A 144,179-nucleotide genomic window follows, 5' to 3' on the forward strand; every position below is an offset into this window, starting at 1 on the left:
TCAAACACATTAGTATGGAATGTTTGTTTGCTTTTTTCAATATCCTGAATTTCTTTTTTGTTTTCTTTGTTTTGCATCATCGATCTTGCCCCCATCAGTATGCAGGATTGGTATTTGTCCATGTCTTTGTGACTATTGGCAAATTTACTCATTCAATGGATCGACAATATTGACTGTTAGTAGAGAAGAAAAAATAACGGGATTAAGGTTGAGTAGGAAAATAATGAGAATATGTATTCAAAATACTAACTAATAAGAATTGGATTTCCAGTAAAAACTGACAAAATAATTGCTCCAACAGCATGATAATATCAAAAGGAGCAAGTAAAACATAGTTTACATCAAAGAGCTTTCACAACATATCCAGAAAGTCTAATATCCTTTGCTGGGAATTCTACTTGGCTGTATAGAGTATTGCTTTACAGGTGGCTTTGCTGTTAATTTAACATGCCAGATCAATTATGGTAATGAATGCTAATTTGCAGCCCAGTAATAATATCAGTGACTACAATAACACAAAGAGCAAAAACAATTGATTAGGTGTCTTTGGAGATTGTTAATGCTTTTAGCTAAAGGTTGTTCTTAGTTGAGGATGATATGCTCAATTACCTTAGTGATGAAAGATTGAAGATAATTATTGCTGAAACACTTACCATTTCACACTTCATCTATCAGACATTGAAATGCACCGATAGTTTAAAATAAAAGAAAGTAAAATTAACATATGTTTATAATTAACAAAAACAATATCAAAATACAGGTTAATCACTTGGTAATTAAAATGTAAAGAAACTATTCAGTTCTGTTACCCAATTATACTGAAATGGGGTGGGGAGGTGAATTTAATATTCGGAACAAAATGGGCGGTTGGCGGGTGGAGTTACGCCACCTTCCATCTGCTGTTGCTGCTGTAAGGCCGGAACCATTGTGAGGTCTGAACCTTTACTTGCATGGATCTGGCGAGCTGTGCATGTCAAAGCGGCACTCCGACAGAGCTCAATGGATGGGGAGGGCGGGAAAACAGTCGGCTTCTATGCAGAGCCGGTGGTCAGCCCAGACCTGGGGGCGGGGTGTTGATTCCGCAGGGGCGGGGAGGTGGGGGGAAGCGCACATGGGCCACCAACTGGCTGCAGTATTCTTTGTGAGGCTAGAATAAGCATTCCTCCTCCCTCTGGCACCACAAAAATAACAGATGAAAATGGTACTGGGCTATTTTTGACCCTGATTTGCATATTAGAAATGGCCTCCAGCTTGAAATTAGCAGGCGCTCTGGCCACCCATCCAAGATGGACAGGCACTTTAACATTGACCCTTGACTTCTTCCCCATAGCGGGGTTGGCCAATATAGCTGCACATTAATCAGTCCCCCAACTGTGGGGTCCTTGAAAATAGATCATGAAGAGGTCAAAAGGGCAAGACATTCGAGGGGATAAAATTAGTCTTTGGGGGTAGAGCAAAATGGGCTGGTAGTTGGGAGGAAGAGGGTCAATGATGACATGTCTGATGACACTGCTGGGCTGCTGGGATGGCCGAGTGAATCTTCTTCCCCTCCAACGTCTTGATGTGTGACAGCTAGAGGAGGAGACGAAAAAGAGAAGCTAGAATAAGTTGCAGAGGAGCAGAGCACACGTGGCTTGCAATAGAAAGAACAACATAACGATTTCATGATGTATCTTGCTGACCGGTTATGTGGGATCCTATAAGCGTGATAAAGAAGGGGACCAGACTGTCATGATTGCAGTTGGCACCTGTCTACCAACATCCCCATCTCCAATCCTCTCTTCTATTAACCTTACGGGGAGCTTTAAGGACTCCTCCTCATTGTGGTTGAGAAATATAAAGTTGGGAGAGGCTACCTTGGCCATGGCCAATCCCTTTCTTGCGTTATGGGCTACCTTCTCTTTAAGAGTGCAAAAAGTCAGGATACCTTCTGATTGCCATGTGATGCAGCAAAACCCAGGGAGGCAGACCATAACAGGGTAATTATTACACAAGTAATAATACTATAGGAGGCTTTTAGTTGGATGCATGCATGCAAGGCTACAAATTAAGGAACACTTGTCGGTGAAGGTTAAGGTGTAAAGTCCCCCATGGAAACCCCTTCACATTATGGGTAAGCTCTTGAAACCCTTCAACAATTTTTTTTATTCGTTCCTGGGAGGTGGGCGTCGCTGGCAAGGCCAGCATTTATTGCCCATCCCTAATTGCCCTTGAGAGGGTGGTGGTGAGCCGCTGTCTTGAACTCCTGTAGTCTGTGTGGTGAAAGTACCCCCACAGTGCTGTTAGGGAGGGAGTTCCAGGATTTTGACCCAGCGACGATGAAGGAACGGCAATATATTTCCAAGTCAGGATGGTGTGTAACTTGGAGTGGAACTTGCAGATGATGGTGTTCCCAGGCGCCTGCTGCCCTTGTCCTTCTAGGTGGTAGAGGTCACAGGTTTGGGAGGTGCTGCTGAAGAAGCCTTGATGAGTTGCTGCAGTGCATCTTGTAGATGCACTGCAATGAGGGGTAACATAGCTTAAGTAGTAAATATGCTTAGTTCAGTGCATTCTTGGAATGTGCAGCTGACACGTCTTAACTTGGCTGACCTGATATAATCAATGAACTTCTTACAGCTCCAAGCAGTGCAGGGGGTCGTGGAGGTAGCATTTACTGCCAGGGCCATCTCCTTCCATTGTGCCTGGGCAGTTCCCTTCATCAGCCTTCTCCCCTCCATCTCAAACAGGGATTCGCCTCCTCATTCCAAATTTGGTTCAGCAGTACTTCTATGGAAATCTCAGACAATTTTGTGACTCAGAACCTAAACTAACAGACATTTCAGAACTGTCAATGCTACTTGCCAGACAGGAAAAACCCCTGCTGATGCATAACATTTTAATCAGCCAGAAATTATAAATTCTGCAGGAGCGCATTGGACCCTTATACCCAGCAGATAAAGGAAACTTTCATCAGTCCAGGCTGGATTTGAATCCAGTTGTGTTTCTAAAAATGTTGTTTATCTTCAAACAAGGTCTCCCCTATCATTACGGTGAGCATCTAATCCAGGCTTTCTATTTAATGACAGGATAGGAATTTGTATTTGTTCTGATCAGTTTAATTTGTAAACATGTACTGGGTCAGTGTTCTTGTGTTTCTCCCCCAGGTGCTCTGCTCTCCAAGAAGCAATGATTTCACAGATCGCTGCGACATTACCATCCAGCAGGACTGCGCCATCAAATGCTTCCTTGCATGATGCAGTCTGAGCCAAGTAATTCAGAACAGAATCCCCTTGTAGCTATACTTCAATTGGACAGAAATCAGTGCGAAACACAGGTTCCTGTGGTTCCACTTTGCCACAGTTTGGATAGACTTCACTGCACATTGGCGACCAAAATTTGGGCTGATTTTAGAGCTGCTCTAGTTCCTAATGAGCAGGATGCCCGAGGCATCAAAGTTTGTTGAGTCTACATTCCAGAACCTCTCCGTGGAAATGCCTGCGATGTCTCCGGTGGGTTCATTCAGCAACTTCAGATTAATGAATGACTGCACATTAGTCAGCTCATAACACAACAATCGTTGCCATCCCTGGCAATGAGATCGCTGCATTAAGCTATTTAAAATGATTAAGATTTAAATGCCCACCATTGCTGGTCTTTGCCAAACAAGTTCTAAGTTATTTTTGAAACATAAAATTACCCAAACAAACATTTTTCAACCATCTAATAATCGCTACATACTTCCTCTAAAATTATTTGAAAATTACCTCTACTATGAGTAATTTAATGAAGCCGGTGCATATTAAAGAACACAATATAAAACTAAGTGGAAACACTGGCCCTTAAATTCCATTCAGCTTCTCTCAGGCTTCTGCCATAACTCCAGCGGGAGACTGACCAGACAGAACCTCCAGAAATGAAGCATAAATGGTCATTTCAGCTCTTTATGCCCTCCGAAGTGGCCTAGCAAGCCACTCAGTTGTACAAAAAAGAGAAGTCCCATCAGCATCTTCTCAGGGCAACTAGGGATGTGCAGTATCGCTCACATCCTAAGAACAAATAAAAAGCCAATCTCCAGGACACACATGGCCGTGCCTGTTGCAGCAAAGGTCACTGGGGTCATGAACGTCTTTTGCCTCTTTTTCTTTGCAGGCTGCCACAGGAGGTGCCAGTAATATTAGTCAATCTGTAATCTATGTAAGTATTAAGCAGGTGACTGATGAAACATCTTAATCACTTTCCAAAAGCAGATCTGGAAACATGTGACATGAAAGATGCTGAGGAAACACAGTTGTCAGCTGCCAGAGTTGTCTGGTTAGATATGATTAAAGAGTGCTTTCCATAAAGATTCCCTATACCCCTATGTTAATAGTCCTGCCAACAATTTTCACTATTCTCTGGAAATATGCACCTTCCCCATCACAATCAACAACTATATTTCACAAATGTCAAACAGACGGTTCATCTCACCTCAGATTTCAATCTATAGTGTTGTCACATGAACACTCTCTGGACACAATTAACTTTAATTTCTGACACTGGTCTGTTGCTAATGGTTTCCACTCCAATATTTGACTTTGATGATGGACTGTTGTGCTCTGCTCTCTAATCTGATACTTCTATGATGCGCTCTTCCAGTGGCTGGAACATGGGAAATATCTCACTGCTGTGTCTCAATCAAAGGCTACTGAGATGGTGATGACTGGTGACCTCTTTGAGCACAGGCCTAAGAGGGTGCTTCTGCAGGTTGCACCACTTTAATGGCTGCAGGGCTACCCAGACCCTGCATGCTTTCTGGTATCCAAGAAGGCATTGGTTGAGGGCAGTACAAGGGAACAGAAGTGTTGTCATCCATGGAGTCAGTAATATCATCCATGCCCATTCCGCACCTGCTCTTATTAATGGGCTCCGTCCCACCATTCCCACTGATCTGTGGAAGAGTAGACTTAAGTAGAGCATTGAGATGATCGCAGAGCCTCCAGACAATCTCCTTTCCAATCCAAGAAGGAAGACCCAGGGCCTGCATGGCAATAGTATGAGCATTCCTGAGAGGCTCTGCTACATGTTGGCGTTCCTGGAGTGACCGTGCATTGTAGAGTTTTGGCCCCATGCATTCGAACTGCACACATATAGGTTGTGGAATCCTCATCGCTAGCCACCAATTGCTGCAAGCTCCTATAAACTAAATTCAATGCCTGCAGAATTCTATCATATTCAGAAAACATCTTTCTTTCTGGCATTTCCCTGAAGTCTGCCTCTATTGGCTATGAAATTCCATGGAGGTTATCTTAATCTCCTGCCATATCTTCGATGGGAGAGTAGCAAATTAACATCGTAAATGGCCATTTTCCACCCATTGTCCCATTTTTCTGGGGGTGCCATCAGTCTCCTATTGGAGTTTTAGTGGGAGACTGGAAGAAACTCCGCAGAATTTTGGGGCCATATCCTCTTCAGCAAAAAGGTGGCAGTGCTGAAACAATTCAAGGGCTTCAGCAGGTGTGCCAAGGTAGGAAACCCTACTCACATCTCTTATTGTTTCAACTGTGAAGGACATGAACAGTACCGTCACCTTCTCCCAATCTATCAGCTCCTTGGAAGCTTCCCATATTTACCAATGCTGCACTCCCTTGTACTATTTCTCCCATCCTGAAATACTGCTCCCCCTGCACTCATCACACCTTCCTTCGTTGCATCCACATCAGAATGAACATCAATTCCTTCTCTATCATTGCGCAGAAAGCAACCTGACATGTCATTGCCATCAGAGCTACATTTTAATTCTTGTCCCTCCTCTTTTTCTCCTGGTCTGCCACATGATACCAGCAGAAGAAGATAGAAGGCAGAGAAATTGGCATGGTTTTCCTCCAGGAAATACTTAAGCATCCTTTAATTCAGTGAGCATCCTGAGGTAATTCCATGAATACCCCTTCACCCAGCACTGGGAAGAAAAGGCATGATTCTGGAAGTTGTGTACAACATCGCAACATCACATCTTATGCTGCCTGAGGCTTGACTACACCTCTCAGCTCTTTTCATTGGCTATTGATGGTTTGTAATCCTAACATTTACCCAACTGAAAGTTCACATTTAATTACAAACATTATTTTACCATTACAATTACAATGATAATTATAATTATAATGGAATGGTTTTACTCTTTCCTTTAGCTTAATTGCAATGTGAAAACTTGGCTCAATGCTACCTAGCCATTTTTGGAAAGGAAATATACTCTGATCCGAAAGAAAAGCTTCTTTTTCTTTTGCTCGGCCCAAACACTGTAGCCAAATATTCCAGGTGAAGTGGGTGGGGGGGGGATGGGCGCGGGGGGTGGGGGTGGGGGGTGGGGGTTGGCAGCGGGCGGGGGGGGTGGTTGCGGGGGGGGAATGAGGAAGATTTTTGACCCAGAACCACAACTGATCTCCAATGACAACCACTGTATTTAAACAAAAAATGAACATCACATGGTGAACACCAGCACATTGTCCTGTGCAAACGCTTCAGCATTTAACTGAAACCGTTCTCTGTCACTTTTAATGTTAGAACACAATGGCCCATAATTTGCAGTCAGCAGCGAAACAAAGGCGCTCGCCACTGGCCCTGAAGAAAGCTACCCACAGAGATCTCGCGATTTTTTGTGGCGATAAGTTGGCTTTTTTTGGCAGTCAATTGATTGCAGTGCTCTGTCATGGGGATTCCCAGCAAAGAGCTGCAGTGACATCAACAAGCTGTCTAAGCAGCCAATCACATTGAAGAATTCTCACAGACAGCAAACCAGGAAATGAGAAGCTGCTTTTATACAGACTTTTTAAAAATGTTACAGAGAACAAAATAAAGATTGGGACTTTCACATGAGGATAAGTTAAAAGCTGAAATATCATGAACAAACTTTAAAATAAAAATTTAAAGCTTTTTTAAAAATTGTAATTTTTAACATAATGGAGAAATGTAATAGTCCAAAATATAAAAATTAGTTTTTCAGTGCCAGAATGTTTGTTTAGCAATCAATATGCTGCTAAAACCCCAATTACACCTAATCCAACAAGACTTAACATGTAATGGGGTATTTAACAGCGATATTACCGCGGAAAAGCCAAAGCTTTCGTCAGTTCCACTGATTCCGCTGATTGCCGCCTATGGGGGTGGGGGGACGTGCACAGCCCAGCTTGTGTCGGAGCAGTGAATGACTGACCACAACTTCAGGATTTCCATGTTTCCACATGCGCTAAATCCTGAAGTTGCAGTCAGTTTCAGAGGGATAATGACAGCGAACGCTGACAGCTCGCCGTCATTACCCATCGCAAAATCCAGGCCAGTAACACACAATTTTCCATGAAGGCAAATTTGACTGGTTTCCATTTCAGTATTCCCATTTCAATGTTCCCAGATCGGCCTCCGACTTTTCCTGTAGCCCATGGGGTAAATTTTCAGCTGCAACGCTCCTGGCACAGAGCGTTGCAGACTAGGGGCAGGATTTTCATTGGGCCGTGGAGTCGGGGTTGGAGGCGTGGGGGGGGGGGGTTGGTTAAAATCCCGAAATCAGGGGTCCCGACCCCCATCCCGCACCCAAACCCGCCTCCATGCCAGTTTCAAAGGAGGCGGGTACCCGCTCCCGTACTGAGACCTGCCTACCCGAGGCGGGAAGGGGATTAGTGCCAATTAACTGCCTGTTAACAGGTAGTTAACAGGCAGTTTTTAGCCTAATCCCTATTTTTAAGGCTCAACAAGATCAATCAAGTTAAAATCGCGTGGATTGGCTGCATCTCGATGGAGGCGGGACTACAACCCCGAAAGTTGTAGTCCCACCTCCTACCTGACTCCTGAGTTAAAATCCTGCCCTAGAAATGCAAACTTGGAATTTAGGCACGTGCCCCTCCCATCTCATTTTCCTTCCATTCATTTTAATGGATGGAAAACCATGGGGAACATACACCTGAATTCTTGCTTTTGCACTCTCGGTGAACAAAACTCTGTACATGTTTCACAGCATTGAGACAGTGATAACCTCCTGCTAGGCCTTTACCTCGGTATTTTAACCTGCTTGTGTGAGGGCATGGACAAAAGTGGTGAAATTACAGACTGCCTCAGTGTCTGTGCTTTTGCCTATTGGCCGGACAACTTTGTCCTGGAGTCTGTCGTATCTGTTGACAAATTACCTCAATGGGTGAGAGAGCCTGAAAGAGATTTATTTTAAGGTAATTTCACTTCCACTTTAGCCTTTCCGATCAGCTGTTGCTGAGTTGCATGTTCACAGGAACATTGGCCCTGAAATTCCACAGAGGTTCTCCCATTCTCCCACTCTAACTCTGGTAGGAGACTGGGAGAACCCTGACAGAATTTCAGGATCAAAGTGCCAGCATCCATTGCTCCTACCTGACACATTTTGCCATTGATAGAGACTATTGCATCTTTTAAGGGGAAAATGGATAAATATTTGAAGTAGAGGACGGTGGTACAGGGCTATGTGGAGACAGCAGGGCAGTGGGAGTTATCTCCTTTCAAGCATGAAAAGCCCAATTTCTCCTCATAACTCAGACCTCTGATACTAGGGTTTGGATTTTTCTCTGCAATCCTGCTCAAAATTGAGTGGGATAGCAGCAGTAAATGGGACAAAGTCAGGCAGCAAGGACTATTGTCACCTCCTTCCCCTGACCTTAATCTTCCTCCCAGCACCTCTGTTGGCCGGCTCTCCCCTGCCCGCTGCCAGTGGGGAGATAAAGCGCAAGTTCCCGATGGATTTTCTTCTGTTTGCCCCTGTTACTAACAAAACGCGATCTTTTATGCCCACCTGAGAGGGCAGCTAGGGGCTTGGTTTAACGTTGCATGTGAAAGGCGGCACCTCTGACAGTGCAACACTCCCTCAGTACTGCACTAAAGTGTGAGCCTGGATTATATGCTCCACTCAAGCAATGAGGCTTGATCTCATAACCTTCTGACTCAGAGGCGACAGTGCTACCAATGAACCAAGACTGACACCCGAGAGTGATTAATACCTGAATGGCCTTCCAGGTAGGATAGTGAATGCAAAATCTATTGTTGGAAATTTCTTTGAGGGGTTCTCCTGATCGACCATTGTAAATTCAGCGGAAGTCCCAGGTAGAGGCGTAAACAGGTTTCCGCTGATCCTCCACCAAAGTTAAGGCGGCCGATTAGGAGAACCCTTGAGGAAATTCCTGGAGTCTGAATCATTTCAAAAGACAGATAGAATCATAGAATAATGCAGCACAGAAGGAGGCCATTTGGCCCATTGTGCCTGTGCCGGCTCTTTGAAAGAGCTGTCCAATTAGGCCCACTCCCGTATTCTTTCCTCACTGCCCTGTAAGTTTTTCCTTTTCAAGTATTTATCCAATTCCCTTTAGAAAGTTACTATTGAATCTGCTTCCACCACCCTGTCAGGCAGTGCATTCCAGATCATAACAACTCGCTGCTTAAAAGAAATTCTCCTCATCCTGCCCCTGGTTCTTTTGCAAATGACCTTAAATCTGTGTTTTCTGGTTAGCAACCCTCTGGCCAGTGGAAACAGTTTCTCCTTAATTACTTTAGTAAAACCCTTCCTAATTTTGAACACCTCTATTAAATCTCCCCTTAGCCTTCTCTACTCTAAGGAGAACAATCCCAGCTTCTCTAGTCTCTCCACTGGATGAACCAGTCTACCCAATTGTATCAGAACAAAATTGTAAATGCTATGGTGGGAGAATGGGTTCGCCATGGCTCAGTGCGTAGCTCCCTCATTCTGAGTGAGAAAGTTGTGGGTTCAAGTCTCATTCCCTAGGGTCTTGAGCACTAATTTAGGCTGACACTCCAATGCAGTACTGAGGGAGTGCTGCACTGTTGGAGGGCAATGTTGCCTGTAGTTTCTTTTTGGGCCGCACAGCCCATATAACTGGCTGCACGGCCCATTCAGAAACCTGCTCAGGTGCGGTTTTTGCATTTACAAACCGGTGAGCCAGCTGCGCGGGTCTTCCAGAGCGCTGTGTGGCCGTGCAGCTTAAAGGGAACATTGTCGGATGAGACATTAAACCGAAGACCCATCTGCCCTCTCAGGTGGACGTAAAAGATCCCATGGCACTATTTCGTAGAAGAGCAGGGGCAATATTTATCCCTCAATCAACACCTAAAAAAGATTAACTGGTCATTTATCTCAATGCTGTTTGTGGGATCTTGCTGAGTGCAAATTGGCTGCTTTGTTTCCTGCATTACAACAGTGACTACACTTCAAAAGTATTTAATTGGCTGTAAAGTGCTTTGGGACGTTCTGAGGTTGTGAAAGTCGCTATAGAAATGCAAGTCTTTCTTTTTCTTTAACTGTATGGGGGTGATTTTGCCAATGGGGACGTGATGGAGGCAGGACTGCTGCTTGTCAGGTTTCAGTCCCGCCTCCAGCGGTGTCTGGCCAACCCACGCTATTTTCCCTTGATTGACCTTGTTAAACCCGCCCAGCTTTTGACAGATGAATTGTCATCATTTGAGAGCTCTGTGAAGCTGTCAAACACTGACAATCTGTCTTCTAAGTTGAGACCTGGGACACAGGCTCAGTTAGAGACCTATTCTGAGCAGGAAGCAGAAGGCTGATGCATTTGAGAATGCAGCGGCCATTCTGCTTTCTCTGCCGGTGAGATGAGTGACTCCCGAGACCTGAAGGGTTGAAGCCTGGAGGAAGAAGCAAAGGTAAGTAAAGCTTTTAAAACACTTAAGACTCACCTCACACACTTACCTCTGCACACATGCAGCCATCACTCACCTGCACACCAGACATCTCGGCCCCTCCAACCCCTGCAGACCCACGGCTCGCTGACCCTGGCTTTAGGTGGTAAAATAGGGATTATCCAAAAAAACTGCCTGCTAACAGGCAGTTAATTGGCACTAATCCCCTTCCCGCCTTGAGGAAGCGGCTCCCAGCATGGGTTGGGTACCTGCCTCTTGGGAAGATGGTACAGAGGCGAGTTGGAGGCGGGATGGGTACTCGCCCCCAGATTCTGCCATTTTTCTTGGCAGTCCCGCCTCCTTACCCGCCTCCTCAGGGCTGGCAAAACCGTCCCCCAGGTTTCTGTGGAAGGATGCGCTAGATGGACCACCATCATTTATACTTAGCTTTGTGATGTTCCTGAGCTGTATAATTTCATGGTTGTTTCCAGTCCAAACCATTGCATTTGCTGATATTTCTGTGCCATGTGTAGAAATAGACCTATGAATTCCTGACACAACATTTAATTCAGTAGAACAGTTGTATTAAATTGAACCGCGATCTAATAAATTCTATTTAAAGGGGGTGAAATTGGGTGCCTTTGCACCTCCCATTAGTGCCCCCGGGGGGCGCTAACGTGGTGCAAATAGCTTTGCGACCGGGTGCGGCGCTGACAGCGACTTCCGCCATATTCGGCGGAAGTTTTGCGGCGCCGCTACGGCGCTGCGCCCCAATCTCCTTCACCCGGAGATCATGACACCATCGCCGTGCGCATCGCCCCCGGTAGCGTCCTGGACTCGAAATTGAGTTCCGTCCCCCGCAGCAGCGCCGGTCAAAAACACCAACAGCTGCAGGAGGCATGCATCGGGCGGCCAGCCGCATCGGGGGCGATGATTAAAGGCGACGTGGCCGAGGTAAGTGGAAAAAAAACTTACCTTTCCTGGTTTTGTTTTTTCCGCGGGTTCCTGCCCGCGATCGATCGGCCCAGCACTCTGCTTGAAAAATCCGGCACTTGCGGCCTATCAACGCGTACGTAATTCTTAACTACAGAACTAATATAAAATGAAAGCAAAATAAGTGATTCTTTCACATAAAATGGATTCCTTTACTATTTCTCACTCTTAGGTCGGAATGTTAATTTGGAGGCGGGTAGAGAGCAGTGGGGGGGGGGTGCGGTTGTGTGGGGGTGGGGGCTGGGCTGCAATGAGGTCGGGAAACCCTGGTGAACGAGTTTCCCTCAGGCCCTGCCGAATCCAACGGCAGGGCCTGAGTAACATTTTGAATCTCTGTTTCCCGCCTGCAGCAAGCCAGATGGAGAGGCTGGCTGGCTGTCGGGTGGGTAGACCTGCAGCACCAGGCCGCAAAGAGGAGGGAGGGAGGGGTGGGGTGAGGGGGTTGGAAGGCTGGAGAGGGGATCGGAGGCTGGAGGGGTAGGGGGGATTGAGGCTGGGTACCGGGGCCAGAAGGCCAGAGGTGGGGTTGGAGGCCGTGGGGTGGGGTGCGTTGGGGGCTTGGCGCCAGAAGTCAAAGGCCAGAGAGGAGATCGGAGATCGGAGACCTCGTGGAAAGGCACTTACCTCCTGGATCCAGCAGTCCAGAAACCCACCCGCCCATAGTTAAATTTAAAATGGTGGATCACCATGAGGCATGCAGCCTCATAAGTTGACAACCCACCTCCTGGGAGTGGGTTGGCTGCCCGCACCCTGTCCCGCCTCGGTTAAAACCAGAGGTGGGCAGGTTGGAGACGGGTTGGGGTCGGGATTCAGATTTTTAACTCTTTAACCTGCCACCCGACCCCAACCCACCCGTTTATCACTCACCCACTTGCCCCTTAATCTTTAACAGCTTGATACTGACAGAGTGTGAAAGGCACAGCATGCTCCATTTCTCAGTCCTGACTTCCCTCACACTGATGAGCACCCTTGTCTATTTGTGAAATGCCTTGGGACATTTTTTACACTGAAGACATTATGTAAATGCGAATTTTTGTTATTGCAGTATTCTTAATAAATTGTCTTTTTCTCATAAATGGGATACTATTAGAGGAGCCGTGCTTCACTCTAACCATTGTACTTGAGTAACAGTGTGCAGGTTCCATTAGAGAGGTACTAGCCAAAGAACTTAGCTGCCAAATGCTGTAACTTTTATATACTAACTGCACATTCATTTAGCTAATATCTCCCGCATGGAAACTTTTTAAATAATGCACTAATGCACAGTAAAATTAGTGACTTCAATTAGACGGTAGACTGTTATTCACTATGGGATGAGTGAACAGCAGGTTATTGTTTATTGTCGAAATGCCGCAGTGTAGTTACAAATTGTAATCATCTCCTATTCTCCATTATTAAAACTAATTTCAGTACAATTTTAAATAGATTGAATGTAATGGAAAATTGCTCAATGGTGCCAGGATTTTAAATAACAGACTGGGGAAAAAAACTCTTAATATATTCCCAAAATTGCGATCCTCCGCTGATGGGGAAGGGAGGGGGGTGGGTGAACTTTGGCCTTGCATAGACAGATGACCGTGTCACTGTGTACCGCGACTCATGGCAGGAGAATATAAAGCCAGCCAGCATTAGCCTCCTTGTGAAGGAAGAGTTATGTGACGATGAAATTCACGTTGGGCAGAACATTGTTGGCTAGCCATCACAGAAGCTGAATTTCTACCCCAGTAGGCCAGGATTTTGTGGTCAGCTGTGAAGGAAAGGCACTTGCCGTTGACCTCGAAAAAAGCTGCCCACAAAGTGTTAGCGGGCTATAATGCGAAGACTACCTCTTTTCCAGCGTCAGTTTGAATTTGGCGACTTCTATGGGGGATCTGTGGCGTCCCGCAACAGGGTCAGCAGCAGGCAGGCTGATCAGCCAATCAGATTGAAGAATTTGCGCAGATGGCAAAGCAGGAAGTAAAAAGCAGGGATTATAATTCACATTTAAATCATAGTACAGAAAGCTAAATAAAGATTGGGACATACACATGGGATTAAGGGAGAAATTTAAATATCAGAACACAAAATTAAACAAAAATAATTTTTATATTTTTTTAAATTGCAATTTTTAAATGTTCTTCTGAGGGAATGAGACTCCATACTTGTAAAATTAGTGTTTCGGGGCAGAGAGGTTGTTCAGTATTAATTATGACTTAGTACTCCGTTAAAAACTCAGTTACTCCTTATTGAACATTTTCGTTGGTCCTTACAGCGAGAATAGTGTGTAAATAGTTTAAGTTCATGACAAATCAATGATTTCTATTTTGATTCCATCTGCGAAGACTGCAATAGTGCACCCTATGGAGGAGCAGGGTATCTTTGACAGCAACTTTTGGATCTCCACGTTTAACTGCGCATATGCAGTCAGTTTGACACAGTAATAAGTTGCTGTTAGTTTTACACAGTAATAACGGCACGCACTGGCAGCCTCGCCACTATTAGTACCGCAAATTCCAGGCCATTATGAAAACAGGTAGAAAGCCAGGAAGGAAGAGATTCGGAAGTTTGACTGAAGGCTAACTCAAAGAGATGGGTTTTGAGAAGGTTTTTAAAGGTGGAGAGCACCAGGTAGTGATGGAGAGGCTTTGGCGATGGATGGGATGTTGGGTATAAAGCTCTGCTTAGAGTCGAACAAGATGCCAAGATTGCAAATAGTCTGGTTCAGCCTGAGAGAATGTCTGGAGTGGGGGGCGGAGCCAATGGTGAGGAAGTGGAGTTTGTGGTGGGGTCTAAAGAAGGTGACTTCAGTTTTCCTGATGTTGATATTTTAAGTGTGTAAACATTGCATTTAAAATTAAATTCTAATTGTCAATTATATTCACCTTGATTGGAACAAAAACTGTAGTGGCTATTTTCAGATTGCTGCTAATAGTTATGCCGAATTATCTCAATGCTTAATGATAGTCTAGGGGCTAAGTCTACTGAGGGTGGTTTTGAGTTGCAGGTTACATGTTCTGATGTATGTTCAGCATGGTGTTAAATGTTCTACAATGGGACACTGAAAATACCAGTGGAGTCAATTATTGGAGATGATGGAGGAATCCAATTTTCTGACATCACTCTGATATTCCATATTTTATAGCATACTCCATAAATTACATTCAAACTAGGATTTAATAATCTGACCAAACTAATCCGTAGCCAGTTTCAGATTGATAACATGGTATTTGCGCTAAAATATTTTCAGATGTCAGGGAAGAGAAGGCAATTTGGACACAAAGGAGAGGGCAATGAGGAGAAGACTTTGGGAGAAAAATTCGGTTGCTTTGCGCCTCCCGTTAGCACTCCCGATCCCCGGGGGACCAGCTGGGCCCCTGGTCGCGCTGCGCAAGGCCCCTCCCCTTTAAGAAGGGGAGTAAGGCCTGCAATACCACGGCACGTAGCGCTGCAACATTCCCTCGCAGCGCCCCAAGAGGGATGGGGGCGCTTCCAGTAGCACCCGCTTCCCTCTTGGGGCGCTACCACTCAATTTCGGTCACGGGGGTGCGAATTAATCTTTTAGCGCCCTGGCAAAGTTAGCACCCCAAAGGGGGCGCTACTCAATTTTTAGCCCTTTATCTTACAGCTGCAAACACCATACAGATGCACACAGAAATGAACAGAAGGAGTTACTGAATGGCATTAGTATTGGTACAGTTGAACTTGTCTATTAATAGATCCCAGTACTCTGACTGTGGAATATATTCTGCAGGATGAACATACAAGGGACAATCCTTACTAAAATCAACAGTACAGGCTGCCACATTACCCTCTCCAAATAGTTCAATCTGAGGGCTTGAGTGGGCCTCGCTAGCTTCCCGACAGATGTATCTGGCAGGCAGGTCAGGGCGGACACTCTGTTCAGGAGCTGGTTAAAATTCCATAAGGATCCCATGTACCACAACAACAACAACAATAACTTCCATTTATACAGCACCTTTAACGTAGTAAAACATTCCCAGACGCTTCACAGAAGTGTTATCAAACAAAATTTGACACCAAGCCACATAAGGAGACATTAGGACAGATGAAGAAGGAGTGTCTTAAAGGAGGAAAGAGAGGTAGAGAGGTAGAGAGATTTAGGGAGGGAATTCCGGAGCTTAGGGCCTCGGCAGCTGAAGGCATGGCCACCAATGGTGGAGTGATTAAAATTGGGGATGTGCAAGAGGCCAGAATTAGAGGAGCGCAGAGATCTCGGAGGGTTATAGGGCTGGAGGCGGTTACAGAGATAGGGAGGGGCGAGGCCACGGAGTGATTTGAAAACAAGGATGAGAATTTTAAAATTGAGGCATTGCTTAACTGGGAGCCAATGTAGGTCAGTGAACACAGGGGTGATAAGTGAATGGGACTTGGTGCGAGTTAGGATACAGGCAGCAGAGTTCTGGATGAGCTCAAGTTTACGGCGGGTGGAAGATGGGAGGCCGGCCAAGAGAGCAAGTCTAGAGGTAACAAAGGCATGGATGAGGATTTCAGCAGCAGATGAGCAGAGACCGGGGTGGAATTGGGTGATGTTATGGAGATGGAAGTAGGCGGTCTTGGTGATGGAGCGGATATGTGGTTGGAAACACATCTCGGGGCCCAATACGACACCAAGGTTGTGAATTGTCTGATTCAGCCTCAGACAGTTGCCAGGGAGAGAGATGGAGTTGGTGGCTAGGGAATGGAGTTTGTGGCGGGGACCGAAGACAATTGCTTTGGTCTTCCCAATATATAGTTGAAGGAAATTTCTGCTCATCCAGAACTAGATGTCGGACAAGCAGTGTGACAAATAGAGATGGTGGAGGGGTCGAGAAAGGTGGTGGTGAGATAGAGCTGGGCGTCGTCAGCGTACATGTGGAACCTGACATTTTGTTTTCGGATGATGTCGCCGAGGGGCAACATGTAGATGAGAAATAGGAGGGGCCAAGGATTGATGCCTGGGGGATTCCAGAGGTAATAGCGCGGAAGTGATAAGAGAAGCCGTTGCAGGTGATTCTCTGGCTACGACTGGATAGATAAGAATGGAACCAGGCGAGTGCAGTCCCACCCAGCTGGACGAAAGAGAGGCGTTGGAGGGAAATGGTCTGGTCAACCGTGTCAAATGCTGCAAACAGGTCGAGAAGAACGAGGAGGGGTAGCTTACCACGGTCACAGTCACATAGGATGTCATTTGTGACTTTGATAAGGGCCGTTTCAGTACTGTGGCAGGGGCGATAACCTGATTGGAGCAATTCAAACATGGGACTTCAATTAATGAAGCTTCGGTCGAAGTCCAAAATCAGCATTGTTAAAATCGTAGATGGGTTGAAACAGAGCGGGAAATGGAGGTGCTGCTCCCCTGTCCCGTCCCATCGATTGAGGAGAGTTACAATTGCCCATTATTATGAATTCAAGTCCTAAAGTGGGGGCTTGTATCTACAACCCTCTGACTCAGAGGCAAGAATGTTACTAATTGAACCAATCTGACAGGTAAGCGTAAATCTTCTGAATATGTGCTGGTGGGCGAGGCACTGCTAGGCTGCCGTATGAATATTTTTAACTTGTCAGCTACCAGTGTGCACAAAATGCACCAAATCTCCGCTGTAACTCAAATATAAAACCCAGCCCTTGATGTCGGAATGTGATAGAACACTTTAAATCAGGGTTAGTAGTTTCATCTTCAGACATGGATTTTAGTTCAGTCTCATTATTTGTAATAAACATTGACAAATGGAAACCATATATATGTACAAGAGATCTTCCAATGAATATTATATCAGTTGACATTGCTCTGTGCTGTCACAAGATGGAGTATAACCTAAGCCTGGTTAATAATGATTGCACTCCACTTAGTGCTTTTGATGGTATCATAACAAAATTTGGAATGGTAAGCATTGTTCTTACTTTTATTTAACCTTTAGATGGTAGAGTAGATGTTACTTGGTAAGTAGAATAGTTATTTGGGATATTTATTAGGACTATATCATTCATCTGAGGATATAGATCATTGAGTACATTTTTGTTGTTCAACGGTCTCTCATCTGCAAAATTTATTCAGATATGTGGACTGGGACTAATTTCCTACTCTCAAACTGCCTCAGGTAATGTTCTCAAAACAGTAGGTTTAAATAATTTACCACAGTGCAAGTTCAAATTTCTTTCTCTGTGAACAGAAACTATTTTAACCCTTCGGCCAGCACAGCTACAGTTGCTCATTTGAGTACTTTTAGTTTCCAGATTAGCATACCTTGTTGGCAGCTCTCTTCCCTGGTTTGACGCAAAAAGACGTGTCAAAGAATGGTCGGGTTGCATCATGATGTGACAGTGCCGGTCCTCCAAATATAGGCTTTCAGTCAACTGCACAATTTAATTTTAAAGGCAGTGTTCAGTCAAATGGCAAAATAATTTTCTGTAAACTTATACCCACCTCCAAAATGGATGGTGGGAACAAGTTTAAAAAAAATCTTAGATCTCCCTTTCCAAAGAAAACTTAATTTCTTAGCGAATGAGGTCGGAAAGATGAGACAGATTAGAAATGAAAGTAGTTCAGATACAGAATGGAGAATAAATCAGAAGAACAGGATGCATAAAATTGCAATGTTTTTTTATTTTAGTTATTGAGTTTTTAGTGCTTAATTTAGTAGTCTAGGCTTAACATTACTGACATTAATGTAGTCCTGATGTCTAGATACATTTATCACTGTTGTATTTGTGGATGAAGACAAGCTAAACTGGTTAGCCCAGGGAGATAGAAATTTCCCTGGATCTGCCAGCATTCTAAGGCTTAGATAGCACGGTGGCATAGTGGTTAGCACTGTTGCCTCACAGCGCCAGGGACCCAGGTTCAAATCCGGCCTCGGGTGATTGTCTGTGTGGAGTTTGCACATTCTCCCCGTGTTTGCGTGGGTTTTCTCCGGGTGCTCCGGTTTCCTCCCACAGTCCAAAGATGTGCGGGTTAGGTTGATTGGCCATGATAAAAAATTGGCCCTTAGTGTTAGGGGGGATTAAATATGTGGGGTTACGGGGATAGGGCTTGGGTGGGATGGTTGTCGGTGTAGGGACCAGGTGCTAGGGTTTGGATGATCAGCCATGATCTCGTTGAATGGCGGAGCAGGCTCGAAGGGCCGAATGGCCTACTCCTGCTCCTATCTTCTATGTTTCTAGGTAACTATTCCCATTCAAGTGTATATTCCTCACATATTAAAAAGACCAAAATGTTATCCTGTGTTGTTATATATTATTGAGAAAAAAATCCAGGCTTCAAAGATTTACCTAATTTACCTTGTGAACACCCAGCATTGCAATATCAAGTGGACATTATACATGGATAGAAAAAGTCACAAAACTGTGCCTGTTTTAGCAGAGGTTGACTCATGAAAATACTCGTATATAAAATAGAAAAAAATACTGCTTTATAGCTGTCAGTCTCTGTCAGCACTTCATTTTTCAGTCTCAGCTGCATTGGTTGTGCACTAAACCCATTTAATCTATGACTGTGGTCACAGTCAGGGCCCCCAACAGTTTCAGGTTCAACTCGCATTCTTCACGCTATTGTCAGCACTGAATGTGCATCAGTTAGATGGTAAAATGTGTTCGGCCAACATGAAGTCACAATAAGGCTGGGAGATCCCCTGTCCTCAAACAGATCTATTCATGTCAGCCATTTCCTTTCAGCCTTTTTTGTAGTCTTTTCAGAAGGAGGCCTATCTGTTTACTGAGATTGGAGGATCGGCTTCTTTACTGAAAAATGCAAAGAACAGTTTGGACTTTAAAATGAAACTAAAGCTATAAAGATGTTTTTTTTAATGCTTTTTGCTTTTAAATAGACATCAATTTGTAACCTTGGTACTGCATCTGTCACTAACTTGTGTTTCCTAGCTGTCTCTCTTTCATATTCAACAATATTTGTCCCTTCACGATCATCAGTATCAGTGCAATGTAATCTTTGCACACTTATCATTGGATAGTTTGGACAATAATCTGACACAGCCAATATCATTGCACCAAAATATTATCCTGTTGAGCTTAAAAGAAAAACAAGGAACAATGGAAATATGAAATGAAAAAAAAACAGTAAATGACATAAATACACAGTGGGTTAATCGGCATTTAAAAGTAAAAGACAGGGGAATGTTTCTGGTGGACCTCATTCATCAGAACTCTTGCGATGAATGGTTGCCTTTTAAAATGTTCGCCCTGGACTTTATTTCTTTGACCAATGTGCTGCTTATTTCCAGCAATTTCTATCTTTTTTAATCTTGCGAAGTTGTTTGCTGCAGTATGGAAATGAGATGGCAATTCCATTGCATATCTAAATTTACAGCAAGGTAGACCTTAAATTTAGTTTTTCAAAACATCAGTGTGCTTCTGTAAAACTCAGTCTCTCGATTCATTCTTCTGTCTTGCTTTAAGTTACAGTCAAAGATTATACTGGCCATGAATTCTTAGTCCTGGTTGCACTGGAGTAATGAGAGTCAACAAATGGCATACTGCATATCTAGCTTGAGAGTGTTATTTCAATCAAGCTCTCAAATGATGTGATCGACAGTATAATTAATCAAAATGGTGCTCATCACAGGTATACACATCACCTGATTTTGTGCAAACCCATTAGTAGCCCATGCAACCCTTACTTGTTTGTACTTGCTTCCCACGATTTCAGTGAAAGACTAACACTTGCGCATTGTGTCTAAGATTAACTATGGCTGGGTTGTACATCATGTTTTGACATTACCGGAGTCCAGTACAAATAACCGTGGAATGTGTAAACCAGCTTCATTTTCACTGTCCTTACTTACATGGCCAAAAATGAAACAGGAATGGTTTTTAAATATGCTTGCAGAGGGATGCTTTAATTTGGGCTCGATTTGAATAAGGAGCTCCATGATGTTTGCACAATGTGAGTAAATTAGAACGAGCCCTTAATTTGGACTGATTCCATATAATTGGGGCTTTATGCTGTTGGCACCACGCAAAAGAATGGATTAGAGAGAAATCCCTCGTATAGTTGTTTCTTGATAAGCAAAGCACATTTGCCTGTGGCAAATTCTGTTGGATAAACAAGGCTTCTAGACACATAATCCAATCTGCATAAAGAGCATATGTACGTGGTAAATCTGATTATCAGGGCTACTGGACAGAGTTTGAGGATGTATTTACTCCCACATCTTACTCAGATACAAACAAGAAAGCTGGGAGGAAGGCGGAAGTGAGGGGGTTTGTTACATGTTTTCACAGTGTCTAATCCAAATCCCAGGCAGTTTTTATTACTTTGCTGTCTTCCCTAGTTTCTTTTTTTCTGCCTGTCTATGCTGGAACAGTATATCACCAGGAACGTTATTTTCAAGGTTGTGTTGCTGACTCCCGCTGTGCACTGCAGGATTCTCTTAAAAACCCTGGCTTGTCGGTATGAAAGGAGACACAGGTGGTTGAGGCTGATCAGACCCTATCTGAAGAAAACACTTGCCAAAACATCCTTAGCATGTTGCACTCATTATCTCTGTATTAGAAGAACAATGCATGTCATTATAAGTCTGCCTGTTCTGTAGTTGAGGCACAGTAATGCCACGGTATGGAATAGACAAATGTATACTTCAGTTGTCCGGACTGTAAAAGGCCTCTTTATACCACACAGGTGGCCTGAGACGCTTGCTGTAACACCAGTGGGATAACATCCCTGCAGGATATGTCTCTTCATGCTTGTGGCAAAAGATACTTACAATGGGCAAGAAGTCATTTCTACCTGTCTAGTTGTGCACACCCCCAACTGAAAGAAAATTCCTAGGCCCTCTATTCCTTCCATTTACCACAAAGAGTACACTTCTAGTGTGTAATTCCTAGCACCAATTCATTTTTATGAATGCGGTACATATAAGCTTACAGTGCACACTGTTCACATGCACAGCAACTAATTTTAATTTAGAGATTATTGGTTGTATTCCGTCACTAGATGATGATGTCATAAGAACATAAGAACATAAGAAATAGGAGCAGGAATAGGCCACATGGCCCCTCGAGCCTGCTCCGCCATTCAATAAGATCCTGGCTGATCTAGGGTTCAAAACCACTTCCCAGCCCGCTCCCCATAACCCTTCACTCCCTTATCTTGCAAAAATTTGTCTATCTCTACTTTAAATGTATTGAGCGACCCAGCCTCCACAGCTCTCTGGGGCAGAGTATTTCACAAATTTATGACCCTCTGAGAGAAGAAGTTCCTCCTCATCTCAGTTCTAAAAGGGCGACCCGTTATTCTGAGACTGTGCCCCCGAGTTCTAGATTTCCCCATGAGGGGAAACATCCTCTCTGCATCTACCCTGTCGAGCCCCCTCAGTATCTTATATGTTTCGATAAGATCACCTCTCATTCTTCTAAATTCCAATGAGTATAGGCCCAGCCTGCTCAACCTTTTCTCATAAGTCAAACCCCTCATCTCTGGAATTAACCTAGTGAATCGTCTCTGAACTGCCTCCAATGCAAGTATATCCTTCCTTAAATCAGGAGACCAAAACTGTACGCAGTACTCAAGGTGTGGTCTTACCAATACCCTGTACAGTTGTAGCAGGACTTCCCGGCTTTTATACTCCAACCCCCTTGAAATAAAGGCCAACATTCCATTTGCCTTTTTGATTACTTGCTGTACCTGCATGCTAACTTTTTGTGTTTCATGCACAAGGACCCTCAGGTCCCTCTGAACTGTAGCATTTTGTAATCTCTCTCCATTTAAATAATAGTTTGCTTTTTTATTTTTCCTGCCAAAGTGGATAACCTCGCACTTTCCCACATTATACTCCATCTGCCAAATGTTTGCCCACTCACCGATCCTTGTGGCACTCCACTAGTTACCGTTTGCCAACCAGAAAATGACCCATTTATTCCGACTCTCTGCTTTCTGTTAGTTAGCCAATTCTCTATCCATGCTAATATATTACCCCTAACTCCGTGAGCTCTTATCTTATGCAGTAACCTTTTATGTGGCACCTTATCGAATGCCTTCTGGAAATCCAAATACACCACATCCACTGGCTCACCTTTGTCCACCCTGCTTGTTACATCCTCAAAGAACTCCAGCAAATTTGTTAAACATGATTTCCCTTTCCTAAAACCATGCTGACTCTGTTTGACTGCAGTATGTTTTTCTAAATGCCCTGCTACTGCTTCCTTAATGAAGGACTCCAGCATTTTCCCAACGACAGATGTTAGGCTAACTGGTCTATAGTTTCCTGCTTCCTGTCTCCCTCCTTTCTTAAATAGGGGTGTTATATTAGCGGTTTTCCAATCCACTGGGACCTCTCCAGAGTCCAGGGAATTTTGGTATATTGCAAACAATGCATCCACTATCGCTGCAGCCACTTCTTTTAAGACCCTGGGATGCAGGCCATCTTGTCATCTTTTAGTCCCATTATTTTACCGAGTACTATTTCCTTAGTGATAGTGATTGTCTTTAGATCCCCACTCCCTGTGGTCCCTTGATTATCCATTATTGGGATGTTGTTAGTGTCTTCTACAGTGAAGACAGATGCAAAATATTTGTTCAGAGTCTCTGCCATTTCCCCGTTCCCCATTATTAATTCCCCAGTCTCATCCTCTTGTCGCCATATTTCCTATTGCGGTCTGAACTTATGGTATAGAATCCCCATTCAAATGGATTGAACAGCGTGAAGTTCCTGTATTTACATTGTAGATACAGACTAAACTCGCCACTTGCCAATGGTGTGATAAGTCTTAATTACTACAAAACAACCTCTCTGGCACTGAAAATTAACTTTTACAGGTGTGGAGTCTCATTTCTTCAGCTTTTAATTGTTGTTGGAGATTTTTTTAAATTTAAATTAAAAAAAAAAACTTTTTGCCTATCTCTTGTTTCTCTCTCTATCTCTTAATCCAATCTTTCTTTCTCTCTGTTTATTTTGCTTTCTGTACCTAATTTGACATTGGATTCATTATTCCAACTTAGGCTTCCTGGCGCAGACTCTGCGCTGTTGATTAACAATTCTTTGACCTGATTGGTTAAGGAGACACACTGTTGCTTTCCCTGTTCACACAGGTCCCAGATGCCCTGTAGAGGGTGCCACACCATTTTTTATCTCCCACTAACAGCAACTTGCAGGGCAAAAGCTCATGGAAATTAAATGAGCAAGGGCAAGTCTAATGAACAGCGAGCACCGGCTACAGTGAATTCTGGCTCAATATGTTTTCACCTATAGAGTGTGGGCAAGAACATCAATAATTTAGATCTAAATATTGTAGTTGCTTTTAGAGTGGGTGAATTGGCTCTATGAAACAGACAATGCACCACGTCAGATAAATGTATGTTGGTTGCTGGTGCGTGCAATGTGCATGGATTCTCTGCACGTGGTCTAAAGGGAGCTGGATGAGTTCCTGCGAGGTGGAAGAGATCATGTGTTATAGAAGGTAGGTGTGTTACTGGGGGTGAGTGATATCAGTCACTGTGACCTGGAGCTTGCTTGACTGCCTTTGTCACAGAGGAATTTCCCAGTGTTTTTTTTCCTTTTTTCTCTGTTTTTCTTTGCCTCTCCCAGGAGATTGTGACTGTGGAACAAGAAGAAGGGATGTGAAAGGGTTGATTGATTACATCTGTAGGTTGCACCATGCGAGGATAGGATGGCTTGATGGACCAGCTGGTCTTTTCTCATCCTTTTTCCCATGTTCGTATAACGAAGGTTTCAGCAGGGGCCCAAGCACTGTACTATAAAAGCGGATTTACTGTCTTTCAGTCACTAGTAAGTATTCATAGAATCATAGAAATTTACAGCACAGAAGGAGGCCATTCGACCTATCGTGTCTGTGTTGGCCGGCAAAGAGCTATCCAGCCTAATCCACTTTCCAGCTCTTGGTCCGTAGCCTTGTAAATTACGGCACTTCAAGTACTTTTTAAATGTGATGAGCATTTCTGCCTCTACCATCCTTTCAGGCAGTGAGTTCCAGACCCCACCACCCCCTGGGTGAAAAAAGTTAACCTCAACTCCCCTCTAATCCTTCTAGCAATTACTTTAAATCTATGCCCCCTGGTTATTGACCTCTCTTCTAGGGGAAATAGGTCCTTCCTCTCCACTCTATCTCGGCCTCTCATAATTTTATACACCTCAATCAAGTCTCCCCTCAGCCTCCTCTCTTCCAAAGAAAACAACCCCAACCTATCCAATCTTATTAAGGCTAAAGGGATCAAGGAATATGGGGAGAAGGCAGGGACAGGGTACTGAGTTTGGATGATCAGCCATGATCTCATTGAATGGCGGAGCAGGCTCGAGGGGCCGAATGGCCTTCTCCTGCTCCTAACTTCAATGTTTCTATGTTTCTATCTTTCCTCATAGCTAAAATTCTCCAGTTCTGGCAACATCTTCGTAAATCTCCTTTGCACCCTCTAGTGCAATCACATCTTTCCTGTAATGTGGTGACCAGAACTGTACGCAGTACTCTAGCTGTAGCATAACTAGTATTTTATACAGTTCAAGCATAACCTCCCTGCTCATATATTCTATGCCTTGGCTAATAAAGGAAAGTATCCCATATGCCTTCTTAATCACCTTATCTACCTGTCCTGCTACCTTCAGGGACCTGCAGACATGCACTCCAAGGTCCCTCTGTTCCTCTACACTTCTCAGTATCCTCCCATTTACTGTGTATTTCCTTGCCTTGTTAACCCTCCCCAAATGCATTGTAACACCATAGTATTAAAGGTTTCATGGAGGCCGATTTTCATCTTCCTACCACCACATTTTTCAGCATGCACGAGTGGTAATGGGACAAATTTTGGATAAAATCACCAACCCACTGTGGGATGCCCGCCCTTTGCAATTTTTGAGCTGGTCTCGATTTTAGGTGACCAATACTCCCACTGGAAACAGGCGGGAAATTAATAAACATATTCAAATTAAGGTTCTATGATGCGATTAGGGCCCAACCATTTTCAGGTGACTCAGTGCTGCCTAAATCGGCCCACAAATCATGGACGGTACAGGGCAGGAGGCGGCCATTTCCCATGGTATTTAAAGGGACACTCACCTGCTGTAATTTAAATCGCTGTAAACAATGGCAGACATCTTGCTTGTATTTCTGAGTCATTTTTGGGTGGAGAATTGCTGTTTTTTCACTTGTAGTGGCTCTACAACTTTCAGAAAGCTTAAAGGGGTACAGGCAATGGCTCTATTTCTGAAAATGGGAATCCATTTGGCCAATCCCCTCTCGCTAGAGGAAGAGGAAATAGAGGAGCAGCAGCAATAGGTGGGAGGACCACATGGAGCTGCAGCTGAAGGGAGACCACAGAGGAGGAGGAGAGCTCACCAAAATCTTTACCCTTACGACAGGGCGTATAGGCCTAGTGTTACATAACTGAGAAGCAGTGCACAAGGAGTCTATGCCTCTCCAAGGAGGCTGTCACAGGCCCGTGTCGCCCCCTGCAACAAGACCGGCAACCCACTGCCAAAGCTAGCACTGCATTTCCTGTTGCAGCCAGCGTTACTACAGCCCTCAACTTCTTTGCCTTTAGCTTCTTCTGGGCTGCAACAGGGGATATCAACAATATTATTCTGTCAGCAGTTCATGCTTGCATTAAGCAGGTGACTGATGCCATGTTTGCTAAAGTAAACAATTTTGTTACGTTCTCCATAGACAACCGGAGACAGCATTCAAATAAAAATGCATTGAAATGAGGCCTAGAATAATTTTCCATCTAGCCCTAGCGAGCAGGATGCCAGAGCTCTGGCCTCTGAATGCTGGGTGGACATCTGCCAAGTCACATACTGATACAAAAGACAGGTTGAAGAATGGCCATATAGCTGCCACCAATGACACCCTACTTTAAAAAAAAATTGTTCTTGGGATGTGGGTGACATGGGCAAAGCCACATTTATTGCCTATTGTTAGACGCCTTGCGAAAGTCTTCTCTTGAACCGCTGCAGTCCTTCTGGTGATAGTATTCCCATAATGATGTTAGGCGGATATTCTGACCTATGGTCCCTAGCAACAATGAAGGAATGGTAATGAATATCCAAGTCAGGATGGTGTGTGACTCGGAAGTGCTGGTGTCCCCACAACATTTCTGCTCTTGTTCTGCTCGGTGGTGGAGGTCACGGGGAAGGAGATGTAACCTTGGTGAGTTGCTGCAGTATATCCTGTAAGTCATACATACTGCAGCCACAATGCACACCAAGTCCCATTCACCCATCACCTCTGTGCTCACTGACCTACATTGGCTCCCGGTCCACCAAGGCTTCAAATTTAAAATTCTCATCCTCAGATTCAAATCCCTCCATGCCCTCGTCCCTTTCGACCTCTGTAACTTCCTCCAGCCCTACAACCCTCCAAGATCTCTGTATTCCTCCATCACTGGCCTCTTGTGCATCCCCCACTCCCTTGGGAGTTCAAAACTAGGGGCCATGAATATAAGATAGTCCCTATTAAATCCAATAAAGAATTCAGGAGAAACTTCTTTATGCAGAGAGTGGTTAGAATGTGGAACTTGCTACTACATGGAGCAGTAGCATAGATCGCTTTAAGGGGAAGCTAGGTAAGTACATGAACGAGAAAGGAATAGAAGGATTTTTATTTATTTATTTGTTCACAGGATGTGGGTGTCGCTGGCAAGCATTTATTGCCCAACCCTAGTTGCTGTTGAGAAGGTGGTGGTGAGCTGCCTTATTCAACTGAGTGACTTGATAGGCCATTTCAGAGGGCAGTTAAGAGGCAATCACATTGCTGTGGGTCTAGAGTCACATATAGGCCAGACCAGGTAAGGGCGGCAGATTGCCTTCTTTAAAGGACATTAGTGAACCAGATGGGTTTTAAATGTAGATAGGGTTAGATGAAGTAGGGTGGGAGGAGGCTCATGTAGACCATAAACACTAGCACAGACCAGTTAGGCCAAATGGTGTTTCTGTGCTATAAATTCAATGGCCCAGAAATTTGGGTTGGGGGCTTCCCGCGGGTGTAAGCCCCCGACCTGCACTTACTTTCGCGCCGGCCATTGAGCTGTGGTCCCCTGTGGAATTCCGATCCTGGGCCTGCTCCAACTGCTGGCACACAGTGCTTGCGTATCCCGGGGGCGCAGTTAGTTCGATGCGTCCTCTGGGATCACGTGAGCCATGGGGAGCCAATCGGAACAGGGAATGCCCATTCCTAAGTTTGACAGGAAGTGCTGTCAAAACTTATAAATACTACGGGCCCCAAAACATCACTAAATCTTCAAATAAATTTTTTTTAAATCGCATTTTTTAAATAAACTATAAATTACATGAAATAACTATTGTAAACAAAAATTTAAATTTTTGAAAAAAATAATTTTATTTTCTAACGGGGCTAAAAATAAACTTACCTTGCTTTAAAGTATTTAAAAATAATAAACCTGTGGAAAAAATGTTTTAATTTTAATTAATTCACCACTTACCTTGTAAAAAGCAAGCCTTACGCCTGCTTTTTATATGTGTAACTTCTGGAGACTTACCCTCCCGGGAAAACCTGCAAAAAAAACGTAAGCTCGATGCACACGTGTAGCCTCTCCTGCGCACGCGTTCAAACTCTGAACCCCTTCGTTCAGGGGAACGGAAGTGCCGGTTTCCCACGCATGCGCAGTGCATGCACGAAACCAGCACTTCCATTGGGCTTATGGGTGAGTACCCCGTGCGTACTCACCCGTGGGGACCCGAATTTCTGGTCCAATGTAATTCTACGTAATTCACCCCACCATTGGTGGCTGTGACTTCAGCCATCCAGGCCCTATACTCTAGAATTCCCTCCCTAAACCTCTCTGCTCCTCCACATCCCTGTTCCCCTGTAAGGCCCTCCTCAAAACCTACTGGTTTGACCAAACTTTCAGTCACCCATTCTGATAGCTCCTTCTGTTGCTTGGTTTCAATTTTTGCCTGATTACATTCCTGTGAAGCACCTTGGGACATTTTCCTACATTAGAGGCGCTATATAAATGCAAGTTGTTGTTGGTGGTTGAATGTCCAGCTTGCTGGGTTATAGCATGCATGATAAGCAAGGACAGAGCTTCAAGAGTGTATGAGGTCTTGGTATGGGCCAGCAGTAAACAGATTGATAAGCAATACTTTGTGGTGTGCATACTTGTGACATCAAATGTGGTAACTGGTACTGTTGGTAACACCCTCAAGATGTGCCATCTTCTCTACTTATTCCCAGCTCTGAAAGCACTATGTATAGCATTGACCCTGGCTGCCACCTCCTGCCAGATAAGCTGCACTGATATTACCCAAGGAGGCTGCCCTGGAGTGCCAAACAGGGCAAGCCTTCTCCAGTCGCTCTCATAGCAATGGTAATTTTACTTCACCAGTTGTGAAAGATGAGGTTCACATGCTGTGCCACTGCATCACTTGCCCAAAGACTCTGGCCCGAAATTGCCACTGATCTCTCACCAAAGTTATGGCGGGCGATTGAGAAAATTCCCCAAGGAAATTCAGGGCCGCTGTTTCCTTCCACCTTATTATTTTGCCATTCACTGGTTTTAGCCAGGTACTTTATTTTTTTTCAAAAAGAAAATACTGCAGATGCTGGAAATCTGAAATAAAAACAGAAAATGCTGGAGATACTCAGCAGGTCAGGCAGCATCTGTGGAGGGAGAAACAGAGTTAATGTTTCAGGCCGATGACCTTTCGTCAGAACTGGAAAAAAGCAGGAAATGGAACAGATTTTTAAGCAAGTGTAGGGGCTGGGAAAGCGGGGAGGGGATGAAAGAACAAAAGGGAAGGTCTGTGATAGGATAGAAGGCAGAAGAGGTTAAGAGAAGTTAAGAGACATTAAGAGATATTCAAGGCAAGAGGAGATGGTAATGGAACAGGTTAAGAAACAAAAGATGGCTCTAGATGAAGTGTAAATTGCGCTGGCAGAGTGAAAGACAGCTGCTATGTGGGAGAGAAGAAAAGAAAACACAAACAAAAAAAAAGTGTAGAAAAAAAAAAAATATATGATAGGGGCTGAGGGTATGATCTGAAATAGTTGAACTCTATGTTGAGTCCAGGAGGTTGTAAAGTCCCTAATCGAAAGATGAGGTGCTGTTCCTCGAGCTTATGTTGAGCTTCAGTGGAACAATGTAAGAGGCCGAGGATGGTGATTATTTATTCCAGCCTTTGGAAAGGCTAAAATGCACTTTTAAAATATTTACAATCTCTGTAAAGCCTGCAACAATTTTTACGCCTACATGTAGTCACTTGCCTTTAAAATGGCCACGTCCCTTTAAGCTTTACCTGCAGCCCTTTAAGGGCTGTTGGTCCATAGTTTCCACAGCCCACCCTTTCCCTATAGCAAGCTGACGGAGCCAGGCCGAAGCAGGAGCTTATCATAAATCTCCTGTTAATTAGGACAGATCCAAGAGTTTGGCATGGTGGGAAGTTGGCAAGTGTCCAGCACTGCACTCTGGTCCCACCGCTGTAGCATCAGGACCAGAAATAAACCCTCTTGCACGTTAAACAAAACTGTTGTGAAATCCTTTACGTATTCCATTTTGTTTAAAGCTATCAAAGTATCATAGCTATATTTTCGAATAGTGATTGATTGCCCGCAAAGCTCCCTATTTCCATGGTTACTGTAGGGTTGAAATATTCATCATCTGCTATGTGATCGCATTTCTCTGTGAAATAACAGCAGAAGTGAACCCTTTGACCTATCACCCTGCAGAGAAGCGCAAGCTCAATCAGTAGGGCTGAACGAATTTCAAGTTATACTCTTTTCAGATGAGGCTGGAGGATAAGATAGCGAGGTTAGCCCAGTACTCCTGCTCAAACATCACAATGCTGTCTCTGATCAAGATGAACAGGTGGAGAAATAGGATTAAAAAAAAATTGCTTTCCCTTTCTTGCAGTTAAGTAGAATAACAGGACTAACTTTTTAACCTTTATGCTGCATGAATGTCCCTTATTCTGAATTTATGGCTTATTTTTTGTCTGAACTGAAAAATGTTCGAATTATACATCATCCTCCTGAATCAAATAGTTCCCTTTGAGTTAGCGTTCAAACCTTATGGATTGAGTGGTGCACATGTACCTAGAACATTTAAAATTCTTCAAGACCCTGAGTTAGTAAGCACTGTGCTTAGATTAACCAACATCTCTTGGAAGTTGCGGTAATCTGATGTTTTAGGCATTAGGCTGCCATAACCTCCCTTTCCCTTGCAAAATCTCATCTGATGCCTAATGTACAGGACTCTAGGATCATCAGGGATACTTAATGATTGAAACAGCTGAGAGATTCACTCTACAATGACGGGCCCCTTAGAGCTATTTCAGCTTTTTTCAAATTCCGGTAGTATCTCAGAGGCTGCAACATGCTGGGATGATAGGCCAGCAACATTTCTAATACCAGCCTCAATAGCACAGCCAAGGTCTGATGTGTTAGAACAGCTCGGAGAGAAATTCTGGACTCGTGAAGCCACAAAGGTTGAAGGACTTGGGGAAAAGACCTACTAAGAAAAGGAAAGGAAGGGAAAAAGATTAGGAAAAGAATGGCCATGTTGAGTCAGCTGACCTCAGCTGGGGCAGCAGCAGGAATGCCACAGCTGGCCTCGTCATCCCATGGGTTAAGGAGGAGAAAATTGTCCAGTGTTCCAGATCTTGATCGCTGTCCAAAAACCTCCTCCTGGAAGTACACTTGTATGGGTTTCGGGTGAAAGCAGCATTGAATAGCCAGCAAACAGTCACTTTCAAGGCTCATGTATGAATAATGGCCATTTTGGACCCTTTGGAAGCCAGCTCTGTCCACACTTTCATTATGGAAACAGGAGAAGAATTAGAAAGAGAAAAACACAAAAAGAAGCAGAGCAGGAAGAATGAGATTGATTTGTGTGTGTGTGTGTGATTGAACCCGTGTGTGTGTTTGTTTATGTGTGTGTGTCTGTGTTTGTGAGTGTCTGCAGGAAAGTGGGACCGTTTATTGAAACAAGGAGAATAGGCCCAGCAAAGCAAGTGAATACTAGTTCCATTATTTATAATAGCTCAATACATACCCATGGCTGGAAATACTCAGCAGGTCAGGCAGCATCTGTGGAGAGAGAAACAGAATTAACGTTTCAGGTCGATGACCCTTCGTCAGAACTGGCGAAGGGTCATCGACCTGAAACGTTAACTCTGTTTCTCTCTCCACAGATGCTGCCTGACCTGCTGAGTATTTCCAGCATTTTCTGTTTTTATTTCAGATTTCCAGCATCCGCAGTATTTTGCTTTTGACATACCCACGGCTCATGGCTGAGATCTGAAAGTAAGAGTGATTACCTTAGTTTGCCAATTCTCCCTGGAACAAGTTTTGTAAAACTTTTCTCCTGGAACAGAGACTTGCTTGCCAGGAACACAGCTCATGGTTGACAATCAGGGTTGGGCTGTTGTGCACTTGTTTGGAACTGAATTTCCCCACCCATCTAAGGATAAGGGGTAAGCCATTTAGGACTGAGACGAGGAGGAATTTCTTCACCCAGAAAGTGGTGAAACTGTGGAATTCTCTACCACACAAGGCAGTTGAGGCCAATATATTGAAGAAGGAGTTAGGTATATTTCTTAAGGCTAAGGGGGATCAAGGGATATGGGGAGAAAGCAGGGACAGGGTACTGAATTTGGATGATCAGCCATGAGCTCATTAAATGGCGGAACAGGCTCGAGGGGCCGAATGGCCTACTCCTGCTCCTATCTTCTATGTTTCTATCCAACTGGTATCCTGAGGACTGTAACGGTTGTCAATCTGAACTTCCTATTAATTTGCTGGTGGCACCCTATTGCTAATGTCAGCTCTATAAGGGAGATGAGGAACATAAACACTGGCACAGAACTGTTGGGCCAAATGGCCTGTTTCTGTGCTGTAAATTTTAAGTCATTCTATGTAAAAAAAAATTACGCAGTGAGCTTTTATGATCTGGACTGCACTGCCTGATAGGGTGGTGGAAGCAGATTCAATAGTAACTTTCAAAGGGAATTGGATAAATATTTGAAGGGGAGAACATTGCAGGGCTATGGGAAAAGAGCGGGGGAGTGGGACTAATTGGATAGCTCTTTCAAAAAGCCGGCACAGGCACGATTGGCCGAATGGCCTCCTTCTGTGCTGTATCATTCTATAATAAGCTTGAGACCCATAACATCAACTCTTTAGAAAACTGAGGTAAAATTTAAAGGCCTACATTTCTCCCACAACAGACGTGACTTTAAAATAATTTTTCAAATGCTATTAATAGTTATCCTCCTCTGAATGATTGTCCTGTCCCATCCATATCTTTCCTCCCTAAAAGGTTGGCAGGTATAATGCATCCCCTCTTGTGCAAAAATGTTCAAGAAAATGACTTAGCTAAAAGTTTACAGTGACCACGCCATGGAAAGAAGACACAGTCGGAGCACTGTTTACCATGGTTGGACTTTGAAAATCGGATTGCCAAATCTGGTTGGACATATTCCTGGAGGTGTCATCACGTGACCTCTTGCTTCCAACCCAGTCAAACAGCCATCTCCAATATTTTTATAACTAATAAACAAATGTGATAAGAGAAAATGAAAAGAACACACAATTTATCTAATGGCCCTAATAATCTTTCTCCTTGATTGCTCACAGCAGTGCCCAGGAGATTAATCTTTAATTTGTGGAGACTCCAAGACAACCCTGGACGGTTGGCAACCGTACTTTGAAAATGGTATTGAATATTAACTAAAGTAAATAGAAGGATATCTATGGATTTCTCACCTTCAGATATATTTCTTTATTAACAATAATGAGGTTTGTCTTTGTATAGTACATTTATTGCTAATAACGTTTGAAATCTTTAAGTGATACACTCCCAACAAAATACAGTGCATATTATATATCTCCTGATTAAAATCCTGCTGCTGATTATAAGTCTGTATCAGTCAGCGGACTGTGACCACATTTACATTTTGTTTGGCGAGCACATTTGTTTTAAAGTAGATAGAAAGTTTCAAATATCTGTCCAAAACACACTGTCACAAAAGTGCAATTATTCAGTTTGTAATAGCAAAATTATTCTGGTTTCTTTTGTGAATTGCCACAAATGTATTTTAAATTGTTTTCCGTTTGTGTCATCAGCACATATCGATCAAAAGCGTTCCCAATTCATTTTCAGTGGACGCAAAGGTCCGAGGCTGTGGAAAAGATGAGGGACTTGCAGATAATTCGTGCTGATTGCATTTCAGAAAGCAGTGACCAGTAATATAGCAGATATTGGTAGAATAACAAACAACGGCAATGCACCAAGGGGTGGAAAGAAAAAAAAACTTGAGTCACCAGTTCAGTTGCCACATCTATTTGTCTCGTTACAATGAATACTCCAGCATTTTATTTTATGCTAGAATAGGGGACTGACAGCTGATTAAGGTAGTCTGCTGTGCCTCGTGCTTTAATCAGCTCCAGATCCATTATCCTCGCACAGAACACACTGGAACATTCATTCTAACCGTTAGTTACGTCACAATTTAATTTGTTCTCCCATTAAGTTGTAACATTTCAGCTTATTCTAGGAATGCAGGATTCTACCAAGCATCGATGCCTATTCGTCTGGCCATTTAGATCACTCCTCTCCACTAATGCCTTTCGATCACATGCTGGCACACACCAGGGCGGGGGGGGGGGGGCAATTTTCAACAGTTGGCTGTCTATTTCTTGCCTGAAGATGGTTGACCAGCAGTTAAAAGTTGGGGAGGGTGGGCCATCTCAGCCACCCCGCTGACGCCCATGGTCCGTCTGATGCAATTTTCAGACGGGTCTATAAATGGGCGAGCAGCTGGTCCACCTGGGAGGCTGCTTAAATATGTAAATCATTTTGTTCTATGAGGATTGTAGGACCCTAATCGCAATTTTCAGGTCCAAATGGGCGGAGCATGCACAGCACACCTCCTGCCCAGTTGTACCAGGTGTGAAGCGGCCTAACCGATCCTTGCAGGAGGCTGCTTCAAAAAAAAGACCACCCAAAAAGCTTGTAATTTTTTTTTTTGGGTGGGCCCAGGAGGAGCAGGAGTAGCTCCGTCTCAACCCCCACTGCAAAAATAAACTCAGGCCTACTGCTGGCCTCAAGCTGGCACCAACAGGCAGCCGCTCCGCCAACTTTGCGCCTGGTAATGGGTGCCACTTGAAAACCACCCCCACCGCGCCGTGCTCACAAGGCTGCGCTACCAAATTATTATCACACAATTAAAAAGATACGGCCATTTTGAGGTCAAACTGGAGTTAAATGTAATTTCCAGAGAGACCCCCTTCATGCTATCACCTTGTTAAAAGTGCCGCTAAAGCTCAGTTTGTAAAGCTTTCTTTTTTTTGATATATTGTACACACACAATACTCAGGTGAAATTTGTTCAATAAACATTACTGCGTTGCAAAAATATCATTGCTCGTGCTTATGCAAGATGTCATTATACTTCTTGTGGCTAATTTATCCATCCACTCTCTGTAAACAGCATTGATGCCCCTTCGAAAGCCTAAACAATCAGATCACAGATGTTACGGAGAATCAGATTATCGCACTGCATCAAATTTTACATCGCCACGACTGCCAAATATAAGCTGCGTTTATCGAGGTTTTCCAGTGGTTATAATGCTTATAAATTTAACCTGGCTGCTAGTCAAGGCCAGTTAGTGTCGCCCCACAGTAGCAGCCAAAATTAGCATGCAAGCTTTGTCAAAGAAGATCGCAATCCAATAAAACTATGTGTCCTCTGACACTGCTGAAATATTTCCAACGATTAATGATCTGAAATGTTACACTGTAATATATTATACCAAACTTCAAGGGGGAAAAAATGAGATTTTTTTTTCTTTCCCCAATCCCTGCCTGAAAGCTGTCACAGGGTAATAATCAGCATGGAAGCTATCATCAGTCTTGTTAGTTCATGGTTTCCATAAGGAATTTCTTAGAGTCAGCCTTCAGAAGGCAGGTCAGCAAAGAAACCCTGGGGATCTGCCCTGTAGGACAAGACTAACACAACCTAAACCCTTTTGGAGCTGACTACATTGTCTTTCCTCGGCACTGGTTTAAACGCATCAATCAAATGAATTTTAAAATATTGATGTTTGCAAGAAATTCCAGTATTCCGTGCGAGTGCGACTAAACAATTATAAGCCAATAATTCTAACGCAACTCGGGCCTGTTTATTTCTTCAATGGAGCTAATTAACTGCTGACATTAAGAAATACTTCACAGTTCACTAGAATCCTGGTAAAGTAATGGTGGATGGATAATTTTTTTTTGTACGGTGTCCACTTGAACTGTGAAAAACAGCCCGCAGTACAATTAGCAAATTTTGTCCAGCCAAATTCAAGTTGTTTGCGGAGAGATGATTTTGGAGCTACATCACTCTAAGGTGAAGTATTACTGGTTGCAGGTCTTTAACTCGTGGAGGGCAGCAGTGGGGATGGGAGCAATTTGCGCTGATGAATTAGGAGCATCACGCGTTGGCTTCAGAATGATTTTTCCTGGTATCCATGTATTAAATCTGTCCAGTGACTATTATTGATGACAGTTACCAGGGCACCTGATATTGTTTGCTTTTATTACAGTCGTTATTTGTGTCCAAATGATAAGGGTACGTTTACTGAAACGTATTGGCTTGTTTTTAATACTCACGTTATTTAAAATAATACAAAGTATTATTCCACAAATCAAGTGTTTATTCATTGTAAAATATTCACTAAATTAATTTTTTTTTGGTGGTGATGGTGGAAACATCCCGGTTTTGAAGGTCTTTTCTCCGAATCCCACTTCTGGGACCTTTCGCACCACTTGCAACCCCTGGTGCTAAAAGGGCAAGTGGACAACCTGCTCTGAGACCTCTAGCAGCACAGCTCTGAAACTCCTGGAAAGAAATGCACAAGAGCATCACGCAGTTGCTCCTCCCTCTCTCTGAGTTCCCCTCACAACTAACGGGTAAAAACACTGCCTGGTGTGGTCCAGAAGGTGTGCCGAGTTAGTTGATCTTAGTCCGATGCCAAATGGAGCAGTACAGTTGATCTCAATGTTACAGGAATAGAGGAGAAGTTTAGCCAAGGTCTCTGCTTCTTATCAGGAATGGGCTGAACTCTGATGCTTATCATGGAGGAATAGCCATCAGATGCTTAGGGCAGGATTTTCATTGGGCCGTGGAGTCGGGATTGGAGGCGTGCGGTTAAAATCCCGAAATCAGGGGTCCCGACCCCATCCCGCGCCCAAACCCGCCTCCATGCCAGTTTTAAAGGAGGCGGGTACCCGCCCCACACTAGGACCCACCTACCCGAGGCGGGAAGGGATTAGTGCCAATTAACTGCCTGTTAACAGGTAGTTAACAGGCAGTTTTTAGCCTAATCCCTATTTTTAAGGTTGAAGTGTGGGATCCCCGACGGCTCCGAACCACGCCAAGTTAGAGGAGGCGGCCGTCGGGTTGAAGGACTTCGAGGGGTCGAGATGTCGGTGTTCAGGTGAGTGATGGGTGCATGAGTGCAAAAGTAAGTGTGTTTGGTGTGTCTAAAGTGATTAAATAAGTTTTACATACCTTTTCTTACCTTTACAGCCTTCCTTCCTTTAGGTCTCGGGAGTCCCTCATCTCACCGGCACAGAAAGCAGAATGGCTGCGAACTGTCAAAAGTGACAGCCTTCAGCTTTCTGTGCAGGAGAGATTTCTAACTGAGTCTGTGGAGAAGGACTCATGTTAGAAGTAAGACTGTCAGTGTTTTGACAGCTTCAAACAGCTGTGAAACGCTGATATTTCATCTGTCAAAAGCTGACAGATGAAATTTCAGTCTGTGACATCACCTGTTGCCGGGTGGCCATTAATTGTCCTGCTGAGCCCGCTGGGCAGGCTCAACAAGGTCAATCAAGTTAAAATCGCGTGGATTGGCCGCATCTCGATGGAGGCGGGACTACAACCCCGAAAGTTGTAGTCCCGCCTCCAACCCGACTCCTGAATGAAAATCCTGCCCTTATTGTCTGAGCTTGCCTTTTAAAAATGGGTACGCGTGAGGTACCAGAGAGCCACTGACTGTACCAAACTGTATCCCAGCAAGAGTCAGTGCTTCAGGAGATAAAATAGGACAGCGGAGACTCCCTCCTCTCTGAGGAAGCATCTTTTGACTGTTAGATCCATCATTAAAAAGGCTACATTCTGAGATTGGCTCTCTTTTAGATGGCCCTACATTAAAAAGAATTACACCTGCTTTACTCTCAGGCTGAGATTGTTGCCTGGACCCCAGGTGTGGCCCATATTCATCCTTTGGCAGGCCGTAATGCCTCTCCTACTGGGCGTACCAGATGTTGATCTGCTCTGAGGCCAGGGACGTGGGAACTTCTGACTTGGGAATATAGGAACAAGAGTAGGCCATTCAGCCCCTCGAGCCTGTTCGCCATTCAATCAGATCATGGCTGATCTGTACCTCAACTCCATTTACACACCTTTGCTTTATATTCCTTGATACGCTCACCTAACAAAATTCTATCTCAGTCTTTGAAAATTTCAATTGACCCAGCATCCACAGCCTTTTGTGGGAGAGAGTTCCAGATTTCCATTACCATTTGTGTAGTGTCCCCACTCTTTACCTATCCCTTTCTGGCTTTGTAAGGGAAGGACAGGTGCTCAGCCCCTTGCAAAGCCCGCATAAAACCCCCGTGCATGGCTGAATCCCGGCCTAATTTCTGGTCCTTCCACATGTATTCTCGTCTTGACAGGAGTGGGCCGAGGATTTCAGCATCTTTTCCGGCGACTAGGGAAAGCACGCTCCCATTTTTGCATGGGTGTATGAAAATAAAATGGTAATGAAATGGTGATATCACTCATCCTATTTTTGATCATCTCACTAGTTCATGATCTCGCCTGTATGAGACAGGTGTCCAAGGTGGCTAAATGCTGTTTAAAAGGCAGAAGGGATTTTAAAACACCCAGCAGCAAGCGTTGTAGGATTTGCAGCCACTGTAGTTCAGATCTTCTGCTTTTGTGGAACTGGGGCAGACCTGTGGGGGTGGAGCGGGGTAGGGGTGCTGTTTTGTCAACAAAGAAAGAAAAAAGGGCCAAAGTACTTTTGGTTACCATGACATGTAGTAATCATGTAGCTCTTAATGGTGCGGTGCCACGGGCCTATAACAGGTAGTTACATAGCACGTGAGGGCAATTGTCGGGTGCAAGTATTCAAGGATGTGAAGGTCACCGCAACACCTCATGGGCATTGACACTGAGCAGAATCAGCGCTTCCACAGGGTGTGAGGGATGGTCTTTGTAAGTGGCAGGTGTTCTTGGTACTTTTTTAAAATTCGTTCATGGGATGTGGACGTCGCTGGCAAGGCCAGCATTTATTGCCCATCCCTAATTGCCCTTGAGAAGGTGGTGGTGAGCCACCTTCTTGAACCGCTGTAGTCCGTGTGGTGAAGGTACTCCCACAGTGCTGTTAGGGAGGGAGTTCCAGGATTTTGACCCAGCGACGATGAAGGAACGGCGATATATTTCCAAGTCAGGATGGTGTGTGACTTGGAGGGGAACTTGGAGGTGGTGGTGTTCCCATCCGCCTGCTGCCCTTGTCCTACTAGGTGGAAGAGGTCGCGGGTTTGGGAGGTGCTGCCTATTATGTCCTTGTGTAATTGAGACACGGACTGCAGGAGTTGGTTACAACAGGTCTTTACTGAGTGGAGACAAAACTGGAACTACGATGCAAAGTTACTACACAGGCTTATATACAGGGGTGGTCACTACTGGTACTGCAGTATACAGTGGCTGCAGAATATAGTTCCTTCTGCAAAGTACATACACTACACTGCCGAAGAAGCCTTGGCGAGTTGCTGCAGTGCATCCTGTCGATGATACAAACTGCAGCCACGGTACGCCGGTGGTGGAGGGAGTGAATGTTTAAGGTGGTGGATGGGGTGCCAATCAAGCAGGCTGCTTTGTCCTGGATGGTGTCGATACTGTGCACTCTTGGAAGGAACACCTGTCTCCTCTTATCGGCTTGGGGCGTTTTGCTACGTTAAAGGTGCTATTTAAATGCAAGTTGTTGTTGCCTGACACTTTAAAGTTGTAAGCTTTTTCCGGTCACTGCGTGCCTGTGCGCGGGGTGTTGGAAATGGCAGTCACTGCCTTGGCGACCCCCTTGCCTGAGCAGATCTGCTTGGGGGCCTGTCCTGCTCAATTCCCAACAGGTGTTCCATCCCCTGCCTGACCTCCTGCAGCATCACTTCCACAGCTGCGGCCGACAAGCCGAGGCCTCTGTGCTCTACTGATGACCTCACAGTCTTTTCTTTGGCAATGGAGCTGCTCAGTTGCTCCAAAACACAGCAGGATGATGCTTGGCCAACGCATCACTTCCCAGGCAGTGGCATTCCAGATGCCTGGACTTCATCCCAACTATTCAAAAGAGACTGACCCTGGAAATTACAGCATGGTCGGCATTCATAACGTTGGGTGGACAGGATTCACGCACGCTTAGCACTCTTCATATGAATCTATGGGGTTGAATTTCCACGAGGGTTCTCCCGATCATCTGCCGTAACATTGGCAGAAGGTGCACCATAGAGCGGGCACTGAGCACCAGGGACCGATAAGCAGTGCTGAAGGATAATGGTGGTCCTGGGAATGGGAGGTCTGAAGGGGTGCATGAAGAGGTGAAACCGGGGTGGGGTCTTTGAACCACACACTGCAAGGGGGTCTTTGTCCTATCCCATTACCTGAGCACCCTCCCATGTTCCCCCTCCATGATCACCTCTACACCCTCCCCACCGCTCTTCCCTTTAACTTCCTATCTCTCTTCCTCACTCCCCTTCTCTTTCCACTTACATTGTGACCCTAATCCCATTACTCCTTCACCATTCCCCCACCCTTTTCCCCCTTGCCCCTACTCACCCCTTGTTCCCTGACCTCTAGTTCACCGTCACCACAAGCTCTCTCTCATTCTAGCCCACTGTTCCAATCCAGTCCCCTCACTGCTTTTTCCATCATCCTTCAGGCTAAATATAGAAAGTTCAGAGGAGAAGTGAAAAAGAAAATAAGAGGGGCAAAGAGAGGGTATGAGAATAGAATGGTAGCTAACATAAAAGGTAATCCAAAAATCTTCTATAGGCATATAAATAGTAAACGGGTAGTAAGAGGAGGGATGGGGCCAATTAGGGACCAAAAAGAAGACCCACACATGGAGGCAGAGGGTATGGCTGAGGTGCTAAATGAGTACTTTGCATCTGTCTTCACCAAGGAAGAAGATGCTGCCATAGACATAGTGAAGGAGGAGGTAGAGGAGATACTGGATGGGATAAAAATTGATAAAGAGGAGGTATTAGAAAGGTTGGCTGTACTTAAAGTAGATAAGTCACCAGGACCAGATGGGATGCATCCTAGGATGCTGAGGGAAGTGAAGGAAGAAATTGTGGAGGTACTGGCCATAATCTTCCAATCCTCCTTAGATACGGGGGTAGTGCCAGAGGACTGGAGAATTTCAAATGTTACACCCTTGTTCAAAAAAGGGTGTAAGGATAAACCCAGCAACTACAGACCAGTCAGTTCAACCTCGGTAGTGGGGAAGCTTTTAGAAACAATAATCAGGGACACAATTAACAGTCACTTGGACAAGTGTGGAATAATTAAGGAAAACCAACACAGATTTGTTAAAGGCAAATCGTGATTAACCAACTTGATCGAGATTTTTGATGAGGTAACAGAAAGGGTTGATGAGGGTAATGCGGTTGACGTGGTGTATATGGATTTCCAAAAGACGTCCGACAAAGTGCCACATAATCGACTTGTCAGCAAAGTTGAAGCCCATGGAATAAAAGGGACAGTGGCAGCATGGATACGAAATTGGCTAAGTGACAGGAAACAGAGAGTAGTGGTGAACAGTTGTTTTTCGGACTGGAGGAAGGTATACAGTGGTGTTCCCCAGGGGTCGGTTCTAAGACCACTGCTTTTCTTGATATATATTAATGACGTGGACATGGGTGTACAGGGCACAATTTCAAAATTTGCAGATGACACAAAACTTGGAAGTATAGCGAACAGTGAGGAGAACACTGATAGACTTCAGGAAGACATAGACAGGCTAGTGGAATGGGCGAACACGTGGCAGATGAAGTGCTACATTTTGGTAGAAAGAATGAAGAGAGGAAATATAAAGTAAAGGGTACAATCCTAAAGTGGGTGCATGAACAGAGAGACCTGGGGGTATATGTGCACAAATCGTTGAAGGTGGCAGGGCAGGTTGAGAAAGCAGTTAAAAAAGCTTTTGGGATCCTGGGCTTAATGAATAGAGGTATAGAGTACAAAAGCGTGGAAATTATGATGAACCTGTATAAAACACTGCTTCGGCCTCAACTGGAGTATTGTGTCCAATTCTGGGCACCGCACTTTAGGAAGGATGTGAAGGCTTTAGTGAGGATGCAGAAAAGATTTACGAGAATGATTCCAGGGATGAGAGACTTCAGTTACGTGGATAGACTGGAGAAGATGGGGTTGTTCTCTTCAGAGCAGAGACGATTGAGAGGAGATTTGATAGAGGTGTTCAAAATCATGAGGGGTCTGGAAAGAGTAGAGAGAAACTGTTCCCATTGGCAGAAGGGTCGAGAAGCAGAGGACACAGATTTAAGGTGATTAGCAGAAGAACCAAAGGCTACATGAGGAAAAACATTTTTGCTCAGCGAGTGGTTAGGATCTGGAATACACTGCCTGAAAGGGTGGTGGAGGCAGATTCAAATACGGCTTTCAAACGGGAGTTGGATAAGTACCTGAAGGAAAAAAATTTGCAGGGCTACGGGGAAAGGGCGGGGGAGTGGGACTAGTTGAAGTGCTCTTGCAGAGAGCTGGCGTGGGCTTGACGGGCCGAATGGCCTCCTTCTGTGCTGTAACCATTCTATGATTCTATGATTCTTTGGCCTCTCTCCTCTCTCACTCCCTCCAGGTTCCCAATTTTCTAGCCTGTTTCCCAGCAATGAGTTCTTAAATGATTATGCTGTCTGTAATATGGGGGTCTTTAGGAGTCTGTGGTCTTAGTCAGGAGCCTTGCCCATTGGAAGCACAGATCAGAAATTTGGCTGCACATGGCCCATGATTTTCTGACAAGAAAGTTCCGATATGTATTCCTAATGAGCAAGGTTCCTGCTCCCCTAAGACTTTATATTCCGCCCAAATTTACTTTCCATTCAAATTCGGGCAGGTGTAGAATGGGCGGCCGATCTGTTACTGCCCGTTTTACACTGAAATTTAAAGTTCCACCTGGCAACACACGTCAAATCGCCACCCAGTGGCAAGAGTTCTGCAACTGCAGCATGACTGGCAGTAAGTTTTTTTCCATTATAAAAACATTGACACACATGGCCTAGAAATTCGCTCGTGCAGGTAGTCCCATGGCACACCCAATTCAAATGAGACTGGTGAACGGGTTTGGCATTTTGGGCTGTAACGTTGCCGGCAGCGGCCCTTAGCTAACTGGGAGCGACCGGGAGAGGAGGGCGATCGGGACATCTGGATGGGAGCCATCGACAAGGGGCAGATCAGAGGGATGGCGAGCGGGGGCAGGCAGCAGCCCGTGGTTTTAATGTTGAACCAGGTGGTGCACCTCCTGCACCCCTGCACCGCCTGGTCCTGCATTCAGATAAGTATTTTTTGGTGGCAGCCTGCAATGGTTCCTTGAAGGGCCTCCAGTTAATTCGCATGTAGACCTCATTTTCCTGAACACAACTGGGCCAGCACCAGCATTAAGGGCATTGGGCCCTATATTTACATATGCAAAGGGCCTAATGCCTGTTTCAGGCGTGGGCACTGGCTGCCTATTTTTTTGCCTACACCAATATAGCGGGTGGCACACTTCCATCTTGTAATGAGCACGTGCTTTCGGCCCACCATATTGAAAGCTTAGGCGTCCATTTAGCACCTGAAAAACAGACAAGATTTTTTAACATAGTATGGATAGATAATAGCTAGATTTTAGATTAAACTTTACATTATCATTGCAGTACGAATGTTTGCCAGCGACTAGTTAAGAAATTCTTGGGCCCTAAGCCAAAAACATATTTGGGCCCCTTCCATGATGGCTTAGAAGCTGACTGATACAAATGAGAATGAAAAAATTGCCTTTAATCAAAAACTATGACAGCACAAATAATTAAACTCAGACACTAATGTTGTGGCAAACCGTACCCAAAAAAACTTCAACAGTTTCAAAATGCTTTCTTTGTTTCTTTCTGCCTTGAAACCTCATTGATTAGCAAAAATGAGAGCACACGGAAATGGAGGTAGCCTTTTGACTTGGGCTGGAAATTGGTTGGGAGTTAGGAGGCAACGGGCTAGAAATGCGGCTCTTTAGCTCCAAAACATAGAGCACTACAGATGCGCGAACACTTCTGCTGCAGGCCACGCCAGACACCATCTTGGTTATGGCGGTAGGGCGGGCATTAGGAGCGCGTGCCAGAAGTATGTTGATTGGGCAGATTGTGATGTCAATCAGAGTGCAAAGCTGATTTGACGCCAGCGCTGCCATTTTCATCCTCAACGCTGGAGCTAATGTCCTGTGTTAACCTTGCACAGCTGAACATACGTTCAGTAACGGCAAGGATCTCCCACCAGTGATATTTTAAGGGATTAGCAATCACTCTAAGGTTAGTTGCTGATTAATTTCTACTGGCTGTGTAAGTTTGTGGAAGTGTTTGGCGCTTTCTAGAGTTGTTTAAAGTTGGTGAGGTGACAGGGAGTGGTGCTGCAAGTGGAGACGGCCTTGGTTCTGACTTCATGGGTCCTGGTCAGACCACTTGCTCCCAGACATGGGTGCTGTAGTTGTCATCCCCCTTGGCCTGCAGCATGACAGGGAGATGGAGCAGAGGCAGCAAAAAAGAGGACAAGCTGCTCACAGAGGGAAGAGGAGGAGGGGGAGAAAGGCTCTAAGCAGGAGCCCTTACCCACCTCGGATCTTCCTGATCCAGGAGCAGTGTGTGAGGCATCTGCGCTTTACAAAGGAGGTACTCACAGAACTCTGCCACCTCTTACAACCAGACATGCAGCCTCACACCAGGGCAAGAGCAGCGCTGCCAGTGGCTGTGAAGGTGACCGTGGCCCTGAATTTCTTCAGTCGGGATCCTTCCAGGCTGGAGCAGGCAACATCTGTAACATCTCCCAGTTCGCCATCCATTGCTGCATAAGAGAGGTGACAAACGCTTTTTATGCTAGGACAGAGGAATTCATTGTCTTCTCTCTGACCAGAGATAAGGGACAAGGGCTATCCGCTGACCACCTGGCTCATGACTCTGCTCCACAACCCACGCACACATCGGCAGCATGTTTCCATAAACATCACTTCTGCTGCCTGGAACACTCTGGAGGAGCTCTGCAGTACTCACCAGAGCATGTCTCAAGATTCGTTGTGGTCTGCTGCATGCTGCACAGCCTCACCATCATGAGGGCAAACCCTTGCCACCAGGCATATGGTGACCAGCTGAGGAGGAGGAGGAAGTGGAAGAGAGGAGGAGAAAGTGGAAGAGAAGAGGCAACTCAGACAGCCCCTTTCTGCCCAGGCTGTCTGTGAGTGACCCATCTGACTGTGGTACCAGTGAACACAACCCCAATTCCCCATTCAACATTAGTCCCACACCTTCCCTTCCCTTTGTTACTGACCATCACAGCGTCCTCTTGGCTACAATGCTGAAATAAAAGCCACCACAAAAGAAACAATCTGTTACATTGTTATAGTATCACATCGTTAAATGGAACTACTTTGGTATGGAACTACTTTGGTATGGTGTAGTTATATTGCTATGTGGCACACTGTGCACGGGCAGTGCACAGTGCAGCGTCGGACATCTTGTATCACTCCGCACCATGCGGCAGCACTGAAACAAAGCAAATACAGCTAAGTAAAAAGCACTAGCTTGTGGTGGCCTGCTTCTCCCACTCACCCTCTGGCCACCATTCCCGGCTCCCCTCCTCCCAGTCGGACTGCGAGTCATCGTGGCTGCCTCCGCCTGACTCGCCGAACACATCCTCCGGTCGCCGCAGCCTCCACCTCACCGTCTCCGGCTCCACGGTCCGACGGCCCGGGCCTGCTTCTCCCGCTTCCGGTCCGGCTGCTGGCCGCCATGCTCGGCTCCCCTCCTCCCAGGAATGCCTTCCCGCTGAGGAGCAGCCGGCCGACGTGCCCTAGTGGGTCGACGTGGCTGCTGCTGCGTCCCGATGCGCTGCGCTGCCTCTGCCCGACTGGCCGAACACCTCGCTCCGGTTGTGGGAGCGAGCGGCGAGAGCGGGCCACCTGAAGCAGGGAGAGCGCGCTAGCACTGGACCGTCTCGGGCGCCATCTTGACGAATACTGGTTGGAGAGCGCGATGCACCCAGGGGACTCCTGCACTACCTGCCTGGTCCTCCTTGTCTGTCTGGCAGTCACCCATTCCCTCAATGCCTGCAAACTCTTAAGCTGCGGGATGTCCACCTCCGGAAACATGCTGACCACGTAGCTCTCAGCCTCGCGGATGCACCGTAGTGATGCCAGCCGCTGCTCAAGCACCAAAACCCGGAGCTCGAGCTCCTCCAGCTGATGACACTTCCTGCAAATGTGGTTGTCCAGGACACGAGAAGCACATGGCACAGGATGTGCATTCAATGGGACTGAGGTGCCCTGCCATGCCTCTATTTATTCGACTACTAACTAAACTTCTTAGTTTAACCCACTACCCTAACTTGAGAGAAAAAAGACAAAAAAGACAAAATTATTAACAAGAACCACTGAGATACTAAACACAAAGATGAGGAGGAAGAAGACAAGGAGGAAGAAGACAAGGAATAGGAGGAAGGGAGGAGGCAGCTGGACAATCGGGCTTCTGGACGGGCAGTCCATTAGCGGCTCATCAGACTCCGATTAGAATGAATGAAACCCCAGATCCCCGTTGCTCACCACATCCCCAACATACCATCCCTGTGTCATGCCATATCACAGTGTCCTCCTGGGTGCAAAGGTGAAATGAGAGACCACAAAATATTCCAAACTCTATTAATACATTTATGCATAAATATATCACACATATCACATGCATTCTAATAACTAATGACCCTTGTGCCTACCATAGTTGAATAGTTTCCATTGTGTGCAAGGTGTAAGATGTGGATGTGCGTGTTGGTAGGTAGAGATTGTTGGTTGGTGAGTGCTGGGTGTGTGGTGCATTGAGCAGTGTGTGAAGCTTGTGGTACAGATGGTGGTATGTAGCATTTGTTGAAGCCTTCACTCACCCTGCCCACCTGTGTGAGCTTATTAAAGTTATTCCTGCACTGGGTGTGGGTCCTGGGGACCACGGTGCTTCTGTGATGTGGTGTGCTACCTCCCTCCACATAGTGCAGCAGACTTGTGGTGAGGGTCTCCTGCCAATTGCTGGGTACAGGACTGGCTGCCTTCTCTCCACCACTAAAACAAATGCCTCCAAAGCTTCATGGGAAAATCTTCAAGCTCTCTCCCTGGGGTGGCAATCTGTAATCAGGATTTGTTAATAAGTGCTCCTTCTCCTTGTCCTTCTTCTTATGGTTGTTGAGGCAGCTGCATAGCCAACAATGCTGAGAATGAGGTGCTGCAGCATCAATGGACCTCCCCTTTAAGCAGTGAAAAAAGCCTGTGGCAATCATTACTTGCGTTTAGACTACACCTGATATTGATCCATCTTTTCAGTGTGACGCTAATGAGCTTGGGTTTTTAGACTAAATTTATGGCTCCAATCATTTTAATGAGGAGTGAGGACAAATTTTGCGTGTAGTCTAGATGATTTTTCACCTGGCGTTAATTCACCATTTTTAGTCTAAACACTGCCCATTCCTTGGCTATAATGAATTTCTAGCCCAAAGAACCTAAATATTAGATACTTAACTTAGAGTCCTCGGAGTCTGTGGTTTCACTCCTCCTTGAGCTGGACGTGAGAAACCACTTTCCGCCTCTACACCGAATTCCTAGGGCTGGATTTTACCAGCCCTGAGGAGGCGGGTTTGGAGGCAGGACTGCTGGCAAAATCTAAAAAAATGGGCACGGGTCAGGTCGTTAACAGGCAGTTAAGAAGCTTTTTCCCATTTTCAGACTTCTGCTACAGGCTTTCCGATGTTGGGGAACATCGCCAGGGTAAGTGAGGCATGCTGTGGGTCTGTTGTAATGTTTGTGTATAGATGACAGCTGCAGAAGTGATGTGAAGGATCCAATTGGACACTGGTGAGTATCAGAGGTAAGGAGGTGTTGGGAAAGTCATTTTTAATGTGTTTAGATTTTTATGTAGTTGACAAGCTTTGAGGTGTTTGTGTGGCCTCACCTCATTGGGAGAAGTGACAGATCGCTTCTGTAACCTCACCTGCAGCTGCCATCTGTTTTATCCTAAGGAGAGAATCATTGGAGAGCCTGGGTACAAGGGCTCACCTTTGTACGGTGATTGTCAGTGTTTGACAGCACCTCAATGCTGTCAAACACTGACAAATCATCTGTCAAAAATAAATGGTTCATGTCCCTTTAAGAAAACCGGTAGATGAAGCGTCATCTACTGATGTCATCTGACACCGGCTTTCCCTTAATTGGCCATCAAACCCACAGGGCGGGCTTAACAAGGCCAATCGGGGAAAATAGCGTCTGTGCGTCGGACGTCGCTGGGGGCGGGACTAGAACCCAGAAGGCAGCAGACCCGCCCCTAAATCATCTCGGCAGGTAAAATCCAGCCCCTACTATTTCCAAATTCTTCCACTCTGCTTGCGATCCACTCATCTCTGTCTTCAAGGTCCGTGCTTTTGCAAAATAGTGCCTAATATATGACTTGAGATTCAAACAAGTTACAACTGCTTAATCAGCTTCTAGCTCACAGCTTTTACCATCTAATCAAGCAGCCACTGTCTGTTAACTGCCATTGACCTTGCAGTTTCTTTTATGTTACACGACAAAAGCTAAATTCAAATCTGATGACTACTTACCATACTTACCTTATACCTACCAGTGAATTCCTACTATTATCAAATTCTTCCACTCTGCTTGTGATCCACTCCAATTGCAATTCACCCAGCTCTGTCTCCAAGCTCTGTGCTCAAGCATTTTATATTCTTTCAAGCCCCGCCACTGGTCATGGGCTCAGCGATGTCCCTCCCAATAATAATCAGTACCGTCTCCTCCATGGGGGTCAGGTTATGCAGGCTCTTGCAAGAGAAAGGGAAGTGTGTCAGTGAGTGTGGTGCAATGTGTTTTGGTGATATACCTGATATGATTGAATAGTTGACAGTGTGTGCAAGCTGTGAGATGTGGGTGTGAGGCTTGCAGCAGTAGTAAGTGTGTGAGGGTGAGGTGAAGCTATGAATGTGAGGTATGAGTCGTGTTTGGTAGAGATTGTTGGTAGGTGAGTGATGGGGGTGTGGTGCATTGAGCAGTGTGTGAGGCTAGTGGTGCAGATGAGGGATATGGCATTTGAAGATGAATTCACTGACCTTGACCACATGTGTGAGGTCATTAAACTTCTTCCTGCACTGCATCGTCCAGATCCTCGGGGCTATGCTATTGGCATTCACCACAGCAGTTATCTGCTCCCATTGGGTTTTACACATTTGCCTGGAGGGCCTCCTGGTCCCCTGTAGAAACAGGACATCTCTTCTCGAGTTGACCTCCTGCAACAAGGCCTCCAGTGCTGCATCAGAGAACCTTGGCGCACGACCTTTCCACTGTCATGACATCATTGGTGCTTTTTCCTCCTCTCACTCTCTTCCCCAGTCTGTTGAATGAGCCGTTGCAGGCAGAATGCACCTCCCCTTTAAGTGGTGCAGACTGCATTTAAGAAGTGCAGGCTAGCTTTAATTGGAGCTAGCCTTGCACGAACTTGGGCCCCCTGCTGAGCGTTCAGCCACTCAGCAGTATGTTCAGCACTTGGTTGAATGCCATAATCATACTAATCAACAGGCAGTATGAAGTAAATGTGCTGCCTGCATTCCTTTGAATGGGCACGGGGTGATCGCGCATCGCAATTCCTGCACCAGTTTTCATTGGCAAACAAATTTCTTGGCCAGAGAGTGGGGATAAAAAGTATGTACTCTGATGTGACAAGTGGTGTTCCCCAGGGATCTGTTCTGGTGCCTTAACTTTTAATTATATTTATTAATGACTTGGGTGAAGGAATAGAGAGCTGTATATCTAATTTTCATATACAGTTAGGGGGGAGAGTAAGTAGGGACATAAACAGATTAAATGGCCGCGATTTCACTAGCCGTGGTGAGTCTGGTGCGGCCGGGGTCGTGACGGCCTCAAACTCCACACCCATCTTTATCCCACCTCTTCCAAGTGATTTTGCTCTGATTGGGCTTGTTAAGCCCGCCCTGCAAGGTTCCTGGCCAATCAAAAGGAAGTGGGTCTGATGATATCATTTGATGACGCGTCATCAGCCAGTTTCCTTAAAGGGGCCATGTCCACATTCAGTTTGACAGTTGTGCTGTCAGTGTTCTACAGCATTGAGCTGCCGCAAACACTGACAACCACGGCACAAAAGTGGACGGCTGCACCCAGGCTCTCCCATGACTCCCTCCATATGCTTTTGGAGCCTGATTGCACATTGAACAGGAAGACACAAGCAGGGATGCTGTCAGGAGGACCTGGCCACAGTGGCGCAAACCTTTCAATGATCTCAGTAGATCACGCAACATTACTGCAAAGCCACACTCAACCTCATCCTCCTGTGCCACTCATCACATCCCCATCACTCGACCTTCCTTACCCTACTCCTGCACATCCTTACTCGCACCAACTTACCTTGCACCTCCACCCATACCTCTCTATCTATATTATCACGTCCCCATCTCACTAGCCACCCCTCACATTCACCCTCATCCTAGTGTAATCATACCAACTAACAACACACAAGGGTAGGCACTTGGGTGTTTTAGCCAATATTCATGTAAACTTTCTGTTAATGTGTTGTCAAGCATTGAAATCCTTATTGTCACCACTTTACCTTCTTGGACAGATTTGTGTGCACCTTTGGAAGTGGCTTAGTGAGTTGCAGTGAATGGTGAGACGCTACGTTCCCCCCCCACCAATGGTGATGAGTGTGAAAGGAATGGCTTGGACATTGTAGGGGTGCTTTATGGTGTTGGTGTGGGGTGGTGCCAACCTGGTGCATCATGTGGCAGCCAGGGTGTTCAGTGTTAAGTGAAGCAAATCTGGACATGGTGAGGCCATCGCTGGCATCACGGGCAGCAATGTGCACGGGGGATGATGCCCTGTGTCCAGGGCAGCACCAGTTGATTGCGGAGAAGGTTGGTGTGGATGTTGGTGCTGCTGGTGTGTCCGGTGATGCTGGTGTTGGGGCTGATCGATCGTGTTGGGATTCTGAGGACCAAGGTGAGATTTTTTCAAGGGCACCGATGCTGTAGAACACTGACAGCACAAATGTCAAAATAAAGTTGGCTTTGCTCCCTTTAAGGAAACTGGCTGATGACGCATCATCAAATGATGTCATCAGACCCGCTTCCTTCATTTGGCCGGCAAACGCGCTGGGCTGGCTTAACAAGCCAAATCAGGGGAAAAACATTTTGGACAGCGGCCTGGAGCTGGCAGCGAGGCTGGGACCCACCACTGACCCGCTGAGGTTGGTAAAATCCAGCCCCTTGTTTGACGGGAGCTTTGACAAAATTAAAATTGTTCTGCCATCACATTTCAGGAATAAAAGATTTTCCTTGCAACTTCTGCTGTTTAATTTCGATGCAACTATGCCCCGTCTCTTCTTCCTCTTTGTACAACAGTCCTTCTCTGACTTTGAAATGAGCTCATTTGTGTGTAGCACAACACCGCTGGCAAAATCTGCATGAGTTTCTTTAGTAACTTAATTCTGCGCACTTCATTCTTGTGTAATCTGTTCTGGATATGTGTATCCTTTTCTATAGGATATCATGCCATAAGGTGGAGGCTTATTTTGACTTTGTCAGCATGCAGCAGTCAAGGACTCGCTTTAGATTTACATTGGATCTCAGACCTTTGCAATAATCAGTTGACCAATATTTCCTGTCATGAAGGGAAATTAAATTTTGCAAGCTTAGACAGAACACACTGACAGCAAATCTATTGGATGCATAAAGATATGGTTTATATTATATTCTGTTCATAAATAACTAACAAAAAATAATAAGGCAGACACACACAGTGCATAACAATCAGAGAAAAACTGCCAAGCAGAACAAACTGTTGTTTTTTTCTAATCCCTCTGAAAGTATCACTAACACATAAGTCAAAGGAAATAAATGCTGTCATTTCGAGCCTCTAATCCTCCTTTCCTGTTGGATCAGGTTGTGGTTGATTTGTATTGATTTTATCTCTAATTCCTCTAATTTGTGTTTCAGAAATCATCAAGTGCAGGCAGTAATGAAAATGCAGGGTTCCTTTCAGTGAGTGCCTGTAGGTGGCCTGATTTGGTTATACAGTAGAGCAGGCATCAGATTATTTCATTAAATGGAACAGTCGATAGACGTTTTTTTTCTCTCCTTGAGAAGCAATGCAAATTAGAATTTTGCTTTTACGCTTCTGCATTTATGTATTTATTTGTCAAGCAAATAAGCCACTTAGAAAACTTGCGAGTTTGAAATTAATTACATCAGCTGTATACGGAAACATGTCAAAACTTACATTCAAAACACACCGTTAACTTTTGATGGCAATTTTAGTAACCAGCTATGCAACTTAGGAGCTCTTCAGCCATTCAAAACAAATCTCCATTTATTGTGGCAAAGTGCCAATTTTCAATATAATGTCACAATATGTTTTGCTACAATCATGATGCGTCCTTCAGTAGTGACTAGGATCCATTGTAGGATACATCAGGGAAAAGATTATCGTTTATAAGCTTTGCAAGGCAAACAAAAGTTACATAGAATTACATAGAATGTACAGCACAGAAACAGGCCATTCGGCCCAACTGGTCTATGCTGTGTTTATACTCCCCAAGTGTCTCCGCCCACTCTGCCCCATATTCCTCTATCCCATCTCCTTCATGTATGCATCAAGCCTCCCTTTAAATGCATCATTGCTATCTGCTTCAGCCACTCCATGTGGTAGAGTTCCCCATTCTCACAACTCTCTATGTAAAGAAATTGCTCCTAAAGTCTTTATTTGACCCATTAGCGGCTAATCTTTATATTTATGCCTTTGTTCGGGACTCACCCACAATTGGAAACCGTTTCTCCACATCCACCCTATCGAACCCCATTATAATTATATAAAGACCTCTATCAGGTCTCCTCTTAATCTTCTCTTTTGCAGAGAACAGAGCCCCAGCCTGCTCAATCTTTCCTGATAGCTGCATCCCTTCAATTCAATAACATGCTTGTGAATCTTTTTTGCACTTTCTGCAGTGCTTCAATATCCTTTTGTAGTATGGAGACCAGAACTGCACACAGTACTCCAAGTATGGTCTAACCAAGGTTCTAAATTAGAAAAGAATATAGTAAATAAGCTTTGTAGATACTTTACTGTGTATATTTAGAAATGCAGTCAGTAAGGTTCCTACCTACAAAGAACTATCTAGTTAATATCTTCAGGTATGGCATCTCCACAAGTGCACTTCTTTGCTTCTTGTGCAACCTTAATAAAAATCGACAGAAAATAAGAGAACATTCAATATACTATTGATCATATTGCTGCCTGTTGGGAGCAACATCTTTACATAGAAGAGCACAGGACTCATTCTGAGCATTAGGCTGTCATATTGCCGGTGTTTCTTCATCAGCACAAGCGGCACTAGCAGTGGATGTGCAGGGAGGATAGAGGAATCAGATATATAACTTGCTTCTTTCTGAGGACAGCCCATTTCATTGAAATATTTTTTTTTAAACTAAAAAACTTAATGAGGGGCCATTAACACAGGTCACCACCAAGGTTGAAAAGAGTTAGGAGAGGAGTCTACCTAAATCAAGCTTAGATTTAAAAATAACTGTAGACTATGGCAGGAAGGCACATTGGAGAGAGTTCCACAGTGTTGGGGTCCTGGGGAAAGATGAGTTTGCGTAGAGGAGACTGCAGTAATACAGTGATGATACAGAGAGATGGAAAAATATTATATAGGATAGCATATTTGGAACTTAGGAGGAAAAAGACAGGACAGTTCAGAGGAGCACTGATCAGTTTTATTAATAAAACAAAAAGACAGGAAGAGCTGCGATTGAAATGATAAAAGTCTGCAGTGAATTTGTTGAGTTTTAACCAGTTGAATGCACTTATGCCACCTAATTGAATGTAGGCATCATCATATAATTTCTGAAAAAGATTGCACGCATATTTCCAATCAATATTTAGTTTAGTAAAATTTCAAATTAAATGTCAGTTTTGTTTTGGAGAGGGTAGGTTTTTCTTTGGAGTCCTGTAAAATTTGAGCATTTGCGTAGCTGAAAATTCATGTCCTTCGATAAGTCTCTGTAGACAATCAGGGACATATGTTGCATTCCAACCTCCCCCCCCATCTCCAGTATTCCACAAGGAAGGATGGTTACATGCTCACCTTTGCACTGATACCAATTAGACTTCCCACCTTAAACTAGATTGGTTGGAATTGGACACAGGCTTCCACTGTCAGTCTACCAGATAAGGCTGAAATCTCTCAGCAAGATCATCCACACCACCACTGTCAAGCTTTCCTCCCTAATAAACACTATAGGGTAGAAACTACTGTAGGTAATGTCAGCAAACGACTGCTTAACACGTTCCTGTGACATTTCTCTGCTATTTTAATGGAGTTGGTAATCTATTTAAAATGTGTCTTCCACAACAAAACGGACAGAGGTATGTTATAGGAATACATTCATCTGCTATTATCATCACTGGGAAATTCCCACCCTAATGAATTAGGAAGGCAATCCACCAATCTATCTGTCAGTACTTTCAAACTTTAAAAGTCTACAATTATGAATGTGATGCAGTGGAACAGAAGAAAAATGCTTCACAATCGTCTATTCTTGATTTTGGAAAAATCATTATGTAAAGGTTAGCCTTGCCTAAAAATAAATTGCTCTTAATTTGTAACATACTTTTGAGTGATGTTGTTGATCACTGAGAAGTCATTTGCGTTAGCAAGTTTTTCTGAATTCCATTTAAAATCAAAGGCGTTTTTTAAACTTAAAAAAAATCATTTATCCTGTTGGAAAGTGCTTCCCGTATATTTTCTAAATTGAGGAGATTATTATCCAATTTCATTTTGTAAATTTGCCACACCACAGAATCAGTCATGCAGAATACTTTCAAATATAAAAAAAAATGACAGATGATTACATTCACTGTACTTTGATGATTTATGATCATGGGATGTGAAATGGAGTCACAGACTTTCCATTTAAATTTTACCCATTAGTAGAGTTGAGCCCTGATTTGCCTCTCCAGCTTGTACTTGCTACAAAAGAGCAGATGAGAGCCAGGAAATGATCCCATTTTCAGTTGCAGTGAAAGTGCCACATTGCCGTCCACCTACTCACAAAATCATTAAGCACATATTGGCAGCATATTTGGGAGTTTCTATTTTTCTTAAATTCCTTTATTCTTATGATTAGGGAAAGATTTTCCAGTTTCTAAGTAAATCACAAAAAGATGGTGCTTGAGTGGCATAAACGGTAGTCATAGAATCATAGAAATTTACAGCACAGAAGGAGGCCATTCGGCCCATCTTGTCCATGCCAGCCGACAAAGAGCTATCCAGCCTAATCCCACTTTCCAGCATTTGGTCCATAACCTTGTAGATTACAGCACTTCAAATGCATATCCAAGTACTTTTTAAATGTGATGAGGGTTTCTGCCTCTACCACCCTTTCAGGCAGTGAGTTCCAGACCCCCACCACCCTCTGGGTGAAAAGATTTCTCCTCAAATCCCCTCTAAACCTCCTACCAATTACTTTAAATCTATGTCTACTGGTTATTGACCTCTCTGTTAAGGGAAATAGGTCCTTCCTATCCACTCTATCTAGGACCCTCATAATTTTATACACCTCAATTAGGTCTCCCCTCAGCCTCCTCTGTTCCAAAGAAAACAACCCCAGCCTATCCAATCTTTCCTCATAGCTAAAATTCCCCAGCCCAGGCAACATCCTCGTAAACCTCCTCTGCTCTCTCTTTAGTGCAATCACATCCTTTCTGTAATGTGGTGACCAGAACTGCACGCAGTATTCTAACTGCAGCCTAACTAGTGTTTTATACAGTTCAAGCATAACCTCCCTGCTCTTATATTCTATGCCTCGGCTAATAAAGGCAAGTATCCCGTATGCCTTCTTAACCAACTTATCTACTTGGTCTGCTACCTTCAGGGATCTGTGGACATGCATTCCAAGGTCCCTCTGATCCTCTGCACTCCTCAGTGTCCTACCATTTATTGTGTATTTCTTGCCTTGTTAGCCCTCCCCAAATGCATTACCTCACATTTCTCCAGATTGAATTCCATTTGCCACTGTTCTGCCCACCTGACCAGTCTATTGATATCTTCCTGCAGTCTGCAGCTTTCTTCTTCATTATCAACTACACGGCCAATTTTTGTATCATCTGCAAACTTCTTAATGATACTTCCTACATTCAAGTCTAAATCATTGATATATACCACAAAAGGCAAAGGGCCCGGTACTGAGCCCTGCGGAACCCCACTGGAAACAGCCTTCCAGTCACAAAAACACCCTTCGACCATTACCCTTTGTTTCCTGCCTCTGAGCCAATTTTGGATCCAACTTGCCACTTTGCCTTGGATCCCATGGGCTTTTACTTTCATGACCAGTCTGCCATGCAGGACCATATCAAAAACCTTGCTAAAATCCATACAGACTACATCAAACGCACTACCCTCATCGACCCTCCTTGTTACCTCCTCATAAAATTCAATCAAGTTAGTCAGACAGGACCTTCCCTTAACAAATCCCTGATTAATCTGTGTCTTTCTAAATGAAGATATATCCTTTCCCTCGGTATGTTTTCCAATAATTTTCCCACCACCGAGATTAGGCTGACTGGTCTGTAATTACTCGGTCTATCCCTTTCTCCCTTTTTAAACAACAGTACCACGTTAACAGTCCTCCAGTCCTCCAGTACCACACCTGTAGCGAGAGAGGATTGGAAAATGATGGTCAGAGCCTCTGCTATTTCCTCTCTTACTTCCCTTAACAGTCTGGGATACATTTTATCCGGGCCTGGGAATTTATCCACTTTCAAAGATGCTAAACCCCTTAATACTTCCTCTTTCACTATGTTTATTTCATCTAATATTTCACATTCCTCCTCCCTGATTGCAATGTCTGCATCGTCCCTCACTTTTGTGAAAACAGATGCAAAGTATTCATTAAAAACCATACCCATGTCTTCCGCCTCCACACACAGGTTACCTTTATGGTCCCTAATAAGCCCTACTCTTACTTTAGTTATTCTCTTGCTCTTAATGTATTTATAAAACATCTTTGGGTTTTCCTTGATTTTACTTGCTAATATTTTTTCATGCCCTCTCTTTGCTTTCCTAATTTTCATTTTCATTTCACCCCTGCACTTTCTATACTCCTCTAGGGTTTCTGCAGTATTGAGCCCTCGGTATCTGTCAGAAGCTTCTCTTTTTTTCTTTATCCTACCCTGTATGCCCCTTGACATCCAGGGAGCTCTAGATTTGTTAGTCCCACCCTTTTTCTCTAAGGGAACATGCTTGCTCTGGACCCTCACTATCTCCTCCTTGAATGCCTCCCACTGCTCTGACACTGATTTACCTTCAAGTTTCTGTCTCCAGTCCACTTTGGCTAAATCACATCTCAGCTTAGTAAAATTAGCTTTTCCCCAATTGAGAACTTCTATTCCCGGTCTATCCTTGTCCTTTTCCATAACTACCCTAAATCTAACTGAATTATGATTACGGCCACCAATATTCTGTCCCACTGATACTCTTTCCACCTGCCCAGCTCCATTCCCTAAAACTAGATCCAGGACCACCTCCTCTCTTGTTGGGCTTGCTACGTACTTGGTAAAAAAAATTCTCCTGAATGCATTTTAAGAATTCCGCTCCTTCTATACCTTTCTCGCTAATGTTATCCCAGTTAATATTAGGGACGTTGAAATCCCCTACTATTACAGCCCTATTTTTGCACGTCTCAGAAAGTTGCCTAAATATTTGCTCTTCTACCTCCCTCTGACTGTTTGGGGGTCTATAGTACACTCCCAGCAGTGTGATTGCCTCTTTTTTGTTTTTCAGTTCAACCCATATGGACTCAATGGATGATCCTTCTAAGATATTATCCCTCCTCACAGCTGTAATTGTTTCTATAATTAATATTGCGATCCCCTCCTTTTTTATAGAAACATAGAAACATAGAAGATAGGCGCAGGAGTAGGCCATTCAACCCCTCGAGCCTGCTCCGCCATTCAATGCGATCATGGCTGATCATCCAAATTCAGTACCCTGTCCCTGCTTTCTCTCCATATCCCTTGATCCCTTTAGCCTTAAGAAATATATCTAACTCCTTCTTGAATATATTTAATGAATTGGCCTCAACTGTCTTCTACGGTAGAGAATTCCACAGGTTCACCACTCTCTGGGTGAAGAAATTCCTCCTCATCTCAGTCCTAAATGGCCTACCCCTTATCCTTAGAATGTGACCCCTGGTTCTGGACTCCCCCGCCATCAGGAACAGCCTTCCTGCATCTAGTCTGTCTAGTCCTGTTAGAATTTTATAAGTTTCAATGAGATCCCCTCTCATTCTTCTAAACTCCAGCGAATATAAGCCTAATCGACCCAATCTCTCTTCATACGTCATTCCTGCCATCCCAGGTGTCAGTCTGGTGAATCTTCGCTACACTCCCTCCATGGCAAGAACATCCTTCCTCAGATAAGGCGACCAAAACTGCACACAATACTCAAGGTGTGGTCTCACCAAGGCCCTGTACAACTGCAGCAAGACATCCTTGCTCCTGTACTTGGATCCACTTGCTATGAAGGCCAGCATACCATTTGCCTTCTTAACCGCCTGCTGCACCTGCATGCTTACCTTCAGCGATTGGTGCACAAGGACACCCAGGTCTTGTTACACTTCCCCTTTTCCCAATCTATTGCCATTCAGATAATAATCTGCCTTCCTGCTTTTGCCACCCAAGTGGATAACCTCGCATTTATCCACATTATGCTGCATCTGCCATGCATCTGCCCAATCGCCTAACCTGTCCAAATCGTACTGGAGTTTCTCTGCATCCTACTCACAGCACACACGCCCACCCAGCTTTGTGTTGTCTGCAAATTTGGAGCTATTACATCTAGTTCCCTCATCTAGATCATTAATATATGTTGTGAATAACTGGGGTCCTAGCACCGATCCCTGTGGTACCCCACTAGTCACTGCCTTCCACTCGGAAAAAGACCCGTTTATTCCAACTCTTTGCTTCCTGTCTGCCAACCAGTTCTCTATCCAAGTCAATACCTTACCGCCAATCCCATGTGCTTTAACTTTGCACGCTAATCTCTCATGCGGGACCTTATCAAATGCCTTCTGAAAGTCCAAATACACCACATCCACTGGTTCTCCTTTATCTATTCTACCAGTTACATCGTCAAAAAATTCCAGTAGATTAGACAAACATGATTTACCTTTTGTAAATCCATGTTGACTTTGTCCGATCCTGTCACTGTTTTCCAAGTGCTCTGCTATTACATCTTTTATAATGGACTCTAGCATTTTCCCCACTACCGATGTCAGGCTTACCGGTCTATAATTCCCCGTTTTTTCTCTACCACCATTTTTAAATTGTGGGGTTACATTAGCAACCCTCCAATCCAAGGTAACTGTCCCAGAGTCTATAGAATCCCCCTCTCTATCTCGTCTGAAAACCCTGTAGCCAGAAAGGTTGAGCTGCTATTCCTGCCCTTCTTTCAGTCATGTCGCAGGAATAGCTATAATATGATACTCCCACATGTCTATCTGCATCCTTAGCTCATCTGCTTTAATCCCTAGACATCTTGCATTGAAGTATATACCAGTTAGCACTGCCAAACTCCCTTGTTGTCTATTTTTTAGCCTTTGTTTTCTCTGCCTTCCAAACTCGCTTACTAATTTTCTGCCTTCCATTTCCAGCTTTGCTTCTCTCCCTTCTGAATCTACTCTCAGGTTCCCATCCCCCTGCCAAGCTAGTTTAAACCCTCCTCAACAGCACTAGCAACACCCCCTGCAAGGATGTTCGTCCCGGCCCTGTTGAGGTGCAAATCATCCGGCTTGTACAGTTCCACCTCCCCCAGAAACGGTCCCAATGCCTCAGGAATCTAAAGCCAACCCTCCTGCATCATCTCTCCAGCCACACATTCATCTGCTCTATCCTTTTATTTCTATACACTCAATAGCACGCGGCACCGGGAATAATCCGGAGATTACTACCTTTGAGGTCCTGCTTTTTAATCTCTTTCCTAGCTCCCTAAAATCTGCCTGCAGGATCTCATCCCTCTTTCTACCTATGTCGTTGGTACCGATATGGACCACGACCTCTGGCTGTTCACCCTCCCCCCTCAGAACGTCCTGTAGCCGCTCAATGGCATCCTTGACCCTGGCACCAGGGAGGCAACATACCATCCTGGAGTCACGTCTGCTGCCGCTGATACTGCCTCCAATTAGGTCGGCGCTGCCCGGTCTCCCGCTGTTTTAAGTACTTCCGCCGCTGACACCACCTCCAATTAGGTCGGCGCTGCCCGGTCTCCCGCTGTTTTAAGTACTTCTGCCGCTGACACCACCTCCAATTAGGTCGGCGCTGCCCGGTCTCCCGCTGTTTTAAGTACTTCTGCCGCTGATACCGCCTCCAATGAGGCTATGGATTATTGAGATGTGACATAAAATTTGGGATAGAAATTAAACCTCGCATTTCGGAGACTAATGTTCCACACCCAACGTACGCCTGAAAGACATCCGACCTGATATTGGGATGGGCCATTTTTCAGCATCCCTGGAGGCTGCCTAAAACAGGCTCTTTACATGTGTGTGCCAGCTCGTATTTTGACCCGGGTCTATCCATTTCCTAATATCTAAAACTGGTTTCATTTTACGGGGGTACATGTTCCTTCGGCACCAGTATATATCATGTGATGAAGCTAAAATCACGACTGATATAATAAAACTTGGGCTACTCTTTATTCCAAAACGTAGTAGACTTATTTCCCAGTTATAAATCTGCAATCTATCGTCAGAATGCTTTGTACAACTGATTTTCGTAATTGAAACAAGGTATAAATATCTTGGAATAACTAGTGGGACTCCTTGGGATGACTTGTGCTTTAGGTGTCATTGAAACTAGTGGAGTTCTTAATGAAATGTTGGGATTGAGCCCTGGTTAGCTTTGTTGTGATTCCAACTTCGGCTTGAAGCTATATTATATGGTGTGTTCAACATTTTGAGCTTGTCCAAGTCAGGAAGCACAGTGCTGAAGACGAAACATTGCCAGCTCTTGTTTCCAGTGACTGTATGGGCCATAGCCAGGTTAGATATGCTGCAGGGTAAAATTCTCTGGCTTGGACTGGACAATAGGCTTTGGTTTCAAGCTAAAAATACAAACTGTAACGAGTGTTAGCTTGGCTCATTCAGTAGCACTCCTGCTCCTGCATCAGAAGGTCAAGGGTTCAAACCTCACACCAAGGGCAGGAGTATATAATCCAGACTGCCACTCCAGTGCGGATGTGGGGAAATGTTGCATTATTGGAGGTGCTATCTTTTGAATAAGATCGAAGGGTCCGTCTGTTGTAGTGGACGTTAAAGACCCCACAGTACAATTTGAAAAAAAGAGTTCTTCCCATGTCCTGGCCAAAAGTAGAACAACCAAAAAAAAAATTGGGGTAATTTTCACCTTTGCTGCTTGCGTGGTTAAGTGGCAGAGCCAGTCTGCTGTAGAACTATAGGGTTCTATAACAAGCACACGATCCACTCCGTCAGTTTACCGCCCAGGTGGTGAACATGAAAATTACCCCCATGAAGTGGTCATTCATCTCATTGCTGTCTGTGGCGATTCAGAATAGTGACTGTGTGTTTGTCTACATAACAACAGTTACTGCATTCTAAAAATTAATCCATTGCATGAAGGACTTTGAGGTGTTTGATGTGATAAAGTGCTCTATAAATGCAAGTATTATTTCAAAATACAATCAAGTAGTGAAGGAGATAATGAATCTGGGCTAGTTTATTTTGACCTGAAAATCAAATAATGCTAAATCATAGAATCATAAAATCATACAGCACAGAAAGAGGCCATTCGGCCCATCATGCCTGTTCCAGCTCTGTGAAAGAGCTGTCCAATTAGTCCCACTCCCCTGCTCTTTCCCCATAGCCCAGCAAGTTTATCCTTTTCAAGTATCTATCCAATTCCCTTTTGAAAGTTACTATTGAATCTGCTTCCTCCACCCTTTCAGGGAAGTGCATTCCAGATCATAACAACTGGCTGCGTAAAAGAAATTCTCCTCATCTCCCCCCACTGATTTTTTCTGCCAATTATCTTAAATCTGTGTCCTCTGGCTACCAACTCCCCTACCAGTGGAAAGAGTTTCTCCCTCTCTACTCTAGCAAAATCTGTTGCTAGCCATTGATCTCTTGCTTCCAGCTGAATTCTTAGTCAAATATCAAATTTAAAAATTTCAAATCTTGTCAATTTAATCCTATTGGGCTGAATTTTCTGACCGGAGGCTTCATGCGTGCGGATGCCTCCGATCTGGAAAGATCTACGCACTTACCTGCTGGCTTCGTAGGTCCCGACATGTCCAATCCTGGGCTTCCCCTGGTGCGCGCGCGCGCTGAGCCCCAGGTATCCCAGGGGTGCAGGCGGTTCGCAAGCATCCCTGGGATCACGTGGGCCATGGGGAACCAATCAAAGAAGGGAATCCCCCTTCACACTTTTGACAGGTCTCTCTGCGTGGACATGTCAAAAGTATGAACAGGGATCACTCAAAAAACACACTGAAACATGAAAAAAATAATTTAAATAACGTATTTAAAATTAGTTAAAATTACATTAAATTAAATATTTTAAACCAAAATTTAATTATTTGAAAAAAATAATTAAAGTTTTTTTACGGGGCCAAAAATAAACTTACCTTTTCTAAATGAGCGAAAATCTTTTTTTTTTTTTACTTTTTTAAACTCTTATGCTGGTAAAAGCAGGCCGTACGCCCGCTTTTACCAGGCGTAAGATTTTTAAAGGTTTTCAGCGGGCGGAGGTTGTGCAGAAAGCGGAACTCTCCACCCGCAGAGGTCCTTCTCCCGGGCAGGCAGGCGGAGGATCTGTCAAGAGAATTCTTGACAGATCGGAAGTGCTGGTTTTCAGCGCATGCGCTTCGCATGCCTGAAACCGGCACTTGTGAGGCCCCTACAGGTGTGTGCCGTGGGGATCGGAAAATACGGGCCAATATATTTTAATCCTAATCCAATCATAGCAATTAAGTACAAAATCCTCATTTGAATATAAAATGCACCCAGTTCTTGTATCCTTGAAACACTGGCAAATCTTTTCAGAACAGAACAGTTTTGAAGTCGACTCATTTTTGTACTTTGAACAAATATCAGCTTGAGTCAGTGTAGCTTTCTAATTTGAGGGCTATGGATTCAAGCTCCAGCGCTGGACTTGAGCACATAATCTAGACTGACACTTCATTGCAATACTAAGGAAGTGTTGCATTGTCAGAGGTGCCATCTTTCAGATGAGGCATTAAAACAAGGCCACATCTGCCTGTTTAGATGCATGTAAAAGATCTGAAGGCACTATTTGAAGAAAACAGGTGAGAGATCTCAGTCTCCAGCCAACCAGCATCACCAAAACAGATTAACTGATCATTTGTCTCATTTACGTGTGTGGGACCTTGATGTGTGCAAATTGGCTATTGTGTTTGCCTACAAAACAGAACTTCAAAAAAGTGCAATGTAAATCTTTGTTCGTTCTTTCTTTACTTCTATCTTTCTTTGTTTGCTTGTCTTTATGTCTATCTTTCTCTCATAAACTTAGCTCCTTTTGGAAACCCCAGCAATATAGCTAACAATGTATTTAGAAACAAATAAAACAATAGAATGTCAACTGTGAGGAAACTGTCCAATGAACATTCCAGGTTCTATGCCAGTTAAAGCATTGCCAATGATTTTCTTACTTTTGGACTGCTCTACAGTGAGCTGTTGGACTCCTGTTAGGAAAAAAAATTGGAGAATTGAAAAAACATTAAAGGTTATTTTCTGAATACTCACACACAGTGAGGCACCTCTCAAGCCAGTGATTTCCTGATGTCTGTTTGCTGCATGCAAGGTACCTTTCTGCTAGAACTCAGAAAATCTACAATAACAACTTTTATATAACACCTTTAACATAGTTAAAATGTCTCAAAGTGCTTCACAGGAGCGTTATCAGACAAAAATGACACTGAGGTAATATTAGGACAGGTGACCAAAAGCTTGGTTAAAGGAGAGGCTTAAAGGAAGAGAGAGAGGTAGGGAGGCGGTGAGGGAATTCCAGAACTTAGAGCCTAGGCAGCTGAAGGTATAGCCACCAATGGTGGTGCAATGGAAATTGGGGATGTGCAAGTGGCCAGAATTGGAGCAACGCAGAGATCTCAGAGAGTTGTAGGTCTGGAAGAAGTTACAGACATAGGGAGGGGTGAGGCCATGAAGGGATTTGAATACAAGGGTGAGAATATTAAAATTGAGGCGTTGCTAGACCAGGAGCCAATGTAGGTCAGCGAGCACAGGGGTGATGGGCAAACGGGACTCCTGCCAGTTTGGATACAGGCAGCAGAGTTTTAGATGAACTCAAGTTTAATGATCACTTTCAACTATCCTAATAAATGACTAATTAAGTTGCAAAGAAATCTTTTATTCTATAGGCAAAATGAATGTTCAATGAAAATTTGGGAAAGTGCATGCTTACAGAAGCAACACAAAAATATTACGGTAAATTACCAGCACATAACATATATTGACATGATGAAGGAGTTTACGCTGTTTTTCTTGGGTTTCCACAGTTTTTCCGCCACAGTTACAGTGAATGAGCAGGAGAACCCCCTACAGAGATTGGCCATTGGACCAACAGAACTCAAAACTGACAAAGGAATGGCTCTACAGTTTTCTGAATGAACACATTGTTTACCACATAAATACCTGCAACGATAATCCTCTGTGACTTTCTAAAGCAGAAGGTTTGAAAAATATAATCAGACACAAGACCAGAAGCAGTGAGCATTTTAATAAAGCTTGCTTATGTAACCCCTTCACGGTTCTCTAGATATATGTGAGATGTGGTCTCTGTTGTAGACAGTATTCTATAGTCCAGTAAGGAGATCACTACTACAATGGCTTAATTCTAATTATCTTACTTTATAGTTTCAACGTCAGACAGTATAAGAAGATTACAGGTCAATGACCTAAATTAGACATTTGCATACATTAGAATGAATCTAGACATAATAAACATACATTCTCCATTTATATGGATTCAAAGGAGAATCTGTCCCTGTGTCCAAATTCGAGTGCACTCTTTCGTTGGCGCGCTTAAGTTGGAGCTCATGGTATGTATAATGTCTGCAAGACTTACGACTCCGAACCCCTTCGTTGAATTCTCTTCACGATCACTGAATCCCACTTTGAGTTCTGGATGCAGAGCTACTAATACGAAGGGCGGCGGCCGAGTTTGGAAGCCCGGGACGGGATGCAGCAGCCATTTGCCTCCTGAGCCCTCTTTTCAGAGCTCCTGCCCTCTTTTCTTCCAGTCGCTCCCATTTCCCGCTCGAAAAACCCGACTCCACCCCTTCCTCCTGGGGTTTCTGCCTGGAGACTGCGCAGCCTCACTGTCTGCAACAGTTGATACTGGTGCAGAATTATGGAAAGTATGCTCTTAGTCACATTGTGTCCTTAAAAGTTCTTGCTGTACCTTCACATGGGCAACTTTAACCCAGGGATTTATAACAATGATAATACAGTGTCTAAGTTAAAGATTGATAACCATACTTAGCGTACATAACATTTCCAGTGGGTATTACACTTAGAATAAATAAAACAAGTTGGGAGAGGGGTTAATTTTTCCTTTTGCCGTAGGCAGCAAACTGGCGATTGCTGATTGACTGCCCGTTATACATCCCGCCCGCCTGCCCGACTTACTTCTTCATTAATTGGGCGGCTTGTCTAACGGGCGGCCGATCTGCAAACACCCGTTTACCGCCTGCGCTGAAAGTGAAAATTGACTCCTTGGAATCTCGTCATGATTTTTAATTGGTTGAAGTGATACTACAGTTATTAGAGAGTACAGTCAAAACTACTTCAAATGCCCTTGATATAATCAAGACCAGCCAGTGATTTGTATAAACTTGCTTTTGTACAGTTTTTAAGTTAGTCCTGTATACCAGGTAAAATGATAGCATTAAAGAAATATAACAGAGTAAGACTCTCTCCTGGTCTTATTCTGGAGATTCCCTTATGAAAACATTGTCAAGGATGTGAGGTAGCTCTGTTCATAAAGGATGCGATCAGTACAGTAGTGAGAAATATTGGCTCAGAAGATCAAGATGTAGAATCAGTTTGGGTGGAGATAAGAAATAGTAAGGGAAAGAAGTCACCGGTGGGAGTAGTCTATAGGCCTCCTAAAAGTAGCTACACTGTAGGACAGATTATAAATGAAGAAATAATGGGGGCTTGTAAGAAAGGTACTGCAATAATCATGGGCGATTTTTGTTAGATCCGTGGTTCAGTGGATAAATAATTACACGGATGCTGTACATAAACAAATAACAGGTCTTTACTGGAGGAGGGTAATCTCTAGACTGGGGTACAGAGGCATGCGCACAGCTTATATACCGGTGTGGTCACTGCCAGTACTACAGTATACAGGAGCTGTAAAAAGTAGTTCTGACTTAAAGCACATACACTACAATTCCTCCCTTTTTAGATTAATAATACCCCCTTAATATTCAAATAACAATTACATTTTTACATGTACATTCAATAACAAAAGTCCATTTATAGATTCAGTCTTTGGGGCGGCTTCCTGACCCTTTCGGGATAGCGCCTTTCCGGAGGTTCTTGTTCTTGGTGCAGAGGCGATTCTGACCCCCTTTCATCAGGTAGTTCATCGGGTTCCACTGCTACTGGGTCTGAAGTAGATGCTACCGGTATGTCGGGTTCATCCCCAGGTACTCGAGACATGGGGTTGACGCATTCCTGTGATGCTAAGATCTGATCGACGTGGCGTCTCACAATGTTCTCCCCGACATCCACTGTGTACATTAATGGCCCCTGCCTTGTACATATCGTTCCGGGTTGCCACTTCTCTGTTCGATAGTCCCGGGCCAAGACTGGTTGCCCTACATTGAAGCTCCTTGTCGGCTTCTCGTTGATGTGCTGGAATTGTTTGTCCTCAACATTTCTTCGCACATTTGGTCTGAGCAAGTCCAGACGAGATCTCAACCTTCGGTTAAAGAACATCATGGCCGGGGTCTGGTTGGTAACTGCATGTGTCGCGTTTCGGTAGGCTAATAAGAAATTGTCCAGCTTATGCTGTAGTGGAATTTCCTCGTCGCACATGGCCTTTATCGCCTTCTTAAAGGTTTGTACGAACCTCTCAGCCAATCCATTAGTGGCTGGATGATACGGGGCGGATGTGTAATGCCTTACCCCATTCCTTTTCATGAATTTTTGGAACTCGTCGGACACAAACTGTGGTCCATTATCAGAGCAGATCTGCTCTGGCAAACCGTTTCTGGCAAATATGGTCTGTAGGACTGCAATCATTTTCTCTGTAGTGGTTGAAGACATCTTTATCACCTCAGGCCACTTTGAATGAGCATCCACTGCTATTAAGAACATTGAGTCCATGAATGGACCAGCGAAATCAATGTGCACCCGTTGCCATGGAGAGGAGGGCCACTCCCATGGGTGTAGAGGGGCATGTGGTGGTGCATTTTGGACCTTCTGGCATCCTAAGCAGCTCTTAGTTAGGTCTTCGATTTGTTGATCGATTCCCGGCCACCACACATAAGCCCTAGCTAGGCTTTTCATTTTCACTCCCCCCAGATGATCTTCATGTAGCTCATTGAGCACTCTCTCCCTTAACTTGGGTGGAATCACCACTCTGGATCCACACATCACTGTCCCCTGGCATACTGACAGCTGTTCTCTTCTGGATGAGAATGCTGGCAACAGTGAATCGCCATGTGTTGGCCATCCCCTCACCGTCAATTCATATACCCGTGACAGCATCGGATCATTGCGGGTCTCCTTCTCTATATCCGCGTTTGTTACTGGCAATCGTTCAATTATCGATGAATAGGATATCTCGATAGGGTCCACTGCTGGTGCTTCCTCCACAGTAGGCAGTGGCAGGCGCGATAGCCCATCAGCGTTCCCATGCTGTCTCGTGCCTTTATATTCTATTTCATATTGATTCGCCCCTAGAAATAGGGACCATCTTTGTAACCGCTGTGCAGTCATTACTGGCACGCCCTTCTTAGGATTAAAGATGGAGACAAGTGGTTGGTGGTCAGTCAGCAAGGTGAACTTCTGCCCATGCAGAGAGTGGTTGAATTTTTTTACTCCCCATACTAAGCTGAGGGCCTCCCTGTCAATCTGGGCATAGTTGCGCTCGGCTGAGGTTAGTGACCGAGACGCAAAGGCTACTGGCCTCTCCAACCCGTCTGGGAATTTGTGCGACAGCACCGCTCCAATGCCGTAGGGTGATGCATCACATGCCAACCGAATCGGTAGTGCTGGGTTGAAATGGGCCAACACCTCTTTAGATGTGATCAATTCTTTGCACTTCTGGAAAGCTCATCTACGTTCGTCATCCCACTTCCATGGTACCCCTGTTTGCAGTAGGGTGTTCAGCGGGTGTAATACCGTAGACAAATTTGGTAAGAACTTGTGGTAATAGTTTACCAGCCCGAGGAACGACCTCAGTTGTGACACATTTTCCGGTGCTGGAGCCTTGACTACTGCCTCAATCTTGTCAGGGGACTTATGTAACCCCTCTTCATCGATGACGTGGCCGCAATACGAGATCTGTTTCTGGAAAAACTCGCACTTGTGGCGATTAGCTCGTAGCCCATATTCCTTTAATCTGGCGAGCACCTTCTCCAAGTTAGCGAGTTGATCACCGTCATTTTCGCCCGTGACCAAGATGTCGTCCAAATAACACTGGGTCCCTGGAATCCCTTGCAGGACCTGATCCATCGCCCTTTGCCAGATAGCCGGAGCCGAGGCTACTCCAAACACCAGCCGGTTGTATTGATAGAGACCTTTATGGGTGTTGATCGTAAGGTAATGTTTCGAAGCTTCTTCTACCTCCATTTGCAAGTACGCCTGGGCTAGATCAATTTTGGTGAAGCGTTTACCACCAGATAGCGAGGCGAAAATATCCTCAATTCGTGGAAGCGGATATTGCACCGTGTGAAGGACTGGGTTCACTGTCACCTTAAAATCCCCACAGATGCGGACCTTCTTTGGTTCCCCAGGCGTATTACTCAACGACCTCTTCATTACAGGAACGATGGGTGTAGCCCACTCGCTCCTGAAGTGTCCGTGTGTTGATAAAGACACTGAAGACAGGAGTTAGTTCATAGGTGTTTACTAAGCAAGGTCTGGGGGGGGTTCTAACGGATATAACACAATATACAGGCTTATATAGCCCGAGTGGCCATTACCGGCATTACAGCACGCCTGGGGCTCTTAAAGGCACATACACTACAATTCCTCCCCTTTTAGCTAACCAGTACATCATATTTTAAGTAATTATTAATTACATGTAATAAGAAAAATAATATACACATTGCTGTAGTTAATTAATTATAAGTCAGTCTCTCAGGAGGCTTCCTGACTCGGTCCGGATAATGCCTCGGTGGTGTAGTAGTTTCTGGTGGTGTAGTAGGTTCTTTTGGCAAGGCTGATTCGGCTTGAATGCCAGTGTCGGGTTCATCGGGTTCCAGTATCACCGGATCGGAGGTAGATATGGGTATCTCTACTTCATCGGTAGACGTATAGAGTTGTAGTGTAGGTTGTCCCTTTTCGGATGACTCTATGATTTGGTCAGCATGGCGCCTTATTATGCTTTCTCCGATGTCCACGGTATACATCGGTGGTCCTAGTCGTGTGCAGATAGTTCCAGGCTGCCATTTCTCGGTACGGTAGTCCCGGGCCAAAACTTGTTGACCTATCTGGAAGGTTCTACTTGGCCTTTCATTCATGCCTTGAAACTGCCGGTTCTCCACGTCCCTTCTGATGTTGGGCTTGACCAAATCCAGCCGGCATCTTAGGTTTCTATTGAAGAACATCATGGCGGGAGTTTGGTTGGTAACCATATGTGTTGCATTCCTGTATGCGAATAAGAAGTTATCCACCTTGTGCTGAAGTTTTATGTCTTCATTACCCATGGCCTTTATGGCCTTCTTGAAGGTCTGGACAAACCTTTCAGCCAATCCATTGGTGGCGGGATGGTATGGGGCGGACGTGTAGTGCTTAACCCCATTGTTTTTTAAGAACTTCCTGAATTCTTCGGACACAAATTGCGGTCCATTATCAGAACAGATCTGTTCCGGCAGCCCATTCCTGGCAAATATGGTCCTTAATACTGTGATGGTTTTTTCCGTGGTGGTGGAGGACATCTTTATTACCTCCGGCCACTTGGAGTGTGCATCAACCGCGATTAAGAACATTGAGTCCATAAATGGACCAGCAAAGTCGATGTGTACCCTTTGCCAGGGAGATGAGGGCCACTCCCATGGATGTAGAGGGGCTTGTGGTGGAGTGTTTTGGACCTTCTGTCATCCTAGGCAGCTCTTGGTCACTCCTTCGATGTCTCCATCGATACCTGGCCACCATACAAATGCCCTGGCTAGGTTCTTCATTTTCACTCCACCCAGATGCCCCTCGTGAAGCTCCTTTAGCACTTTATCCTGGAGTTTGGGTGGAATCACCACTCTGGATCCACACATCAAGGTTCCTCGGCACACTGACAGCTGTTCTCTTCTTTGCGAAAATGCTGGCAACAGTGGTTCGCCATGTGCTGGCCATCCCTTCACTGTTAAATCGTAGACCCGTGAGAGAGTCGGGTCATTTCTCGTCTCCCTTTCAGTGGCGGAATTTGTTACTGGTAGACATTCCACTATGGTAGAGTGGAACATCTCCACTGGGTCTACTGTAGGTGCCTCTTCTACCGTTGGCAACGGTAGGCGCGATAAACCGTCAGCATTCCCATGCTGTTTTGATCCTTTGTATTCTATGTTGTATTGGTGTGCCCCTAGAAAAAGGGACCACCTCTGTAGCCTTTGCGCTGTCATAATGGGAACACCCTTTTTAGGGTTGAATATGGAGATGAGGGGTTGATGGTCAGTCAACAAGGTAAATTTTTGTCCATGTAGGTAATGGTTGAATTTCTTCACTCCCCATACCAGGCTGAGTGCTTCCCTGTCGATTTGGGCATAGTTACGCTCAGCTGAGTTTAATGAGCGTGACGCAAAAGCTATCGGCCGTTCTGAGCCATCAGGGAATTTATGCGATAATACTGCTCCTATGCCGTAAGGGGATGCATCGCACGCCAGTCTGATTGGCAGTGATGGGTTGTAATGAGCCAAAACTTCTTCGGATGTGATTAAGTCTTTGCATTTATGGAAGGCACATTTACAGTCTTCGTTCCATTTCCAAATCACTCCTGTTTGTACCAGTTCATTAAGAGGGTGTAGAAGAGTTGATAAGTTCGGTAAAAATTTATGATAGTAATTTATTAATCCCAGGAACTACCTTAATTGTGAAACATTTTCAGGTGCTGGGGCTTTTATGACCGCTTCAATTTTTTTTCAGGTGACTTATGCAACCCTTCCTTATTAATTATGTGGCCACAATATGATATTTGATTTTGGAAAAATTCGCACTTGGGGCGATTTGCTCGTAGGCCCCGTTCTCTCAGCCTAGTGAGCACCTGCTCCAAATTGGCAAGGTGCTCGTTGTCGTTTTCTCCTGTTACAAGGATGTCGTCTAGGTAGCATTGAGTACCCGGAATCCCTTGGAGGACTTGCCCCATAGCTCTTTGCCAGATAGCTGGAGCGGATGCTACTCCGAAAACCAGTCGATTGTACTGGTATAGACCTTTGTGTGTATTTATCGTGAGATATTTTTTAGAGGCCTCTTCAACCTCCATCTGTAGATATGCCTGTGCCAAGTCAATTTTGGTGAAACGTTTCCCTCCGGATAGTGAGGCGAAAATATCTTCTATCCTCGGAAGAGGATACTGTACTGTGTGAAGGACCGGGTTTACAGTCACCTTGAAGTCTCCACAGATGCGAATTTTTCTCTGTTCTTCAGATTTATCATTATTCAAAGCTTTCTTCATGACTGGAACGATGGGTGTTGCCCATTCGCTCCAATCTATTTTGGATAATACGCCTGCCTTTTCCAAATTCTCCAGCTCTGCCTCGACTGCTGGACGAATTGCGTATGGCACCGGTCTTGCCTTAAAAAACTTGGGAATTGCTGCATCTTCCACTTTTATTGAGGCGGTGATGCCTTTCAAGGTTCCTAGTTTCTCTTGAAACACTTCTTTGGCGTTGGCCAAGATGCCTTTTAATCGTTTAGGTATGATGTCATCATCCTTTTTTTCCTTACTGGTCACCGTCAGTGCCTGAATGGAGTGCCAGTCTAAACGTATCTTTCTGATCCATTCACGTCCCAACAACGGTGGACCACCATCTTGCAGAACGTATAAATACAACTTCTGTATTTCCTTGCCGTTGTATACAACAGGCACCCTTATTTTCCCTTTGGGGTATACTTTCTGCCCCGTATATGTTTTCAAGATAATGGATGTGTCTTTCAAAGGTATATGCGGAAATAGCCGCTCGTAATCCCGTCGACTTATGACGGTCAGAGCTGATCCTGTATCTAGCTCCATTTTAACTGGGGACCCCGCTATCATGAGGGTAACCCAAATGGTCTGGTAACCTTCTTTGGCAATTACATTATGTAATTTGAGACAGCTTAGTCTCTTGTTTCCGGAGTCGCTATCGCCCTTCTGGTCTTCGGAGCTACTGTCCGTCATCATTTGTACCTTTCTGTACTTTTCCTTATTGATTTTTTTCCTGTCCGTGGATTTTTTTTTCCAGATCGGCATACACGTGCAATGTGTCCAATCTTTCCGCATTGCCTACATGCTTTGTCCTTGAACCAGCAGTCCCTCTGGTCATGGGTGGATCTGCCGCAGCGATAACATCTCTCGAAACCCTGTGTCATTTCATGGGTGCTGAAGTCCTGTGGCCTTTGCTGTATCTCTGCAGCTCCTCTTGCGGCTGCTTCGTATGATACAGCCACACTGAAAGCCTTGTCCAGTGTCAAATCTTTCTCAGAAAGTAGCCTTTTCTGTGTTCCTTCACTTAGGAGGCCGCAGACGAATTTGTCTCGAAGAGAATCTGCCAGTCCTGCCCCGAATTGACAGTGCTTTGACAGCTTCCTTAATTTGGTGAGGTAATCAGTGTTACTTTCATTCTTGTGCTGATTCCTCCTGAAGAATTTGAATCGTTCCGCTATCAACAGCGGTGTTGGGTTTAAGTGCTCCTGTAGGGTATCAACAATCTCCTTAAAATTCTTGTCCCTCGGTTTGGCTGGAGTGATTACGTTTCGTAACAGCCCGTATGTCCTTGCGCCCATTAGATTTAGAAGTACTGATGCCTTTTTATCATCCTCTATTTCATTTGCTGTGCAATATACCTCCACTCTTTCCACATATGTGGGCCAATCCTCTATTTCGCTATCAAAAGCATCAATATTGCCAGACTTAGGCATCTTAGAAAAGATATGGCGCTTCCCGCGCTTTTCCCGCCGCTGCTGCCGATGACAACGCTGTTCCCGCGGTTTCCGTTCTTTTTCTTTTTTTTAATTTTTTTTAATTTACAGTTGGAGACTTGTTCCCGCCGGACTTTCTCTCCAGGTCTGAACGCCGACCTGCTTGCAGCGCCGGCCGTCTCCTGCGTGCTCCCTCCCCGTCTGTAATTGCTTGCCTCCGATTTCGCTGCTTGTTTCAGCTGTAGAGCCAGCCGCTGGAGCCCCAGCCTGACGCCCAGGAAGGATTAGCGCAGTACCTGCCACCAGCTTGGCCAGCTGGTGAAACCACAGCTTCTTTCACTTTCTTGAGTCTTCTGGACGCCCGAGGAATCGATGTCCTTGAGGTGCTGCCAAATTGCAGGTAAGTCCATTTCCACTTCGTCACCACTGTAGTGTCCATGTGTTGATAAAGACACTGAAGACAGGAGTTGGTTCATAGGTGTTTACTAAGCAAGGTCTGGGGGGGGGTTCTAATGGATATAACACAATATACAGGCTTATATAGCCCGAGTGGCCATTACCGGCATTACAGCACACCTGGGGCTCTTAAAGGCACATACACTACAGCTCCAGTCCACTTTCGACAGTACTCCTGAACGTTCCAACCCTTCCAGCTCTGCTTCAACCGCTGGTCTGATCACATAAGACACTGGTCTGGCCTTCAGAAACTTTGGGCTTGCATTATCCTCTATTTTAATTGTTGCTGTTATTCCTTTTAGTGTTCCTAGTCCCTCCTGGAACACTTCTTTTGCGTCAGTTAGCATTTTTGACAGTCGTCCAGGTGTGACGTCGTCGTCCTTTTTGGCCTCCACCTTCAGTGCCTGTATGGAATGCCAATCTAAATGTATCTTCCGGATCCATTCACGTCCTAGCAGTGGTGGTCCTCCATTTGGCAATACATATATATCCATTTTAGGTATTTCCTGACGTTTACATGTCACTTTCACCCTTATTTTTCCTTTGGGGTAGACTTTTTGCCCTGTATACGTCTTCAAGACAATCTCTGTAGCTTTCAAGGGTATATGTGAAAATAGCTGCTTGTAGTCTCTTTGATTTATGACTGTTAGAGCTGACCCAGTGTCCAATTCCATTTCCACTTGGACTCCGTCTATCTTGAGTGTAACCCAGATAGTCTGGTGATCCTCCATTTCGGTTACATTATGTAGTTTCAGACAACCTAGCTCCTTGTTTCCGGAGTCTGTGTCACTTTTCTGTTCGTCTGAACCACTGTCCATCACCTGGTGTACCTTTTTGTACTTCTCCTGTGGCGATTTCTTGCTGCTGGTTTTCTTCCCAGACCTGCAGACTCTTGCTATGTGTCCTGCTTTCCCACACTGTCTGCACACTTGGTCCTTGAACCAACAATCTTTCTGGTCATGTGTTGTTCTGCCGCAGCGATAGCACTTCCCTGTTCCATAGGTCATTTCATTGGTGCCATATTCTTGCGGTCTCCGTTGTATCTCTACAGCGCCCCTTGTGGCTGCTTCATGTGATACTGCCGTACTGAAAGCTTTGTCCAGCGTAAGGTCCTTTTCTGATAGAAGCCGTTTCTGGGTTCCTTCACTTTGTAGCCCACACACAAACTTGTCCCTTAACGTGTCTGCTAGTCCCGCTCCAAACTGGCAGTATTTCGATAGCTTGTGCAGTTCGTTAGGTACTCAGCATTGCTTTCGTCTTTGTGTTGGTTCCTTCTATGGAACTTAAATCATTCTGCTATCAGCAGCGGTGTGGGGTTTAAGTGGTCCTGTAGGATTTCTACTATGCTTTCAAAATTCTTGTTTACCGGCTTCTCTGGGGTTATTAGATTTCGCAGTAACCCATAAGTTTTTGCACCCATGGAATTTAACAGAACCAGTGCTTTATTAGCATCTGGCACTTCATTCACCCTGCAGTACACCTCCATACGTTTCACATATGTCGCCCAACCTTCGACTTCATTGTCGAACGTAGAGATACTGCCACTCTTCGGCATCCTTGGTTGTGCGTTAACTATCACCAATGGTGCCTCCCGCGCTTCCCCTTCTTCTCCGCTGGCACAAAATGGCGTCTCCCGCGCTTTCCTTCCTTCCCGCGCTCGCCCGTCTTCTCTGCTGTGGCTTTGCAAAATGGCGTCTCCCGCACTCTTCCTTCTTCTCCGCGGCTCAATGGCACCTCCCGTGCTCTCCCTGCTTCTCCGCGGCTCAATGGCGTCTCCCGCGCTCTCCCTGCTTCTCCATGGCTCAATGGCGCCTCCCCTTGCTTCGCCCCGCGGACCCTGATCAGCCCATGATCCCTGGCTGTGCTCTGCGCGTTCTTCTCTTGATATTTGTCGACGCCGCTCCATCTAGAACCCGGCTGTTTCTTACCCTCTCTCTCTCTGGTTTGCAGTATTTTGCCTCGGCGCCGCTCAGTGATCAACCCCCGGCTGCGCCCTGCTCTCTTCACCCTCTTTCTTACCCCGTCGACGCTGCCCGGCTCTCTCTATCTGCCGTCAGTCGGCTCCAGCCGCCGCTGCTCAGGAAGGGTCTGCTCTGGACCTGTCGTCGGTCTCTTACTGCTCGTTGTGGCTGCGAAACCAAGCCCGGCTCTCCACAGCCTCCCCAGCGAAGTTGGATCTCTGCCTGACTGCTGGGCGGTTGCTCGCGGTCGACGCCCGTGTTCCTGGACTCGACTATTTTTTTTTTGTTTGCTTTATGTTGCAGGTAGATTCGCATCAACACTCGTCGCCACTGTTAGATCCGTGGTTCAGTGGATAAATAATTACACGGATGCTGTACATAAACAAATAACAGGTCTTTACTGGAGGAGGGTAATCTCTAGACTGGGGTACAGAGGCATGCGCACAGCTTATATACTGGTGTGGTCACTGCCGGTACTACAGTATACAGGAGCTGTAAAAAGTAGTTCTGACTTAAAGCACATACACTACAATTTTAATCTTCATATGGATTGGACAAAGCAAATTGGCAAAGGTAGTCTTGAGGGTGAGTTCATAGAGTGTATTCAGGATGGTTTCTTAGAACAATGCATTGTGGAACCAACCAGGGAACAGGCTATTTTAGATCTGGTAATGTGTAATGAGACAGGATTAATTAATGATCTCATAGTAAAGGATTCTCTAGGGAAGAGTAATCATAACATGATAGAATTTCACATTCAGTTTGAGTGTGAGAAACTTGGGTCTGAAACTAGTGTTTCAAAAAATGAAATAAAGGCAATTACAAAGGTATGAAGGCAAAGTTGGCTAAAGTGGACTGGGAAAATAGATTAAAGGGTAAGACGGTAGATAAGCAGCGGTAGACATTTAAGGAGATATTTCATAACTCTCAACAAAGATATATTCCAGAGAGCAAGAAAGAGTCTACGAGAAGGATGAACCATCCGTGGCTAACTAAGGAAGTTAAGGATGGTATCAAATTGAAAGAAAAGGCATACAATGTTGCGAAGTTTAGTGGTAGGCCAGAAGATTGGGAAATTTTTAGAAACCAGCAAAAGATGACTAAAAAAATAATCAAGAGGGAGAAAATAGATTGAGAGTAAACAAGCAAGAAATATGAAAACAGACAATAAGAGCTTCTACAAGTATATAAAAGGGAAGAGAGTAGCTAAAGTAAATGTAGAGGATGAGACTAGGGAATTAATAATGGGAAACAAGGAATTGGCAGAGACTTTGAACAAATATTTTGTATCGGTCTTCATGGTAGAAGACATTAAAAGCATCCCAATAATAATAGATAATCAAGGAGCAAAAGGGAGGGAGGAACTTAAAACAATCACTATCATGAGAGAAAAAGTACTAGGCAAACTAATGGGACTAAAGGCTGACAAGTCCCCTGGACCTGATGGCCTACATCCTCGGGTCTTAAAAGAAGTGGCTGCAGAGATAGTGGATGCATTGGTTGTAATCTTCCAAAATTCCCTAGATTCTGGAAAGGTCCCAGTGGATTGGAAAACCCCAAATGTAATGCCACTATTCAAGAAAGGAGGGAAACAGAAAGCAGGAAACTATAGGCCCATTAGCCTAACATCTGTCATTGAGAAAATGCTGGAATCCATTATTAAGGGAGTAGTAACAGGACATTTAGAAAATCATAATACAATTAGGCAGAGTCAACATGGTTTTATGAAAGGGAAATGGTGTTTGACAAATTTATTAGAGTTCTTTGAGGATGTAACGAGTAGGGTGGATCGAGGGGAACAAGTAGATGTAGTGTATTTGGATTTCCAAAAGTGATTTGATAAGGTGCCACGTAAAAGGTTACTGCACAAGATAAGAGCTCATGGTGTTGGGGGTAATATATTAGCATGGATAGAGGATTGGCTAACTAACAGAAAACAGAGAGTCAGGATAAATGGGTCATTTCCAGGTTGGCAAACTGTAACTAGTGGGGTGCCATAGGGTTCAGTGCTGGGGCCTCAACTATTTACAATCTATATTAATGACTTGGATGAAGGTACCGAGTATAATGTAGCAAAATTTGCTGACAATACAAAGATAGGTGGTAAAAAGCAAGTTATGAGGAGGACACAAAGGGCTGGATTTTCATTGAGGAGGTGGGTAGGAGGTGGGACTACAACTTTTGGGGTTGTAGTCCTGCCTCCATTGAGTTGTAGCCAACCCATGCGATTTTCACTTGATTGACCTTGTTGAGCCCGCCCAGCGGGCTCAGCAGGCCAATTAAGGGCCACCCGGCAACAGGTAACGTCACAGATTGATATTTCATCTATCAAGACCTTTTGACAGATAAAATATCAGTGTTTCACAACTGTTTGAAGCTGTCAAACACTGACAATCTGCACTCCAAGTTAATTCCTTCCTCTCAGGATGATTTAGAGATCTCTCCGGAACAGAAAGCTGAATATTGCAATTTTTGACAGATTGCGGCCATTCTGCTTTCTGTGCCGGTGAGATGAGGGACTCCCGAGACCTGAAGGAAGGAAGGCTGTAAAGGTAAGTAAAACTTCTTTAAACACTTTAAACACACTTACCTCTGCACTCATGCACCCATCACTCACCTGAACACTGGACATCTCGACCCCTCCAAGCCCTTCAGCCCGACGGCCCGTCTCGCTAACTTGGCGTGGTTTGGAGTCGTCGGGAATCCCATACTTCAAGAATGAAAATAGGGATTAGGCTAAAAACTGCCTATTAACTACCTGTTAACAGGCAGTTAATTGGCACTAATCCCCTTCCTGCCTCGGGGAGGTGGGTCCCAGTGCGGATCGGGTACCCGCCTCCTTTCAAACTGGCATGGAGGCGGGTTGAGGCAGGATGGGTTCGTGCCCCCCGATTTCAGGATTTTAACCCTCCACACGCCTGCAATCCCGCCTCCACGGCCCAATGAAAATCCTGCCCAAAAAGTCTGCAAAGGGATATAGATCGGTTAAGTGAGTGGGCAAAAATTTGGCAGATGGAGTATAATGTGGGAAAATGTGAGGTTATCCACTTTGGTAGGAAGAATAGAAAAGCACAATATTATTTAAATGGAGAGAGACTACAGAATGCTACGGTCCAGAGGGATTTGGGTGTCCTTGTACATTAAACACAAAAAGTTAGCATGCAGGTTCAACAAGTAATTAGGAAGGCAAATGGAATGTTTGCCTTTATTGTGAAGGGATAATTACTAGTCCTAGCCCCTTTAGGGCTACCCCGAATCAGGCGTATTCCTCAGATGTTCACGTTCAACTGAAGTTTGAGGTAGCCGAATCCTAAAGACACTTAATTGGGTCTAAAGGCCTGGACCATCTCTCCCTAAAGGAAAGGAACAACCTGAAAATGTTACCGTCCTCCAGATAGCAAAAGTAGGAAAGTCTTGCTACAACTTTACAAGGCATTGGTGAGACCACATACTGTGTACAGTTTTGGTCTCCTTATTTAAGGAAGGTTATACTTGCATTGGAGGCAGTTCAGAGAAGGTTCACTAGGTTGATTCCTGAGATGAATGGGTTGGCTTATGAGGAAAAGTTGAGCAGGTTGGGTCTATACTCTTTGGAGTTTAAAAGAATGAGAGGTGATCTTATTGAAACATATAAGATTCTGAGGGGGCTTGACAGGGTAGATGCTGAGAGGATTTTTCCCCTCATGGGGGCATCTGGAACTAGGGGACATAGTTTCAGAATAAGGGGTCGCCCATTTAAGATGGAAATGAGGAGGAATTTCTTCTCTCAGAGGGTCGTGAATCTTTGACACAGCCTCCACAGCTCTCTGGGGTAGAAAATTCCAGTGAATATATTCAAGGTGGAGATAGACAGATATTTGAACTACAGGGGAGTCAAGGGTCATAGGGGGCGGGCAGGATAGTGGAGTTGAGGCCAAGATCAGATCAGTCATGATCTTATAGAATGGCGGAACAGGCTCGAGGGGCTGAATGGTCTACTCCTGCTCCTATTTCTTATCTTCTTATCTTCTTATTTCATAAATATATTAAAAATGTTTAACTTGCTCATAAATCATTCCATTGGGAGATGATTAAGCACCAAAAGATTTGGGAAGTGTAGAAGTGCCTTACTTCTTAGCTCTGGGTAATGACTCAATACACTCTTGGATTCGTCAGACGGACAGGCCTTTTATTTCTCTTGCAAGGGGAATCAGCACCTCTACTCAAGGGGTGAGGCTACTATTCCAATGATACAGCGTAAGCGTTCCATATTTATACAGTGTAACAAACAAGTTTGATTGACATTCCTTTGTTCCTCTATCAGGATACATTTTAGATTAATCATCAGGTATTAATGACATATTGACAGAAGGATCCTGGACACATAAGTCAACCGTTAATCTATAACAGGGCATGAATCGTGTAACCGGAGGTCCTCTTTAATCTTATACAGTGTATTGGGAGGGTAGGTTTGCTTACGGTCGCAAGTTGTCAGGTCACTGGTTACTTCAAAGGAACCCATTGTTTCACTTCTACATTCTCATTAGGTGGGCAGACATCTGTTCTTGGCTGTAATCCAAGTACGTGCAATAGCTCTAGTTACACATCGACTCTTGACCGGTGTCAAGTCTGAAAACTTTTACCCAGCAAGCACCTGAAATTAACCCCTTACAATATGTAGATTTCCTCATTCCCCCCTTTTGTCCTTTCTAAGGACAATCTATTTCGCTAAGTTTAAGAAATTCTACATCAAAGGTCTCACCCTTAATATCCTCATATTCAGACATCATTGGTACTGGAGGAGTTGACGTCAATAAGGAAAGAACTTTTGTACACAATAATTTTAAACAACCAATCAATAAACTAATTAGAATTATTATCATCACAATTGCAATTAAGACTTCCAAAATTTGCTTTCCTAGTGCTCCTCCCCACCCTGAAATCCAATCCCACATGGACCACTGTTCAGGTTGACGTAGTTTCTTTACGGCCTCCTTTATGTGGTTTACCAGGTTGGTGATATTTTCTGAGCTATCTGGAATATAGGTGCAACATTCGGTTTTTATGATTGCACATGTGCCCCCTTCTTTTGCCAACAAATAGTCCAGAGCCATGCGGTTTTGTAAGGCAACAGTGCGCAAAGCCACCATTTCTGCGTTTACATCACTAAGAGCATCAGCAGTATCATTGGCTATTTGTTCCAACACTGCTGCCATGTTTATAGATTCTCTTGCTAACTTCCCTGTTCCATACCAGGGAAATGCTATAGCAAAGAACCTTTCGGTTTCTGTAATGGCTCGTTTTACTCGTGTCCCAGGGTGGCTATCCAAAGATGAAATATGATGTATATAGGGCACTATGTATCCCAAATAACATGACCCAGTCCAACTTTGTGGTAACCAAGGGTATGCTCTATGCCCACAGATGAAATAGGTGTTATTATAGGCTTCAAATTTGTTCCATATCTGGTGCAAATAACTCATGTATACAAAGGTATTAACATGATGATAGTTATGCTTATTTAACAGTCTTCCACCTCTCCCTCCTTGTTTCTTAGCGGTCCTATTAATTTTTCTTTTCTGAGTAATTGATGTTGAAACGAGGGGTTGAGTAAAAGGATTATCATAAAACATTGACTTAGCTGTCAGGGCCAGTCCTCCTCTTGAATTACCATGGCAGATAACCCCTCCGTTCGCAGTTCTGTCACTTGGTAATACAGTATCAGGGCATGTGACCCATAGCTTATCAAGTTTCTGTCCACTATCTTCTTCTACTATCTTATTCTGCCTAATCCTAAGACTCAGGGGTTGATACGGGGGTACCTGCATAGTGTGATCCTGAAGCTGAACCTTCATAGTCTCGTTATAGCATATAATATAAAAGAAATCACTGTTTAAAAGTACACATTCTTCTATGCATGGTTTGCCCTTCAGGGGATCTGGGTAAGTCAATATGGCAGTTTCAATTATCGTTGACAAAGAGAACAGTCTTGTTAAAGTCCAAATCCAGTTCATCTTGGCAGTGTATTGTCTTCAACTGATGCCTTCTTACAATGGGACGCATGTATCCATGTTGGTCGCTCCTTTACTTTCACAGCGGTGTTTGTGGTCAGGAGTACTTGGAAGGGTCCCTCAAATCTGGGTTGAAGGCTATTCTTTCGCTTGAAGATTTTTATATAGACGTTATCTCCTGGCTCGAAAGTATGGCACTTTCCTTCAGCGGGATCGACCTGGGCTTCCTTCACCTGTTGATGGAAACTAGAAATGCATTTGGTTAGTGCAATGCAATAACTCAACATATCTTCCTCCATTTTATGAATGTCCATTTGTTTAGCTGTTAAAGGTGCCGAAAAGGGCAATCTTTGTGGTCTTCCCATGACGATCTCGTGAGGCGACAATCCTGTAGTTCTGTTGGTAGCAGACCGCATTGTCATTAAAGCTATGGGTAACAGATCAACCCATTTAAGTCCAGTTTCTTTACACAGTTTTGCAAGCTTGTTTTTCAGCATCCCGTTATATCTTTCCACTAGTTCAGCCGACTGTGGATGATAACTGCAATGGAGGTGCTGGTTAATCTGTAAGGCTTTGCATAGTTCCTTAATCACTGTTCCCGTAAAATGGGACCCATTGTCACTTGACAGTTTTGCTGGTATCCCAAAGCGAGGCACAATGTCCTTCAATAAACATTTAGCAACAGTAGTGGCGTCACTCTTTCTACAAGGAAACGCTTCAATCCATCTTGAAAACATATCAACAATAACTAATACATATTTAAAGCTCATACACACAGGTAGTTCAATAAAATCCATTTGCAAGTGTACAAAAGGGCCCATGGGGTTTGGGTGGGATGCGGGCTGTACCTTCTTTATTTTCCCTGCATTCATGGTCTGGCAGATAGTACAATTTTTACATATTTGTTTTGCCAACTTTGAGATTCCTGGTGCATACCAGGTCTTGAGGATACAGTCCGCCATCCCCCTTTTGCCCGCATGGGTGAATTTATGAACACATCGGGCAATTGGTGATAGTAATGATTTGGGTGCCACCATGCGGCCGTCATGATGAACCCATAAGCCGTCAGTGTTTTTTAAAACAATGATTAACAACCCATTCCTTTACTTCATCAGAACTGGCCCTATCTTGATGGGTCAGCACATCATCTAAGGACGGGGGCTGCGGTATCTCTGGCTTTTCCCTAACAGGGAAGGCTGAAACTTGTCGTTCAGTACTTGATATAGCTACTGACTTAGCAGCGCTATCTGCAGCAGCGTTTCCAAGCGCAACCTTGTCCAAATGCCCCGTGTGCACTTGGCACTTAATAATTGCAATCTGTTTACGTCTCTGAATAGCTAGTAAAAGATTTTGCACTTCTTGTGCATTTTTAATCTGGGTTCCCGAGGAAGTCAGGTAACCGCGAATTTTCCAAATTTGTCATGCTCATGTCTGGTTATTTCTGAATAGTTCAATATCCATTGTCTACAATAGCCAGTCATTCCTAGAAAATGCTTCATTTCTCTTTTAGTTTTTGGCAACGATGTGTTGCAAACGACATTTATTCTATCCGGCGTTAACTCCCTGTTTTAACAATGATTCCATCACTGGCTCAATTCCTTTTTCTGCTTTCTCTGACAATGGATACTGTGACCTTTTGGGTAATGGTGCAGCTGGATTAATTGTAACTTTATAGGGCTGTGCAGTCTAATAGTTAGGAGGTATTTTAAATTTAAAAACGGCTGATAATCTTGTCCTGTTTTGTCATAGCAGGCTGTGCAGTGCAATTTTGGATGCCATTTCCCTAGTTTCAGGGATTCCTGGTATTGTTTTATGGAGCTTGTAACGAATCCCCATGCTCCTAACAGACTGACAAGTTTGGGACTCAAACTTGGGTCGGCAATTTCCCATGCGTAAAGAACAGGGTGTTTTATTTCTGTTACTGGGTACGCATATGCCTTATCTACTTGGATTTCTACCGTTACTCCTGATGAGGAGCAAATGATTGTAGCATTCATTTTGCACAGCAAGTCTCTTCCACATAAATTCATAGAGACATCTCCTGATAACAGAAAGGAGTGTTCTTCCTCAAATTCTTCTACTTTTACTGTGAGGGGAGTCGATTGATTCAAGCATTGTAGTATTCCAGCCAATCCAGCTATCGGGGTCTTTTTCCCATTAATAGGCATTCCTTCAGAATATCCTTTCCCTAACACCGAAAAGGTTGCTCCTGTATCTACTAAAATGACATAGGTCTCCCAGCTATTTGCATTTTAATTTCAGGTTCGCTGCGTGAATTTAAAGAAATAACGGGCATTTGGTGGTCTGTGGCGCTTGGGGCTGCTGGTGTCAGTCAGTAATTCTGATCTCTATTTCTCCTAAATCCCTGTCCGTTTGTAGGGTAACCTCCTGACTGGTCCGAAAAAGGGTTATGGACAGTGAAATTAGGACCTTTATTCTCTAACGGAAGTCCATTATTGGAGGTTTTGTTCTGACGATTTTTCGCAGGGCATTGGTTTGCCCAATGTCCGGGTTGTCCGCAATTGTAACAATTACCAGATCGTCCATACCCTCTTACTCTACCACGTCTTCCTCTATATTCCCCTCTATTCATCCTTCTATAGTTACCTTGTTATCCTACCATAATAGAGGAGAAAGGTGTTTCTTCGGGGTAATTAATTTTTTTTCCTTCTGACAACAAACATAGAGGCAGTCTTTTTATCTGGCTGTTCTCTATTTCTCCGTTAAACATTCCTCGAGGCAAGTAATTCTTTCTATGTTAAATGAACCATCTGAGGGAAAGGGTCTAGTCTTATTCACAGTCCATTTGGACCAATTTGGTAGGTAATCAATGGATGATTGACCAGTTCTTTAACATAAAGGCTGCTGGCGTGCCTTTCTCGGGTGGCTTACTGGTGCTAGCACTCATTTTAGCAGCTTAAATGGTTCACTTAAAACAATCTAAACTCCCGTGACAATCCATGATCTGCGTTGTATGCCCCTACAGATCAGATTAATAAACTATACATACGTATAAAACTCGAGGGTTCTCAACCCTCGTGGAAGGTATTTCTAACTGGGGAAAATACTGAATCCACAATAGTTTAGTGGATCATGTAAAAGACATCACTATTTTCTCAACAATACATTCCGCCGCGGGACTCACTTCCCCGGCTTGGGTCTTTTCCAACCCCTTCTGCAGTTTTTTTTCAGCTTAAATATTTTAGTTAAAACATACAACAATTCCATAACACTCTATGATCTGCGTGGGACGCCTCTACAGATCAGACATGACTAAACATTAATACATATAACAATAAACAATAAACAATACACTTGTTAAACAATAACCAAAGTGTTACTAAATCCCCAACCTATGCAGCCTTACTGGACAAAGTTGCAAAGTTGATTGATAATAACAAGTAGTTAAATACTCACTCCCATAAACATTAAACATTGACACTGTGTTTCAGACAATCGCCCACTCTTCTCTCCTTTTACCCTATTCCCTTTAGCCAAATCTTTAGCAAAAAGGGCCTTCAATTTGTCCCAGCTAACTTCACCCACTCGCTCTCCCTCTACCCTACTCCCTTTAGCCAAATCTTTGGCAAAAAGGGCCTTCAATTTGTCCCAACTAACTTCAAGCTGGAACCTTGCTAGTTCAATTTCCAGTAAATCGCTAGCTCCTTAGTTAATCAAATTCCTGACTTAACCTTCTCTCTCAGCAAGCTGGAACCTTGCTAGTTCAATTTCCAATAAATCGCTAGCTCCTTAGTTAATCAAATTCCTGACTTAACCTTCTCTCTCTGGTGCCTTTATACAGTCCTTTTCTGCACGATCCTGTTCACGGGGCGTCAGCGCCTCATGGCTGGTCCTCTGTTCCGTTTCTGAAAAGGGAAGCAGTCACAACGGCAGTTTAACCTCCGAACCTTGTGAGTCAATTACCCGATGGCAGTACTGTCCAATGGAATAAACAGACTATGCGCAGCTATGCTTCTGGCAGGGAAAGTCCCAAAAATGTGGCAAAACACCACCTTCGGCCGATGGGATTTTCCCAACCGAGCAACGTACTCGGCGTCTGTTAACTCACCAATTGGTACAGCAAGCCATCTCGGTGGAACCTCCAAATTGTAGAAGTGCCTTACTTCTTAGCTCTGGGTAATGACTCAATACACTCTTGGATTCGTCAGACGGACAGGCCTTTTATTTCTCTTGCAAGGGGAATCAGCACCTCTACTCAAGGGGTGAGGCTACTATTCCAATGATACAGCGTAAGCGTTCCATATTTATACAGTGTAACAAACAAGTTTGATTGACATTCCTTTGTTCCTCTATCAGGATACATTTTAGATTAATCATCAGGTATTAATGACATATTGACAGAAGGATCCTGGACACATAAGTCAACCGTTAATCTATAACAGGGCATGAATCGTGTAACCGGAGGTCCTCTTTAATCTTATACAGTGTATTGGGAGGGTAGGTTTGCTTACGGTCGCAAGTTGTCAGGTCACTGGTTACTTCAAAGGAACCCATTGTTTCACTTCTACATTCTCATTAGGTGGGCAGACATCTGTTCTTGGCTGTAATCCAAGTACGTGCAATAGCTCTAGTTACACATCGACTCTTGACCGGTGTCAAGTCTGAAAACTTTTACCCAGCAAGCACCTGAAATTAACCCCTTACAATATGTAGATTTCCTCAGAAGCTGTTTTATGTTCTGAAAAAATTGGTTCCCAGTGCATAGTTTTTCATATAAAAATAAAATCATGATGGACATTCAACATCATCTGAGAGGTCAGCTGGATCACAGTACATTGTGTTTCACCTAGCCAATTCTGAATGGACAGCATACAAAGGATTCCATATACAGTTTTTCATATGGAATGTGTGACTTAAAATTCCATTCTGTCATACATAAAAATAGCTTTTAACGTTGTCAGTTTTTGAACGACTCTTGCTGCCTAGAAAGTCTATTGATCACAGTGTGGAGGGGTGGGAAAGGGGGGTGATGCTTTGGGCAGTGAGTTAGCCTGAAACATCAATTTCGGCATATCTAGAATAGTGAATCAGTGTAAATCGGTCCAATCAGAAAGTCAGCCACATGTCACTTTACATTAAAGATCCATTTTTAAGCAGCAAATTAATGAAATGATTTTAAAAATAGGAGTATGAGCTGGGTTTTGTGGGGGGTCAGCGGGCGCGATCGGTGGCGGCTCGGGTGGTGAAGTGTTTTTTTCCCAACGGGTTGAGACCCCGCTCTGAACCCGCCACCATGCGCCTTTACCAAATGTCTGGTCTGTCAGCGCTGAGCTGAGACCTGACCCGCAGCAGCGGGGGAGGCAATTAAAATCATTAGTGGCTTGTTTACAGCCACTTATCAATGGTTTTTTCCCAGCTTTTTGGATTTGACAGGTCGCCCACCGGTTTCCCGCTGTGCCTAGACCTTTTCTGTGAAGCTGATGCAGAAGGTCAGCGGCCATTGAATCAGCTGATGAGTTGACAGCTTCAAATGTCAAGTCAAAGCTCCCAGCTGATTGAGAAATGTTCCCTTAACCACTAGCTTCTCTAAACTGCATTTCCACTACAGATTCAGAATGCAGCAAATGTTTACACAAGTCTCCGCCCAGTCTGACCTCATTACCCCTCATTGACAGATCGCTTCTGTCATCTCTACTTCACCTGCCATGTATCAGCATCAGTGCCCTTGAAACTCTCTCATCTTGGTCCTCAGAATCCCACCATGATCAGCCCCAACATCAGCATCACCAGGCACACCAACAGCACCAACAACAACACCAACCTTCTCTGCAATCAACTGATGCTCCACGGGGCAGAGGGCATCAGCACCCGACCACATTGCTGCCCGAGAGGCCAGGGAGGCCTCACCATGGCCAGATTTACTTCACTTGATGCTGTACGCCCTGGCTGTCACATGATGCACCAGGTTGGCACCACCCCACACCAATACCATAAAGCATCCCTACAATGCCCAAGCCATTCCTTTCACACTTATCATCAATGCTGGGGGCATCATTATGTCTCACCATTCACTGCAACTCACTAAGCCATTTCCAAAGGTGCACACAAATCTGTCCAAAAACACAAATGTGGTGATTTTATCAATGGGGACTTGATGGAGGCGGGACTGCTGCTTGTCGGGTTTTCATCCCACCTCCATCGACATCCAGCCAAGCCACGCTATTTTCCCTTGATTGACCTTGTTAAGCCTACCCAGCGGGCTTAGCAGGCCAATTAAGGGAAAGCCGGTGACAGAGAGCGTTAGCGTATGACGTTTCATCTGTCAAGATTATTTGACAGATGAATTGTCATTGTTTGACAGCTCTGTGAAGCTGTCAAACGGACAAACTGTCTTCTAAGTTGAGTCTTTTATTGAAGACTAACTTAGAAAGCTTTCCTGAGCAGAAAGCAGAAGGCTGCTGTATTTAAGAATGCAGTAGCCATTCTGCTTTCTCTGCCGGTGAGATGAGGCAGCTCCGCAGCTTAAAGGGATGAAGCCTGGAGGTAGAAGCTAAGGTAAGTAATCTTATTAAAGCACTCTGCACTCACCTCACACACTTACCTCACACACTTACCTCACACACTTACCTCTCCATACTTGCACTCATCACTCACCTGCACAGTGCAATTTTCGGCCCCTCCGATCCCCGCAGACTCACATTAACAGAAACTTTACATGACGATTGCATAAAACACCCAAGTGCCTACCCCTGTGTGTTGTTAGTTGGTATGATTGCACTAGGATGAGGGTGAGTGTGAGGGGTGGCTAGTGAGATGGGGATGTGATAATGTAGATAGAGAGGGATGGGTGGAGGTGCAAGGTAAGTTGCTGTGAGGATGTGCAGGAGTAGGGTCGGGAAGGCAGAGTGATGGGGATGTGGGGATGTGATGAGAGGCACAGCAAGATGAGGTTGAGTGTGGCTTTGTACTAACGTTTTGTGATCTACTGGGATCATTGAAACGTTTGCGGCACTGCACCCAGGTCTTCCTGACCACATCCCTGCTTGTGCCCTCCTCTGCAATGTGCGACCAGGCTGTGTTGATCTCCTAGGGAGGTCTCTTCTGCCCATGGGAAGGGAAGAGGACTTCCCTGCATTCTGTGACTCCCTCCATAAGCATATGGAGGGAGTCATGGGAGAACTTGGGTGCAGCCCTGTGCCTTTGTGCAGTACTTGTCAGTGTTTGCAGCACCTCAATTGGGAACCTGAGCAGGGAGACAGAGGAAAGGGAAACAAGGATAAAAGCAAAAGATAGGAAGGAGAAAAACAAAAGTGGCAGTCAGAGAAATCAACGGTTTAAATCAAACATGGCCACAGTAAATAATAATTCTAATAGGTCTAAGAACGTTAAAAAAACAGGCTTTGTGTCTTAATGCGAGGAGCATTCGTAATAAGGTGGATGAATTAGCTGCGCAAATAGAGGTAAACGAATATGATTTGATTCGGATTATGGAAACATGGCTCCAGGGTGGCCAAGGCTGGGAACTCAACATCCAGGGGTATTCAGTATTCAGGAAAGATAGGCAAAAAGGAAAGGGAGGTGGGGTAGTATTGCTGGTTAAAGAGGGGATTAACACAATTGTAAGGAAGGATATTAGCTCTGATAATGTGGAATCTGTATGGGTAGAACTGAGAAATACCAAGGGGCAGAAAATGTTAGTGGGAGTGGTATATAGACCTCGAAACAGTAATGCGGAGGTTGGGGATGGCATTAAAAGGGAAATTAGAGAAGCGTGCAAATAGGGCGCAGCAGTCATCATGGGTGACTTTCATCTACATATAGATTGGGCTAACCCTAGGATGTAGATTATCAGGCCCTGGGGATTTATCGGCCTTCAATCCCGTCAATTTCCCTAACACCAATTCCCTACAAATACTGATTTCTTTCAGTTCCTCCCTTTCATCAGACCCTATGTTCCCTGACATCTCTGGGAGGTTATTTGTGTCCTCCTTTGTGAAGACAGAACCAAAATATGTATTTAATTGGTCTGCCATTTTTTTGTTCCCCATTATAAATTCCCCTGATTCTGACTGCAAGGGACCTACGCTTGACTTCACCAATCTTTTTCTCTTCCCATATCTATAAAAGCTTTTACAGTCAGTTTTTATGTACCCTGCAAGCTTACTCTCATATTCTATTTTCCCTTTCTTAATTAATCCCTTTGTCCTCCTTTGTTGAATCCTAAACTGCTCCCAATCCTCAGGTTTACTGCTTTTTCTGGCCAATTTATATTTCCTCTCCTTGGATCTTATGCTATCCCTAATTTCCCTTGTTAGCCATGGTTGAGTCACCTTTTTTGTTTTATTTTTATGCCAAACTGGGATGAACAAATTCTGTAGTTCATCCATGCGGTCTTTGAATCTTTGCCATTGCCTATCCACCGTCAACCCTTTGAGTGACATTCCCCAATCACAGCGCCAGGGACCTGGGTTCGAATCCGGCCTCGGGTGACTGTCTGTGTGGAGTTTGCACATTCTCCCCGTGTTTGCGTGGGTTTCCTCCGGGTGCTCCGGTTTCCTCCCACAGTCCAAAGATGTGCAGGTTAGGTTGATTGGCTATGATAAATTGACCCTTAGTGTTAGGGGGATTAAATACGTGGGGATAGGGTGGGATATGTGTAGGGGTTACGGGGATCGGGTGGGATATGTGTCGGTGCAGGCTCGATGGGCCGAAATGGCCTCTATCTGCACTGTGGGGTTTCTGTGATTCTGTGATTCCTACCCAACTCGCGCCTCATACCATTGTAGTTTCCTTTATTTAAATTCAGGACCCTAGTCTCTGAGTTAACTACTTCACTCTCCATCTTAATGAAGAATTCTATCATATTATGATCGCTCCAACCCAAGGGGCCTCATACAACAAGATTGCTAATTAATCCTTTCCCATTACATAATACCCAGTCTAAGATGGCCTGATCTCTAGTTGGTTCCTCAACATATTGGTCCAGGAAACCATCCCATAAACACTCCAGGAATTCCTCCTCCACAGTATTGTTACTGTGGAACAGCTACCTGTAGTTATAGTATCGGGTACCAGACCAAACCTGTTAGGTCGGGGCTGGATAAAAGAACTTAAATTAGACTGGGGAGCAGTAAATCAAATAGATGCGGGCAAACAGTTGATTTTGCAAGAAGTGTTGAGTGAACATGAGAATGTGTTCAAGGAGGAACTTGGCACATTTAATGGCCCCCCAGCTAAGATTTATGTAGACAAGGAGGCACCGCCAAGGTTTTTTAAACAACGACCTGTGCCTTATGCCATGAAGCCAAAGGTAGAGGCTGAGCTTGCAGATTACTCTGGATGACGAATCAAAGAAGTATGTCACCATAAATACACACAAGGGCTTGTTTACATATAACCGTTTACTGTTTGGTGTCTCATCTAGTCCAGCTATCTTCCAGAGGACAATCGAAGGTGTACTGCAAGGGATTCCACATGTTTCCATCTATCTGGATGACATTCTGGTGATGGGAAGAACCGACCAGGAGCACCTGAGCACTACAGAGATTGGAGAGGGCAGGGTTCCAGCTCAAGAGGAGTAAGTGTACTTTCCTGGGGAATGAGGCAGTGTTCCTGGGACACAGAGTGGATGCCACCGGGCTCCATCCACTCAAGGAGAAGGTACAAGCACTGCAGGACGCCCCTGCTCCTACAAATGTGGCTGAGTTAAAAGCTTACCTGGGACTGCTGAACTATTATAACAGGTTTTTACCAAACTTGTCAACTGTGTTAACACCTCTTCACAAACTACTGCACAAGGAGACACAGTGGCAGTGGGGAGCAGAGCAGGGGGTTTCATTTGAACAGTCCAAGAAACTGATGCTGTCATCGGATGTGCTGGTTCACTACAATGCAGAGAAAGACATCATTCTCTCTTGTGACGCTTCACCTTACGGGGTGGGAGCAGTTCTTTCACACTGCATGGAAGATGGAACGGAAAGACCAATAGGGTTTATGTCCCGAACTCTAACACCAGTGGAAAAAAATTATTCCCAGTTAGACAAAGAGGGGTTAGCAGTAATGTTTGGGTTACAGAGGTTCCACAAGTACATATATGGCAGGAAGTTCACCATATGCACTGATCATAAACCTCTTCTCTCTCTTTTCAATGAAATGAAAGCAGTTCCAGAGATGGTGTCACCCCGGATCCAGAGGTGGGCAGTGACGTTGAGGGCATATGAGTATGTCATCATCTACAAGGCGGGCAAGTACCATGGGAACGCAGATGCCTTGAGCCGTCTTCCACTGCCAGGCACACCTATCCGTGCAGCTCCAGAGGACAGAGTTTTAATGTTGGAGGACACTGACATGGCACTTGTGACTGCAGAGCAAATAAGAACATGGACAGGTAAAGATCCAGTACTGTCTAGAGTTCGAGAATATGTGGTGAGGGGATGGCCACAGCATCCGGAAGGGGCTGACTTCACACCCTACAGTGTCAGGAAAACAGAGCTGAGTGTGCAGGATGGTTGCGTGTTGTGGGGAGCACGAGTGATTATTCCACAGCCAGCACGACAGTCTATCCTAGGGCAACTACACCAGTGTCATCCTGGGGTCTCGCGTATGAAAGCCTTGGCTAGGAGTTACTTGTGGTGGCCAAAGCTAGATGAAGAGATAGAAAATCTAGTCAAGACATGCAGCACTTGTCAGGAACACCGGAAGGCACCAGCAGCGGCTTCTCTCCACCCCTGGGAGTGGCCGGATAAACCATGGAGAAGATTGCACTTAGATTATGTGGGTCCATTCATGGGGAAGATGTTCCTCATAATCATTGATGCACATTCCAAATGGATGGATGTTTATCCTGTAAATTCTGCTTCCGCCACTACTACTATAGACAGCCTGCGTCGGAGCTTCAGTAATCAAGGGCTACCGGAGATCGTGGTGAGTGACAATGCCACTTGTTTTGTGAGTACAGAGACAAAAGAGTTCTTGAGAAAAAATGGCATAGTGCAGGTGACCTCAGCTCCATATCATCCGTCCTTGAATGGACTTGCGGAGAGAGCCGTACAAACATTTAAGGAGATGATGAAAAAAAGTGCAGAAGGGAGTTTAGCAGCCAAAGTGTCACGGGTTCTGTTCAGCTACAGACTAACACCTCAATCCACCACAGGACTCTCTCCTGCTGAGATGTTATTAGGTCATAGACTACGCTCCACTCTTGACCTTGTCCACCCAGACCTAAAAAGGAAAATGGAAAACAGACAAAACAAACAAAAAGAGAACCATGACAAAAGAACAAAGAGCCGAAGTTTTGGAGAAGGAGATGCAGTCCTTACCAGGAATTTCAGTTATGGACCAAAGTGGATTCCTGGCTTCATAGACTCAATGACAGGTCCAGTATCATACAAGGTCATGTTGGGAGATGGTAGGGTAGTACGCAGACATGTAGATCAGATACTTCCCAGACAAGGGGAAATTGAAATGAAGGTTCCAGATGCAATGACTGAAGACAGGGTTGCCCCCAGTTATACAAGTGCATCTGTGGTGCCACCACCAGGGACAGAGACAATTCCAGAGGAAGCTATTCATCAAGAGGAAACCATCGTTGCAGAGTCAGATACACTGAGCACTGCTCAGGAGCAGCTGGTGGCTTCAGCACAAACAAGCAGGGACTTTACTGTTAGACGTTCACAAAGGCCTCGCAAGCCACCAGAGAGATTGATACTGAACTGTTACATTCGTCAAGTATGGAACATGATGAATGGAGACTCCTTATGTGACCCTCAGGAATGGTTGTCTGTTAAGAAATTCATACTGAAATCTTAAGGGGGGAGGGATATAGTAATCTGGGATGTTATGATCAAGGTTATCCACCAGGTGGTGCTGTAGCCAATGCTGCTGCTAAGGTCAGAGGTTTGCTTCCTGTCAAGGTCAGCAAAGGTGGAATGCCAGGATGCAGGCATGATGTTTGTTACTCTGTTTGTTTAATAAAATACTCGTACTAGTTCCAAGATATCGCCTCTTCGAGTTCTTGTTCCACTACATGGATTTATCACACAGGGTACTGAATTTGGATGATCAGCCATGATCGCATTGAATGGCGGAGCAGGCTCGAGGGGCCGAATGGCCTACTCCTGCTCCTATCTTCTATGTTTCAATGCTGCAGAACAATGACAGCATAAATGTCAAAATAAAGTTGGCCATGGTCCCTTTAAGGATACTGGTTGATGGCGCGAATAGATAAGGGAGAACCAGTGGATGTGGTGTATTTGGATTTTCAGAAGGCCTTTGATAAAGTCCCACATAAGAGGTTAGAGTGCAAAATTAAAGCACATGGGATTGGGGGTAATATACTGGCATGGATTGAAAATTGGTTAACAGACAGGAAACAGAGAGTAGGAATAAATGGGGTTTTTTCGGGGTGGCAGGCAGTGACTAGTGGGGTACCGCAGGGATCAGTGCTTGGGCCCCAGCTATTTACAATATATATCAATGATTTGGACGAGGGAACTAAATGTTATATTTCCAAATTTGCTGACGACATGAAACTAGGTGGGATTGTGAGTTGTGAGGAGGATGCAAAGAGGCTTCAAGGTAATTTAGACAAGTTGAGTGAGTGGTTAAATACATGGCAGATGCAGTATAATGTGAATAAATGTGAAGTTATCCACTTCGGTAGGAAAAACAGAAAGGTAGAGTATTATTTAAATGGTGCTAGATTGGGAAATGCTGATGTACAAAGGGACCTGGGTGTCCTTGTACACCAGTCACTGAAAGCAAACATGTAGGTGCAGCAAGCAGTTAGGAAGACATATGGTATGTTGGCCTTCATTGCAAGAGGATTTGAGTACAGGAGCAAGGATGTCTTACTACAGTTATACAGGGCCTTGGTGAGACCACACCTGGAGTACTGTATGCAGTTTTGGTCTCCTTACCTAAGGAAGGATATACTTGCCATAGAGGGAGTGCAGCGAAGGTTCACCAGACTGATTCCTGGGATGGCAGGCCTGTCGTATGAGGAGAGATTGGGTCGACTAGGCCTGTATACACTAGCGTTTAGAAGAATGAGAGGCGATCTCATTGAAACGTATAAAATTCTGACAGGGCTAGACAGACTGGATGCAGGGAGGATGTTTCCCCTGGCTGAGGGGGTCTAGAACGAGGGGGTCACAGTCTCAGGATACGGGGTAGGACATTTAGGACTGAGATGAGGAGAAAGTTCTTCACTCAGAAGGCGGTGAACCTGTGGAATTCTCTACCACAGAAGGCTGTGGAGGCCAAGCCACTGAATATATTTAAGAAGGAGATAGATAGATTTCTAGACACAAAAGGCATCAAGGGGTATGGGGAGAGAGTGGGAATATGCTATTGAGATAGAGGATCAGCCATGATCATATTGAATGGCGGAGCAGGCTCGAAGGGCCGAATGGCCTACTCCTGCTCCTATTTTTCTATGTTTCTAAATGACGTCATCAGACTCGTTTCCTCTAATTGGCCAGGAAACATGCTGGATGGGGCTTAACAGGCCCAATCAGGGGAAATTGATTTCAGAGGCCGGGATGGAGACAGCAGCGAGGTCAGGACCCGACATTGACCTCGCCTGCCACGGACCCCCCGAGGTTTGTAAAATGCAGCCCTATGTTTCTGTAAGGAAAATTCCAAGATAAAATTATTATAGAGCCTTATGCTGAGATATTCCTTTAAAAGGACAGTGAAGCAATACCTCAACTAACCAATTATAAACCATTGAGTGGGAGAGAATGCAGTGGGTTAAAAGACAATCCTTTTACCTCTGGGGTCTGGAAAGCATTTCTACCTGTATGTCTGCATATAAGAATTTGATAGAATCATAGATTTGATGCAAATCTGTTAATCTGTGCAGTAAAAAAAAGTGAACAGAGCAACTGCAGAGTTATCAGTTTAGCTTTAGCTATCCTTTATTTATTGGGCCAGAATTTGCAGTGGGTAATAACGGCGAACTAAAAGCGTTCGTCGTTATTACGCCTTTGAAATTAACTGTAACTTTAGGATGTAGCGCATGCACATCTAAATGCAGAAATCCTGAAGTTGCGGTCAGTCATTCACTGCCCAGACACTGGTTGTGGTGTGCCCCCCCGCCCCCCATTCTCCCCAGCCGGCAATCAGTGTAATCAGTGAAACTGACGGGTTTTTCTGTGGTAATATCGCTGTCAAATACCCCATTAAATGTTAGGCCTTGTTGGATTAGGTGTAACTAGGGTTTTAATAGCATATTAACTGTTAAACAAATGTTATGGCCCTGAAAAACTACTTTTAATTTTGTGGAATGTCAAATTTCTCCATTATGATAAAAAAAAAATTTAAGAAAATTTACAAAAAAAAAATTTTTTTTTCAAAGTTTTGTTCATGATCTTTCAGGTACTACCTTATCCCCATGTGAAAGTTCCAATCTTTGTTTTGCTCTCTGTAACATTTTTTTTTAAGTCCAGATAAAAGCAGCTTCTCATTTCCTGGTTCCCAGTCTGTGAGAATTCTGCAATGTGATTGGCTACTGAGGCAACTTGTTAACATCACAGCAGCATCGCACTAGGGAATCCCCACTATAGAACACTGAAATCACTTGAACGTCGATAAAGCAAACTTCTTCAGGGCCAGTAGCAAACGCCTTTGCTTTGCAGCTGACCACAAATTCCGGGCCAACATGCCCTTCCATGAATCTCACGGTGTTACATTACACAACAATAGCCTTTTAAAGTCTTCAATCATTGCAATTTCAGCAATACTTTTGACTGTAATTAATATTGTTTTCATCTCCATGAGGATATCATATTTATTATATAAAATAGTGGAAGGAGTAATTGAATAAGTGGTTACAGTTTAGTCAAGGGGTTTAGATGACACCCTTAAACCAATCAAATTTCAACTGCTGTTTTATTTTATACGATTATCTCAAAGATCAAACTCCAAACCATCCAGAACTGAAATAAAATATTAGATGTTCTTCCACGTCTGTTCTCATTTCTTGCTAAAATATCCCTTAGGGTGTCACTCGCATCGTTTCCATTCTATTTTATCATTTCAATACCTTTGCCTTTCTAATTCTTGCATGTCTATGCCCTGCCTGAATTACCCATTGTATAGCATACTTTAAATCTCTTTCCAGCACATTACCATCTGTTAACTGGCTGTTGAACCCATCAGTCGCATCTTTAGCCCCATTTATATTGGTCTTTCTGGAATTCCCTGCCTAAACCTCTCTGCCTCGCTACCTCTCTTTCCTCCTTTAAGCCACTCCTTAAAATCTAACTCTTTGACCAAGCTTTTGGTCACCTGCCCTAATTTATCCTTATGTGGCTCGGTGTCAAAGTTTTGGTCTTAAAATACTTCTGTGCAGCGCCTTGGGATGTTTTACTACGTTAAAGGTGCTATATAAATACAAGTTGTTGTTGTTGTTGTCTTTTACTTCAGAGGTCGTGAGGTAGCTCCCAGTGTTTATGCTGTTGAATTTGTTTTAGGTAGATTGGCAGCAGATTTGTAGACACAGGGAAAAGTAGGTTCTACCTGCTATTCTCCCTGACCCTCTTGGATACATTCTGACTTGTCTGATCAGTCCCATCAAGCTGCCTTTACATTAGTCTTACAGAGGTGCTTGTGTCATCGGTTCCTGAACAACGGTCTCACACATCCCATGATAACCCCTAACTTCCTAAATTTGCTAAGATCAGCTGTCAGCGAGACCTTTTTTTCTACACTGGGTTTTCTTGCTGACTGACCAATCGAGCAAATCCATCGCCAAATGCCCATGTCTACTCTCTACATGTCAGGAACCAATGGTGCAAGCACCACTCTAAAGCCAATGTAAAAATAGCGCTTCTCCAGGTTGACCATGCCAAGATTGAAGAAGGGTTGCACCCAACATTTTATATTATTTATAAATATATATTGATACAGTCTCAATCATCCAATCACCCTCATTCTCATATAGTTCTCAAAAAGAAACATCTGAATAGGTTAAAAATAATATCCATCCTATGGTTTAAAGATTATTTTCATTGCAGTGTGTGTTGCATTGCAGTGCAAAATCATGTATAACTGCACACTGAGTTAATATTTTGTTCTGTCAATTATAAATCATGGTGGGAAGTTTAGAAATATGTTTCCTGCCGACCATCTTATTCAAGTGGTGTATTTATTTTCTTAGAACACAAACTAAATCCCTAGTTTCTAATGTGGAAAGGAGATGGTGGCAATCAGTGTTTCCTGAGAAAACATTAGATGGTTCTACATCTTTTACCAGAGTTCAGTGGGAGATGCAAGTTACACATAAGCAAAGATATTAGTTGTACATGGGATGAACTTCCTTTGTGCCAATTGCCTAATTATTTGAAATTAGATGTTGTGGAACATAGTGGACATACCAAACACACCAGAAAACAATATTTCTTGTTTCAGTCTAACCTAATTAAATGGGCCATATTTTCCGACTCCCACGGGTGCATACAAGATGTGTACACACCCGTCAGGGCCTCGCAAGTGCCGGTTTCAGACATGCGAATTGCATGCGCTAAAACCCGGCACTTCCGACCTGTCAAGAATCTGCTTGACAGATCATCCACCTACCCGGGAGAAGGGCCTCTGCGGGCGGAGAGTTCCTCTTTCTGCACAACATCCGCCCGCTGAAAACCTTTAAAAACCTTACACCCGGTAAAAGCAGGCATAAGGCTTGCTTCTACCAGCATAAGAGTTTTAAAAAATTAAAAAATAATTTTTTTCACTCATTTATAATTTTTAAATACTTTTAAAAAATGTAAGTTTATTTTTAGCCCCGTAAAAAAAAATGTTTTTCAAAAAATTAAATTTTTGTTTAAAATATATAATTTAATGTAATTTTAACTAATTTTAAATGCGTGATTTTTTAAAAATTTAATGTTTAACTTTTTTAAGTGATCCCCATTCATACATTTGACAGATCTATCCATAGAGACCTGTCAAAAGTGTGCAGGGGGATTCACTTCTTGGATTGGTTCCCCATGGCCCATGTGATCCCAGGGACGCTTGCGAACTGCCTGCGCCCCTGGGATACCTGGGCCTCTGCGCATTTCATAGAGCAGAGGACCTGGATCGGAAGAATCGGGACCTCCAGAGCCAGCAGGTAAGTGTGTAGATTTTTTTCGATCAGAGCCATCCGCACGCAGGAAGCCTTCAATCAGAAAATCCGGCCTAATGTCTATTTACCTGTCGTTTGGACTCCCCTGTGATACTCTCTAGTACCTTATGCCTTTTGGTAACATTTGTATATCAAATCAAATCAAATCAAATCAAATCAACTTTTATTGTCATTGTTAGTGCACAAGTGCAGTACTGTTGAGGCTGCCGCGGAACACGAATGGAGGCCGAACCGATCTGAGGAACACATGGCTTTTTATTACATTCTCTTGAGAGATGGCTGCCCCAGCTCTTCTCTCTGCTAAACCCGAAAACAGAATGAGGGCGACGCCCGCGCTTTTGTGTACACACTGAGGGCGACGCCCGCTCCTTTGTCATGCCTTAAAGGCATCATGCTTCTTAAAGGCAAGGTGCCCGATTTATTGTCCACGGACGGAAAAGTGGATTGCGCCCATTTAGGTGGCGATCCGCCACACAGCTCCCCCCAGAATCCACTTAGGAGGTGTGGACGAGACAGTGCGGCGGTCTGATGGGCCGGCCGGAGCGGCTCTTGTAGGACGCCGGTCGATGTGGAACGGCCGGGCGTGGAGCAGCCGGGTGTACTGGCTTGAGGGCAGGTCGGCCGCATGGCGGTGGACGAGCTACTGGGACCTGCTCACCAGGCTCCGAGTGTGCTGGCTTGAGTCAGTCAACCGACACTTTTTCAGTCCTGTCGCCCACTTGTAGGGCGAAAAATTTGTCCCCAGCCTGTAGCACTTTGTAGGGCCCGTCGTACGGGGGTTGAAGGGGTCCGCGGTGGGCGTTGTGCCGGACAAAAACGAACCGTGCCTGGTGCAGGCTTAGCGGGACGTGTGAGGTGGATTCGCCGTGCCGGGCAATGGGCACCGGGGCGAACTGTAGCGCCGGTGAGGTGAAGTCGTGGCGTTGCTGGTCGGCTGACCAGGGTGTCGTGGCGGTGGGCAGGAACTCGCCGGGTACGCGCAGCGGCTGGCCGTACACGAGCTCTGCTGCCGATGCGTGGGGGTCTTCTTTAACCGCGGAACGCAGGCCGAGGAGGACCCACGGGAGTTGGTCGGTCCAGGCGCCGTCCTGGAGGCTGGCTCGAAGAGATGCCTTCAAGGATCTGTGGAACCGCTCACACAGTCCGTTGGCTTGGGGGTGGTACGCTGTGGTGCGGTGAATGGTCACCCCGAGATTGCGTGCGATGGCGGTCCAGAGTTCAGAGGTAAATTGCGGACCTCTGTCCGACGTCATGTCGGAGGGGACACCGAACCGTGCGACCCAGGTGCTGACGAAGGCTCTGGCGATGTCGGCGGTGGTGGTAGAGGGCAGTGGAATTGCCTCGGGCCAGCGCGTGGTGCGGTCGACGATCGTCAGCAAGTGCGTGTGGCCTTGCGACGGCGGCAGGGGCCCGACGATGTCCATGTGGATGTGGTCGAATCTACGTGAAGGGACGGTGAACTCCTCGAGGGGTGCTTTCGTGTGTTGCTGCACCTTGGCCCGTTGGCAGGCTAGGCAGGAGTTGGCCCAAGTACGCACATCCTTGCGAAGGCCGCGCCAGACAAAGTGGTTGGCTACCAATTTGATGGATGCACGGGTGCCGGGGTGGGAGAGGTTGTGGAGAATCTCGAATACCCGGCGGCGCCAGGACGCTGGGACGATGGGCCGAGGTTGAGATAGGGATATGTCGCACTTGACCGTGACTGCGGTCGGGCCGCAGGCGACGTCGGCCAGGCGTAGCCCTGGTAGGTTGGTAGGTGTGGAGAGCAGATCAGGGTCCGTGAGCTGGTCTGCTGCGAGCTGAGCATAATTGACTGCCAGGTGTGCGGCGTGGATGGCGGGGCGGGAGAGGCAGTCGGCTACCACGTTGTCTCGGCCGGAGACGTGTTGGGTGTCCATGGTGAACTCGGACACTGCCGCGAGCTGGCGCTGCTGCCTGGCGGACCAGGGTTCGGTTGTCTTTGCCATTGCGAATGTCAGGGGTTTGTGGTCGACAAACGCAGTGAAGGGGTGGCCCTCCAGCAAAAACCGAAAATGGCGGACCGCCAGGTACAGCGCGAGGAGCTCGCGGTCGAAGGTGCTGTACTTGACCTCCGGGGGGCGTAGTTGGCGGCTGAAGAAGGCAAGTGGTTGCCAGGCGCCGTCGACCCACTGCTCGTACACGGCGCCGACCGCGTGGTCGGAGGCGTCCGTGGTGAGCGCTACTCTGGCATTGGGCCGTGGGTGCGCAAGCAGGGTGGCGTCGGCGAGCGCGGTCTTGGTGGAGTTGAAGGCGGCTGATACATCTGCCGTCCATTCGACTGCCATCTTGCCGCTCCTGCCCCGGAGGGCTTCATACAGGAGCCTCATGAGGGACGCCGCTTTGGGGATGAAGCGGTTGTAGAAATTCACCATCCCGAGGAACTCCTGGAGTCCTTTGATGGTGGTGGGGTGGGGAAATTGCTGGATGGCCTGCACCTTGGTGGGCAGGGGAATGGCCCCAGCATGGGTGATGTGGTGGCCGAGGAAGTCGATCTTGTCCAGGCCGAACTGGCACTTGGCTGGGCTGAGGATGAGCCCGTGGTCGCTGAGGCGTCCGAACAGGATGCGAAGGTGTTCGAGGTGTTCCTGCTTGGAGGAACTGGCTACCAGGATGTCGTCCAGGTAGACGAACAGGAACTTCAGGTCCCGAAGGACCGAGTCCATGAGCCGTTGGAATGCCTGGGCCGTGTTTTTGAGGCCGAAGGGCATCCGCAGGAACTCGAAAAGCCCGAAGGGGGTGATTACGGCCGTCTTGGGGACGTCCGCGGGGTGGACGGGGACTTGGTGGTAGCCGCGCACCAGGTCGACTTTGGAAAAGACTGAGCGGCTGGCCAGTCTAGCCGAGAAGTCCTGAGTGTGCGGCACGGGGTACCGATCAGGGGTGGTGGCGTTGTTGAGGCAGCGGTAATCCCCGCAGGAGCGCCAACCCCCGCCTGGTTTGGGGGCGATGTGGAGTGGGGAGGCCCAGGGACTGTTGGAGCGGTGGATGATGCCGAGCTGTTCCATAGTGGCAAACTCGGTCTGCGCGATCTCCAGTTTGGCCGGGTCCAGCCTGCGGGCGTGGGCGTACACTGGGGGGCCTGTGGTGGGGATGAAGTGTTCCACCCCGTGTTTGGCGACCTCCGCAGAGAAGGTCGGGTTGGTGAGGGCCGGGAATTCGGCCAGGAGTGCCGAGTAGTCATCCGTGGCCCGGGCGTGGCACTGTGACGCCATGTCGGCGGGTTGACGGGGGGCCATGGCGCCTAGGATGGGGGACATGGCGTTCATGTCCACGAGGCGGTGTCGAGGGATGTCTACCAGTAGGCCGTGGGCGCACAGGAAATCTGCGCCGATGAGAGGGGAGAGTACCTTGGCAGTGATGAACTCCCATCGGTAGCGGCGACCAGCGAGGTCGAGGGTGACTGTGCGGGTGCCGTACGTCTGGATGTCCGAGCCGTTAGCGGCAGCCAGCGCCTGTCCTCGTTCGCCCTTTTGGATGTCAAGGGCGGAGGCCGGGATGATGCTGTGCTGAGCTCCAGTGTCGCACAGGAACCGGCGGCCGGTTTTGTCATCCGTGACGTACAGCAGGGATCCCGCATGTTCCACGGCCATCGCGGGGGCTGGTACGGGGGCGGACTTGAAGGAGCAGGGAGGTGTGCACCGTTGTGCCCTGGCGCCGAACTGTGCGTGGTAGTAACAGTAGCCCGGGTTTGTGGGGCGCGAAGGCCCCGTGGGCCCCGTGGCTGGGCCTTGTGGCCGCGTGGTGGCCGGTGAGGCGCGCGCCCAGGCTGTGGCTGCCAGGTCCGGAGCGACGTCGCGGCTGGAGTGAGCGGACAGCAGCTTGTCGGCTACGTCGGCCAGGGCTTCTAGGTCCGTGAGGCTGGACGCCACGATCGCTGGGCGGATGCTGGGAGGTAGCTGGCGGATGAACAGCGTGCGGAAGAGGGACCCGGGTGGGCTCTCGTTGGTGAGTGAGAGCATGTGGGAGAGGAGGTCTGACGGTGAGGCGTCACCGAGGCCTGGAAGGTCGAGGAGGTGGCAGTTTCGCTGGTATGTCGAGGTCGTAAATTTTTTAAGGCACGCGGCCTTAAGATGTGCATACTTGCCCTCCTCTGGTGAGTTCTGCAGTGCTATCCAGACCTTCGTGACTGTGGAGCTACCGAGTGATGCGACGAGGTAGTCATACTTCGTCCCATCTGTGGTGATGTGTCGCAGCCGGAATCGGGACTCAGCTTGGAGGAACCAGGCTTCGGGCTGGTTTTCCCAAAACTCCAGCAGTTTCACGGAAACTGCGTTCATGTCCGCCATTGCAGTGTTCGGAATACGTTCTGAGCGTCGGGGTCACCAATGTTGAGGCTGCCACGGAACACGAATGGAGGCCGAACTGATCTGAGGAACACATGGCTTTTTATTACATTCTCTTGAGAGATGGCTGCCCCAGCTCTTCTCTCTGCTAAACCCGAAAACAGAATGAGGGCGATGCCCGCGCTTTTGTGTACACACTGAGGGCGACACCCGCTCCTTTGTCATGCCTTAAAGGCAGCATGCTTCTTAAAGGCAAGGTGCCCGATTTATTGTCCACGGACGAAAAAGTGGATTGCGCCCGTTTAGGTGGCGATCCGCCACAGTACAACGAAATGTAGGCTTGCGGCTCCCGAGAGTGTACATTTAGATTGAGACATTTAAACATTCAACATACATTTGGCTTGTAGTACATTAACATAAACATAACCATAATAAAGTGCATTGGCAGGTGTGCAGGCTTTAGTTTATTTGTGGAGTTCAGTAGGATGACAGCCCTGGGAAAGAAGCTGTTCCTAAATCTGGTCGTACGGGTGCGAATGCATCTGTAGCATCTCCCAGATGGCAGGAGGGCGAACAGACTGTGGCTGGGGTGGGTAGGGTCTTTGATGATGGACTGTGACCTCCGTAAATAGCGTTTCTGGTATATGTGCTCTATGGTCGGTAGCCGGGTGCCGGTAATGCGTTGGGCAGTTTTGACTACCCGCTGCAGGGCTTTCCGGTCATAGTAGCTACAGCTGCCATACCATACTGTGATACAGTTCGTCAGGATGCTCTCTATTGTGCAGCGGTAAAAGTTAGAGAGGATCAGGGGTGACAGGTTACATCACTTCAGCCTCCTTAGGAAATATAGGCGCTGCTGGGCCTTCTTCACCAGAGAGGAGATATTGAGGGACCAGGAGAGGTCTTCCGTGATGTGGACTCCGAGGAACTTAAAGCTGTCCACCCTTTCCACCACAGCCCTATTGATGTGGATGGGGGTGTGACTTCCGCCTTTAGACTTCCTGAGTCTAAATATATGGTACAAATAATCCTTCCCCTTATTGTAAACCATGCTGTAACCCAATTTATAGTAAACTGATAAATAACAGGAGCATAGGAAGCCAAGGTAAAATGTATCTTGCATTTGCATTGTGCAATGTTTGTACTTTCTGTATTGACATTTTGTTGAGTAGGAGAAAGTTGTGTCTGTGACCTAATTGCATGAAACATGGAAGAGTGGTTGCCCCAACTATATTAAGACATAAATTCATCCAAAAAAATTCACAAGTGAGGCGGGGGGGGGGAGATTTCCACAGGGATTCTCCCATCTGTCCACCATAGCTTCAGCAAAAGAGCTGCGGAAACACCGGAAGAACAGCATAAATGAGGTTAATGTCGCTTTTCCGTGGTTTCCGCAGCTATTCCACTGGAGTTACGGCGGACGAGCAAGAAATCCTGCTGGAAATTCATCCCTAGTACCTCCAAATGTCACTAAACAAAATGGACTTTTTGTACTTTGGAGGTTTGACGGGAAACGACTTTCTCTGCTCTTCGCCCTTGTGTCCCATGATTGGCGGTCAACACCCTCCCCTGACGCAATATATTGTACTCAAAAGTTACATAATTAAGCGGTGAGGAGTAAGGTGGAAGTTAGGAAGAACTTATTTTATACAAAGGGTAATTTGTGGAATAACATACCATTGGAAGGCCATTTGAGGGGACAATGGGTTCAAGAGATAATTAGATATGTGACTCCAGAGAAGGGATTGGGGGATATTGTGAGAAGACGGGTAAGTAGGGTCGCGATCTATCAAAAAGGGCCTACTGTCCTTTTACTGCCCTTAAAAATCTTTATGCTCTTCATGTCTGATTTATGTCTAAACTATTATTCCTCTAATAATGAAAACATGGACATAATAGCAACACGCTGCAGAGATATGATGGTCACTAACCCAAGTAAGTGCATATAAAATCTAATTTGTTATGCACTGTTGCCCAGCTCCAAGTGGAACTTTGCCTGATAAGTTAGAAAAATGATATAGCTTTAATTAAATAGAAATTAATTACTGAGTGGAAAGATGGAAGCCCTGTGCATGGGGAAATCCCTTGTGTCATCCAATGACTTTTTTTTAATGTGTTTGTTGTGAACATCAGAACACTAATAGACTGTACATGATATATTTAAGTGTTGTAGCTGTATTGTAGTTCAGCTTTCTGTTAAAAATAAAGAAATAATACATGTATACTTTGCGTTAACATTGGACTTTATAGTTTCTGACAGGATTTTCAGTGGAATTTTCTAGATTTTCGAACTATTTTTAATTTTATTAGTACAAGTTACATTTCTTTACCCATCACACTATTCCTTTACTTTTCCTCTCTTTTTAGTGAACTTTGATGCCAAAGACTGAAGACTGTACTTAACCTGCAATTGGTGGCAATTCCTGCAGAAAACAAATGTAAATCAGAGCAGTTTCATACGGGGTTTGTGCTGTTCTGAGAATTATTTCACGCAGGTAATTTAAATGGGGAAATGTATGCAGGGATGTGTCTCCCACCCCTCACATGGCATAGGAAAACTCTGTAGGCATTCCAAAGCTCTCGAGAGGAAAATGAACTTTTCATCTTTTGTTTTATCTCTGGTACAGTTATTTTAGTTCACCAGAAATGAACAAGAGTCTTACTACAAAATTAAGCCTTTTCTGCGCCTTTTTTTTGTTATATTGTGACATATGCTGCTCCTGAGCAATGGCCATATCTGAAACATTAACCTATCTTTTTTCCTTCAGCGGTTAATTGACCCGTTACACATTTCCAGCATGTCCTGTTTTATTTCAGGTTTCAGGATTCATGCTTTGTTTTTATCGCAGCTTATAACTATATTCAGAATCAAATCAGCAACATAGCACTGTACTGGTGTAAAAACTCAATATGCAATGAGGATACCTCAGGCTAACCAGTATCTTAGGAAATCACCTATTGCAGCTGTAGATACTTTGAGCTTAAAGACTTTCCAGCTTCCTCCTGCGTAAACAATGGTTTCATTTTCATTCCATGTGTTTCCACAAAGGGAAAAGAAATGTTCTCTATTTCAAAAAATCTCATGTAACTGTATATGTTTTGATTAGACAAATAAAAAAAGATGGCGGCTCAAATATTTAACACTTATTATCTGTCTTTATGATACTGTGGAATATGCTTAGAGCGCAGATCCTTTAAAGAGGGTTTTTTTTTCAAGAGTCGCAAATTTACACTTAAAGGCAAAGCTTTTCCCTCCTACTTCCTGTGAGAGGAGGTTTTAGTTCTGGCATTAAAATGATATTGAATGAAGGTTGACATTCAAAAAATTGAATTCGAACAAATACGTATTTTCTTATAGAGAATAATAACGGAGTAAAAAGTTCTGTTTCTCCTGTGATCAAGACAACTCTTTTCCCTTTAAGTTATCCCCAGTGACCTGGCCAATATTTATCCCTCAACCAACAATAACAAAACCAGATTATCTGGTCATTATCACATTGCTGTTTGTGGGAACTTGCTGTGTGCAAATTGGCTGCTGCGTTGCCCGCATTACAACAGTGACTCCACTTCAAATGTACTTCATTGGCTGTAAAGCGCTTTGAGGTGTCCGGTGGTCGTGAAAGGCGCCGTATAAATGCAAGTCTTTCTTTTTTTTCTTTTTAAATTATTTAAAATCTTTTATTTGCTTTTTTTTCTAGTGGAGATGGAGAAGTATTTTTGGGCATCTCTATTTCATCACCTTCTCGTTCTTTATGTGAATTTTGGAATCAACAGTAATTTGTGTGTAAAAAAAAATCATATTACAGCATATTCAAATTTAAATATAGCCAGGAATGTTCGAAACTGTATTGACACTGGAAGATGGAGCACTGTTAGCAGAAGCTCGCTTAGCAAAGATAGGGGTCAAGGAGGTCATTCGCTGCGCTGTGACAGCACTGTCGACACCGCCAGCAACATGAAAACTAACTCAAAGACTCGGGACTTAAAAACATTTCTTGCAATGCTGTATTAGAAATACTCAACTCACTAATCCAATAATGCTCACAGTCATTTGTATCATTCTGAACTCGATCATAAAATCTCAAGAGTTGAAAAAATGTATTATTGCTGTTCTCTAGCGCCAAGTAGGTGGTAATATAAAATAAGAGGGAAAACACTGTGGAATATGCTTGCAGCACAGATCCTTTAAAGAGAGTTGTTTTTTTCAAGAGTCGCAAATTTACACTTAAAGGCAAAGCAGTTCCCTCCTACTTCATGTGAGAGGAGATTTTAGTTCTGGTATTAAAATGATATTGCATGAAGGTTGACATTCAAAAATTGAATTGGAACAAATACATATTTTCTTACAGAGAATAGTAACTGAGTAAAAAGTTCTGTCTCTCCTGTGAGTAAATTTTCACAGAATGTTTTTTGCAGCAGATATGCTGCACTGTAGCTGCACTGATTTCCAGTGATTACATGCAACCTAGAAGTGGTATATTTTTGTTTATTTTACAGAATTGGTTGTAAGATAATCAATTAAATTTACTAGTGAAACCTGCTCAAAGCAAGCTGAGGTATTTTCCATTTTAATCTCTATTTAAAGTGGTACAAAAACTCCAATGTCACTTACCCTGTACCTCAGTAAATGATGCTGCTGTTGCAACGGAATCAAAAAGCTCGACATTACTGCTGGTATTAACAGTGAGTGAATGTGTCTATCGATCAGACATTACAACAGTGACTACACTTCAAAAGTACTTCGTGGGCTGTGAAGCGCTTTGGGGCGTCCTGAGGTCGTGAAAGGTGCTATATAAATGCAAGCTCTTTTTTCTTTCCTCTGGTTGCTGTTTTAAACATGTTAAGCCATCTAAAATAACACTTGCATTAAAATTGCACTGAGGGATATTAAGTGAATGCATTAAGCATTAGTCCGCCAATACTGCTAACAATAATTCCTAGACTATAGTGTTACTTTTCCATTGTTCACATCATAAGAAATAATGCACAGTACCTCACAGATCGATGGAAATTGATGGCTTCATCTCGGTCTTTTCTCTTGTGCTGTATTTAGAGTACTTCCTGCTTAGGCAGTTCCATTGCAGATCTACCTGAAGCAGATTCTGTTGATCATCCTGTAAACAGGAAGCTCTCCGGGTTATAAGTAACAGTATAAATGGAATATTAGTTCCATTTTTTAAAGTATTTATTCCAGCATAGTTACAGGAAATAGTCTGTTGACTATAATCCTTTTTTTTTGTGATGTGCAGTTTAAGCTGACAGCCAGATTGATGTGAAGGACCACAGAATGTGTTTTTGGTGTTGACAGTCTTTAAGATATTAGGAGGGATAAAGCAACTTCAAGCTTAATTTGTAGTGCAACTAAACTTGAACTGGCTGTTTTTGCCAATTTCAGCACACTGCCAGTCAGTAAATGCTCAGTCAGCCTGGCCTGGATCATCATCATGGGCTATAAAAGACAAACAAAATTGAGCTACAAGGAGTTTCACATTAGTTTGAAAAAGAGATTTCAGTGGTGAGAGCATCATTTTATCTTCAGGCCGAAAGTTAATCGTTCACACGTGCTTACATCAATTGCATGTTTACTACTTGGAATGTCATGTGTGAGTTAAGAGAGAGAGTGAAGTTTACACTGTCATGGTTTCTGACTTTCCTCCGCCCTGATTGTTTCAGCCTATCCGTTCTGCATTACACACGCTAAAGTGCATAAAATTCTTATATTTTTATGTGTCCCAAGAAGAAACAGATGCATTCTCTTGTATAATTTACTTCATGTTTTTTTGGTATAGATCTTAGTTCTTACAAAGCAATTTGAAGTAAGCTGCAAACACTTAGCCATTTAAGTGTTAAACTGCTTTTACAGGTCTCCCTGGCCCTCTGGGAAAAGAAGTAGCTAATTGATGCAGAGGATTCTGGAAATTTCCCAACTCTTGATAACATCGTGTCTACAAGCCTTTTATTTGCTCGTGAAGGTGTGAAATTTAGGTTTGACCTTTTTGTAAATATCTGATTTACCAGGGAAACATACACGTGGAGGAGAAGCAGCAATAGAGCCGAGTATCCCCGAAATACCTACAGCTGAGTGTGAACAAGCAGAGTAAACAGGCTAACACTATAGGCACAGCTGAAAGTACTTAATTTCATACAGTCCTGGACAATCAGCGTATTGTTCCAAGGTGCCTTCAGTCATTTTCTTTCTTGTGATTGCAGCTTATTTCAGTAAACAGAGACACAACAAAGCACACAAGCCTTTTTATGAGCTATAAAGTTTTTGCCGTTCTATCATGAGCTTATTTCAATTATATTGATGAAAATAAAAGGAGAATAAGTTTCACAAATGTTTGACAATCAATTTTGTGCTACTAGGTGGCTGTATTTTTCAGTCGGCGGGGGGGTCACATGCAGCTTTTTAAAAATGTAATTCCGTGACAGCGAAGTGTCAATAATGTGCAGTTTCACACAAAGGGTGGTAGAAATCTGGAACTCTCTTCCCCCAAAACATAGGAACGTAGGAACAGGAGTAGGCCATTCAGCCCCTCGAGTGTGTTCCGCCAAAAGGCTGTGGACGCTGAGTCAGTTGGAGCTTTCAAGGCTGAGATCGATAGAATTTTATTAGATAAGTGTATCAGGGGATATGGAGCAAAGGTGGAAAAACGCAGTCGATGTGCAGATCAGCCGTTAACTAATTGAATGGTGGGGCTGAATGGCCTACTCCTGTTCCTATTTTTCCTATGTCCCCCCAAATATGTAGCTTTTGATGATTATGTTTTATTTACTGAATTTCCAAGACACTTCACTTTTGACAGACACAAGTAGAGTTACATAAAATTAACAGCGCGGAAACATGCCATTCGGCCCAACAGTTTCATGCCTGTGTTTCTGCTCCGCACGAGCCCCCTCCAACCTTACTTCTTCTAACCCTATCAACATATCCTTCTATTCCTTTCTCCCTCATGCACTTGTCTAGCTTCCCCTTAAAGGCATCTATGCTATTTGCCTCAACATTACACATTCTAACCACTCTCTGGGTAAAGAAGTTGCTCCTGAATTCTCTATTGAATTTATTACTGACTATTTTATATTTATGGCCCTTTTTCATCTCATGTTCTGATGACTTGCAATGTGATCCTAGCATTATGGAAACAAAAATCACCTTCAAAGTTAGATTATCATTTTGCAGGTATTGAGAGATTTACTTTGCAAAACTCTGGGATTTCGAACAATAAGTAACTGCTAATTTTACTTTTTCCCCCCACAGACACCTACTAAACCACTTTACTGGCAGGCCAAGATAAGCATCAGTGTAATCTGCAGGTCCTGCCAATAAAACAATAGGACTCCACCAGAATGGGTGGTCAGGTGTGAGAAAGAAAATCTGCCTGCAACACTGATAACCCTTTGTTTATCATTAATATGTTGAAAGCACATCTAATGAAATTCATTCAATTGCAAGAAGGAATAATATGAACATAGGACTTTAAAATAACAACATGGGGGCAGAACGAGTATGTAGGGGTAAGCCCCACCATGAGTGACCTTTTTATTTATTTTTCATTTTCTATAGAATTTATTTGAGCATGCAGACAAATAATTAGAGGTGGTGATCCATGGATAGCTTAGCATTTCAAGGAACCTTGAAATCTTTTCCCATGTTACTTCTTGCCAAAAGATCATATAAAATGCAGTAATGAACTTTGTAATTCTTTTCGGTTTTTTTCTCTGTCTTTTCCCCCTAGAATGTCTCTTCAAATAGTGAATGCAGATGACGTCGCTGGGGCAATTCACTTAAGGGGGTAGATTTTAACTTTTTCTATTGACATCAATGGAAAGGGGAATTGGGCTTGGTGCATAACGGGCGGCTGATCGGCTACCACCAGGTTTCCACCCGGCGATAAAAGTTAAAATCTCCCCCATGTAGTTACTGAGCTCTACAGTGAGGGAGTTCTGATGATGAGACTAAAAAAAAAATTGCAATGGTCAATCTTGGTTTAAATGAAATAATCATTATCGGAATTGCTCAGTGGCATTGGCCAGAGCTATTTGTCACTCTGATCACATTTGGACTTCTGTCACCACAATCAGTTCACTTTCAGTCGGCGTCTTCATTAGTCTTGTTGACATACAGCAAGTTTACACACAGTGGAGGGGGTCACAGGTCACTCACATCTAGCACTATCATTGCTGAGATTAAAAAAACTCATGCAAACACTCCACGCCAACTTTTCCCAGCAACATTTTACTGCACCTGCTCAATTTGCAGTGAACATGTTTGCAGCAATTCCTGTAGTCTATGAATCAGCTTTAAAGGGGCACTTACCTCATATACAAACATAGGAAAAGAAGGGCAAAAAGTGGCCATCAAGTCGACCAAAGCCATCCTATTTGGACGAGGGTGCAATCTTGCACACCATTCACCCTAATCGGGCTATCTCTTGGGACTGGTAAACAAAAGGGAAGTAACTATGGGGAGTTCAGGAAAAATTCTGGAAAATTATCTCTGACTCCCAAAGGTAGTCAAGCAAGGCTCCAGAAGACCTCGGTAACCCATAACTCCTCATGATTGGATCTAACTAGCAATTTCCCCTCTATACCTGTAAATACCTCTCAGGAACTTGTCAATGTTCCTTTGAAAGGGCTTAACTCTTACCAACAACATGTTTTGGCAGGCTGTTCCAGAGCGTGCTGACTTTTGCAAAAATAAGTACTTTCTAGAATCTAACCTAATTCTTTCCTTAAGAATTTTATATGCACATCCTGCCATCCTCATCCATTCAAATACACCATCTAAAAGTGGGCTAAGTTCAACCCCTTTATCATATTGAAGATCTCAATCAGCCTTTATTTGTCTGTGTTTCTCCAAAGTGAAAGTCTTAATACTTGGAGCCCATCCTCAAAACTATGAACTCTAAAATTTGATATCATCCTGATTATTTCTCTCTGGACTCTCTACAGAGCCGCAATATTATTCACTACGTGCAGGAATAAAAACTCCAAGTGCAGATGTACCAGTGCCTTATATAGTGCACAAAATTGATGTAGCTCTTGACTTTAAAAAGCATTTCATAAAGTACAAGATTGTAGGCTATTAGAAAAAAATTAGATTTAATGGGATTATCAGACATCTATTACGTTGGATAGGCAGTTGAATATAGTTGGACCTAGGATGCTGTCCTGAGGAACTCCAGCAACGATGTCCTGGGGCTGAGATGAATTGGTCTTCAACAACCACAACCAATGTCCTTTGTGCCAGATATAACTCCAGCCACTGGAGAGTTTTTCCCCGATCCCCCTTCACTTCCGTTTTATTAGGGCTCCTCAGTACCACGCCCAGTCAAATGCTGCCTTGATGACAAGGGCAGTTACTCTCACCTCATTTCTGGAAGTCAGCTCGTGTCCATGTTTAGACTAAGACTGTAATGGGGTGTGGAGCCCCATGGTCCTGGTGTAACTAAAGTGAGCATCGGTGAGCAGGTTACTGGTGAGTAAGTGCCGCTTGATTACACTGTTGACGACTCCTTCCATTACTTTGCTGATGATTGGGAGTATGCTGAAAGGGCAGCAATTGGATTTGTCCAGCTATTTGTGGACAGGGCATAGTTGGGAAATTTTCCACTTTGTTGAATAGATGCCAGTGTTGCAGCTGTACTGGGACAGCTTAGCTAGCGGTGCGACTAGCTCTGGAGCACAAGTCTTCAGCAGTAAAGCTGAGATGTTGTCGGGGCCTGTGGCCACTCATCATAGAATACTCAGCCTTTCTCCTGTTTTTAGTGTTTAGTCCAATAAGCTACTGGTCAATGGTGACCCTCAAAACATTGATGGTAGGGAACTCGGCAATGGTGGTGCCTTTGAAGGTCAAGGAAAGATGCAGGGCTTTCTCTTGTTCAAAATGGTTACTACCTGGCATTTGTGTGGCACAAATGTTACTTACCACTTGTCAGCCCAAGTCTGGATGTTATCCAGGTCCTGATGTAGGTTGACATGGGCTGGTCATTATCGCTGGATGTGTGAATGGAACTGAACATTGGGAAATCGTCCCAAACATCCCCAATCCTGACCATTTGATGAAGAGAAGGTCATCTTTAGTTCTACTTTAATCTATTTGGAGGTTGCAGATGTTGTAATTCTGTCGTTTGTTTCCTTTTTGGACTTGTGAATGTTTTTTGCAGTTATAGAGACAAGATATCAAATGAATTGTTGAGAAGCAGAGACAGATCCTCAAACAAGGTGACTCAAAACAAGTGGTTATTATTACTAATGCGATTCAAAACCAACCAAATATTTCAACTCTTCCACCTTCTTAATAGGTTTGGTTGGCACAGTTTTGTGAAGATAGGGTCATTTTAATGCAGATGTAGCAATTTTTGATACATATACATTTACTTTTTTAAATGAGCTTTATCTTTCTACGAGATAAAGACAATTTGATACAATTGACTGTAAAGATACAACTGTAGGGTTGTTCTGTGCAGTGAAGACCGATCGACCATGGGGTAAATTCAGTTAATCCTGCACGTTTCAACATATTGATGCATGAAGCTCATTTGCATTCTTGCATGGAAATAGTGTTAGGTCAGGAGAATTTTATAATGATGGATCAGCAGTATGGCACAGATTGTGAAATGTGGATGTTCACTGAATTCCCAATCTCACCAACGCCATTTAGTGGAGGCATCAGACAGTGCCTCGCAGGGAAGGAGAAATAAAACAGGTTGGCGCTCGTCCTGGGCTGCTCTCACATTGCTTGTAGCAGCTGAATAAGGGACCAGTCGACGAGTAAGGGACTTCTCCAGCCTATCAGTCTAGAGATGATGCATAGCCCAAGAGATGGAAGGATGGAAAAATAATGAAATAAATGGTATTCCAATTAAAGGCCTGGACTGGCACCTGACCGTAGTGAGGCCTGAATGATACTGCAAATTCTTTCTAGGTCTAGCTTGTTCAAGCTCCTCGTTGGCAAGCATATATTGCATATTGGGTTCAATATGGCGGGAGACATGAATCAGTCATTCATGAAAGAAAGACTTATGAAATAATACTGAGCGGCCTACGGGTGGCACTGTCCAGGGAGAGTATAACTGCTCAGGCACGGGCCCAGCTTGCGCAGGACATTCTTAACAGGAACTAGTGAAGGACACAACTAGACTTCCATGTTGTAAAACAGTTGATTAAAGCTTTGTTTAACACTTAGACCAAGTGCCTAGTAGTTTTCTTATGTCAGCGGGCATCGTGCACGTTCTGATTCCATGCTAGATGTGTGCCGCCTGCTATATTGGTAAAGGCTCCTCCATAGCCATCCAGGGCACATGCCTGGGACAGGCATTAGGTCCTTTGCATATACAAATTGGAGGCCTCACACCTATTTGAGGCCCCCTTTGCAAAATTCGACTGCGCATGACCACACCATGGGCCAGGCATGCTGCAGTCAGCTTCTTCAGTCGATCGCAGCCAAAGCAAAGGTCCTTAAAGGGACAGATGGAGGCTGCCGCCAGAAAGTGAAGTTTGAACTTTTTTACTTAGCTTATTGTGGAGCTGGGAGGAGCAGGGGGAGGGTTGCCTTCCCCTGGGGTCTTCTAAGGACCTCGGGACCTTGGCCATCAGCCTCTGGGGCCGTGACTGGTGCCCGCAGCCCACTGGTAATAAGTTACATGGTCTGCCAGCCTCAATAGGCTCATGCAGAATGCACTGCACCAGGATCGTGCCCTGATTTGGGCACAATCCCATGTCTAGGCCATAGTGCTAGCAAGTCAATGTAAATGTGTCTTATCGTAGCAATTTGTTGATGGGATTAGGAGTTCTATTGAAGAGTCACTAGTCATGTTAGAGGTGGATAATTCATGTCTCCTGGGAACCAACTTTGCATTCCATCATCCCCTTCCAATAATTGGGGAACCACTGATTTTCCTAATACGAGTGCATCAGGAGCACTCCCTGGAAAAAGAGAGGATTATTTAATGTCACATAACTTTTGTGTTGATAAAATGAAAGGCACTGCCAAAAGATGCACAAATGGTGACGTGAGCGCTACCAATAGTGCCTTGTACTCAGGGAATGTCACAGAATGAGCAAAATTGGGTCAGTCTCTCTAGCTGCTGCTACATACTGATGTGGAACTTGATATAAGTAGCCAAATGGCAAAAGAAGGCATCTGTTACCTCTGCATTGCAACAGTGAACTGCACACTGGCTAATCTGAGTGATGTCTACTACAGGTACCCTAGAAGATGCAGTGAAATAGAAGTTTAGTTTGTTTTCACTTTCACATCCAATGACAGTGTCATTGGGAAGTTCCTCCTTGGCTGAAGGTCTGGTTTCAAGTAACAAAACAGATCAGAGATCGCACCCCTGTGAAGGTACAGGCTCCATGGCCCCAATTTTCTTTCCTGTTTTCAGGTAGGAACTGGATGGTAGTGCAGAACTTATCAATGTTTATTCCCAGTGTTGTTCTGCCAGCTGCCATTTTGATTCGGATAGGCAGCCAAGGGCCCTGTCAGGAACAGGCGAGAGCCTCATTGTACAATGCAAATTGACATTGATCCTATCACATGAATAGGATCCCAATGCAATTTTGACGTACCATTGTCTTCAGGATGCTGGACTAGATGTCCTGGCTGAAATTTATTTTACACCTGCAAACAGTACAGTCTGTGAATTTAACCCTCTGAGAGCTGTTTAGCTCAATAGCAGCACCTTAATAAATATTATACCAAGATCCTCCCATAGTGGCATAGTCAGAAATCCTGATACATGAGGTGTTATGTTGGCGTGAGGGGAAGTTCTGAGTGGGTGCTCAGGGATCAGTGTAAGGACCACTATTGTTTCTAATTTACATCAATGACTTAGATTCACAAACTTAATGCAGGTTGGTTAAATTTGCAGATGATACCAAACAAGATGGGGCAGTATATTCAGAGAAGGCAGCTCATAAATTACAGAATGAATTGGACAAAACATGTAAGTGGGTAGAACATTTAATGTGGACATGTGTAATATATTGTACGCAGGAAGGAAAAATAGGTGATGTAAGTACTTCATGAAATAACTAAGGATGAAATTGAAAGCGAACTTAGTAGAATAGACGCAACTTGTCCAACCATTGCAGAAAAGCAAAAAGAATGTTAAACTGTATAGTCAAAGCAGTAGAATATAAGTCATAGGTGTAGTGTATGTACCTTTAAGAGAGAACTACTTTTACAGCTCCTGTATACTGTAGTACTGGCAGTGACCACACCTGTATATAAGCCTTGAACAGGCATCTGTACTGTTAGTTTTTAGACTATCCTCATCCAGTAAACACCTGTTGATTGTTGATCTGCAGTCTCCGTCTATTTATTGAAGAACACCATACCTTAAGATTCACGGATTCAACAGTGGCGACGAGGTCGATTCGAATCTACCTGCAACTCTGCATTTCCTCCCAAGGATTCGCTCCGGGAGGACAGTGGAAGAAAGTCGAGGCCAGAAGCACGGGCGTCGACCACGAGCAACCGTCCAGTCATCCGGCAGAGAGTGAACATCGCAGGGGAGGCTGTTGAGAGCTGAGCTTGGTTCTCCAGCCACGACGATCTAGCAACAGACTGGCAACAGGTACAGCGCAGACCCTTCCCGGACAGCGGCAGCTGGAGCCGACCGACAGCACAGGAAAGGCCGAGCAGCGTCGACGGGGTAAGAGAGAGGGTAAAGCGCACAGGGCGCAGCCGGGGGTTGAAGACCGAGCGGCGTCGATGGAAAACAAAAAGAGGGCGAGGGTAAAGCACAGCCGGGGTTCAGGACCGAGCGGCGGCAACGAGAGAGGCGCAAAGGAGAACGCGCAGAGCGCAGCCAGGGCTCAAGGGCTGAGCAGCGTCCGTGGGGGAAGAAAGGAAGCACGGGAGACGCCATTTGAGCCGCGGAGAAGAAGGGAGAGCGCGGGAGACGCCATTTTTGAAGCCGCAGCAGAGAAGAAGGGCGAGCGCGGGAAGAAAGGAAAGCGCGGGAGACGCCATTTTGAGCCAGCGGAGAAGAAGGGAGAGCGCGGGAGATGCCATTTTAGACAGTCTAACCACACCCAGGGATGCCAAAGAGTGGCAGTGTCACAGCGTTCGACAATGAAGTCGAAGATTGGGCGACATATGTGGAACGCATTGAGGTGTACTGCAAGGCGAATGAAGTGCCAGATGCCAGGAAAGCACTGGTTTTGTTGAATTCCATGGGTGCAAAAACGTATGGCTTACTGCGAAACCTAATAACCCCAGAGAAGCCAGTGGATAAGGATTTCGAAAGCATAGTGGAAATCCTACAAGACCACTTAAACCCCACACCGCTGCTGATAGCAGAAAGATTTAAGTTCCACAAAAGGAACCAGCATAAAGATGAAAGTAAGGCTGAGTATTTAACGGAACTGTGCAAGCTATCGAAACACTGCCAGTTTGGAATGGGACTAGCAGATACGTTAAGGGACAAGTTTGTGTGTGGGCTTCAAAGTGAAGGGACCCAGAAACGGCTTCTATCAGAAAAGGATCTTATGCTGGACAAGGCTTTCAGCATGGCAGTATCACACGAAGCAGCAGCACGGGGCGCTGCAGAGATACAACGGAGACCGCAAGAATATGGCACCAATGAAATGTCATATGGAGCAAGGAAATGTTATCGCTGCGGCAGAACAACACACGACCAGAAGGATTGTTGGTTCAAGGACCAAGTGTGCAGACAGTGTGGAAAAGCAGGACACATAGCAAGAGTCTGCAGGTCAGGGGAGAAAACCAGCAGCAAGAAATCTCCACAGGAGAAGTACAAAAAGGTACATAAGGTGATGGACAGTAGTTCAGACGAACAGAAAAGTGATACAGACTCCGGAAGCAAGGAGCTGGGTTGTCTGAAACTACATAATGAAATCAAAATGGAGGATCACCAGACTATCTGGGTCACGCTCAAGATAGACGGAGTCCAAGTGAAAATGGAATTGGACACAGGATCAGCCCTAACAGTCATAAACCGAAGGGACTACAAGCGGCTATTCTCACATATACCCTTGAAAGCTACAGAGATTGTCTTGAAGACGTACATGGGGCAAAAAGTCTATCCCAAAGAAAAAATAAGGGTGAACGTGATATACAAAGGCCAGGAAATACCAAAAATGGACCTATATATATTGCCAGATGGAGGACCACCACTGCTAGGACGTGAATGGATCCAGAAGATACAATTAGATTGGCATTCCATACAGGCACTGAAGGTTGAGGCCAAAAAGGATGACGACGTCACACCTGGACGACTGTCAAAAATGCTAACTGACGCACAAGAAGTGTTCCAGGAGGGACTCGGAACACTAAAAGGCATAACAGCGACGATTAAAATAGAGGAAAATGCAAGCCCAAAGTTTTTTAAGGCCAGACCGGTGCCTTATGCGATCCGACCAGCCGTCGAAGCAGAGCTGGAAGGGTTGGAACATTCAGGAGTACTGTCCAAAGTGGACTGGAGCGAGTGGGCTACACCCATCGTTCCTGTAATGAAGAGGTCGTTGAGTAATACGCCTGGGGAACCAAAGAAGGTCCGCATCTGTGGGGATTTTAAGGTGACAGTGAACCCAGTCCTTCACACGGTACAATATCCGCTTCCACGGATTGAAGATATTTTCGCCTCGCTATCTGGAGGAAAACGCTTCACTAAGATTGATCTGGCCCAGGCGTACCTGCAAATGGAGGTAGAAGAAGCCTCGAAACAATACCTCACGATCAACACTCACAAAGGTCTCTACCAATACAACCAGCTGGTGTTCGGGGTAGCATCGGCTCCGGCTATTTGGCAAAGGGCAATGGATCAAGTCCTGCAAGGGATTCCAGGGACCCAGTGTTATTTGGACGACATCCTGGTCACGGGCGAAAATGACAGTGATCACCTCGCCAATCTGGAGAAGGTGCTCACTAGATTGAAGGAATATAGGCTACGAGCTAATCGCCACAAGTGCGAGTTTTTCCAGAAGCAGATCTCGTATTGTGGCCACGTTATTGATGAAGAGGGGTTACATAAGTCCCCTGAAAAGATTGAGGCAGTAGTCAAGGCTCCAGCAACGGAAAATGTGTCACAACTGAGGTCGTTCCTCGGGCTGGTGAACTACTACCATAAGTTGTTACCAAATTTGTCTACAGTATTACACCCACTGAACACCCTACTGCAAACGGGGGTACCATGGAAGTGGAATGACGAATGTAAACGAGCTTTCCAGAAGTGCAACGAATTGATCACATCAAAAGAGGTGTTGGCCCATTTCAACCCAGCACTACCAATTCGGTTGGCGTGTGATGCATCACCCTATGGCATTGGAGCGGTGCTGTCGCACAAATTCCCGGACGGGTTGGAGAGGCCAGTAGCCTTTGCGTCTCGGTCACTAACCTCAGCCGAGTGCAACTACGCCCAGATTGACAGGGAGGCCCTCAGCCTAGTATGGGGAGTAAAAAAATTCAACCACTATCTGCATGGGCAGAAGTTCACCTTGCTGACTGACCACCAACCACTTCTCTCCATTTTAACCCAAAGAAGGGCGTTCCGGTGATGACTGCACAACGGCTACAAAGATGGTCCCTTTTTCTAGGGGCGAACCAATATGAAATAGAGTATAAGGGCACGAAACAGCATGGAAACGCTGATGGGCTATCACGCCTGCCACTGCCTACTGCGGAGGAAGCACCAGCAGTGGACCCTGTCGAAATATTTTATTCGTCGATAATTGAACGCTTGCTAGTAACTAACGCGGATATAGAGAAGGAGACCCGAAATGATCCGACACTGGCTCGGGGATATGATTTGACGGTGAAGGGATGGCCAACACATGGCGACTCACTGTTGCCAGCATTCTCATCCAGAAGAGAACAGCTGTCAGTATGCCAGGGGACAGTGATGTGTGGATCCCGAGTGGTAATTCCACCCAAGTTAAGGGAGAGAGTGCTCAATGAGCTTCACGAAGGCCATCTGGGAGGGGTGAAAATGAAAAGCCTTGCCAGGGCTTATGTGTGGTGGCCAGGGATCGATCAACAAATCGAGGACCTAACAAAGAGCTGCTCAAGATGCCAGAAGGTCCAAAATGCACCACCACATGCCCCTCTACACCCATGGGAGTGGCCCTCCTCTCCATGGCAACGGGTGCATATTGATTTTGCTGGTCCATTCATGGACTCAATGTTCTTAATAGCAGTGGATGCACACTTGAAATGTCCTGAGGTGATCAAAATGTCCTCCACCACTACGGAGAAAACTATTGCAGTCCTATGGACCATATTTGCCAGGAACGGCTTGCCAGAGCAGATTTGCTCCGATAACGGACCACAGTTTGTGTCCGAAGAGTTTCAGAAATTTATGAAAAGCAATGGGCTAAGGCATTACACATCCGCCCCGTATCATCCAGCCACAAATGGATTGGCTGAGAGGTTCGTACAAACCTTTAAAAAGGCAGTAACGGCCATGTGCGATGATGACATTCCACGACAGCATAAGGTGGACAATTTCCTGTTAGCCTACAGAAATGCGACACATGCAGTTACCAACCAGACCCCGGCCATGATGTTCTTTAACCGAAGGTTGAGATCTCGTCTGGATTTGCTCAGACCAAATGTGCGAAGAAATGTTGAGGATGAGCAATTCCAGCACATCAATGAGAAGCCGACAAGGAGCTTCAATGTAGGACAACCAGTCTTGGCCCGCGACTACCGAACAGAGAAATGGCAACCCGGAACGATATGCACACGGCAGGGGCCACTAATGTACACAGTGGATGTCGGGGTGAACATTGTGAGACGCCATGTCGACCAGATCCTAGCGTCACAGGAACGAGTCAACCCCATGTCTCGCGTACCTGGGGATGAACCCGACATACCAGTAGTATCTACCCCAGAAACAGTAGCAGCGGAAACTGATGAACTAACCGACGACAGGGGGCCAGAATCGCCTCCGCACCAAGAACAAGACACTCAGGAAAGGCGCTATCCAGAAACGATCAGGAAGCCGCCCCAAAGACTGAATCTATAAATGGACTATTTCAGGTAAATGTGCATGTTAAAGTGTTAACTGTTATTTGAATGTTCTGGTACTGTTGATCTAAAAGGGGAGGAATTGTAGTGTATGTACCTTTAAGAGAGAACTACTTTTACAGCTCCTGTATACTGTAGTACCGGCAGTGACCACACCTGTATATAAGCCTTGAGCAGGCACCTGTACTGTTAGTTTTTAGACTACCCTCATCCAGTAAACACCTGTTGATTGTTGATCTGCAGTCTCCGTCTATTTATTGAAGAATCACGGATTCAACAATAGGGAGGCATGCTTGAACTATACGGTGCTCTGGTCAGACCGCACCTTGAATACTGTGCCCAGCTCTGGTCACCGAGAGACATGGAGAGACAGTAAATCACTGAAACCCCTTTAGTGTCTGTGTTTCTTGGCTATCAGTTGGAATTAGTGGGAATTATGTCACAGTCATTATACTTTTAATATGAATGTCATTAGACATCAAGTAGATGAAGAATATTGGCCATCATTAATTTACAGTGAAAAACATTGGTATAACAAACTAAACCATACTCACAGCTCCTCCATATATGTGTATCTAACAAAAACTGATGTTACATAGGGATTGGTTTCAAGGAATTAATCTTAGCCCAGGGTTCAGATAAACTACTAAATCTTTGCTTTCATGGTTTATTACAATACCTGAACCCGTCAATGAGATTACTGCCTTGTAATCACTGCCAGTTATCTATTATTCTCTATCTAATTCACTGATAGTGATCCAGTGTTATTCATAATTTATAGTCTTTCATGAATTTTTAATATAAAGTACACTCTGTGTTTTGTTTTGATGTTCCATTGGATAGTGGCCAATTCCTATGGTGCAGAGAGTTGTTTTAATATTAGTGTTGCATGGTGTAGAACCTCACATAATATTAATCATACAGCTGCTGAAAATCCATTTGATTAGACCATAAAAATTCACAGGTAGCAATCGTGGGGTTCATTTTATGATGTAGAGAATGACAGATTTTTTATTATTTTAATGCATATAGAAATTTTACATGAGTGCGTTAGTCAAGTCATTAAAATTAGAATAATTTCCACCCTAATAACATTTGAGCAGTTTTACCAAATTAGATTGGATACTGTTCTATCGAATATTCACTGCTGACCATTAATATTATTGCCACCTTCACATCAGGAAATCACTGGTGTGCTGCCTGCAGTTTCCCAATATACAAGGCCCGAAGAAGCTTATGAAGCAAGATTTGAACTCTCAGGCGCCGGCTGAGGGGGAGCCCAGCGGGTTGGCAGACCAAGTCTGCCGGCGGGCAGCCTGGTTCGTTTCAAAGGCCGGGCCTCGTTACCATGCCGCCGGTGAGCTGGGCGGCCTGAAGAGGGCAGCCCGCTGCACCTTGCTGGCTCCGAGCTGGCACAATATCGGGCTGTCCGGAGGCTGACCCAGTCCCAGCAGGACCTTAGGTTCGAGGTGGGGTGGATGGTGTAGGTGGGGGAAGGGGGTAAATCGATTGTTAGGGGAGATGGGGGGAGCCTAGTAACCCACATTATTTTTGTGGAGCCTGGAGGAGCACTCCTGCTTCTTCTGAAGCCCACAAAGTTAATTTTTCACTTACCTTTACAGGGGCCTTTTCCTCTTCGCCGCTCAGTACAGCTGGGTGGAGTGAGCACGAGTGTGAGTTAGTGTGACCACCGTAAGGTGGGTCCTAAAGGAAGAGAAGGAGGTGGAGAGGTGGAGGGGTCTTGGGAGGTGTGTGGGGCATAGGCAGCTGAAGGCATGTCTTGTGTAAAGAAAGTAGGGGATGCACAAGAGGCTAGAACTGGAGGAATGGGGAGTTTAGATGAGGTTATAGCACTGGAGGAGGTTACAGAAAGAAGGGGTGAGGTGATAGGGGGATTTAAACACAAGGATGGACATTTTAAATTGTAGGCACTGGGGAGCAATGTTGATGCCTATTTTCAGGTGCAACCATACTCTGCAAAAATAAACTGGTCTCTTCTCCAGCTAAATTCCAATTAGGGTGGCAAGGCATTCTTTAAATATTGTAGTTGATTGCTGGCAATACTCAGACAAGTGCCAAGAAAAATCAGCTGTTTACATGAGATATCATAAATTAAATAAAAATTAAGTAGCTGTTTTGATTTGAAGACAGCTTTAATTTGCCCTACATAATGCTTTTTATTTTAGCTTTAAAAATTAGGAGCGGGTGGGGGAGTGGGTGGGAATTCCTTCCACCCTACCTATGTTTATATAATGTGCCCACAGGAACAGTGGCCTAGAAATTCGAATGTGCCCAAAAATGGGCATGCAGGGGACGGGTGTGCGCTGCCCGCGCCTGCTCACACGGTTGAAAGGACCATGGGATATTAGTGCTGGGACAGCATTGTAATGGAACAAGCTTGTAGTCAGCAGTACCCACGCTGCTTATTGGCTGCGTGCCTGTTTGGGGTCTGGAGATCGGGAGACACCTAAAGGCAGCCTGCGCCTGCTTAAAAGGGAGGTGCACTTTGGCTGCAGGCAGCAGGCAAGACTTGAAACTGGCAGACATGGCTGCATGAGCCATGCCTGTGTCTGCACCCAGGTTCCAGACAGGACTCATGAGCCATGTCTGGAGGGACTATCCCTTGTTGCCAAGTAGCCAGCCTTTGTTCTGACAGTCTGGTTGGAATAGAGATGGGATAGAGGACTGGCAGAGGATCAATGAATCATGGCTGCTGCCAGGAAACCGGAACAGACCTGCATTACGCCACCGCCTATGGTCTCAAACAAGCTGAATGTTAAGGGAGTGGGATACTATTTTATTGTGGAAGATGCCAGGCTGGTGATAAGGAGCATACAAGGTAATGTGAATGCAGTACATGACCCTTTGGACGCTGGGATAGTCTTCCATGTGTGTGAAGCCTAGTGCTGTCTCGTGTGCTTCGCTTGGTCCATGGGGAAGGAGATGTAGCTGTTCTGCCTCGAGAAGAGAGCAACGATTACCTCCCTGATGCAGCAGTGAACAACGAGCTACGAGATGTTGCTGATCTAACATAGCATAAGAACATAAGGCGTAGGAGCAGGAGTAGATAATTTGGCCCCTCGAGCCTGCTCCGCCATTCAATAAGATCATGGCTGATCTGATCTTGGCCTCAACTCCACTTCCCTGCCCACTCCCCATAACCCTTGACTCCCTTACCATTCAAAAATCTGTCTATCTCCACCTTAAATACACTCAATGACCCAGCCTCCACAGCTCTCTGGGGAAGAGAATTCCAAAGATTCACGACCCTCTGAGAGAAGAAATTCCTCCTCATTTCCATTTTAAATGGGTGCTCCCTTATTCTGAAATGATGCCCCCTAGTTCTAGATTCCCCCACGAGGGGAAACATCCTCTCAGCATCTACTCTGTCAAGCCCCTTCAGAATCTTTCAATAAGATCCCCTCTCATTTTTCTAAACTCCAATGAGTACAGGCCCAACCTGCTCAACCTTTCTTCATAAGACAACCCGTTCATCTCCGGAATCAACCTCGTGAACCTGCTCTGAACTGCCTCCAATGCAAGAAAATCTCACCTGCTGCAGCCTGGACCAAGTCCATGGCGTAAAAGGTAAGGGCTACGGTGGCCTTGACAGTCACAGGAAGTGCTGTCCATGTCCACATCCTGGTTTGGAGCTCCAGTTGTGGCTGCAACAGCTCTGATGCTGCCTCTTTGGGGAAGCGCAGGCACCTCGCACATTGCTCGTCGGTCAGGTTAAGGTATGAAAAGTGTTTCCTGAAGACCTGCTGTGAGTAGGGCCTCCTGCGCAGAACCCTCCTACTCATCCCTCACCTTCCAGCTGCTCCTGCTGTCTGCTTGGGTGCTTCCCGCTCCTCCGCCAGCCTCTAATAGGCTGACCTACTAAACAACCCATGAGTGAAATAAAATATTTCCAAGGCAGACAAGCAGTCCAGCATTCGGAATTGTTCCCAGAACTTGCAAAGTCAGTAGTGGAATGGAGCCAATAGCCAAAAAAAAGGCCCAGGAATTGATTAACTGGACAGGACAGGTTTATCAGGTGGCGAGTCAGGCTCTGGGGCAGAACAATTTCACAAAAGGCAGTGTAGGACCCTTATTTTATATTATAATAAGCTTCCTGAATACTTCCAGCACACGCCCTGACCTACGGGTCTCCCAATCTAATATGGCGGGTGGCGCACTTCCGGCGTGGACGAGCACACAAGTGCCGCCTGCGGGAAGCTCGTAGTCCGACTGGAAGGAGGGCAGCCGGGCATGGCGGCCAGAGGTCGGATCGTGAGCGGGAGAAGCAGGCCACCACGTGGAGCTGGCAACAGTGAGGAGGAGGCCGTGGTGACGAGGAGGACGGAGCGGCTGAGGGACATTGTGCTCCCACTGCCACTGGAAGCCATTGTATTGATTTCTGAACACGGCGCTGTATGAATAGCTGACGTGTCCCTACGGGGAGTAAGCATTCCATTGTAATTGTACTTGTACTGGTTACATATGGCAAATAAAATTGAATTGAATTGAATTGAATATTGGACCCTTCAGCACCCGTTTCACACTTCAAGAAAGGGTGCGGCACGATCCAATTTCCATGTCAGTGTCATTGCTATTCTTGTAGCACAATATTGTAGAATAGCATCTCTCCAAAAATGATGGTGTGGAGATGTCGGTGTTGGACTGGGGTGGACAAATGTAAGAAGTCACACAACACCAGGTTATAGTCCAACAGTTTTATTTGAAATCACAAGCTTTCGGAGCGCTGCTCCTTCGTCAGGTGAAGTCAACCAATTGAAGTCACCTGACGAAGGAGCAGCGCTCCGAAAGCTTGTGATTTCAAATAAAACTGTTGGACTATAACCTGGTGTTGTGTGACTTCTTACATTTCTCCAAAAATGAGGCAACCTGCCCGCTTGAAAAGAAGGCCCGATGGGACACAGAGGCCAACTTCAGAGACGTGCCAGTTTTGCGCTTTTTACATTAGTTATCTTTAATTGAGAGTGCCAATTTGGTACCAAATTATGGTCAATATGTGTTATGGATCCATGCCCAATTGTATCTGGGTTGAGGCTGTCCAAACTCATTTTGTGCAGGACCTTAGAGCTAAGGGGACTCTTTCCTCCCGTCTATTTAAGCTAGATTCAAACCCAGGCTCAGTGGTGATAGCAGAGCATCTCAATCCATCAAACCTGTTGGTGTTACAATCACTTCTCTATTTTATTGTTATTTTAGTATGGAAATTGACAACCTTAACAAAATACAAAATAGGAAAATAAAACTCAAATTAGCTAGAGGCTAATTTTGGCAGGGCTCTGTGGGAAGCATGGGAAAGTGCTAAAGGAATGATTTAGTCTAATTAAAGATTGAAAAAATATAAACCACTGTGTTAATTTTAAAATGTGGTATATTGAATTAAAATATTGTGAAAAGTAATGGCTCAACTATGAGGGACAGAAGCTTGTGCCTCGGATGTGCCATGGTGTATGAGCTGTTGTGAAATAAATTGTTCCAGTGATGGTACTGACTCCAATCTGGTGCTAGGAATGACAATCAAGGACTTTTATTAGGCGACTACAGTCACTCCCATTAACACCAGATATGCTGGTTTTCCTATGATTACACCCCTATACTGACATGCTTGTTCATATAATTTAAAAAAAAATAAGTTCATATATACTTTCACCTCCGTAATTTAACATTGTACTGACTTTGGATCCTCCCAATCACCCTAGAACAGAGTTCAACCATTACCCACATTGAAAACCAATTGAATTCGTATTACAATAAATTGCTTCAACATGCCAATTACTGGGCTCCTTTGACCAAAAGGGAGTTTAGACGTACGCCAACATCAGTGTGATTGCAGCTAAGAAACAATATTTTAATTTAGCATTAAGTTGAGTGTGAATGAGGTTTTCTATTTAGAAACAGCATACAGTAATTTGGGATTCTTTCTCATAGATCCTCATTTCCTGTTCTACAGTTACAACTGAAATTATGCAGTAAAGGTATATGTTGCCTCCCCCACTTCAGACTCCCGCAATTATTCATTTCTAACTCTCATTTTTTACGAGTTTTGTCAAACACGAGGTAAACTTATCAGCTCAAAATCAACCAAACTATTACTTTGCTGCACTCAAGGAATGCCAAAGTGGATTGATTAGTAAGTAGTTTTAATAGCTGTGTAAAATAAAAACCATCAGGAGGAAATGCAAGAACTTACAGAGCAAACCAAGGTTACAGCTAACAGAAGCTGCTGGCAAGATCGAGCGTTAGCTCATTTATATTGAATTTTGTCCATTTTCTTTCCATATTTCTTCCTTCTTCTTATAGAATCATAGAATAATAGAGCACAGAAGGAGGCCATTTGGCCCATCATGCCTGTACCACTCCCCACTCTTTCCCCATAGCCCTGCAATTTTTCCCCTTCAAGTATAAATCCAATCCCCTTTTTTTACTGGCATTGACTCCTAGCTGGGGCAGAATTCAGTGACCTCCTTTTGTCATCCGGTGCCTTACCATTCTTCGGGTGTGAGCTAGGACAGTAAGTGCAGGCAGGCTATTTGACCACAGTGGCCATCACAGCCAAGCTCAACCCTGTTCTGATCCAGCATTCACATGCACAGACAGACATACAGTCATGCACGCACAGATAGACATACACAGGCACAGACATACACACAGACACACATACAGATACACACACACAGACAAACATACACAGACCTTGTCCGATTTCTGCTGGTGATACATGGAAAGGTATTACTCATGGCTAGGCTATTGTTTTACATACACAAAATAAATTCCAACTGGACTAAAATCAGCCATGAATCCCACCCCTGCTCCTTTTTGATATGTGCAGGCGAGTGGCATAGCAGGTGAGGGCAGGATTGGACTTGCCTGTAATGTTCCCCCTCCCCCTAGTTAAATAGCCTGACAACAGTCACTACCTCAGCTCAGACATGAAGTATGATAGAGGGGTTGCTAGCATCTATGGAACTGTACCCATTACATGATTTTCCACCTACAGGACAGATTGGATAAAAGGAGAGCGTTAGGGGTAAAATAAAAGAAATGTGTTTTTTTTTTCAAACACAACTACCGCCATATTTAACTACCGTGCAGAAATACTAAAAACAATAAGAAATCCTTTGATTAGTGTATGTTTAGAGTAACACAGCCTAGAATGTGTTCCAAATTAACAACAGAGAAAGGAATAGAAGGATATGTTGATAGGGAGAGATGAAGTAAGGTGGGAGGAGGATTGTGTGGAGCATAAATACCAGCATAGACCTGTTGGGCCGAATGGCCTATTTCTGTGTTGTAACTACTGTGTAATTCTATGTAACAAATTGAGGTGACGTTTGTAAACTGCATGATGTTTTCTGTTGTTATCTAAGATGTCATCTCAAACCCTCAATGTGTTGCTGTCTTTTAACACAGTTTAATCTGCCCTGTATTTAATATCAGAATGATATCAGTTATAATTCTTGTCATTGAAGAAACCAGTTAAGGATATTTGATAGAGGTGTTCAAAATCAAGAACAGTTTTGATAGAGTAAATAAGGAGAAGCTGTTTTCAGTGGCAGGATGGTCCATAACCAGAAGACACAGATTTAAGGTGACTGGCAAACAAAACAGAGGTGAGATGAGGAGAAATGTATTTACACAGTGAGTTGTTGTGATCTGGAATGCACTGCCTGAAAGGGTGGTGGAAGCAGATTCAATAGTAACTTTCAATAGAGAATTGGATAAATACTTGAAGGGGAAAAATTTGCAGGTCTATGGGGAAAAGGCAGGGGAATGCGATTAATTGGACAGCTCTTTCAAAGAGCCGGCACAGACACGATGGGCTGAATGGCTTCGTCCTATGCTGTATCATTCTGTGAATCCATACAAGTGCCAGAATATTTAAGTGCTCAAAGGGTTAAATGAGCAAAGCTAAGAAGCAAGTATGTGGCATTATTATATGGAATGTATTTTTGAACATATTGAGTTTGTTTTCTTTGATGCACCCCGGCCTAGGCCTTTCTCGCTACAGTGATGCTGTAATCTACAGGAACTGAGCCTGAAAAAATCCCCAGCTGTTTAACTGCTAGAAGCTTGATCATAAGCTGACACTGCTTTCAAAAGCTATTGATCAAAAACTCTGCCTGCATTCAAAATAGGAGATAGCGGGGAATTAAAGAAAAGGCAGGCAGATGCTGACGGGTAGTCCTTCCACAGGCTTAGCTAGCTTACAGTTCTATCTGCTTTGCTTTGCTCAGAGAACTGTCTGATAGCTATTGTTTTATTGTGATGAACTGGTCTCTCCCATTCCCTAAAGGCTTTCTGACTAACTCTGCATGGTAAATATTGACACCTGTAAACCAAACTGGCTATATTCATTGGCTGTCACCCATCCTCCCATCTGTTGCCTAAACAGTTGTAAGCAAAGCATCCTGGGATTCCTGTTCTCTTTTCATTGCAAGCTGTGGAAACTGCTGCCCATAGCTAATCTCAGAACCAAATGGCTGTACGGAGACCCGTAGAGACTAAAGAGAAAACACAGGCTCATGTGCTCAATGTGTACCCCATTGGCCTCTTCTGCCCACTCCTTTCTGTAGTTAACACATGCCAGGGTAATCTGCTTAGTTGCCAAGAGGAGCTTTCTTCCCATTCCCCATGAGATCACACTGAGATCACGATCAGAGTCCAAATGCGTTCTCGTCTGATTCCATTGTCCCCAAGAGTGGGATTAATAACTAATTATGTTGGGTCATTCATCCAGATGGCCTCTCAGATGTCCCATTGTCTTTACCTGACCTTCCAGATGGCCCTTTGACCTTGAGGTTTATCTCCATGGCGACACGAAGCCTCAGTTTCCGAGCAGGGACTGTGAAGAAATGGCCAAAAGGGAGGGGAGCTAATCTGCGCACACTTTGTATTCGGGTCCCATCTCATGCCTGTTAAATCCCATGAATGGATAGAAATGCTATCTAATCCCAGCTGAGTGATGACCATGGGCATGATTCTGTATTACACGCTATGTTTTTGAAATCAGCAGATGGCTTTTTACACGGAAACATGAGTTTAATTCAAAGAACATCAATAACCATAATTTGATCTTTTTATGCATTGATGTCAACAATAGGGTAATAGAATGGAATTACAAAATATTACTGTGCAAGGAATACAATTCAGAGAATTATAGGTGCTGAAGCATCCTTTCCTCGGTGGTCTGAGTCGACCATTCGCAAAACCGCTAAAAATACGTTACACACTACAGATCTGCAGCTGACTGAAGCTCCTTTTATGATCCCAGCAGCTTGGTTTGAAATTTGAACTCTATACATCTATAAGTAAAGCAGTTATTTGGCTTTTCTCAAACATAATTTCCTTTTTTTAAAAAAAAATATACATTTCGAAGAACAAGTGGCGTGAGCGGAATTTGTAACTAGGGATCAGCGCAAAAACTGAAGTGCAAAGCCCAAAGTGACCTGAATTGCTGCACTTTCTGTTTATTCACAAATGCCTCTTTCTGGTTCAATTCAGACCAGTCTGAGTTTGACTCAAATTGTACCTTTCCAAAAAAAAACAAAGTGTGCACATGAGCACCGGGCTTCTGTTATTTTTAAATCTCACCAGAAATCTGAGTGACCATGTCTGCGGCTGGAGCCACAGCTAAAAGGATTTTTTTTTTTGGCACTTGCCATCCGATTTATTTTGGAGCATATCGGGGCTGATTTCCCTGGCCTGCCTCTGTCCCGACCATAAGAACAGAAGAAATAGGAGCAGGAGTCAGCCATTCGGCCCTTCGAGCCTGCTCCGCCATTCAATAAGATCATGGCTGATCTTCTACCACATCTTCACTTTCCCGCCCTATCCCCATATCCCTTGATTTCCTTAATATTCAAAAAGCCATCGATCCCTGTCTTGAATATACTCAACAACTGAACCTCCACAGCCCTCTGGGGTAGAGAATTCCAAAGATTCACCACCCTCTGAGTGAAGAAATTCCTCCTCATCTCAGTCCTAAATGGCCGACCCCTTATTCTGAGACTGTGACCCCTGGTTCTAGACTCTCCAGCCAGGGGAAACAACCTCCCTTCATCTACCCTGTCAAGTTCTGTTATAATTTTGTATGTTTCAATGAGATCACCTCTTTTCTTCTAAACTCTAGAGAATATAGGCCTAGTCTACTCAATCTCTCCTCATAGGACAATCCCCCCATCCCAGGAACCAGTCTGGTGAACCGTGGTTGCACTCCCTCTATGGCAAGTATATCCTTCCTTAGGTAAGGAGACCAAAACTGTACACAATACTCCAGGTGTGGCCTCACCAGGGCCCTATATAATTGCAGTAAGATGTCTTTACTCTTATACTCAAATCCTCTTGTAATAAAGGCCAAGATACCATTTGCTTCCCTAATTGATTGCTGTACCTGCATGTTAGCTTTCAGTGACCACTAGACAGGTACAGAATGCCCAAAGTGTGCTGCACCTTTCCAGCCCGTGCTGTGGCTGATTTCGGTGTACTGGGCAGGGCCTTGTGTCGGACAAAGGGGGAGAAATGTGGAGGTGTGGGCCTCGCCACCAAACTTTTTTTTTTAATTCATTCTCGGGATGTGGGCATCACTGGCAAGGCTGGCATTTATGGCCCAACCCTAGTTGCCCTGAGAAGGTGGTGACTGGCCTGCTTCTTGAACTGCGAATTCTTTGCAGCGGTTTGATGCAACTGAATGGCTTGCTCGGCCACTTCAGAGGGCATTTAAGAGTCAATCACGTTGGTGTGGGACTGGAGCCACATATAGGCCAGATGGGGTAACAACAACAAGTTGCATTTATAGAACGCCTTTAACGTAGTAAAATGCCCCAAGGCGTTTCACAGGAGCGTTAACAGACAAAATTTGACACCGAGCCACATAAAGATGGTCAAGGAGGTCGGTTTTAAGGAGCGTCTTGAAGGAGGAGAGAGGGCTAGAGAGGCGGAGAGGTTTAGGGAGGGAATTCCAGAGCTTAGGTTAAGGGGGGCAGGTTTCCTTCCCTAAAGGACATTAGTGAACCAGTTGGGCTTTTACAGCAATCTGAAACCTTTATGGTCGCTTTTAATGATACCAGCTTTTGAGTTCCAGATTGACGAGACCTCGAGCCTTCTGACTGCTGTTGGGGAAAAGTTCAGGCAAATTGGGGATATCTATATATATAAAAGGATACATCTGTCTGTCTGTCATTCCGTCTGTCTGTATTGAATAAACTCGAAAGTTATAGAGCGTACCTACACGTGCGTTACATCAAAAGAAAGCTTACGATTTCAGAACCGTCATAAGCGTATTTACTTTTCGGTCGGACGAAAATTGTTCGCGCATTATGCAAAAAACCTTCAAAATTAAACTCATTATCTGCTAATTAGCATTGATTGACTGACGTCAAGGTCGACCAATCCTGTGCCGTCCCTATTGACCAATCCTACAGTTCAGTCGCCTGATGGTTGGCCAATCGCTGCGTCTGTGGGCGGGACTAATGCTTTTCAACTCCGGCATCGGGCAGCCATTGCTTCACTACTTCCAGCTCAAAATCTGCTGATCCAGCTTCTAAAAAGTTAGTATCTCTTTTAAAAATAACATCACATTTACCAAAAACATTTTATAAGTACTTTCACTTTCATCTTTCAAGGTATTAAAAGGTAGAAATGTTGCCCGGCAGCAGATTGAGAGAGGGACACAGAGACAGGGCCCAAAAGCCTGGGACTCGATTTAAAATGTTGCCCGGCAGCAGATTCACAGAGGGACACAGAGAGGCCCCAAAGCCTGGGACTCGATTTAAACCACCCGGCCCAAAACAGCCCTGGCAAAGCCGGGCTCCCCCAGCTAGTATTTATATATTAGGTAATCTAGTTGAGAGGATGTTTAATCTCTTGTTGCTTAACCCAACTCCTTTGCCTGTCTTGATGGCCAGGGAGGCTGATGGGTATGTATGTAGGTAGATATGAGTCTAACTCCTGGAAGTTCAGTGGAAATGGTGATGATGCCCTGCTCAAATGGGCCTCAGATTCCATTACCTTCCCTACGGCAGAGATAGAGCAATCAATTTTTATTGAGTGGCAGGATTCCCCCAAGTGCAGTGTGTCATTGATACCACCCATTGCCATTAAAGGCCTGATCTGAAAACACCCTCAATTTCATCAACAGCAAAGGATTTCATTCACCAAATGTGCATATTGTGAGTGATGCAAGGTACAGTACCTCATTCTGTATGTCCATGCATGCTACCGATTCTCTTTCTTTCCAGGCAAGAAAGAAAGAAAGACTTGAATTTATACAGTGCCTTTCACAACCTCAAGTCGTCCCAAAGCGCTTTACAGCTAATGAAGTACTTTTGAAGTGTAGTCACTGTTGTAATGTAGGCGCACAGCAAGGTCTCACAAACAGCAATGAGGGAATGACCAGATATCTGTTTTAGTGATGTTAGTTGAGGGATAAATATTAGCCAGGGCACCGGGGATAACTCTCCTGTTCTTCTTTGAAACAGTGCCATGGGATCTTTTATGTCCACTTGAGATGGCAGACGGGGCCTCAGTTCAATGTTTCATCCGACAGTGCAACATTCCCTCAGTACTGCAATGACGTGTCAGCCTAGACTTTGTGCTCACGTCTCTGGAGTGGGGCTTGAACCCACGATCTTCTGATTCAGAGGCGAGAGTGCTAAATAAGAAAAAAACTTGGAGGGACTCCATGAAAATAATTCACAAATACACCAATGTGCCAAAGTTCTTCATATTTACTGAGTATCTCTTCATTATGCTCCATTTCTATTTCTTATTACCGTGCCTACCTCCTGTGCCTAAAACCCTTTTCAATTGCGACCATAAAGTCTTACTCCTTAACATATCGTGCTCCCTCAGTGTCAGGAGGTTGTTGTCTGGGACTGTACCAATGGAGCATTCGATGACTGAGGTGGCACTCGTTTCAGTGCTGGCATTGGAGGGAGCTGGATTAATTCAGCCACACTGTCGTTATCATAAGAAACAGTGGGGGAGAAATTGGGTATAGCCCCATTTGGGGCGTTAAAATTGGCGCTGCACAAATTTTATCACCAGGCGCAACTTATCGCCACCTCGAGCGATATTGGGTTGCTGCGCCCCTAAAGGTGATTGCGGCGTTGATTCAGGCGCTGCACGGGAGTCTTAAGGCGCTAACCCGGCGGCGCTACTCAATATGTCGGCAGCCGGGCGCAGCGCTGGTGCTGTCAATAATCGATTACCCGAGACATGCTGGCACCGGCCAGCTCTTAAAGGGGCGGGTCAATTAGGAGCAGCAGCCACACTCTGCACCTTGTAGGCCTCAAAATCGGCGCTGTGCTTTCTGTGGCATTCCAAACTTTGAACATATGGAGAGGGTGAGGCAGAGAGCGGAGCGCTTTACCGATGGGGCATTGGATGCTTTGGTTGGCGAAGTGGAGCACCGGCGAGCTGTGCTGTACCCCGACAATGGCAGGAGGCCTCATCAGAGCAAGTATCGCAGAGCTTGGAGGGAAGTTTGTCAAAGAGTCACCTCAACCAGCATGGTGGCCAAGACTCCTGTGCAATGCAGGAAGAAGTTCAACGACCTCACTCAGGTCGTTAGGGTGAGTGCCTTTTTCGCCATCTTCTTCATCCCTCCATCTGCACCTGACATTATGGCCAGAGGGTGCGCGAAGCCCCAATGGCCATCTGTCAGCCAGCACCCATGGCCCTTTCTGGAAACACACATGCACATTCAGCTCAATGCATAATGGAAGGGCTATTCTACAATGGGGGGCATGTGATGTCAGCTCAATGCATAATGGAAGGGCTATTCTACCATGGGGGGCATGTGATGTCAGCTCAATGCATAATGGAAGGGCTATTCTACCATGGGGGGCATGTGATGTCAGCTCAATGCATAATGGAAGGGCTATTCTACCATGGGGGGCATGTGATGTCAGCTCAATGCATAATGGAAGGGCTATTCTACCATGGGGGGCATGTGATGTCAGCTCAATGCATAATGGAAGGGCTATTCTACCATGGGGTCATGTGATGTCAGCTCAATGCATAATGGAAGGGCTAATCTACCATGGGGGCATGTGATGTCAGCTCAGGCCAGCATGTTTCATCACTTCCCGTCCTTTCTCCTGCAGGACAAGCTGGCCAGGAACCGGAGGGAGCAGCTTCGCACCGGAGGAGGCCCTCCTCAGCTGCAGACACTGACAGACCTGGAGGAATGAGTCCACCAGATTGTTGGAGGCCGGATGACTGGTCCTGTCACCACTGGAGCTGCCGACCCCATTGTGCACAGCGATGGTAAGGTCATCACCTTTTTGAACTCTCTCCTTCCACTTCTTCCCCCCACCAGCATGCTTTTTCACTCTGGACCCAAGTCAGAGCATTGCAGCACTCATGCATCCCTTGCTGCCACCCTGTCCTTTCGCTAAAGCCACTCTTCAACCTCCCTGCTTTCAGATGCTGCATCACCAGCTCGGGAGCCGGGCCCTCAAGCTGCCACTGCCACTGACTCCGGAGGCGACGAGCAGGAGGAAGCTGGACCATCCCTGCCACCCTCAGGCGAGCCAGCCCCTCTGCAGACTGGGGAGACTACTTCCCTGGAGGGGAGCTGGGGGGGGGAATGCTCTGAGGAGGAAGCAGTTCCAGGAACCAGCGGGCTGCAGCAACGCAAGGGGGGTAGGGAAGCTTGGGGGCTGTCTCCCCGGAGGGCGAGTCAGGCCGCGAGTACTGCTGCACAGAGCGCAGAAGAGGTGCGTTCCCTCGCAGAAATGAGCGCCCAGGCTCGGCTTAGGCAGACTGAGCTCATGGCTGCAGTGGCAAGGATGCCTGAATCCATTGAGACACTGGCAAGGAGTGTCCAAGACTTCGGGGCAGCACAGGCAAGGAGTGCGCAGGACTTCGGGGCAGCACAGGCAAGGAGTGCGCAGGACTTTGGGGCAGCACTGGAAAGGACTGTCCTGGACTTCGGGGTATCACTGGAAAGGACTGCCCACGGCTTCGGGGCAGCACTGGAAAGGACTGTCCAGGGCTTGACTGAAGCAGTGGAAAGGACTGTCCCGGCCTTCAGCGAAGCACTGGAAAGGACTGTCCAGGGCTTCACCGAAGCACTGGCACCTGCCACGCAAGTGCTGAGTGCTGCCACGCAGTCACTCGCTGGTCTCATGCAGACGCATATTGAGGCCACGCGACCAATGACTGCTGCCACCCTCGCTGGATCAGGCGGGATTACCCGGGGCCCTTGCAGCACCACAGCAGGGCATCAATCTGTGGACCAGCCGATTGGAGCGCATGCTGCGGTGCTGCCCCATCAGTGTGCCAGTGTGTCGGTCGACCAGGGAGCTGCTGTCCGCTCTCAGGATGTCAGCATTCCTGATGCCACTGCTGGCATGTCTCCACTGCAGCTGCCACCACCTGCAGGACAGACTGCTTCCACCCGTGCACAGTTGGAGCAGTCAGCATCCGGGCCCTCCAAGGCCAGAGGTCGTCCAGGACATCCCTCAGGGGCATCTGCGCTTTCGGACAGCCAGCAGGCCTCCCCCAGCCTTGATGCAACCACTGGGGTCCCATTACGGAGGAGCTGCAGGGAGGGAAGGGGCTGATCTCGCAAGAGAAGTAGATCACCATCAAGGGGGAAAGAGTAGAAGGTGCAGCTGAGACATCTTATTTGTAGAAATCAAGGCCGTGAATGCTGGTCTGAATGTTAGTAATGTTTTGGATAGTCTCCCGGGTGTGCGAGTCACTTATGTGTTAGTGTGTTAGTTTTGCTTTCTGTTGCCATTGCTTTGTCATGTTGGAAGGAAGCACATTTAGCAAAATAAACAACTTTTTAAATTTACATTGGCCATGTCTGATATTTACATTCACTGCCCTTCATAGGCTTTGGGTTATCTGGACAGTTCCCTTCCTCCTCATCGAATGGCACCAAGCATTCCGTCAGAGGGGCCTAGAAGCGGCTTGTTATCAGCCTCTGATGGACGGCCCTTCCAGTTTGTAGCTCCCTCCCGTCTTGGTCCTCCTCCTCCTCCTCCTCCTCCGCTGGTGCTTCAGTGGCTGGTGGCATTGGCTGGGTGCGTAGGATGGCGAGGTTATGCAGCATGCAACAGACTACGATGAAGTGGGAGACTCGCTCTGGTGAATACTGCAAGGCGCCTCCGGAATGGTCCAGACAGCGGAACCGCTGCTTCAGCACACCGATTGTGTGCTCCACAATGTTCCTCGTCGCCTGATGGCTCGCATTGAAGCGCTCTTCGGCAGGAGTGCTGGGCGAACGGCGCGGTGTCATCAGCCATGGGCACAGAGGATAGCCCTTGACACCGAGAAGCCAGCCTCCTGGGTGTGCCGGGGCCTCGAATAGGACTGCAACTGAAGTCTGGGCGCAGGATGAAGGCGTCGTGGCTGCTGCCAGGGAACTGCGCATTGACTGCGAGGATCAGCTGTTGGTGGTCACAGACCAGCTGAACATTCAAGGAATGGAACCCTTTGCGGTTGCGGAACTCCTCCGGATTCAAAACAGGCGCCCGCAAAGCCACGTGCATGCAGTCAATGGCGCCCTGCACCATGGGGAAGTCTGCTATTGCTGCGAAGCCCTCTGTGTGCTCCCGCTGCTTCTCCAGTGTCACAAGGAAGGAGATGTACTGCCGCCTCCTTTTAAATAGGGCATCTGTTACTTGACGGATGCAGCAATGCACCGCAAACTGCGATATGTTAGCGATGTCCCCAGTTGCGGCCTGGAAGGAGCTGCTCGCATAGAAATTCAGGGCAACAGTCATCTTGACAGCCACTGACAGAGGTCCTGCACTTTATCTGAGGCTGCAGATCTGGCTGAAGTAGGTGACACAGCTCAGTCACCACCTCCTTTCCGAAGCGCAGCCTTCTAAGACACTGCTCCTCTGACATGTTCAAGTAAGAGAACTGTTGTCGGAAAACCCTGGCAGCGTAAGGTCTGGTGTGGCGATGTCTGTTGGCTCGCCTCCGTCTGGCCATTCCTGCCCCTCTCTCCCTGCATCTCTGTGCCCTTTCCAGATGGTTCAGCAGCAGGACGTTGCCCTCCAATGCAGCCCCCATAATAATAGCACACAAGAAATTGTAAACGTTGTAAATGCTCACCAGCAGCAAGGTGATGGTCAGAAGGCTGAAGTTCCTCTGGCCAGCGCTGGCTCACTGGTGCAATGGCTCTCAGAGTGCAGCTCAGCAACTCTGTGAAAGTCTCGAGGAAGTTGTGCTCCCAAAATGGCTGCCGCTTTTATACCAGTGCAGTCCCCTTTAAAGAGCGCCCCCCTAGCCCAAGAGCGACTGGGGAACGTTCCAGGTAAGCAGTCCTTATTAGCGCCAGGCGGAACGGAGGGGCGCAACACTGAATTTCCGATCCGGGGCGCCCAAAAGACATTGCACACTGAAATGACATCATGATCTGCCTGCGCCTGCGAGCGGGCGCTAAGGTTTAGCGCCGGCGCAAAATGCCCACTCAATATGGGAGGAGGCACTGGGTTCACTGTGTCCGGCCGAAAATTGGCTAACGCCCCACTTCTCGGCCTCTTTAGGTGCTAATTGCAGGCGTTGCCAACCGAATTTCTCCCCCAGTAACATCCGCAACCACTATTTGCCACCCATTTGTACTGGGCTCAGATGGTATAATGGTCTGCATGACAAAACAGTCCCAATTAAGTTGTAAAAGCCCTGAGGTAGGGTGCTATTGAGGGTGTCATATAAGGAATTAATGGAAACAGTCAGGGCTAGCAATGCAGATGCAAGAATTGCCATGTGAACCTCCTCCTAACATCTTGGTTCCACAGAAATCTCCTGGACTGCCGCATTCACCAGGGTGTTGTGCATACTATTCGGACACTGCCTCACCAGGGCCACTGATCTGTGTTACATTGGATCTACTGATCCCAATGAAATCTTCCCTCAGCATTCCCGGTAAACGATCACCCATCTTGTCAAGGCCGGAAGGCATAACCCGTTCCAATCTAACACATTACATTGGGTTGAAAAATGGCTGCAAAACAGAAAACAGAGTTTAGAAGTTAAAAGGAAGTATATTAGACTGGCAGAAAAGTGGTTTCCCGTAGGGATCCATGCTGGACCACTGTTGTTCACCATTTACATAAATGATTTTGACTCAGGAATTTGAGGTAGATTGTAAAGGGCACCCTGCTGCCTCACGGGCATAATAAGGCCATGTCTGGGCTCAGTATACTACACTCATATAAAGTAATGATGAGTTTTCATACTTTTGCTGACCTGGTAAGGTCATTGAATATTTTCCTTTACTGGTTCCAAGTATGTGATGTGGTTGAGATGGCCTCACGCCCGATCAGAAAAAACTAGGCTGAAGTGCGTGCTGTAGGTGTGTTAATAATCTTAACATGGCTAATTGTTAGCTGTGGCTCAGTGGCAGCTCTCTCGCCTCTGAGTCAGAAGAATCTGGGTTCATATTCCACTCCGGAGACTTGAGCACAAAAATCTAGGCTGACACTCCAGTGCAGTGCTGAGGGAGAGCTGCACTGTCAGAAGTGCCATCTGTCAGTTGAGATGTTAAACCGAGGCCCCATCTGCTCTCTCAGGGGAATGTAAAAGATCCCATGGCACTGTTTTGAAGACGACCAGGGGAGTTATTCCCGGTGTCCTGGCCAATATTTATCCCTCAATCAACATAACAAAAAACAGATTATCTGGTCATTGTCACATTGCTGTTTGTGGGAGCTTGCTGTGTGCAAATTGGCTGCCGTGTTTCCTACATTACAACAGTGACTACGCTTCAAAAGATCTTCATTAGCTGTAAAGCACTTTCAGACATCCTGTGGTTGTGAAAGGTGCTATAGAAATATAAGTTCTTTCTTATTGCACTGCTCAGAGTTTAGGACACTATCGGAAGCCCTCCTGACATTATTTTCTCCCACTCTCGCATGGATGCTTTTTAAAGATTTGAGGTATGAGTAAGTCGGCATGGTGCTCCTAGCCAGTGCCCATTCTCAATCTCAAAGAAAGCTGTCTGGACAGCCAACTCAACTGCTGGGTATTCTTCATAATCCTTTTTTTTCTATGACGCCTTTTGGCGGGGTTTTAATGGTAGAGATAATTACAATGAGCACAGAATCACATGCTATAAATTAACTAGATTCACGTTTTCAAGGTTTGTAACTTTTGTTCTGCAATGAATTATTAAAATGTTCCGATAGGACAATGAGGCACTGAACTTTGACAGTTAACTCAGTAGAACTGAGAAATGGCTGTGACACATGGCCTTCATGTGCCATTCTAAAAATGTTAAGATAAACTGTTAGGGTATATTTTAATAACAAGTTGTTCAGAGATCCAAATCATATCTCCCTGTAGAGTACTCATTTTAACTATTTAGTATTCTATGCTTCAAGAGGCTTTTACTCATGTGCATTTTCAACTCTCTGTGTCCTGGCCTCACCCCAGTGCTCTTAGCCCCTGAACCATAGACGCTTCTCCTGACTACATCCAACCTGACTGCCCGCTTCCCAGTGCTCCCAGCCACCCTCCCCTCTCCAAATCTTCACAAACCTCAGTCTCACCCAAGTCATCTCGGACACTAATCACTGAGGGCTTCCCTCCCAGGCTTCATATCCCAGCCCCTTCTCTGAGTATTTCTTGATTCTATTTGCCCCAAAGGTGCTCTGAATCCTCCCAGATCTTATTCCTTATGAATACTCCCAGGACCGAGCCTTTAACTCTCATGTAGTATGAGCCCCCATCACCCAGTTTCTCTCTCAACAACTCCTGGATGATGCTGAGGCACGTTTCTGGCCTGGGTCATTCTGGTTGCCATCTCGCTGTGTACTCAGGTTTTTTTTTTTAAACACCAAACAAATTGAAATTGATTATATTGGTAAATGAACATGAGTGAGAGAGATATAGAGAGCGATTTGGAAACATAGAGGGATGGCGAGACTTACAGAAAGAATGTGTGAGAGCCACACACACAGCAAGAAAAAGTGAAAGACAAACCAAAAGACAGAGCAGGGTACAGAATTACGGGGCGAGAAAGAAACAGAAAAATATTTGGAGGAAGAGAACAACATCATGAGGGATGGACTGTATAGTACAATCTATAGATTTTTAGGTTGTTTTCAGTAGCTTCAGATTTGAATGGCAGTGCAGGGCTTTTAAGAATCATGTTTCAAGGACAGCAGTTATTTTCTCAGCTGTACATTTCCCTGTCTCTATGCTGAAACTGCCAGTTCTAATAGTAAGGTCAGAAGGGTGTCTTGGTTTAACCTGGGGTTCCATAGAAAGCAGCCCAAGAAAACACTGAGCTGAGCTTTCTGGGTGTGAGCTGACTTGCATTCAGTGCATCCCTGTGAAGTTACTAATTCATTCTTACAGAGCTTAAGAATTTACAATTGGCTTGCATTAATATTGAAAAGGAAAAAAGTAAACTGAGTGTTTTAAATTCTTCGTTTATATACATGTGATCAAACAAAGACTCACATACAGAAAGTTAACTGCGCAGCTGTGCTTAGATCTTTATTGCATTGTACTGTGGGGTTTTTTGCACTATAAATATGGACTCAGTACCCACTGAATATAATAGGACCCAGGGCAACATAAGGCCAAGAATGTTCCTTAGCAACCAGTCGACCTCAGCTGCACAACTCACTGTATCAGTTCCACCTCTCCAGCAACTGGCAGGAATGGGATTTTTGATTTCATTTGAATTGAAAAGTTAGCACAAACTTTATTAACAATGTATTAACCATGGCACAGTGTTGAGACAGAGGATAGATAATGGTCATAAGGAACTTTAGAGGAGGGGTAATTACATATGCACCCTGACATTTGTCCTTTAGCAAAGGGGTAAGTGGAGGGAATAATGTGTGTATTGGGTAATTAGGTTACAGAGGCACCTAACATTGGCAACCTGTTTTTGCAGAGAAATCAATGGAAGTATGTGAGTCTGTCTGTGCCGGTAATTGCACTCAGGGCTAGATGCATGCTCGCCCTTGTATTTGTTCTGCTTGTTTGCTAATAGGACATATTCTAGTTACTTTTATGGTAAATACTGTATATGTGGCGGCAATTATTAATCACAAATAAACCAACACAATTATTATTAATCAAATTTATTAATAAAAGTATATTCAATGGGGTAGATTTTGACTTTGTGCGATGAAGTAAAATGGGTGACAGTGAATCGGCAGCCCATTTTGCATCTCTCCTGATTTTTATTTCCGTTGACTTTAATGGAAATAAATATCGGGAGAGCTGTATAACGGACCGCCGATTCACTATCACCCACTTTACACTACCGCACAAAATCAAAATCTACTCGCATGAGTAGCCTGATCACCCAAACACACCCACCATCTGTTTGTTTTGAGATCGATTTTATAGTCCCTGTCGCAACACTTGCTCTAATGGTTTAGGTGGCTTTCTGTCACTAAAAATATACTTCTGTCTATCACAATCTCATATTCATTCAGTTTATTCTCAGCCTGCTTCAAGACATTAAACATGATTCAGCTCAGGCATATCCAGCTTTATGGAGCTGGGGGCTGGATACACATAGAGCATGTGGGCCACATATGTCTGTGCAGTAATGCGAGCACCTCCAGACACAAAAGCACAAAATCCCAGAAGTGAGACCGCCCTGCATTCAATCAAACTGAGATTCTTCCGTACACATGAGAGCTGCATACACACAGAAAATAAGACCCAGGGAACACAAGAACATAAGAAATAGGAGCAGGAGTCGGCCATTTGGCCCCTCGAGCCTGCTCCGCCATTTAATGAGATCATGGCTGATCTGATCTTGGGCTCAGCCCCATTTCCTTGCCTGCTCCCCATAACCCTTCACTCCCTTATTGTTCAAAATGTATTTGATGATCCAGCCTCTGGGGCAGAGAATTCCACAGATTTACGACCCTCAGTGAGAAGAAATTCCTCCTCATCTCAGTTTTAAATGGGCGACCACTTATTCTGAAACTATGCCCCCTAGTTCTAGGAAGACTGTCCCCTAGGAAGACTGACCCCCTTGTACACAAAAGGTCGCAATTTTAACTCTGCGTTGCGTTTTAGGCAAGGTGAGGCGGAAACTCATCCACATGCTCCAGAAATGAGGCGGGGTTATTTTAACCCCACCGGCATCACTTAAATCCCACCGGCCCACTTCCCATAGGTGAGAACCAGGGAAAGATTTCTCGGCCTGGAGGCTGCCCGCTTGTAGACACAAGGTTGGCTTCCGGGGCTGTCTCAAAGGTGTCTCGCATTCGGGAAGGGGTGGGGAGGGGGGGCGGCGGAGGATGGAGTCCATGGCAGAGGAGGCCTAATCCTTCCTTGGGTGGACCGGAGAAGAACTCCTGCTCCTCCTGGCCTCACAAAGGAGAAAAAAAAACTTACCAGTTTGGGCTTCTTCTCGTCCCAGCTTCTCATCCTGTTGTCTTTAACTGGCGGGAAAGACACAGTGGCTTCCATGCTCAGGCCAGCAGTTAAAATTGCAGTCAGGTCCCAACATTTCATGGCGTGCATCCGAGGCCCAGGAGTTAAAAATGCCTGGGCCTCACGCTGCCACGGTCAGGGTCTTTGACGCTCATCTCACCCCTACCTTCCTGAATCCTGCTCCTTGTTAAAATTGAGGCTTCAGATTCACAGTACAGGTACTAGGATGTTCCTAAGTAGACTGCAGTGATTGCTTTCCTGCTCATATTTTCAATCGGATAGGTTCTGCAACAGGTGGGTGATCAGCTCCACCAGATTCCCGCCTAGTTGGTGAAGGTTAAAATGACCTCCACTGTTTTTTAACAATTGGGGTGTTTATGTCATGTCAGAGATAACATCAGGACCACTGATTTATAGAGACATTATAATCAATTTATATTAAAAAGTGTTCTGGAATTTGTACTGGTGCTTTTGGGATCAAATTCCATGACTGCCCATTATTCTGTAAAATCTGTAAATGGATGGCCTTTATTTTATATGTATATATTCTTTTACACATGTCAATCTCAGTCATGACAATTTTAATTGACCCAGCAACAACAGCCTTTTGAGGGAGAGAATTCCAGATTTCCGCTACCCTTTGGATGAAAAATGGCTTCCTGATTTCACTCCTGAATTCTAATTTTAAGATTGTGCCCCCTTGTTCTGAATTCCTTCACCAGAGGAAATACATTTTCTTTATCTACCCT

This window comes from Somniosus microcephalus, chromosome 9 (genome assembly GCF_052327205.1).
Source record: "Somniosus microcephalus isolate GS21.2 chromosome 9, FLI_Smic_1.0, whole genome shotgun sequence".
Lineage (NCBI taxonomy): Eukaryota > Metazoa > Chordata > Chondrichthyes > Squaliformes > Somniosidae > Somniosus > Somniosus microcephalus.